Raw genomic sequence first — 143,183 nt, forward strand, 5'->3', positions numbered from 1 at the left:
ACACATTCACACTCATATACACATCTGTACACACTCACACAACCACACACACACACACACACACACACATACACAGAGATGGTGCTGAGCCAAAGTGTCCACATTGCTTATTCTCTCCACTGACTAGACCAGCAAATGTGTTCTTGCCCTAAATAACCCCCTTCCTCCAAACAAACAAACAAACTGGTTTGTGCCATAGATGTTAATTCATTGAAAACATTGAGTTAGATATTATCTGAGAATTAAGTGTGTTGTGGGCTTTTGTTACAAAGAAAAGGCGAGGAGCAGGCGGAGCTGAGACGGATGAGTGTGGTGAGCCCTTCCCATTCCGGCAGGAGAGTGCGGACAGGCTCCAGTCACAGAAGAGACGAGAAGAGACGAGGTGTCTGACAGGCGCATGGCCTTCCTGTCACCAGACATGGAGGGTGACGGGTCAGCCCACTGCAGAGTGAACAATGGCCAGCAGAGATCTTGTAAGATTCCCTGCAGGGTTTCTGCCTGGTTTCAGCTTGCAGGGAGGTGGGCCAAGAAAAGAAACGGCGAATATTCCAAATCAATCTCCAGCTAAGGATTCGGGGCCAACGGAGCCCCTCTCTGTCACGATTTCCGGCGTTTCTTCATTTTCACAGTAGTGCCTGTGCCCCTCCCTCCCCTGCGGGACAGGACAGTCACCCTCCCAAAAGCCCGCACAGCTCACAGATCTCCAGTTTCAAACTTTCCTTAAAAGATAAATATAGTCCTTTCCATTTTGGAGCAGAAATGTTTTCTTTCTTTCTCGTTTCCCTGCCATCCTTCTTAAATGGTGGGGTGCTACCCCGCACAAGGAAAACGGTTATCTACAAACTATAACAGCACAGCAAGATGCGTCTGGAGGGGGTATCGCTCTCCCTGCCACTGGACGAGCTACCCTCACCACCTACCACGGCATGGCCTCTGTCAGGACACGGCCACTAAAGTCCACTTCCCCGCCTTTGTGGCTACCACTGACACACCTCAGTGGGGTCTGTGCCGTGAGAAGGGGGCACCAGGCTGTGGCCACGAGAGTGGAACAGAGTGCGGAAGGGAGGGTCTTCCGGTGTGACGGCTGTGTGGGCCGAGCCAGCCGGGTCGCCGGGAACGTGAGCGCAGGTGAGCCGCGTGCTGTCTGTCTCAAGAATGAATCCTGTTTGGGTCAAATTTTGATCACAGGAAGTTTCCACACCAGGACGTGAACAGGAATGGACCTCGTGCGATTGCTTGCCCGGTAGACAAACACTGATTCGATAGTTTATTGACCGTCTTTTCTGCTGGAGGCTGGATGCGGGAAGCATGTGACAGGGATGGCTCGTCTTCAGTGGTCATTCAACACCACCCCTGGGTTTGCACCCCTAACTCTGCCCCGTGATAGCCCTGAGGTCTCAATTCCTGGGCTGTGGGACTTTGAACGTAAGCAACGGTAACCTGGTTCAAACTGGCTTAAGAAAGAAGTGGAATGCCCTGGCTCATGTACCTGCGAAGGCCAGCAACAGGCATGGCTGGATCAGGGCGTTCAAACAATGAGGACCCGGCAGTGTCATCTGTGTTGGCCTCCCTCTCATTGGGCTTGCCGCACACAGGACGAGCAGGGTCACCAGCGTTTCCAAGCTTCGGGGCCCTCCAGCTCTATCAGTTCTCACTCTCAAATGGTCTGGACAGAAAACACGTGCTGTGTGCACGCGAATGTACACGAGGACGGAGAGAGGGCAGGAGACAGGTCAGGCAAATCTGGCAGGATGTCGTTTGGGGAACCCGGAGAATTTGGACTCACTAGTACTTCTCTTGCAAGTTTTCAGCGAGGCTGAAGTTCTGGCTTTGAAGCCGCCCTCTCCTGACGGCTCCCACCACCCCAACAAGCAGGCCTGGAGCCCTGGGCCTCCCCTGGGTCCGCAGTGGACCCAGGTGTGCGCGGCTCTGCCAGCCTCCCGCCCACCCTGGAGCCGGCGTGGGGTCAACCTCAGCAGACCCACGCGGCCGGCAGGGGAAGGGTGGCTCCCCACACGCAGACTGGGTGCTGCAGCCAAAATGAGGGGTGTGGATGCTGGCCACACTTTCCCCCGACATTCCAGCCAGTGGCCGCCCTTCTGTCCCTTTCCTGGGCCCGCCGGAGCAGAGGCCATCAGACGGTGATTCTCAGAAGCAAAAATCCCTACAGTCCCAACCCAGACAGTCATGGGATTGACCACGACCTGCGATTCTCACACATCTCCAAGAGGTGATGGGATTCACCAGAGGAGGTGAGATCTGTTAAGAAAACACAGCCATGGTCTTTTTGAAGAAAATCGTCTTCCTATTTTTTTTTTTTTTTTTTTTTACAAAAGTACTTATTTTCTTTGAACAGGAAATAAACCTGGTCAATGGAGTGATTTTATCAAAATATCCCATTACATACAGGAAAGGTAAGTGAGCACTGAAATTCAACCGAAACCAGACTATTCCAGTGAATGCGAACATGCCAGAAACATCAAACTGGTGTGAACCTGTGGGGTCAGACCCTAACCCAGCCCCCCGGGGTGTGAGTGGAACAGCACAGGCACGTCGGAGGAGCCCCTCGGAGCCCAGAGACCCTCTCCGGAGTGGAACAGTGTGAAGATACCACCTTTTATCTATTTCTTGTAACACGTAAAGACACGCACAGCTCCGGGCCGCAGTGTCTCCATATTTATATTTGGATTGTTGTGCCTTTAATGCTGTCTATTTTCTGCCTTTTAGGTGCTCCGGCGGTTGTAACATGTTAACACTGCTCTGGAATAAGTGCTTTTTGTGAGAAGTTCATCCTCCGGGTTCAAACACATTGCATTTCCCGGTAAAATTTTATTTTGCAATTATTACACTTTTTAAGAAATTTTCATGCCACAAGATGTGAAGTCCAAAATATTTATGTTTCTGATTGTCAGTCTTTCCTTCTTCAAGATGTCGAAGTGAAAACAAAATAGACAACTCATTTTGTTGAATCAATACAGGCGTATTATCACAGCGAGATTATAATTCCGGCGCACAATACCTGCATTTTCAGAGCACAGCAAGGAGGCCGGGAGGCGCTCAGACGCACAGCAGGTAACTAGTATCAATAAAGTAGCCCAGATCTGTGTTCCAACAACACAGGGGTCGAACTTCAACCTACAAAAGTTGACGAAAAGCAGAGTTAAGGTCAAAGTCACCCCAAACCCACCTCTGGCTTTGGGGGGCGGGGGAAACTGCCGGGAGGGAGCTCGTCTGGCGTGGCCTCCTGGTGCCCGTGGCTCCACCGGGAGACCAGGGTTCATCTGGGGCCAAGGCACAGGGACTGACAGTGACACTAAAACACTGGAAGGCTACCTCCTAGACATCCATGTCTCCCTACTGCTACCCTCTCATTAGCGCCCCATTGCTGCCACCTCACACCCTCGAGACCCCTCCTTCTTCCTCCTCCCTCCTCCTCTTCCCTTCTCCTCCTCTCTCCTCCCCCTCCCTCCTTCTCGTCCTCTCTCCTCCCTCTTCCCTTCTCCCCCTCCTCCTCTCCTCCTCCCCCTCCTTCCCCCCTCCTCCTCCCTCCCCCCTCCCTCCTCCTTCCCCTCCTCTCCTCTTCCTCTCCTCCTCCCCCTCTTCCTCTTCCCTCCTCCTCCCTCCTCCCTTCTCCTCCCCCTCCTCCCTTCTCCTCCCCCTCCTCCCTCCTCCTCCCTCCTCCTCCTCCCTCTTTTCTATCCTCCCTCCTCCCCCTCCCACCTCCTCCAATTCCTCTCTCCTCTTCCTCCGTCTCCTTCTCTCTCCTCCCCCCTCTCCTCCTGCCTCTTCCCCCTCCTCCTGCCTCCTCCCCCTCTTCCTCCCCCTCCTCCCTCTCCCTCCTCCTCCCTCCTCCCCCTCCCTCCTTCTCGTCCTCCGTCCTCCTCCCTCCTCCTCCTCCTCGTCCTCCCTTTCCTCTCTCCTCCCCCTCCCTTCTTCTCATCCTCCCTCCTCCCCCTCCTCCTCCCTTCCCCCTCCCCCCTCCTTCTCATCCTCCCTCCTCCTCCTCCTCTCCTCCCCTCCCTCCTCCTCCTTCCCTTCCTCCTCCTCCCTTCTCCTCCCTCCCCCTCCCCCTCCTCCCCCTCCTCCCCCTCCTCCTCTCTTCCTCCCCCTCCTCTTCCTCTGTGCCAACATATCTCTGCACCATGGCCTCAGCATTCTGACGATCTCTTCTCCAGAAACAATTTTATAACAAACTAGAATAGGCTTCAATCGCACATAAGCAAAGCGAGACTTTATAGTATTCAAGCACACTTCTGAATGTACTGAAGATACATATAATCTGAATGTAAATTTTATGTCTATTTTGGCTCCCAGAACTTAATGACACGCAGAGTTTCCTACAATGAGTCAATAGCAGATCCCAAAATACAGAACAGTTTATTGGTTGTCTACCAAGCAAGACTTCAAGGCTTTGGGTGTGCGTGACTGGCTCTCGGGCCAAGACCACACGTGTGTTCACACACACACAGATGCCCTGTCCTTGCCCGTGGCCCAGCGCTGTACTGAGAGACAAGGCCATAAGTGTCCCTGTCACGGGAGGAGGTTACAGAGGCTTGCTGTAGGACGTCACTATTTTCAATCCTATGAGTCATCACGATATTTCCTGAAAAGAGCCACCTCAGCATGTGAGGGCAGGAAATGGCATGTGAGGCCCACGGCCGGGCCTCAAATCCACCTCCATCCACCCGTGGCCGGGGACACGTGGGTTGCTGGCAGTGCCCGTGCCGTGGCCTGCGAGCCCAGCAGATGCCAGGTCACCCTGAGCCACAGGGCAGTATTTCCAAACTCAGCAAGACAGCCTTCGAGGACATGCACCCATCTACCCCCAACCAGGGACGGGGCCACGCCCCCATTCACCACCCCGCCCCCCCTCCCCCTGGCGACAAGGTGGTGGGGCTTCGAGGGCTGGACGTTCTGAGGGCCAAGCATTGTCCCCCCACATCAAGAGGGAAGAATATGCTTGCACTCCCACAGGAGACCAGATGTGCCAAAGGCCACCGCAGCCCCGCGTGGCTCCCTTGCTGCTCGGCCCTAGCGCCCATGGCGGACAAGGATGAACGCCCGTCCCAGGCCACCCGACGCGCCAACAAGGCCACTGCTGCCAGGACCACCGGCCCTGTGCACTCTCCCAACACCCCCCATCCTCACCGCCGAGGGCCCGCCTCCTCCTCAGGGTGGGGGTGCACAGGGGATGAGGCCCAGAAATGGGTCAGGATGTCTGTTTCCCTCATTCTTAGGTGACCGAAAACCATGAAATGCGGTGGCCTGATTTTCAGGTCCTCTCCCCCATCCCAGCACCCTGACCATGGGGGCCATGTCCACACAGGCCTGTGGGAGGCACGAGATACCCCGGCAGACCACCGTACCGGCCCCATCTCTGTCTCTGGTTGCTGGTGACTCCGGGCACTCAGGCCTGGACGCAGCCGCACAGAGTGAGGCCGTGACAGCCACGTGAGTCAGGTCCCACTGCTTCCCTGGGCTCCCAGGGAGAGGCCAGCCCGCATGGACATCCCCCACCCCCAGTGGTTCCACTCAGCCTGCACGCCCACACCATGGCCAAGGTCAGCCTTCACCCCCAGAACTCCGAGGCCACTTGGAATGGGCCACAGAGCCTGCGACGACGGCCATGGGTGCAGACCTGGGTCCACCCGCACGGAAACGGGTTCCAGAGGGTTCTAGCAGGCCCCAGAGGCCCAGCTGGGCTTTGGTGGCTCGCCGGCCTGGGCCCACATGGGCCCCAAGCCAGGTATCTGTCCCCCCATCAGACATGACCTCCTCCCAGCGCCTGCACCCTGATTGCTCACCCCCTGTCAGACAGGATGTGCCAGGGGGCAGCGCCGGACCTCAAAGCTGCTTGGTGCACAGCGTCCGTCCCTTTCTCACACACACTCCGTCCCAAAAGCCCAGAACCTGGAGAACATGGCCTGGGCGTCACCCCGAAGCAGGCTGGGGACCCTCAAGGCAGAAGGGCTTCCATGGAGGGTCCCGGGAGGGTGGGGCAGGGGCAGACCAGGCTTGTCCAGGCAGTACCAGTTTAGTGCCTTGACTTTAGGCTCCCGAGTGACGGTCTGTCATTTCTTCTGGAAACATCCACCGAGGCGACTCCACCAGCAGCTCTCCAGGCCACATGGGGAAATGTGGAGCCACCGAAGCCAAGGCCTCGCATGCAGTCAGGGCCCCAAACAGGTTCAGGAGGCTCGCGGCCCTCAGTGCCCTCTCACCTTCATCAAGGGACCCATTAAAGCCCTGAAGTTCCCTTATCGTGTGGAGCCACAGCCACGGCCCCACGGCATCCCCTGCTCCAGATCTGCGGCCACAGGACCAGCAGAAGTCCCACGTCAGGGTTCTCTGCACCCAAAGTCCCACGTCAGGGTTCTCTGCGCCCGGAGCCGGCCCCTCCCCGGGCTTCCCCACCTACGTCCCTGAGCCGGTCCCCCAGCCTCTGGAAGAGGGCCCGGGAGAGGAGGTCCAGATGCGGCCACGTGTGTTGACTCTCTGAGGACCACACCTGGGCCCCAGGCGTCCCCCACCCTGTTCCAGTGCCCTGCCCAGCACCCCAAGCCGGGCCTGCGTCCACCCCGCATAGCCCCAGCGCCTCCTCTCACGTCTGCCCGCGAGGCTTCGGGTCCCGGCACAGCCGCGTTCTGGGCACTCGACCCGCTGTGTTCTTCTGGCACCTTCCAGAGGGCGCCCGCCCCAGACGGCGTGAACGCTTGTGACAGTCCCCCCACAGGGCGCACGGTCGTTCCCTAACTCGGTTCAAGATTTCTCAAGGACAGAGCTCTTGGGCGGCCCCAGCCCGCGGCCTCCTGGGCCTGTGGTGTGTGGAGGGTTATTTCACTCTTTTTAAAAATGGGACGAAAGCTACTTTTCATGGAAACCTTGGAGAGCATCCTCCACCATATTGGCGGCAGTGAAAAGACACACACACACCAGAGCAGATGGCTCAGGCTGTATTTACACAACAGGAAAGGACGTTCTGTTACTTTAATGGGCTGTTTTCCCCAAATCCTTCATCTGGACAGCACAGCATCCTGACTCAGGGCGAGCGCAGGCTGGATTCGGTCCACGGCAGGCCCCGAATGGCTCTGGCGCGGTGAGGGCGCCAAACACCAGCTCAGATCCCGCTCCCTCCCGCCCAGCCGGCCTCCTCCCCTCACGGCATCCTCCGGCTCTGTGGGCTTTTCTCCCCGAAAACGGCACTTTGAAGTGCAAGCTTCCCCAGGGCTGTTTCCTGCAGGCGTCCTCAAGGGAAGGGGACCCGGCCACACTGAGGGCAGCACTGGACTGCGGGAGGCAGGGGGCTCCCGGGCTCAGTCTGTGCCAGGCAGGGGTGCAGAGGCCAGGGCCTCTGTCCAGGGTAGCTGACGGGTGCAACGCCCGCCTCGCCTCCGGCGGGAGTGTGGGCCTGAACGGGGAGCCCACAGTGTGGATCACAGTGGAGAAGTCAGAAAATTGGAATCAGAGCAAATTGCCACAACATGTGACTAGAAAGTAAGAGCTCTCGACTGAAGGAGCGTCCAACGGCCAAATGTGGGACCACTTCAACCATAATAATAACAGATTGTGTCCCATGGGACATAATAAACACCCAAGGGCTTAGGCTGATACAGATAAATAGTTGATACATAAGGGGAAAGGGAAGCTCTTACCGCGGAATCTAACTAATAAATGTAGACTCGATGATGGAAATAGAAATCACACTTGGCAAGCGACACGGTGATAATTGTCGAAGCCAGAGCCATCAATGCCGGCAAAAACTGGTAGGTGAAAATATAACGAGGAACGGGCTATTTGCCTTGTCCCAAAATATCTTCCCATAAATACTTACTGGTTACCAAGAGGAAAAGCACAAGTTCACAGTGGAGACAACTGGCAGGCAGGGCCCTGAGCACCTGACGGAAGCAGCCTTCACCAGGGGGGGACACCTGGGCACCGGGCACCCCTCAGGCCCCACTTGGGTGGACTTCTGGCCAAAGACGCAAACTCGGGCTTATTCGTGAGGAAGCCCCAGGCAAACCCCAACTGAGCCATGTTTTGGAAAATCACAGGCCGTCCCTCTGCGAAACCGCCAAGGTCATTAAAGACAAACGTGTACGAAGGAATGGTCTCCGATGAGAGAAACACGCAGACATGGGGCCCGAGGCCAGCTCTCAGGACGGAAAAGGGACGTTTGTGAGGAGGGTGGCAACCTTTGAATCGGGTCCGTAGATTAACCAGCAAGAATGTACCGGTGCTAACTGCCTGATGTTGATATCGAGCTGTGATTCTACGAGACGGTGACACTTGGGGGAATTGAGTGAAGGGTAGGCGAGAACGCTTTAGTTTTGAAATTATTTTGTAAATCTGAGGTGATTTCTGAATGAAAAGTTACAGAATAAAGTAAGGCTGTTGACGAACAGGTGCTCCCGCGGTCTTCTCCCAGGACCTGCTTTGACCACGGGCACTGCCCACACCACACCACAACCCCTCCACCAGCGTGGGGAGACTCAAGTCCCTGCCACTCAGCTGGTGGCTGTCCACGTGGGGCCCAGGCCTCTGTGCACTGGGAAGCTGGCAGGTGTCCACTGGGCCTCATCGCCGCTGCCACCCTGCGCACTAAGAGCCATCCAGGACCCGCCCCAAGCCTCCTGCTCTCCCCTTTGGACACTAGGACCCTGCCACCCACCCAGACAGGGACTTTTCTGGAGGACAATAAGGGCCAGGACTCCGAGTCAGCCGGCTGCTCACACCCCCTCCGTGTGGACGGGTCCGGCTGCCTACGGCACCTGGACAGGAGCTCCACACCCTCATTTCCAGGTCTTGCTTTCATTGTCCTGCAAAGTGGTTCTAAGGATCACCGGGTCGAGCGTAAGGAAAGGGAGAAGCATTTTCTACAGACGCTGGTGCTGTCGCCAACAAGGGTGACGCACTCATTGTTCCCTTGGCTGAGACGCACGGTGACGTGGTTTCCGGAGCACCACAGCCCTGCGGGCCAAAACACCGGGAAGTGGATGGCACTCCTCTCCAGGTGGGTGCGAAGGAGCCGCGTGGACACAGACCTGGCACGGTGCCCAGGCCCAGGGGGCAGTCTGGGGTGGGGTGGGGGGGACGTAGGGTCTGTGCACCACCCATGGGGGGCACCGTGAGACCACCGGGTGACCCTGGGGGCGAAAGCATGCACAATGTCCGGCACAGCTAGGAGCAAGTGTGGGTGAGGGACACACAAGGAGGATGCAGTTTTGTGTCTCAGCCCCAGTGAGCAGCCCCCTCCTCACGGGACCACCGACACCTAGGCCTCGTGTTAGTGTGAACTTCACACACACACACGTGAAGTACACGCGTGCACACAGATGTGCCTGTGAATAACACGTGCACGCTCACCTACGACAGGCACAGAGAGCAACGGCACACGAACACAGCACACGTAAGGTACGTGTGAGGTGTGCACGACACTCATGGAAAAAACCCACACCCGTGTTCTGTCGTGCGTCTAAGAAGTACAACATGCAAGCATAGCAGCGTCGCGCATGAATGTCACAGACACAACACGTAATGCACACGTGCGGTACGTGTAACCCGCGTGTGAGGAGCCCACGCAAAGATGTAGGTAATATCGCACACAACACACATCGCGGCGTGCGCGGACGGCACCTGTAACATGTAGTGTAAACGTGCGACACGCTAGAACACACGTGTGTAAAATGACAGGCACCTGTGACAGCGCGTCTCCACGGCAGGCGTGGTAAACTCACAGAGCGCTAACACCTCCCCCCATTTTCTCAGAGGAGGCCGCACACACCATCGTCACACTTCGTGAGTGAGGAAGTGGTTGGTTTGCTGAGTGTCAGCTTTGGAAACATTGTCCCATTTGGGAAACCTGGCCGGTTCCGCTTTCCTGGACTCGCACGCAAGTGTGGGCGCCGGCATCTGGGCCCAGCCGCCCTGCACGGCTCACGCGAACTCCCGAGCGGCATCCAACCAGCTAGAAGCTTCCCTGGGTCATTGTCCCCGAGCCTCAGGCTTTTCCAAGAGCCCGCCCCACCCCGAGGGGCCCCTCCCACACACACCGGGCGCCTGGCCTCTCCTTCTGGAAGCCCCAAAGCCTCCTGCGGGAGTGGGAGCCGCCGGAATGAATTGCCACAGTTAGCACTTGCAGCAAGGGTCCCGCATTGTGGCCAAGGAGCATAATAAGTGTGCCGTGAAAGGAAAATACTTTTAATTAAAGCTGCTAAGAACAGTGCCAAGAAAACCGAGGCTGGAACAGGACTGGGGCCGGAGGCTCGCCCCGCACCTGCCTCTGCTGCACAGGCGGGGCGGGGCGAGCAGAGCCGGGCCAGGCAGCCCCCCACCCCCATCCTGAGCAGGCCAGTCAGAGGGGCAGAGAGCGGGCGCCACGGTGAGCAGGCCTGTGCTCCATCACGGCCAAGGTGAGCCCATCTTCTCCCCGTTCTCCTTCCTCGGAGCCTAGTGGGGACCCTGCTCTCGACCGTCAGGCTCTCACTGCTGAGCCCTCTGCTGAGCCGCCCGCGGCCAGCGCGCCCACCGTGAGCACACGCTGCTGCCCACAGGTCCTGCCCTGCTGCTGACGCTGGGGTCGCCCGGAGAGACGCGTGCACCTCAGACGGCATCCGGGGCCACAGTGATGCCAGGGAAACTTCCAGAGGCTCTTCTTGCTCCTGTTACTCGGAGACACCCGTCAACTCCAAGTAGACAGCCGGGCAAGCTGGTCGTGAGCCAGACAAGCTCAGGAGAAGGAATGGGGAGGGGTCTGTGGGGTGCTGTGAGGTCACGTTCACACCCTCCCCGGCAGAACCCGGGAGACGTGAGGGCTGCTCACTGTGGCCCTACGACCTTCGAAAGTCGGCCCCCCAAACCAGGGACGGACGTCGCAGGAAGGCGCTGGCCGGGCCGCCCCTCGGGCCACAGGTGTGCCGCGGGCACAGGGCAGTCAGCGCCTCACTCGGCTTCATTGAGACCCGTTCCTGGCACGACTTTTACCAAAAACTTCTGTCTGGCTCATCCGAATCCAGGCCGCCTCTGGTGATTTTTAGTTGCTTTAATTTAATTAACTTTCTGAGACCCAGAGCATATTGGTAAAATACAGTCCCCGGTCACATCTACACGATTGCTAACAACCTACCCAATTACAGGAGGGGGTCCTGACCTCGCACCTGGTAATTAAAATTGCTAATCACTAGCAATTATCTGGCTCGGCTTTAGAGGCGAGGGAAACCGTGTGACCCTTCGCTCACAGCGGGAACAATGTTTGTGTCCATCCCGCGCTTAGCAAAGCCGTCCTGGCCCCTGCCTCTTAAGTGCCACTAATAGGAGATCCCACAAAAGAGCTGTGACATCTGCAGGGATGTCCGGGCCCAGGTCTGCGCACACAGGTGCTGGCATAAGGCTGCCAAAGCGGGAGCCCCGAGCAGGAAAATGTACCAATAATGAAGCGCCTTCGCAGCCGGCCTCTCAGCCAGGACCCGGCCCCAGCCCTCGGGGAGCGGCGCACGACCAGGCCTTTTGTCCTGCAGGCCCGCCTGGTCAAAAGCACTGGATGGGATTTCTTTTTTTTATCTTCTCTTTAATGAGTCTTCTCCGTGCTCCAGCAGAAGTGAAAGATGTTGCCTAGTCTTTTATTTTGCAGGGAGCCTGGGCTTTCTCCCCCCATCTCAGAGGGCGGAGGGTCTGTTTTCACTGCTGGGCTGAAGTGGTTCTTGGACAAGACCGGCTGTGACCGGCTGCTGGGAAGAGGCCCTCAACTAGTTCAGGCTCCCAAGAGGTGGCTTCACACAGCCCCGGGGCCCAGCGGGGGCTCCCAGGGCCCTGCCTCTCCATCCGGGTTCCCGTCCTGCAGGCGCACACGCGCCTGCACTTTCCCCCTGGCCGTCTGAGGAGGAGATGGCCGGGCTTGGACATACGAGGTCATCAGCACAATACGGGGACCTACGTGACCCGGACTCAGCCACCGGCAGACAGCAGGGGACACTCCCAGGGGACTTTCGTGCCGGCTGAGGACGGTGACGGGAAAGTCAGTGCAACACCCCGTTTGGCCCTTTATAAAAACATAAAGTAGAATTAAGTACCACGGATTCTAAAGTATGCCTTCTAAGGAAAAGATAAAAAGAAAACACATAAAATGAAATGCCTTCCCGTGTTTGGCTCCCCACTTAGCCCTCTCTCAGCCCGTCTTTCCCTCTCTCTGGAACCCAGGGGTCTGCCCTAGGCTCTCCCCAGAGTGTGGCCATGGGACCCCGGGGTGTCCAGCACCTTCTGGGGGTCAGCAAGGTTGGAGTTGTTTTCCCGACAACGCTGAGATGCTCCCGGCCTTTTCACCATGTGGACATCTGCACCGACGCCCCAAAGCAACAGCGGGTCAACTTCGGGGACCTCAGGGTGAACCAGGGCAGCGGCACCCAAGTGTCTGGTGTCATCACTGTGCTGGCCACCATCACCCTCAGAGCAGGCCCAGAAAATGCCAGTTGCACTTAACAATGTGCTTGATGAAGTCATTTTATGAAGTCTGAACGCACAAGAACGCGGGGCTAGCCTCCCAGGCGAGACACCCGAGCACCCCTGTGGCCTCAGTGCGCAGAAGGGCCAGCGCGCGGCCAATGCTGTGCAGTCCCCATCTCAAAACTCTTCATTTGTCCTTAAACAAGAGCCCCGCACTGTCCTTTTGCACCCAGTCCAGAGTCCGGGTTTTCCACGAAGGCTCTTCGTAGGACATCGGCAGTGCCGTGCACGAGGCACACGTGTGCACACGGCACGAGAGAGCCGCGCTACCGTGAGGAAAAGGACACCGTGCCGCCGTCTGAGCTGCAAGCGAACTGGCCGCTCCCTCGTGGAACATCCCTCTTCCTTAAAAGACCCACCGGCAGCTCAAGGTTCAGACCCGGCTGTTGGGCAGAGACATTGTCCCGGGGAAAAGGGCAGTGCTTGCCTGGATCTTTAAGGAGAGAAGCTGGCAGTTACCATGTGGCCTTTCAAGCAAAAACCAAAGAAAACGGATCTGTGCCCCTGAGCCTGACACACTTGCCTCCTAACGGTGTCTCATCTTTTCTGGCGAGGTCAGTGGGGCTACCAAGGAAGGTGATCTTTTCTGATATTGCATGACGATGTGTGTCAACACCTGGAAAATCTACGTCACTCTTCTGCCAAACGGGCAAAAGATGTGCTCAGAGCCCAAGACAGAGCAACGGGCTCTAACGTGACAGCGTGGGAACAGCTCACCGCGAGGGTTTTAGACCCCACCGCATAAACACCCTGGAGGAAGCCGCCACACGTTGCGGTTTAGTGCGGCCTCAACGAATATCCACATTCACCTGAAAAAGCTGTTGAGATGCCCTTCCTGTCTCCAACCAGGGGTTCCGTGTTGGGCTCCGACGACAGAAATACAAGAACTTATTTTCTGTTCTCTTAACACTAATGGCATTTCCCAAATGAACATCTATCACTTTAAAATCCGGTGTTACTTTGGCAATAGAAAAATATGCTGTTTTATTTTTAAAAGAATGAGTGCTCTCCTAGCTAATTGATCCACAGGAACTGACGAACTTGATACTATATTCCGAAGCTCTATAATGAGTTCTTGCTGAGACACGAGCAAGGGTCATTCCTGGAAGAAACCACCCTGGTTCTCAGAAGGGCGGCCCAGAGACGTGAAATCCCAACTCTGAGCCCAGAGCCCTGGGAAACAAGCGTAACCAAAAAGCATTTCCTTATTTATGAGAACCACAGTGCTTTCTTTTTAGAGTAATAGGTTATTTAATCCAATATATCCACACTGTTACCAAGTCGAAATGCAATCAATACACAATTGCAAATGAGACATTTTGCGTTACTGGCGTCGAGTCCCCTGTCTCGGGGCAGCTCGCCCCCAAAGCCCCTCCCCATCAGACTCGTGGAGCACCGTGGTCCATGGCTGCTGTGCTCACATCGCAGTTTTGGCCTCGGAAGCAGGCTGGTTGTCATCTGTGTGTGTCCCCACTGGGCCGTGGAAAGAGCTTCCCACGTGATCTGAAATTGGCCTGGGAGCCAGAGAGCGGGGGGCGGGGCTCTCCACTTTGCTCTGGCCAGCAGCAGAGGCCCCGCCTGCACCTGCCTGGCTCTGCCTCAGGCCCCACAGGCTGTCCTCAGGACCTCCAGCGAGACCCTGTGTGGAGCCCCCTCCCTGAACTGCACACGGTCTGCAGTCTAGGACAAGAAATATCCAGCCAAGCTTCCAGCCACCCCCCCCCCACCCAGGACATGGCTCCCCTAGAGGACAGCTTACACAGGGTATCCAGACCACTCGCCCTCCAAGGACATCTGCCCTCCTCTGGCCTGATTTCTGGTCTGGGAGCCACAGAGCCATACCTACCCTCCCCCCTCTCAGTCTCCGACCAAGTCAGTTTCTGAGGGTAGATTTCTTTTCCACTTTTTAAACCATTTCTCAGCAATCCTACGGCTTCTCCCCCATGGTCTCTCTCTGGATTTAGGCTGGCCTCCACCACCGGCCTCCCTGCCATCTATGCTCCATGCTACCACCCGGGACTCAGGGTCCGTCCACCCACGGCAGGGCGTGGGGGGCTGATGGGGCCTCCCTGACCGCTGACTCCCCTGCCAAGCAGCCAAATCCCCAGTGCCTCGGGGTCTGGGAACTTCGGGCTCAGTGACACTATCTCTACCCCAGTTTCTAGTCACCAAAGGTTCCCCTCCAGGAGGCTGGAGAGGCGGGACTCCAGGTCCTCAGCCACGCACCCCAAGATGCCCACAGCCTCAGATGGGCTTGCCTTGAAGAAGGCCACCCCTCACTGCCACTGTCAGCTCCGGAGGGAGGGGGCCAGCTGTGGGGCGGTGCCGACACGGCTGCACGTGCCAGAGCCACCAGAGGAGCCCCGGGGCTGTGCGACCCACAGCAGGATGGCCCTGCCAGCAGCAGGCCTTCTCCACCACGGCAGCGCCATCAACCTCGGGCAAGTCGCTTCACCTGTGAGATCCTTCAGTGGGACTGCGGTGGAAACTGGACACAGTAAGTGGGGCACCAACACCATGCCCTGCTCTCCAAATGTGATCAGTGAGCGGTGGGAGCCTGTGTTATGTCAGTGCACCCAACCGCTCCCAGTCCGGTGAGCCCTCTGCTGCTACCAACCCGTGTGTGCATGTGTGTGTGCACGTGCACGTGTTACCAACCCGTGTGTGCACGTGTGTGCGTGTCACCAACCTGTATGTGCACGTGTGCGTGTGTGCGCACGTGTGTTACCAACCCGTGTGTGCACGTGTGTGTGCATGTTACCAACCCGTGTGTGTCACCAACCTATGCGGGCACGTGTCCGTGCACACACGTGTGTTACCAACCCATGTGCACGTGTGTGTGCATGTTACCAACCTGTGTGTGTGTGCGTGTGTGTCACCCTGTGTGTGCATATGTGCATGTGCGTGTTACCAACCTGTGTGTGCACTGTGTGCATGTCACCAACCTGTGTGGGCACGTGTGCGTGTGTGTGCCAGTGTGTGTTACCAACCCGTGTGTGCACGTGTGTGTGTGCATGCACATGTTACCAACCCGTGTGTGTGCACGTGTGTACGTGTCACCAACCTGTGTGTGCATGTGTGCGTGTGTGCGCACGTGTGTTACCAACCCGTGTGTGCATGTGTGCGTGTGCATGTTACCAACCTGTGTGCATGTGTGCATGTTACCAACCTGTGTGTGTGCGTGTGTGCATGTGTCACCAACCTGTGTGTGCACATGTGCATGTGTGTGCCCGCGTGTGTTACCAACCCGTGTGTGCATGCATGTGTGCACATGTGCATGTGTGTGTTACCAACCCGTGTGTGCATGCATGTGTGCACGTGTGCATGTGTGTGTTACCAACCCGTGTGTGCACGTGTACATGTGTATGTTACCAACCCGTGAGTGCACGTGTGCGTGTGCATGTTACCAACCCGTGTGTGTGCATGTGTGCCCATGTGTGTTACCAACCCGTGTGTGCACGTGTGTGTGTGACCAACCCATGTGCATGCATGTGCGTGTGTTACCAACCCGTGTGTGCATTGTGTGTGTATTTGTGCATGTGTGCACATATGCATGTGTGCATGTGTTATCAACCATGTGTGCGCATGTGCATGCATGCATGTGTGCGTGTGTGCCTGTACATGTGTGTGCATTCATGTATGCATGCATGCTTGTATGTGTGCACGCATGTGCACGTGTGTGCGTGTTTGTGTGTACACACACGGGGGGAGCAGATACAAATGAACAAGTAACAATATCTACACCTGTGATGATTGATTTTCTGTGTCAACTTGGCTGGGCTCAGAGGTGCCAGGATGGCTGATAAAATATTATTTGTGCCGAGTCTGTGAGGGCGCTTCCGGAAGAGCCCAGCGTCGGCAGTGCTGGGCTGAGTGGACACACCTTCACCCACACAGGCAGCCCCATCCAATCTGTGGAAGACCCAAAAAGAGCAAACGGGCAGAGGGAGGGCATCTTCGCTCTGCCTCTGCTGGGGCACCCGTCCTCCTGGCACCTCTAGTTCTCTGGCCGTCGGGTCTGGACAGGGACGCCCCCTCTGCACCCCGGCTGCCCTGCGCCTGCAGCTTGCAGACAGCAGGTGGTGGCTGGGCCTCCACGACCACAGGAGCCCGGTCCCCGAACAATGCTCTCCCTGTCCATCTCTGTCTGTCCACTTGTCCTCCTTCTGGGAGAGCAGCTCACCTGAGCTCGTGGTTAAGAGAAGCAAATCTAGAAGATTCCTTTCTCCCACATGACATGCCATAGCTTCCTCTCTTGCTAAATGTGCATTTCTATTTCACACATCTTACTAAAATTTCTCTAGTTTAAGTTCCTGAAAGAGCAGGCCCTCTACTGCCATGAAACTGCCACAAAACATTGCTTTCTTTTTTTCTCTCTCTCTTTTCCCTTCCCTTCTCTTCCCTTCCCTTTCCTTTTATCTTTTCTTTTTTAGCTCCTCGGGTCTCCAAACTGCAAGCCAGGATGAGACCCCTCTCTTCATTTGGCCTGTAGGGACAAGACCCCTGAACCGGGTCTCATGAAGGACCCGACCATTCCTCCGGATGCCTGTCCCTCTGCTGTCCCCAGCAAAGGAGCGTTATCCTTTGCAAAGGAGCGTGCACGTACGTGAAAGTCCATTTGTCAGGATCACATTAGGAAAGCCTCGGAGGACTCCGTCTGCATGTGCCCGGGATTCTGATGCTAATTCAATTCTGCAGGGATGAGCAGCTAATGTGAAGGATGGGACCGCGCTGATACCCCTGTGACCCGAAGGAGAAGCTTCCGGGCCACTGCAAGCTGCTGCAGGTGGGGCAGCCTCGCTTTACAATCTCCCAAAAGGTAATAAACCGATCTGTACAAGTACCACTGACGCCTCACATGACAGCTCTCCCAGGAGCTCAGTGGCCTTGCCTAATTAGCCACATAATAACTGGGAGCTTCTCCCCACAAACTGGACGTGGATGCCATGCCCTCCCCCACACCCGTGTCACAGACGCTCTGAGCAGCAGGAGTGGTCACAGGAAAAAGTCTAACATGCCTCCCACTTCTGGACGAAAAGACACGTGTGGAATCAGCCCTGCTGCCCAGGATGCACAGCCCTCACGTCTCCAGACTTATGCTTTCCAACAGGCCCCCGACGCGGGCTTTTCCGTCCTGTGTGGAAACTCCACACTTGCTGCTCAGGAGCACGGCGGACAACTGCTCAATTTCCAACAAGGAACCTCCTGTGGCCACCCCCTGGGACCCGTGGTTTCCACGGTTTTCTGGAGTCACCGTGATGACATCATGATCCCAGTCATGTGAGTTGAAGACCCCAGGGTCAGGGCCTTCCACACACCATAAAGACCACCATCTCGGCATTTCTGAGCGTGCGGCACGCTGTCGTGGGCGGGATCTGCAGAACGTTTCCGTCCTGGGGAGCAGAGACCCCGCCTACAGCCCTTGAACCACAACCCCTATCCCCTCCAGCCCCAGGCAGCCATGCCAGGCGTCGGCTTCTGAAATTATCGAGGAGGGTCTAATAAGAGAACATGGAAAGAAAGCAGGTAAGCACCGTCTAGGAGGGAAGATCCCCGCCATCCTGGGGTCTGGGCCTGAGCCCACACGGACCCAGGCAGAGTGCATCACCAGTGAGAGCTGCTTCCCTGGACCCGAGACCTTTTCCAGAAGGCTCATCCTTCAGACGGTTGTGGCTGGTCTCCTGCACAAAAGGTGCAAATACACATACAATCAAGCCTTCCATTAAGTCGAGTTGCCGTCTACCAGTAATTCTGGAACTTGCCAGAACTATTTGCTTTTGTGTGCTGGGTTACCTCTGTTCACTTACAGGCTTGAGGTGCTATTTTAAACATTTGCCATTTGGATAACACAGGGTCACAGGCCCAACACCCTGCCCGGATCCTGTTGCCGCGGCTGTGCACTCAGCGTGAGCACACACATAGCCGAGACCGGTCCGGAGACACAGAAGGTGCCGGCACGTCCTGAACCCTACAGCACAGACCCGTCTCTACCCGGGTGTCGACACTGTGCTCTTCGCACACACAGGAGCTAAACAACCTCATTCACTATGTGGCTCTCATACAGCCCACAAGCTTTGCAAGATGTGTTCTAAGGCCGCTGTTCCACGAGAACCGGCGGCGGCCAGGAGAGCGCTGTTGTCAGGGGGTGCTGTGGCCCTGAGCTCGGGTCGGCTGTCCCCAGCAGGCCGGCAGGGATGAAGCCCCACACACAGGAACCTGGGAATCTTGACCCAGGAGAACGCGTTCCCCGCCAGCTTCTGTGCGGACGGCCTGTAAATGAGATGCCGTCCCCACCAGGTTGAAATGCCCTGGTGGTGCTAGGACATCCAGGCTTTGCCACGACTGTGTCACCCGGCTGACACGAGGCCTCCCCAGGTCCCTCTGGGGACACTGAGGGACGCCGCCCTCCAGTGGCCGGGCCACCCTGTCATCACTCATCAGAGGCCTCAGAAAAATCACCTTGAACGCTGAGGCAGGAGAGAGAGGCAATCCCCTGTGATTGATAGCACTAAATACGAAACCGCATGTACCTTGTCCGTGAAGCATGGAATCATGCGCATTGTCACCGGGGGAGATGAATGGAACTTGAGATAACCCTGGCAAATTAGGCGTATGTTAGCGTTAAGCTTTGTCAGTAAGCAGGCTATAAATTACAGACATATTGTAACTCCATAAACTCTTCTAATGAATTGAATGATGGCGGTAATTTAATGCGGAACATGCCAGCTTAACCCTTTTAAGAAATTAGCCCCAGGTCTCCACCACGCAACCAGCCAAAGTGCATTTTCAAAGTTGGTGCTTAGATCTCCCGAGAGAGCATATACAGAGGGCTGTGAGAACTTTTGAAATTTTCCTGGATATTAAAAACAAATGTCCAAGAGCCTCTGAGTAATTACATTATTTCATAGTTAATTCTTTCCTGAGCTTTTTCTCCCCCCACACATAATCTTCATTATAGTCCTTTTTTTTCCCCCTAAAACGATCGCACTAAATATATGGAAGCCATAAGCCCCAGCGTGCAGTGCATTTCTGGGTGATTATTGAACCCATCGGGGGGTACCAGGAGCTCTGCGGCTGAAGGCATAGAGACTTTAACCCGAAAGGGGGGCAGGAATCCCACATAAATGCACTACCTGCGGTGTCTTGTTGCAATAATGAAGCGGAATTTATAAATAAGAATCAGGTGCAAGGCAGAGCCTGTGCACTTTCCGGCCGTCACTGACAGAGGCAAGACACCCGTGACAGCTGAGTCGTGATGTGAAGCTGTTTCAGAATCTGCTGTATATTTTAGTGGAAGTTGCATGTAGAAATAACTGACAAATCAGTGTTGATCCAAAGAAAACTTTAAATTCAAATGGGAAAATTAAAGGTAATATGTCATTATTTAGAGTGTGTTGGCACAGTAAAAAGCATTCTTTAGCTTTTACTCAAATGGAAGGATGCAAAACAGCGCCAGTGGACGTAATTACTGCATAACAGGTACCACTCGGCTCCTAATGTTACAAAACTAGGAATTTTTAAAATAAATGACCCCTCTATGGGTGTGTTTTCTCTTTACAGAACACAATTATCTCTTGCTGGATGTGTTAAGCATGCTCTGTCCTGCGTCACGGGGTGGCTGGTCTCATCACACACACACACACACACACACACACACACACACATGCGGCACAAAACTCCAGCCAGACCTCAGCGCCCCCCGGGTTGTACAGAAGTAGATGCGCAATATGGTCTCCGGCTCCGGCAGGAGTGTCCACGGGGCGCTTGTGTTGAGCTGGACCACGGCCTTTACGCTGGTGGGAGGGACGAGCGACAATTACCCATGTGTCTTGGGTGTTACCACCGCACCCCTAGCCCTAGGGATCTTCCAGTACCTTGAAGAAAAGGGTCAGAATATTGTCTGTTTCAGTAACTTCTGAAACACGATCACTGAAGAATCTGAATTCTTTACCTAAAAAGTGAAGTCCAGGAAAACAATCTGTGTGTCGCTTGCTGCAAAGACAGAAGACAAGAAATAAACTCTGAAATCCCAAATTTCCTTCTGGGAGTCTGGATTCCTTCTTTTGTTAAATTGGACCCTAAAGGTCTAAGCTCCATAAATAGGCGTCATTCCAACCTCCTGACAGAAGAGCCTTGCAGACGTTTTCTGAGGTCATGGGTCCCGCTCTGCACACCTGCGGGCTCTCTGCAAGGGGCCGTGGCCGAGACGGTGCGCTCGCGGTGGAAAGAAGTGGGTGCTGCTGGGCTTCCGCCCTCCACGTGCTGGCACCACCTGTGGCCGTGAGGGCCTCCAGCGGACTCCGGGCTCTGCCAGCACAAAGTCACCGTCGACACCGCGTTTCACGAATTTCTCAGCCCACAAGGGTGGCTGCAGGCCCTGATGGCTTATTCCCTCTGGCTGCAGAAGACTTAAAGTCACAGATTCCACCTGAAACCCCCCTTGGAGGCTCTCTCAGAAGACGCAGCCTCAGCTCCCTCCCCTGGGCCCTGGGTCTGGAATCGGCACCGCGGCCCAGCCACCTCGCTGGCCAGCCTTCCCTGCCCTGTCCCCACAGACCTGTCCCCAAACACCTAGCATAGGGGACACCATGCCAGCCCCGCAACAGCAATTCCCCTCTTTGTGCGTCTTGCCGAGTCTCATGTGAACACCACGACTGTTAGCACCTTGTTCTTCAGCGTGAGGCCCGGGACCCGGGCATCACCTCTGCCGGGAGCTTGTGAGAACTGCCATCGCGGGCGCCTGCTGGGCCCTGCACGTCCTGCATCTATTGGGATCCACAGGCCACCTGCGCACAGAGGTTTGAGGCACCGCCATCGGGCCTTGGGGAGCTGGGTCGGGGCTGATGACGCTCGGCTGTGCGCAGATGGCGGCGGGAGGGAGGAGGCGGGCACTGACAACTCTGGGCCTGACTTTTAAGCTAACACACTAACCCCACACATGGCTGATGGGAGAGCGAGCCACGCCCAGGAGCAATTCTGGGGCGGTCAGGGGATCAAGGAAATCATGGCCCAAACACATCATCCTGGTTTTCAAATGGCCGCCACGCTGGAGGGTTGGGTCCCACGGACACGGGCTCCTGAGGACAGTGAGAGCAGCACCCCTCCCGCCCGATGGAACGCAGGGGTATGTGAGGCCGGGCCCCCGGCGATTGTGCCGGGTGTGAGTCCAGAGCGCCGCCTCGTGAGCGGACTCCAGTAGCAGCATCTGCACATCTCTGTGCACTGCCCGAGAACGACAAAGAGATGCCCGGCAGCCAAGGTCCTCGCCAGCCTGAGAGCTGCCCGATGGTGCGGCTCCCCGGCCACGGCCATCCAGGCGCCAAGTGGGCAGGGAGGAGGGGCTGTGATGGTGGTCGGGGCGGGGCACACCCGTGCATCTGTCTCACTGACATGTGCACCGTGATGCACACATCATGGCTCTGGTTTTGTTTTTTCTAGTGTTTATACCTGAGAGAGAGAGAGAGAGAGAGAGCGCAGGGGAGCAGCAGAGAGAGGGAGACACCGAATCCTAGCAGGCTCTAGGCTCCAAGCTGTCAGCACAGAGCTCAACGCGGGGCTCGATCCCCCTCGATCATGACCCGGACCGAAGTCGGAGGCCTAACGGACTGAGCCCCCCGGCGCCCCTCTGGCCTTGGTTTTGAATGAACTAGGAATTGAGTCATCACTTCTGTCTGCAGAGAACAAGAAAGTCCTCACAAACCAGTGCACACCTGAGCGGCCTCTGCAAAGCAAGCCAGATTTGGGTATCTTCTCTCTAACAAGGGTCCTACTCCTGGTTCTGTCCTCCAAATGTCACTGCGTGTGGGACACCGGCCAGTGCTCTCCTCTGGCCCCTCATGGGGACAAACTGGAGGAAAGTCTGGATTTTTTGTGCCTTCCCTTGGTCCAGAGGCCCCTCCTGTGGGCTCGGGAGCCTGACAACCTTCCCCCTGAACCGACTCACTCTGCCCTGCACCCTGCAGGACCCAAGGAGCCACACCTGAGTCCCCGTCACTGGCCACGGAGGGCACCTGGGCCCATCTTGTCTTGGGCACAATGGGTGTTGCCGGCTTCCCAGAGCCCCTGAGAGCAGGGCGCAGGCTCTCACGATGGGCTGCTCTCCTGGCATGGCCAGTGCCCCACGTGTGGACCCCACACCTCTGCATACGGCCCTGGCCCACAGGACTGGCCCGCTCAGCCTGGTCGCCCCGTGATACTCACCGTCCAGGGGAGGAGTGACACCCGGGCCCCCATTCTGCTGCCAACAGCCCAGGAGGCAATGGGCCGCGAGGGCCGAAGCAGCCTCAGTGTTTTCCTTCGTCAAGGAGGAGCTCCAGAACGCCCCGGCCAGCACCCACCTTCCGCAGTTACAGACATCACTGTCCGCAGCTGCCTCCCCTTTTCCGCGTGTGATGGTGTGCTTGCACTTGGCTCCCAGGCAGTGTGCAATCCAGATCCGTGTTCAGTCCCCGCCAGTTGTGTATGGCTGCAGTGCTGGTGCAAGGCTCTGGATGGCTGTACATGGTCGTGCACGGCTGTGGGTGGTCAGATGGTCACGTGATTGTGGATGCACGTGGTTGTGCATAGTTCTGTATGGCTGCAATGCTGGCATGCAGTTGTGAATGTTTCTAGCAGCCCTTCTGGTGTGAGCAGGGTTCAGCTCTACTCTGGCAAATGAGACCCTGCAAACACCACCTTCCTCACGTGGACCATAATGTTTATGCCGCGGATCTTACACCCAGACATCAGTGCAGCCCAGCAAAGCCCGAACTTCGTGGCTGAAAACAACAGCGTACGATCACCTCCATGGTGCTGGGCTGATAGGCGTGGCTAGGGGCTCTCCCTCGGGACCCCCACTTGGCGTCAGCTGGGAAATGATGCTGGCGGTGTTGGAAGGCACCCGCGTGGCTGGTCTGGACCCAAGCGTGGGTGGTGGGACTGCCGGGCACTTGTCGCCTTGCTGTGTCCTCAGCCTGTCCCTTCACATCCAGAAAACGTGTTGAGTTACCCAAGTCTCACATATTATTCCTCAAAAATTAGTTATAATAGCTCAAAAACCCACAGCCGCTGCAAAATACCTCAGGATTGTGCAGCAGTGTCGGGGAAGCTCCCGCCGTAGCAGCAACGAATTGGGGCTCTCGCGCGGGGGTGCAAAGCCTCCCAGGGCAGGGCGGGCCCTTCGCTTTGTCCATTTATTTGATCAGATCTTTGTGAAGAGCTGCTCACCAGTCTGGACGGTCGTGCCCCAGGCACCTGACAGCACTGTGGCTGGTGTGTGCAACGCACAGACAGGACACGTCTGCGGATCAGCGTGTGCTCCTAGGGGCCCGTCTCTACGAATATAACGTGAGTATAAACAGACTTACCAGCCGTCGCTTCAAACATCAGCCATCAGATGTCAACAACACCCAGCCGGACACGCTCCCCTTCTCTTAAACTCAAACGACTCCTTTCAAGGAGGCAAATGCCTGTCCCCTTCCCTGTGCCCAGGGATTCACACTTGGAAACACGTCAGTTTCCTCTTCTGACAGTCTGTTTCCATTTCCTCTATTGAGTCAGCCATCATACTGTTCTCCACATGTGGGTTAGTCGTTCCAGGTAAAGAGAGGTTAGTGCTATCTGTCGTGAAACAGTGAGGTGGAATCGGCAGCCCTGGGGGCCTTGCTCTGTAGCACATTCCAGTTGCTGGCTGATAGATGATGCATCCACGCAGGCAGCTCTCTGCTCTCTCCACAGAAAACACACACGTTTCCTGCGACAAGTAAGTAAATAGCTCTCAGATAAAGCCCGAAGGCTGTCTACAGTCTCTTCATGCCCACCCTGGAAAGCTGCTGGCTACTAAAGCCATCAAAGTTTGGACTCCGACCTGACCGCACAAAGACAGTAAACAGCGAGAACCTGCCTTGTACTATGAGCTGCAGCAGCTTTAGAACGAGCAGCTCTCAGAGGCTCCAGAACGGACCCAACCCCAGAGGCTTGCATCCGTCAGGTGCTCCAGAGGACAGCTCAGTAAGGACACCTGGCCCTTTGAAAGGAGGCATCAATCTTGTTGCTTAACCCTCAAAACATACACTGATTTCAGTCAAAGGAGAGCAAAGCTGTTTCAGAAATTCTTAATAGCCTCCCTTCTTGAGGATGCTTCACCTTGGAAACTTCCACTGACTTCTCCTCTCAGACGCCCACGAGGAGCCGGTAGATGCTGCCTGGCGATCAGAACTTAATGGTACAATGAGGCAGCTCCCAAACCCTGTTGACAGAAGAAGAGAAAATCTTAAAACACTTTCAGAAGTCAAATCAGTGGGCAGCAAGACAGAATAAAATCGGGAGGGAAAGAACAGGGTGGCTGGGGAAGAGGAGAAGAGATGTTGTCACTTAGATTTGAGTGGGATGGAATGGCTAGAAAATACCAGAAAGTCACGGAAATGCTCTCCAGGGCTGAGATGTCTATGCCAACGCGAAGACACCATCACCCATAGGACACTTATCACTCCTTTAATCCTCATTCCCACCGGGGGTATGAGCATCAGCAGCCCCATTGTACAGATGGGGAAACCGAGGCACCGGGAGTCCCAGCTCCTGCCTGAGGTCACAGATGACCTGAGCTCAGCGGTCCGGCTCCTAAACATGGTGTTCCCACCTCTTCCACACCCACAGACACAGCCAGTATTTGAAAAGAGGTGCAGGGTGCTAGGGGGTGGGGTACAGAGGAGGGGGGGCAGGGTCTGCAGGAAGGTGAGGGCAGGTGCAGGGGTGCAGGGTGCTGGCGTGCAGGGTGCTAGGGGGTGGGGTACAGAGGGGGAACAGGGTCTGCAGGAAGGTGAGGGAGGGTGCAGGGGTGCAGGTTGCTGGGGGTGGGGTACAGAATGGGGGCAGGGTCTGCAGGAAGGTGAGGGAGGGTGCAGGGTGCAGGGTGCAGGGGTGCAGGGTGCTGAGGGTGGGGTATAGAGGGGGAACAAGGTCTGCAGGAAGGTGAGGGAGGGTGAAGGGGTGCAGGGTGCAGTGGTGCAGGGTGCTGGGGGTGGGGTACAGAGGGGGGGCAGGGTCTGTAGGAAGGTGAGGGCAGGTGCAGGGGTGCAGGGTGCTGGGGGATGGGGTTCAGAGGAGGGGGGCAGGGTCTGCAGGAAAGTGAGGGTGGGTGCAGGGGTGCAGGCCCTTGCCTGGGCTGTGGGGTCACATTGGAGATATTCCAGAAGCTGACTCGTTTTACTTGGCAGCACGTACTTAGGTGTGCTACGGGGTCAACGTAGATGGAAGATGTGTGCAAGTGGGGTGCAAGTGCAGCTGGAGAAAGGTGGGAAGGAAAATCTGGGTGGGGTGTTACCACTGGGGCTTGGCCAGCCCGCCATGCCACTGCTGTGACTAAGACCTTACATGGCCATCTCTCCTGGCCCGGCCCCTCCCCCCTCCTCTGCCTCCTGGCTCCCGGCCCACCCCCTCTTCCTGTCTCAGTCTTCTGCATGTGCCCAGAGGGGAGCGGACCCCAAAACGGGGAGCACTGGGGATGGGGCAGGCTCTCTGAGGGTGGGATGACCTCAGGTCCCAGCGGCATGAGGAGCCGTTCCCCAAAGCCAGCACGGTGACCTGGAGCTTCTCCAGAAGGAGTGGCATCCACAGCAGGTGGCCCCATCAGTCCCCCAGTGGCACGCACCCCTTAGCGACTGCCACCCTCGACCTGGCGTCCTGACGTGAAATTTGCACGGCGGAGAAATGCATCTAACACCATAACAAGACCAAACTCTGATGAGGCTTCGCTCCCTTCAAAATGAAATGAAATTTGAAACCTTCAAGTTCAAAACAAAATTGTAAGATTAGGTTTTTATTAATGTAGATATTTGCATGGTTATGCTCAGCCAAGTTTTTCCTTCCTTTGCCGGGGTGGGGGGCGGTGGTGGGGGCTAGCCACTGAGCACACCAGTTGGCCGTTTGCAAAGAGAGAACTTGTAAGTGGCCTGGCCTCCTATTCCCATCAGTGTCCTTCCTCCAAATGACACAGTAATGGCTTCGTGGGAAGCAGAGCGTCCGTCATCCGATTGCCAGGGCTCAGGAACCAGCATCTTTTTTTTAAGATCAAAATTCATTTGGAAAACTGGACTCAGTTATTTCAAACGACAGTCTGAGGAGACGTGTGCCTGGAAGTATTTGGAGCTGTCCCCTCCAACAGAGAAGGACCGCGTCTCGGGACAGCGCCCAAACCCCCCTCCCACACAGCGCGCAGCTCTACTTCCTGGGTCGTGCGGCATCCTCCCGCGCGGGGCCCACCACCAGGGGCTCTACGTGTCGGCCTGTGACCTGCTCAGGGCTGGCACGAGCTTGATCTCAGAATAAAATTAGCCCCGATCCCTCATCCCAGCGGAAATTGTATGACTCTCCCTCTCCACTTTCTTAATGGTTTCTTCACTACAAAGCCGCAATCGAATGACCATGTCGGCCATCTCCAAGGTTTGGAATTAAATGTCCCTAACATAAATCAATAGAAAGGAAATCAAAACGGAGAGGCCAATTATTTTTGCAGATGTCTTTGTGCAAAACAACTTTGCATTGAACTCTGGGCCACCTGGAGACTGCAGAAGGAGCCTCCTTCCAGTTTCAGGGACACTAATGTAACGAAGAACTTTCATGAGCAGATGCTGATGACAGGATCTATTAAAATGGTCTCACAAGGCTGGCCCATCCACCTCCCAGAGCTAGTAGATAACAATATTAGAAAGTTCAGAATTCTAAGTGTTCAATTTCAAATCGACAGACAAGCGGCCTTTGCAAACAGCCCCGCTGCCTCTTCTCGCTTCCCCCCTCAGCTTCCCAAAGAATTCCACGTGCACGTGGGTTTTCAGGGTACCGCCTTCTCGAAACGGGGGGCTACAAGAAGGCCCCACGGACACGTTTAGAATCGAGTGGAGGGTACCTTCAGGGAGCCAGCCGGACTCCCTCCGGACACCCACTCCCAGCGCTCTGGGGCCTCCTCAGCACAGCACAGCCCGTAGGGACTAGTCCACTGTGGTCCTGTGCCATCACTTACCACGATTTACTGCAGCTAGTGAAGCCGTTTCCTAAACTAATTAGCTCTTGGGTATCAGCGGCTGGTAAATTATTAACATGTTATCCCTTCCAAAAGTATTGAATTTTTAAATGGTAAGCCCCAATTACATAATATTTTAAGCAAAGGAAGAACTCTCTAATGGTAAAAATTCAGCCACCTGAGCCAAGAAGAAAACAATCTGTGCCTTTATGGTTTTAAGGAGCCGCGTACTGTGTCGACATCTATGGTTGGTTCTGTGAACTGCAGATTCCCGGCTGAATTTCTGCCGTGGTCCCCCAGAGCCCAGGCAACGCAGCGGAACTGGGATTCTATTCTGAACACTTGAAAGTCAAAAGAGAACCATTGTGCCTCCACCTGCTTTCCCGGCTCCAAAGCACGTTGGCTGTTACTTATTCTGCATTGTTAAAAGAGACATGAGTTCTTACAAAGAAGCATAAACTTGGCTGAGTGGGTGCTGGAGATATGTAATTCCAGTGGGAAAGCAGACAGACCCAGCACCGGTCTTAAGGCTCTGGTGTCATCTTTAAAAAGTCAGCAAATGAGGGGCGCCTGGGGGGCTCAGTCAGGTAAGCCTCCGACTTCGGCTCAGGTCATGATCTCGCAGTTCCTGTGTTTGAGCCCCACGTCGGGCTCTGTGCTGACAGCTCGGAGCCTGGAGCTTGCTTTGGATTCTGCATCTCCCTCTCTCTCTGCCCCTCCCCTGCTTGCACTATGTCTCTCCCTATCTCTCAAAAATAAATGAACATTAAAATTTTTTAAATAAATCAAACAAAAAGTCAGCAAATGAGAATAATATTTTTCAGTCATTTGCAAAATGTAACAGCAGTGAGAGTGAGCTTTTCTGCTAAGTTGATCTGACCTGTAGAGCATGAGAACAACAAAAAGAGACCTTTGCACTTTTTTAAACTGACAGATTCTACCACTTTTCTGGATGCCGACAGTTCTCGGTGCACGTCCCTAAGAGAACACGAGAGAAGAGGAGAGAGCGGAACCAGATCAAATGGAAGAAGGAAAAACTGGGTGTGAGTGTGTGTGTGTAACCAACGAATCCGTGCTGAGACCGCGTGCATCCACAGATGCCCAGACCTGCTCTACACACGACCTTCTGTCCGTGTGCAGAGAGCACAGCCTCTGATGTCCTCCCCGGAGGGATTTCGGGAGAAAAGATAACATCCCAGGTGAAGGTGACATTCTTAACAAATGTGGGTAAAATGTCACTGCCAGTTCACACAGTCAGCCAGAAATTTCTTTACGTTAATTACATGTCGTCCAGACAAGCATACACACAGGCAGGCCCCTCATATCTGTACACATTTGCTAGCACTTTTGTTCTGATTTTTAAAGAACCTTGACTAATTCACTTGAGCGCGGAGCTAATCCTCCAGCAGAGGGCTAAGTATAAAACAAGTAACATTCTCAAACGGGTGACAGAAATGAGCAGACTGGGGGTCATTAAGTGCTCATTAGCTGTATGTTGTCACATTAACTACGGGGTGTAACACCAATTTTCTCTTCTTTGTCAGGAGCCGACTCGGTCCCCTTTCACGGGGCAGGCCCCCGGGGGGTATGCTGCCCAGAGCGCGCCCCGATCAGCGCTGCCCGCGTGAGGTTCTCCTAGCTTTCTCTCCGTCGCCCCCCGTTTCAGCAGCTCGCCAGGAAGAAGCCGTTACCTGGGTCTGTTGGCCACGGCGACGAGGAACTGAAACGATCAAGGATCAGAACAGGATTCTTTCCACGCGCGCCAATATTCACGGCTGAGAGGGCCAAGGGTGTGGGCAGAGTGGTCTGAGTTGAAGTCATGGTTCTGGAATCTTAAAGATGGTCAGGTAATCCAGACATTCAGGGTTTCCTGTTTCAATTCCTGGTCGCCCTCAGCCCCACGGGGAGGGGCAGCGGTGGCCCCCCGCCCTTGGCCATGACCGAGGAAGCCCATGCTCCCCCCGCGCGCGGCTGGGGCACATCCTCTCCGTTTCTCTGCCCTGTCTCCCTGTTTGTCCCTCCGGCTGATGCCCTTGTGAACAGAAACCAAAGACCCGCACTGAAGCTCTGCTAGCAGAGGTCCCCTCCTCAGCAATATGAGGTCACAGGTCTGGGCAGACGTTTCCAGCACAACTGTAGTTATGAAGCTCTGCTACCCTCACACAACACCGCATCTTGTCTATCATATTCCATTTTGACAAAACTCTACCCCAACGCAACATCAGGTTCCTTACCTGAATTCAGGAGACTGACTGAACCCAACAGAGACTGAAACCATGGAAGCTGGTCTCAGCAGACACATCGGCTCAGGTTTCCTAAGCCGGTCTTTGCTCTCATGGAGCCGGTCTCGGCCTCTCTTTGAGGCCGACAGAAAACACGCTCTGGGGGGAGACGAGGAAGCCGAACCAACGAACAAATGAATTAAGGGAGGGGCTTCCTCACGTGGGCAAACCTTTCCCCGCTGCTCCCACAGAAGAGGCGGTGTCACCCCTGGCATTTCACTTTTGCAGCACCCCCCACCTTGGGATTCCCTGTAGAGGGACCTCAGGACACAGAGCTGTCATCGGGGCCCATTGAGGTCAAGTGGGCACCCCCAGGGACTGAGCCCACCCTGATGCGGCCTCGGGCGGGTTGGCAGCCCGGGCAGGAAGGGTCACTGGCATACCACACGGCTGCACCTCATGAGCACAGGTCCCTACCATTCATCTGCAGGGCACCAGATCTCTGTGGTTCTGACACAGTTAATTGTTCCCAGGACTCTATTTTAAGCGCTCTGAAGACAAAAGTAAGAAGACAATTATACAGATTGCAGAGACCAGAGAGAGAGGAGCAGGGAAAGAGAGCTCAGAGAGCCAGCAACAATGTAACACAAACAGCTCGGCAAATAACAGTGCGGCGTCCCCGCTAATAGAACGTTGTAACACCTGAATACACCCGCACGCCTGATTAGGCGCTGACAACATACACCCATAAAGGAAGATTATAAGTTGTAATATGTCTTTGCGAGAAGCAGCATATTAACCACTGTTTGTATACTTCTCCAATTAGATTCCTGTAATTCTTCATTTAGAAAACAGTTTACATTATAATAGCCAGCATCACTTCTGGTTTTGAAACAATTGATTATATGTATACTGCCAAATTATGGGTCTACGGGATATTTTCATAAGTGAAAACAACTCTGAACGATCTTCGAAAGAATCTTTAACTGGGGCGTCTGGCGACGTGCAGACAGACTATCACCTGCGCCCGCTACCCCTAGGGCCTCCCAGTCAATGGAAACATCCCATTTTTCCCCTCTCTGGTTTTCCAGGAGCAGAGATTTGCTCCGTGGACCTGGAAACCAGAACAGCAGTGCTGGTCACAGCTCTGTCCCTGGCCCCTTGGCTCTCTGCCCCACGGACCCCAGCCCTTCAAGCTGTCATGCTGGGCAGGACCATGAGCTGGTGAGGCGAGTGGTTTATTCTGTGGCCAAAGGTGCCTCTTCGGTACCTGAACCCCCAAATGCTGCCAGCCCCCCCCCTAGAGCTGGCCAGCGTGGAGTCTCTCCTGGGACCACGGAACCATGTCAGAAGCCGTGCAGTCACGAGACAGGCCAACAGCAGAGCCCCCAAGACAAGACGTCGGTGAGGAGGAGAGCCACTGAAGGAGGGACCGGCAAGGGCACAGCCAGGTGAGGCAGAGATGACCCCGGGGGCCCCGACACAGCCCAGCGAGTAGGGGCTATGTGGCAAGAGGGGGAAATAAATGACCCATGGGAACACCTGTCCTCGTGGGATGGTTCGGAAGCCGAGGCTCGGTGTGACTTCTCTGAGGTCACCAGCTAGTAAGCAGCCGAGCTGGGAGCTGAGTCAGCCTAGTTCCCAGTGTGCACCACCTCTCAAAGCTCGGCCACGCTGCACACGAACCCCCTGGTGATTTCTAGGAAAGCACGCTTGGACCTCTACCAGGAAAACCCATCCCCTGGTCTTGTCACTAAGCACAACGAAGTCTATTGATGTTACTTGTAAAACAAACGTGAGAATTCTCCAGGAGACGCAGAGACGGCCGAGGACAAGGGGCCTCAGGACCCGAGGGACAGCATGGCAATGGGTCCCCTGGGTTCTCAGATTGCCTCATGAATCCCAGTGGGGTCCAGCTGGAGATGCTGGCAATACAGAAATACCCACAGACCCAGACTGCTCCCTCCAGCCAAATGACAGGGACGCGGGGTCAGCCTCACGAGACAGATGACATTTCCACAGTACAACGCCTCTACCCCAGCCAGACACCACAGAAAAAAATGTTCCCTGTCTCCAGCCCACCAGCCAAAGTTGCGTGGGGAACCTAGCCTTGCACCCTCACTGAGCTGTTAAAAGGGCCCAACTCACTGTTGGGGACACCGGTGCAGCAGGCTGAGCACGGCAGCCGGACCCCACCCCATGGACAGTAACGATGGCTCCAGGGCAGTGTCAGATGCCTGCCTACGGAGAACAAGGTCTAAATGACCCCAGAGTCTTATACGGCGATGCACGCATCGGCCGGATGTCAGTCAAAGCCCACTCATCGCACCGGGACGGGACAGGTGTCTGAAGTAACTGCTGAGGATTTCAATGCACTGATCATACAAATGCCTCTCCGAGACTTTACAAACATGCTCGGCACAAGTGAAAAATAGAAAGTCTCCACAAAGATACAAAAGCTTTGAGCAAATACACAGAGAATGTAAAGAACCAAGCGGATATTTTAGAACTAAACATCCGCTGAATGTCTGAAGAGTTAAAAATCTCACAAGATGGTCAATAGCAGGAGAAGACAGAAAAGGATCAGCGGAGGAGAAAAAGGTAAAACAGTAGAAATTCCCTGCTGTCACTGACCATATTGGCGGACAAACGAAGAAGGAATCTATGATCGTATCAATTCACGCAGGAAAACATTTTTGACAATTCCTTCCAAACCGATCTAAAGGTTTAACAAAATTCTCATTGAAATCCCAGCAAAATTTTTCCGCAAGTATAGACAATATTATCATAAATCTATGTGGATTATACATGACAATTATAAGCTATAAAGTATAAAACTTTTAGAAGATAAGAGAAATCTTCCAGACCAAGGGCTTAGGGAAGAGACAGGACAACTATGGAAAACATGACTACACTGCGTGGCACATTCTGATTGGGTGGGTCCGGGCCTCAGGCGGTGAAAGAACTCACCCCCCAGGACAGAACAAAGAGACAGAGGTTTGTTGAATATATTGGGGGTGGGGTGGGGGCGGCAGGACAGCAGAGAGACTGTCCGCCAGGAGGCAGTGGTGAGGCGCTGTGGTTACAGGATGCAGTGAGGAAGCATGGGGACGGAGGAATTTCCCGTTTTGGCAATCTTAGGAGCCGGGCCTGGTTGTAGGCAGTCCATTGGTCCTCTGGGGCCGATGGCACTTCAGGGTGGGTCGCTTACTGGGCCTCTTGCATTCAGCCTGGCGGTCACTCTAGGCCCCTGACTCAGACTTCCACTGCCCAAGCTCGTTGCCTGAAAGCGGCCTCTACACGTTGGATTCAGCAAAACCAAAAACAACTGTTGTTCCGCAGAACACCTTGCAAAGAAGATGAAAGGTAGGCTGCTGACCGCGAGAGACTGTTTGCAAATGGAAGCTCTAATAAGTACTCGTACTTAGTAAGAATAAACATATAATGAACTCTCAAAATTCCACACTGAGTCAGAAGTGGGCAAAAGACGTTCTTGTCTGCGGGACGGTGGTCTGCCAGAGATGTGTCTGCACACCCTGTGTGCACACCCAGGCCTGCAATCTCCAGAGCCTGCGAGTTTTCTGACTTAATATGGTCACGGTAACTGCGGTTGTAGGTGGAATTCAGATCGCCAGCCACCTGAATTTAGAGGGAGGGTTGATCCTGGATTGTCCAGGGGGCCCGAATGAGGACTCTCCAGGGAAACAGAGCCAGGAGGCGGTGTGGATGCAGAGAGAAAAGATTTATTTTCAGGAATTGGCTCACATGATTGTGGAAGCCGACGAGTCTCAAACTGAAGGGCAGGCTGGAGCCCACGGAAGAGCGGACACTGCAGTCCAGGTCTGAAGGCCATCTGCTGGGAGAAGTCCCTCCTGCGCGGGAGGGATCGGTGTTTTTGCTCTAATCAGGCCTTCAACTGATGGAATGAGGCTCACCCCCATTATGGAGAACAGTCGGCTTTACCCAAAGTCCAACAGTCTGAACGTAAATCTCATCAAAACACCCCTCATGGAAACATCCAGAATATTTGGCCACATGTCTAGGCCACGTGGTCAGCCAGGTTGGCACCTAAAATTAATGCTCACAGAGAGCCCCATGAATTCTCAAATGTCTGTATAACCAGCACAGGGAGAACCAGAGAGAGGACAGGCTTTGAAGATGGAGAAGACCAACCACAGCCAAGGAACGCAGTGCCTTCTGGGCACTGGAAGAGGCAGAGGAAGAAAGTCTAGAGAGCCCTTGGAAGTCACACATCGCTGCCGTCCATCCAGTGTGGACTCTGGCCTCTGGGACTATTAAGATGATAAATTTATGTTTCTTTCTTAATGTTTTTATTTTTGAGAGAGAGAGAGAGAGAGAGAGAGAGAGCACACAAGCAGGGGAGGGGCAGAGAGAGAGGGAGACACATATCTGAAACAGGCTCCAGGCTCTGAACCGTCAGCATAGAGCCCAACATGGGCCTCGAACTCACGAACCATGAGATCGTGACCTGGACCGAGGTCGGATGCTCAACCAACTGAGCCACCCTAAATTTATGTGTTTTTAAGTGAGTGCTGAGGACACGCCTGCCCCAGGTGGTTCTCCCCAGGTTTGCTCCCCAGCCCCTCACAGGGAAATGCCCGGAGCTGCCTTCTCCCGGTGGCATAGGTAGGAAGTGGGACAAAAATTAAGAAAATTGTCAATTACTGATCAGATGCAGGTCATTTGGGGCTGATTGTTGTAGGAACTGCTGCTTAACCACTCGGACGGTGGGTCACAATTCTGTCACTCGAGGTGCCGCTGTCCATTTGTGTTTTGTTTCCACTGTCTCATGCTGGGGCTGCTGGCTCAAGGACTTGAACAGCAGAAGTCCACACCACTGGTCTGTATGTCATCAGTCCATTAATTAGCTCAAGCGGGACATGAAACCCACCACATCACCCGCAAACCTAAGCCACGTTAACATGCCTGACGGACACTGCAGATATTTGCAGCGTCCTTCATGATCACTCCCGGAGGTAGAAGGGTTCCATTACATCCACCAGGAAGAATACCTAAGCAAAAATCTGCAAAAGTTCCCCATTTCAGCAATAAAAAAATCAGAACTCTAAGAGACCCCTGGTAGGCCAGCCATCTTGAGAGCCATTCCCAGGTTTTAGGAGGCATGGTTGCTCTCTTTTACCCTGGTCCACTCCCCTGGGACCCCACACCTGTTTGCACAGGAGCAGTGGCCTGGGCAGACCACCCACCCCACTGTGAGCCTGGGGACAGGTATCGGTCCTGGTCGGGTATGACCCAGGCGAGCCAACCAGAGTCCTTCCTTTCGGGTTTTCTCACAGATGCCGATGGAGAAAAGCCTAGAATGTCTGAGACAATGAGCTGTGGGACATATGTAGCCATGCTCCTGTCTTGGGATGAGCATCCACCACCAGAGAGAAGTCAGGGCTGCTGAGAAGGAGGGAAAGGGGGACAGTGGCAGACCTGGGGCATCAGCCCTATTCTTCTCAGACCCCTGGAAATGCTGGTTCCAGCGCTCACCATTCTCCTTCCAAGGTACCTCTTGTCACTTAAGCTGATTTTGGTTGGCTCTGCCACGTGCCCTTAGAGTCTTGATTACTATCCCACCCCTCGGGCTTCAGGGACTGCAGGACAAAAGAAGGCTCCAGAACAGGAAGTGAGCATGCTAAGGGGATCTCTGTTACCCTACTGCCCCAGTCAGCCTCCCTGCTTCTTCATAGTCACACGGTCCCGACACAGCCCTCCCCGCACAGGGGGCAGGACCCCGCTCACTTCCCGCCGTGACGTCACACGTCCCCGGACACGGCCCTCCCCACACATGGGGCAGTACGCCACTCACTTCCTGCGTGACATCACAGGACCCCGGACACCACGCTCCCTGCATAAGGGGCAGGACCCTGTGCACTTCCTGCCATGACGTCACAGGATGCTGGACACTAACCTCCCCGGAACACGGGGTAGGACCCCGCGCCCTTCCCGCCATGACATCACAGCTCCCCAGACATGGCCCTCCCAGCACGAGGGTGCAGGACCCCACTCACTTCCTGCTGTGAGGTCACAGGACGCTGGACACTACCCTCCCCAGAACACAGGGTGGGACCCTGCTCACTTCCTGCCGTGATGTCACAGGACCCTGGACATTCCAGGGTATCCTGGAGACCAAGGTCTTCAGGGCATGGTTTTCCTCCTTCAGCCGGAGGGAACATGGCAGGAGACAGAGGAGTGACCCTGTTTGTCCTGCTGCTGTCCTGCTGGTGCCACACGGAGCCCCAGCCCATCAACATGACTTCAGGTACAGTCACAGGTGGGTGGCTATTGGGCGGGTGGGAAACGCACGTCTCCCTGGAGCTGAGTCAGGCTCCTCCCCACCTCCCCAGTTTCCCATCCATTTCTGGGAGAGAGTGAAGCGAGTTGAACACTTTTCTACCTTGAAAGTCCTTTTCAAACTCCAGAACCCCATGGGGAAGGAACATATGCAATGTATTTTCACTTTTTATCACAGATGATTTCTAGGGCGCCTAGTGGTTCAGTCGGTTGAGCGGCCGACTCTTGATTTGGGCCCAGGTCTTGACCCCAGGGTCATGGGATCCAGCCCCGCATTGGGCTCCATGCTGAGTGTGGAGCCTGATGGGGGTTTTCTCTCTCTCCCCTCTCTGCCTCTCTCCCCTGCTCATGCACATGCTTGCTCTCTCTCTCTCTCTCCCTCTCCCCCTAAACTAAGGAAACAAAGACAATTTCTAACCTCCTGAAAGTCGAGGGGCAGCACAGAGACCCTGCCGCCCCCACCCCGTCCGCCACCCTGCACTTCCTGCACACACACACTGCTGCTGTCCCTGGGACCTTGTAGTCCTGTCCAAATGGTCTTACCGCTTCACGTAAACCTTTTCTTGCTAACGTGAGGCGGTTGTCCCTTACACGCCGGTGTCGTGAAGACCCGGACAAAATTAACGGAAGCCTGCACAGCAGCTCATCCCTGCTGCACCCGATCTGCCGTGGTCCCCGAATGCCCTTGTCAGGGAGGGTGCCGATCACACCCAGGACGGCCCCCGTGTGCCTCTGGCCCCGGCCCTCCCATGCTGGCCCCTTCCTTGTGGAGGATCCGAGCGGGGACAGGCCGGCCGGGACGGGATGGGACTCTGTGACTCCCCAGCAAAGGATGGCAGGGAGGGGGTGCTCTGTGACCCCCCCACCCGACTTCCTGCCAGGAAGCTCTATTCTCAGGCCACCCGGCCACTCTTACACCTGCCGCACAGGTCACCACAGATGGAAGGAACGGGGCCGAGATGGTCCCCCAGCCCCAGCTCCCAAGGATGGCCGAGTGGACCCTGAAGGCTCACCCACAGGGTTTGGGGGGCTTCTCTGAGAGCAGGACGATGGGTGCTGCCCGAGCCGGTTCTGTGTCCCCTCCCGCCCTTGCCATGCCCACATGTCCGGGGTGGGGGGGGTGGGGGGAAACGGGCCAGCTGGCCGCAGTCGGGCCAGAAGTCAGGTGGTCCTGAAAGGACTGAACATCCCCAACTTCCTTTTCTTCAGCAAACTGAGCTCTGAGGCGCTTCCCAAGGACAGTGTCCTTTGCGACGCTGTGGGTGCGGACGGGGCTGTAACAGGTGGGGCCGTGTGTCCCCCATGGGAGGGCGCGTCCCTCCAGGCTGCTCCTTCCTGCTCAGACTGTCACGTGCCAGTGCCCTCGGGAGGTGCTCCCAGCGCCCAGGGACAGAGCACTCCTCCAGCCCTAAGCCAGCCCACCCCTCCCCGACCTGGTCTCCTGTCCAGACAGGGACACCCTTAGGTGACCGTCATGGTCTTCCCGGCTTGAAAGGCCAGTTGAGGGCAGTCCCTAAATCATTTTCTGAAAGGAAACAGTGGGTTTCCTTATGGGCTTGCGGCTGGGGCACAGGGGCGCGGGAGTACCCGTCTCCAGGGGTCCCAAGCAGACCAGCTCCGGCCGCTGACAAAATCCAAAGGTGGAGACAGTGGTGGTGACACGAGAAAGGAGTTCATTTCGGTGAGGCCGACAGCCAGAAGACAGCGCGGACTGGCGTCCCCAAGACTGTCTCCAAATGAAAAGACCCTTCCAGGTTTATCTGCAGAGATGTGGGACAGAGGCCAGGGCACAGGCGGATGGACAGGAAGGGTCATGTGCATCATTGTCATGGGGTCCATCACGTGTGGGCTCCGGTCGGCTCAGGCAGTTTCCATTCCCATCGGAGGAGGCTTTGCCCTCCGAGTCTTGCTTGAGTTAAGGGAGAAACTGGAAATGAGAACTTCATCTATTAGAAAGTTTGCAGTCAAAACGGGGATGGTTGAAGTCCCCCGCCTCCGGGGGCTTACCGCCTCCGAGGGCACTGGTGCCGTTGGCCAACGTGAGTCGCCCTGACCACGAGGAGAGACGGGAACGGCAGCCATGGGCCTGGTTTGCCTTGTTTTCCCCAAATTAACCAGAGCACAGCCTCAGAGGTCAGCAGCGAGCCCTTCCCGGTGTCCGGGATGCGCACTGTGCAAATATGGAGGAGTAGTCAGGGATCCTGGTAACTCCGGCGCCCGGCGGTTTGAAGCCGAGAGACTGTCAGTCGGAGGTGACAACAGGCGAAACACGCCACAGCCGCCACCGTTGACAATGCACTTTGAAAACCGTGCGGGTATTCTAGAGCATAAATATTTTTCTGCACACGCTTGCTGCCTGACTGGCACAATACTCCCATTATAATCACGGGACAGACACAGAATGAAAAGAGTATTTTTGACAAAGTGCTCGCTCGACGCAGCTGTGCCCATTCTTAATGACTCATTAATGCCTCATCCTCGGCGAACTGTACTTTTGTTTGCCTCGTTGCCGGGAGGTCAGCACACTGGGAAGCGATTGTCATCTCCGTGCAGACCTCCTTGCAGAGATTTCCGCATTGTTCTAAGCCCCGCGTGCAGATGAGGCCATTGGTATGCAGATTGTCCGTCATTAAAACCATTTGAAAATCAGCGTTGTCACTGGTTTACTGTTGGAACGGGAGTCTGCAGACGCCTGCGAGCTGGGTGCAGCCGGGCAAGGTGGCGCTGCCCAGCGGGTCCTGGGCGTGCCCTCTCCCCTCCCCGGGGGCGGGAGGGGAGGCTGACCTTGACCCTGAGTCGAGGAAATGGACGAGGACACCCAGCTCTGAGCAAAAGGAGTAGTAGGGAGCCCCCGGCTGGTGCCGCCTTGCGGAAACCCTCACTCCATGCACTGTCGGGCCCCCAGCGAGGCCGGGGAGGCTGGGGGTCGGGCGTCCAGGGATCCCACGGAAGTCTGCCGTCTGGCCCGGCCGGCTCACCCCTGAGACCCCGTGCCTTCCCTGTAAACAGACCACCTGGAATCATTCTGCTTCTGAAGGGGAGAGAGCGGGTGGCCAGTCTCTCTGGGACCCCTCCCGGCCACAGAACCCCCACCGTTCCCCAAATCACGTCCCTAAGCTCCCAGAGGCACCGGCCTCTGGGGCCCTTCAGAAAGGACGTGCGCGTCCCTCTTGGTTGGCTGTCCGCGGAGCACGTGCAAGGGCAGTCATCCTAGGTGCCAGGACGCGTGTTCCCTTCCGAGGGACGGTGCCAGCGAGCACTGCCCCACGCGGCAGGAGTCAGAGCACAGGGCACGTCCCTCTACCACACGGCTGCCTTGCCCGCCACTTTCCGGATGAGAACCCAGTCCTGGGAACCCCTTGCAAGCCTCTCCCCCCTGCAGCGGGCTGGTGGGCGCCGCAGAGAGAGAGATCAGTGCAAATTCAATGAATTGTTAAATTAGGGTATTTATTTCCCCCCTAGGTCCAACCACTGAAATGCCACCCAGCTCAAAAGATCCGGAGGATATACCTGGAATATTTGGTAAGGAACCTCCTCATATCAGTATTTGGCCTGTATCTGGAGGGGTGGGTGCCTGTGAATGGGTGCTCCCCAGAGAACCTGGTGGCACAGGTGGAGGGTGTGATTTGGTTTGAGGTTAGAACCACACGCCATGGCCACAGCCATGGCCACGGCTTCAGTGCTTTCACCTGAGTCAAACTCCCAAGAATTCAGGAAAGAAGTAGAATTTTAGGCCATTAGACGCAAGAAGGGCCGTGGAGCATCGCTTCTGAATGCGGGTCCCCAGACCAGCAAGCCGTGCCAGCCAGGAGCACGTAAGAAATGCCCAGTATCCAGCCCTCCCCACAAGCCCTGCTGTCCTGGGAATCACTGACTTTAGGGCTGCTCAAAAGAAGTACAACGCAGGCCACACATACGGTTTTTAATTGTCTAGTAGCCATATATTTTTTAAGTGTTTATTTTATTTTTGAGAGGGACAGAGAGAATCCCAAGCGGGCTCCGTGCTGCCAGCACAGATCCTGACACGGGCCCTGAACTTAAAAACCGTGAGATGGCGACCTGAGCAGAAATCAAGTGTCAGATGCTTAACCGACTGAGCCCCCAGGCGCCCCATCCAGTAGCCATATTTTTTTTTTTAAAAGAAGCGGGTGAAACTTAATCACATTTTGTTTGATGTTATCATTTCAACGTGTAACCAACATAAAAGTACTAATGAGGTATTTTCAGGCTTTTGTCACACGGAGTATTCACAGTTCAGTGTAGTTCACGCTTAGAGGACATGTCAGTCGGACACGCGTGGGTCCCACATGGCCAGAGCTACGGGGCCCCCAGTTCTGGTCCAGCCCTCACCTCACATTTGTAGAAGACCCCTGGGCAGAGAGAGGGCTCCCGGCAATCTCCCTCCCGCTGGGACGGCTTTCCCCCTAGGCTCCGGCTGGGGACTCGGACTTCCCTGGGTCTGAGCAGGAGCCCTAGAAACTCAAACAGCGGAGTGCCTGTCTGGTCATGTGGACTCTTTCCAGCAGCGTCTCTGCCACGACGTTGGACTTTGCTGCATTTCCAAGTCTGACGCGGCAGAGGCCCTGGGAAATCCTCTCTGACCGCCAGAGGGATGGCAGACAGACAGACAGGTGGATTGGCAGATTACATGAATGAGCGAATGAATGAATGTTCCAGTTTGGTCTGGGGCTACCGCCGTCTGCTCATCTCCGCGCTTCCCGTCTCAGACTCAGAGGCAGTGGTTCCGATGCCCACAGGTGCCTCAGTCCCCCTGAAGCAGGTCCTGGCCGTAAAACGACAGGACATCAGCTCTGTGTGTGGTTCAGACCTTGGGGAGAACTCAGGTGCATGGAGGCCCCTGCCCCACGCAGGTGTGAGCTTAAAGGTGTGACTTAGATGCCCTTAAAAATGCTACGTGCAGGTCAGGTAAGTCTGAGGGTGCCAGACCTGGAAGGGCGAAGCCTCGTCAGGTGAACTTTCCAGCAAGAACGGGGCACCAGCAGATCCGTGAGCGGTGGAGACAAACGCTCCCAAGTTTCCTGGGGGCTCTGAGCGTCCCGGGCCCCGCAGGACGATAGTCCTGACACCAGCACCCCCTCCATCCCGTGGGCCGACCCCCCAAAGTCCCGGCCACTGTGGAGAAAGTCGGAAAGGATGAGTCACTGAGATTTCTGATCAACTAAGCCCAGAAGGGGAGCTGAGGCTCCCTCTCCACCCACCCCATACTTCCCCCGGATGGGGGCGGGAGAGTAAGACATCCGCGTCTCTGGAAATAAGTGAGGCCACAGAGTGAGAACAGCAGGGGCTGCCCATTCAGAGCTCCCTGTAGCAGGGCATCCGCCAGGCCACCGCCACGTGCGTGTGGCAGAGACTCAGGTGGGTGGGGCGGGGAGAGCTCAGGGTGGAAAAGAGGTGGCTGGGGGCAGGGACCCTGGGGGAGGTGCTGGCCCAGGACAGATTGGGGGGTGGGGCTGGGGGAGGTGCTGACCCAGGACAGCTGGGAGAGGGGCCTTGGGAAGGTGCTGGCTCAGGACAGCTGGGGGGGGGGGGGTTGGCTGGGGGAGGTGCTGGCCCAGGACATGTGGGGGTGGTCCATGGGGGAGGTGCTGGCCCAGGACAGTTGGGAGAGGGGCCTGGGGAAGGTGCTGGCCCAGGACAGCTGGGGGGTGCCTGGGGGAGATGCTGGCCCAAGACATCTGGGGGGGGGCCTGGGGGGAGGTGCTGGCCCAGGACATCTGGGGGGAGGGGCCTGGGGGAGGTGCTGGTCCAGGACATGTGGGGATGGTCCATGGGGGAGGTGTTGGCCCAGGAGAGTTGGGAGAGGGGCCTGGGGAAGGTGCTGGCCCAAGACATCTGGGGGGGGGCCTGGGGGGAGGTGCTGGCCCAGGACATCTGGGGGGAGGGGCCTGGGGGAGGTGCTGGCCCAGGACAGCTTGGGGGAGGGGGCCCAGACGTGGGTGCTGGCCAGGACACCGGAGCAGCTAACCAGAAGCAGGTCCAGGGATGGGTTAGGGAAGCACACGGGGCTTTCTCTGGTTGGTCCCAGGTTGGAAGCAGGACAACAGTTGGGGAAGCCGTCCTGCCCTCAGGGGCAGATTGCTCGGGGTGGAGGTGGGGCTGCAGGAGTGCCTTCTGGAAGGCCCCCCCCCCCCAGCCGTCTGGGCTTCAGCGGTCACCATGGGCTGGTTTTATTTTGACGTAGGTCTGGTGCTTGTCCGTTTGTATATTCAGTGTCTCATTTATCAGAAACAACAATTTTCCCATAAGAAATTAGACACAATTCGAAGGCAGCGTTGTCTCACTCGTACAGCAACCTGATGCTCTGTCACTCCCTGAAGGTTTCTGCTACGATTACACGCACAGTGCCTCTGGAGGCCTGTTGGAACTTGTGGTTTGGGTTTGCTCACCTCTGAGGTGTCCCCCAGCCCCCCCTCTGAAGGTGGTGTGAGGTCGGCTGACTTCGGCCTCCTCTTGGCCCTGAGGACTGTCCCCGCCCACTTTGAGGACCTCTCAGGATGTGTGCAGCTGATGGTCTCTAGTGTCCCCAGGAGGCCACCCGGCTTCCTTCACGAGGTAGACTGGTTCCAGGAGCTCCCACTGCTTTGAGCTGGTCAGTCAGGCTCCTGTCCCGGCCCCTGGTGGGTGCTCTGTGAAGTGCTGTGCACAGTCACACATGTAGAGTCCTGCCCCTTGCACACGGCTGCATATTGCTCCAGACAGAGACCAGGGACCAGGGCTGGGCCGCCCTTGACCCCCAGGCACCTGGACAGTTTCTGGTACACAGTAAGTGCTCAATACAAGTTTGTTATTCCCATGAATATCCGCTCTTCTGTCTGACCCAAAATCTAACTAGACACCTTGATCTCGGGGACTTAAAATGGGCTCTTCTGCACAATAACTGGCCCAGAAGAGTGGCCTAAATCTTCTCAAGGTGGAAACAGGTGTGGCAAAAACCACTGGCCACATAAGCAGGGCCAGAATGGCAGCAGTAAGGGGCTGTGCTCCCGTGTCACCAGCAGCTCGGTGACATCAAGTCGTGGCCCTGAGGCCACCCTTGAGCTTCTGCCTGTGGTCATGGATGGTGTCCACAGCCCCAGAACTGTGTTCACTTCCAGGGCAGGGAGAAGTAAGGGTGTGGGGGGTGAAGCCACCCACTTCTCTCTACCGGGAGAAGCAAAGTTCCTGTCAAAGCCAGTGGGCTCGCTGACCTTTGCATGTCCTGAGCCCCCAGCCGCCCCACGGCCCCAGCCAAGTTCAGCTTCTGTGGGGGAGGTTGGAGGACGCCACACAGAGCCGTGCAAGAGTGTCTTCCCGTACATGGCGGTGAAACCTTTGTTTCCAGTGACGCTTCACGTCTGTTCCCCTGGACTCCTGTAAGTCACATGACTTGGAACCCGGGTGGGCAGCCGTGTGCTTTGCCCAGGATCTCAGGGCTCCCAGGATGTGGACCAGGAAAGTCTGGGCAAACTAGTCATCGCCTGCTAGGTGGGCTCCAGCCTCAGCACCTGGACCGACTGCTCAGGGTTCCTCGTAGGCGGCAGAGGTCGGGTGACTCCCAGCTGCTGTCTTTTAAATTACATTAGTCTCCACCACGGTCCCCGACTGTGCTAAGGGCTTTCCACATACACGGCTTTATGTGACCCTCATAACACGTCTGATGCGATAAGACAGACCCATTTTACAGAGGAGAAAACTGAGGGTCCAAGTAGAAGCTGCCTGGGTCGTGATCCAGTGAGAGCAAAACCAGGATGTGGGTCCCGTCTGTCTGACGCAAGGCCCAGTGCGCTTACGTTAGAAGCTTCCTGGGAGCTGTCAGGGAGACGTAGAGGGAGAGAGAAAACAATGCTGCGTTCTGCAGATATCGGGAAAGACCGTGTGCCTCCAAGGGGACGGCTTGGGGAAAGTCTCAGAGGGGACAGAAGGACAGAGGGGCAGAGAGTAGAGGTGGGACGGCACCTGGGCCAGGCTTTCTAGCCTCGTGTCTTTGGGGAACAAAGTTTATTGTCCAGGGCATCTGGACGCCCTCAGGTTTTCAGGAGTTGTTGAGGGAGCAGTGGTCTCCCACCCCAGACAGGGCTCTTTAGAGACCCCAATCCTGTCCGTCTCCACGGTGCCCCTTGAGTTCCGGTTTCTAGTCCCGCTTCACAGACTGCCTTCGGTCCCGGTAGAACAAGAGAGTACCTGTCCTGTTCCACTGGTTCTGACGTGTCCTTATGTGCTTTTCCCAAGATGAAATTCTAGTCCAAGAGATGTTGAATCCAAATAAGTCATCAGTGGCTGGAAAGCACATGACAGCATCAACACTGTCAACAAAGTTGTTCAACGATAAAAGCAAGTATACATTTTTTACACCTGTGATGGCGTGTACTCCTAGAGGTCTGTGGTTGTGAAGACACAATCCTACCAGTTTACATTCTTTAAGGCCAGCTTACTTCTGGGGCAAAAGCAAATGGCGGTGTGCAAGAAACAGGTGTCCGGAACCTTCTCTGTAACCTTCCCGAGATTGAGGCGGCCAAGCCGAGGCTGGTGGAGACAAGTTCCTCTTATTTTGGGGTGGTCTCGGGGTGCACACATAAGCAGGCTCTTGTGCTTAGGATGCAAAGGCGGCTTAGCCACTGCGGGAACGGGGGGGACACATGGAAACGGGGACTTGCGACCACCTGCTCACTGACACGTACCTAAGCGTTCTGAGAGCGCGGGCAGTGACATTGACCCCATTGCACGCAGGACAGAACAAAGGTCTGAAGAACCTGCGCGAGGCCACACGGCTAGTAGTGAACGTGGGAGAGAAGGCGCTTTTCCAAAGGGCGGTTCCGTGGTGTCCGGGGTGCGTGTTGATCAGTGAAACAGCTCGCTGAGAACCAAGGCCCAGTACTTGGCTGACAGTTGCTAAGGGGAGGCCCGGAGCAGAAATCCACAAGCAGTGCGTGAACTGCATTCAGCAGCCGGGAAGTTCAGCACTTTCTTGCAATTGTGCGCCCAGATGTGAATTCTGGTTCCTGGGACGAACACCACCCAGCATCTGCTGGGGCCCAAACTGCTGGGTTCAAGGCGGTCAGATGACACCTGACTCCGGTACATCTCAACTTTCCAAGACACGTTCTCAGTAGACCTTGACAACTGTTAGCGTTCTGTAAGATACAGTGTGGACCCAAATGTTCGTGTGTGTGTAATCAAAAATTTGTTTCCTTATTTTTTCCATGGTCTTCATCAAAGATGACAGCATGAATGAGGATTTTGAAGTTGGTGGCACTCAGAATTATCATGGACTCTCCGATAATTCACAATTCTCTATTGGCAGTGAGGACAAAATTTTCAATAATGGTAAATGCAACACGGTAATGCCCTTGCCTTAGGAGAAGGTGGTGGGGAGGACAGAGGAGCCAGGCAGATGTACACGGGGACGTCCCCGTCACGGAGGATGAAAGCGTGGCTGGAGAGAGATTGAGGCTGCTTCACCCCAGTGGGGCTGATTTCCCGTCTCCATCGAGGAACTGCCTGCCCACCACCCCTGCCCGTGGTCCTGACCCTGGAGAAGCAGAGCCTGGCAGGAAGGTCCTGGCAGGCAGGTGGCCACTAGCCGGGAAGAAGGGCCACCACACTGCCCGCCCCTCCCACACGTCAGCTGGGTACCTGCCCCTCCCTGGGGGTCAGGGGTTGGGCAGGGAGAGCCAGTGTCACCCCCGCCACCAGGGAGGTTCCCCCGGAGTGAGGGAAAGTGTCCCTCCAACGGCCACGGTTGCTGAAATTAACTCCATGTTCAGGTTCTGAGGCTGAGGAGCTAGCCCCCCACGGGGTGACAGATCTTTTCCTCACCCTAAAGATGACGCAAAAGAAAGGTGCCCATGTAGCTCGCGGGATGCCTGGCCCGTGAAGGGTTGTGGCGGGTTCTAGAGAAGAGAGCTTGTGAAATGGCAGCTTTCTGCTTCCATCACTCCTTCTGTGTTTCTTTATTGGGATTTTTGCCCTGAGGAAGAGCTTGTCCCTTATTTATTCATTCACTTACCCCAGATTTGCCTTGGGGGGTCCCTCCATTTGGCTCTTTGGTCCTGTTACTGTGCCCCCTCCTTCTGAACACCTCCCCACTTTCTGGCACCATGAGGTGTTCTGGGCCTCTAGCCCCCCGGCCCCCGCCCTGGAGTCGTGATTCTTTTTCACCAAAGGATGGAACTTAGAAACAAAGAAGTGGGTGTCAGGTGGACTTGAGTAGAATGTCATTGCCTCCTTCATCAGGCTGGGCTGGGAAGTATGTGACCACACACAGAGACACACACGCACACATTCACATGCACATGCAGAGACATGTACACACAGAGACACACGCTCGTGCGCACGCAGAGACATGCACACACAGAGACACATATTTGTGCACATGCAGAGACGTGCACACACAGAGACACACGCTCGTGCACACAGACACGCATGTGCATATGCAGAGACACACGCTCGTACACACAGACACGTGCACACGCAGAGACACACACTCATGCACACGCAGAGATGTGCACACACAGACACACGCTCATGCACACAGACACGCATGTGCACATGCAGAGCTACACGCTTGTGCACACGCAGAGATGTGTGCACACAGAGACACGCACTACACATGCAGAGACGTGCACACACAGGTAGACACGTACACAGATAAGCACATGCACACACAGACACACATGTGTGTGCACACAGGCACATGCAGACGTGTGTGCATATGCAGACCTACAGACACACATGCGTGTGCAGATACACATACAACCAGTCACGCACACACAAATGTGCAACACAGGCGTGCACACGCACAAACACAGAGGCACGTGCACACGCAGCCATATTAAACTGTCTCCCTCTTTCTCTACGTAAAACCACGACCTGCAGCTGACCGGCCTCCATCCCGCTCCTTGGAACTTTCTTAAAAATCTGGCTCCCATTTCCACGGTAACTGCAGCACTTGCTTAGTCTAGAGACTTCGGATTGCTCCCCCCACCCCTTGGGAAAATCAGATCGGCCGACAGGAGAGCAGTGTCGGTGAGGAGTTCTTTGTCTCTGTCTCACGTGTGGTTCACAGGGTCACCCAGGGCACGTCTTTCCTCCCGCCCTTTCTGTGTGCCCCTCGTTTCCCTAAAGTCAGGCTCATTCCTCATGCTGTTGATGTTAGATGTTTGTATTTGAATATGTGGGCATTACTATGGTTTTGGAGGTCATCATGATAGACAGAGGTACGTACCGGAATCCGCTAGTGGCCCACCACGTGCATGCCTAGTGGGCCGTCCCCACGAGTCCCGTGTTCCCTTGGGCTCAAATGAGATTCACGTACACTCAGATCACCTCCCTTGTTAGGTGAGGGCGCCCACCAGGCCCTGCTTTGTCCCCTCACACCAAGCTGGGAGCCACCGCACACCCTTAAGGGAGCTGGTGCCTGGTTCTCCAGCGGGGCACGCCCCTGTGCCAGTGAACCACGCCTCGTGCCCACCGTCTTTCTACTTGTTTCCACTTTACATTGTCTCTACAGTTCTGCAGGGTGCCACGGCAACAGCCTGCTGGGCGTGTGTTTGCATGTCGTTGGAGATGTAAATTCTCCTAATTGGGAGGTGGGGCCAGCAAACAAGTGAATACAAGGTCTTGATAGATGACGCCTGACTTGATACTTGTGCCATGGCTTTCCAGAACACGTTATTTTTTAAAGCTTATTTATTTATTTTGAGAGAGAGAGAGAAGGTGCAAGTCATGGAGGGGCAGAGAGAGAGAGAGAGAGAGGGAGAGAGAAAGAACCCCAAGCAGGCTCCTCACTGTCAGTACAGAGCCCAACGCGGGCTTGAACCTACGAACCGTGAGATCATGACTGGAGCCAAAGTCGGACACTTAACCGACTGAACCACCCAAGCGCCCCCAGAACACATTTTTAAATAAAATTTGAAAATGATATTGCATTTCAACTTAGTGTTTGAAAATAAACCATGGCCGAAACGTTCATAAATGTGTAATCAAAACACTGTCTACCTGTTTTTTCCATGTGCGTCATCGAAGAACCCAGTACTGACCAGAGTTACCGACTCGGCAATCCTGAGGGTTACAGTGAGTCACAGTTCTCTTCTGGCGGTAAGGACAGAGTTTCCAATGACAGCGACTGTGACTCAGTAGCTACCCCTGCCTGCATGCCGGGAGGACGGGGCGGGAGAGTCAGTCTGCCTTGCTGCTGTTACAAATTGAGGACATCTTTGCCCTGCATGCTGTAACTGTTTTCTTTGTGTATTTGAATGCTGTTGATTTTTGAAGGCTAAGTATTATTCTGCTCCCTTCTTAAATCCTTTTATTGTTTCAGTTCATTTTAACATTGATGCTTTAGGGTTTTCCAAACATACTGCATTATCACGTACAAATAGAATTTTCTTCTTCTTCACCAATGTGTATGCATCTCATTGGTTTCTCTTGTCTAATTGCGTTAGCTCGTGTTTCTAGAATAGTGGTTGGAAGTAGCAGAGTTAGTGGGTTTCAGTGCCTCATTCACAGTCTTAGCAGAATAAGTTTAGCCAATAAGTAAGATTCTGGCTTTTAGACAAAGACTTATGTATTTTCATGTGCAAAAAAAAGTAACCACCAACTTTTTTACATTTTGTCCCAGCCATTTTCATTATCTTCGGCAACGCTAAAGTTTTTTCTTTAGATCTATTAATGCGGTGAATGATGTATGCATGGATTTTCCCGTGTTGAACCAACCTTGCATTCCTAGAACAGATCTCACTTGGTCATGTTCATTGTTTTGGATCCTGCTCATTGGTGTTTTATTTAGTAATTTTGCACCCAAATACAGTTCATAGGTGGTATTAGTCTGTAGTGTTTTTTGGTACTTTTTATCAGATTGAAATGTCAGTGTGATACCTGCCTCATAACAAAGATTTAAAATTTTTTTTTCTTTCTTTTTGAATCTCTTAGAAAATTTAAAGAGCATTGAAACCATCTGGTCTTTTCAGACTTGTCAGAAATGCCCCGTGAAACCATCTCATTCTGGTGCTTTTCCTAGAGTAATTACTCAGTAACTCTCTATTTCTTCTAGGCAAAGTGATTCATTTAATCTTTCTTAATCAGATGCAGTCAATTTTAGCAATGCATATTTTTTTTAGAAAAACATCCATTTCTTCTGTGTTCTCAAACGTATTTGCAAGGAAGTCTCCAACTCATCGCATTATTTTAAAAATACCATTTGTTTCCACTGCTATTTCCCCCTTGTCATGTCTTATTTTATAAATATATGCTCTTTTTTTTATCTTCCTTATTAGGTAAACCAGCATTTTGTCTAATGTATTAATTTCTTCCCACGATCTAGGGTATTGGCATATTAACTAACTACACCGAGTTTCCACTCTGCACCCCTATTTATCTGTGTCTTTGTCATTACTATTTCCTTCTTTATGCTTTTTTTGTAGTGAGCTTTGCTGCCTTTCCCAGTCTTCAGGCTGAGTGGCTCACTGACTTCATTCTACCGATAAGTGGTTGGTGCTCTATTCTTTCAATGTCCCATAGATTCTCATATATCATGCTTTCATTGTCATTATCTCCCAGAAATTCTACAAATTTTTACCCAAAAGTTGTCTGAGAGGTGTTTTCTGGTTTCTAGGTAGTAGGGCCTTTTCTCTTTGTTTCTGTTAATAATTCCTAGTTTGATTAAACTATGATCGGGAAGTGTTTTCAGTAGTGCTACTGTGTGGCTGATGTACATTTTCTTTGTGACCTGACATTAATTTCTGTGAATGCTGCGACAGCACTGAGAAGGTGTGCACTCTGGCAGGGTGGGAAGGGTACTTGTAGTATCTGCTTATTGATGATGTGGTTTAGGCTGCTCTCTGCTCGCCTCTTCTTTTCTCCCTAATATTTCCCTAGAATGGGGTGTAAATCCCCCCCACCCGTACACATCCTTGCATTTCCTGTAGTTTTTGCTTTACGAGTGTGATTCTTGTATCATTTGGCGCAAGGATGTTCATGAGCATTATCTCTTTGTTACGAACTCTAGCTTTCGGTATTAAAAAGAGCCCTTCTTTGTCATGTTTAATGCTTTCGGGCTTGGATATTACTTTCCCTGATGTAAGGGCCACTACCACCTGCTTTCTTGTTATTTCAGTTTACCTGCTGTGTCTTTGTCCATTTTTTCATCTTTACGTAAATAAGCTGTCGCGCTGTAAGTACACAATGTGTACTTGGATCTTGTGTTAGCCCTTTCAGTGAAGAGGAAACCGCCTCATGAAGTCCAAAGCCTCCCTCCAGGGGGAGGTGTCGAGGAAGCAGAGCCTGGCTGTGACGAGGCCCCAGGCCCCCAGTCACTTCTTCTTCCCACCACAACCTGAGCCAGACCTTCGAGCGTTTGGAAAAAGCTGAACAGAAGTGTTAAGACAACTCCCACTTCAACCTGGCCCCTAAAAACTGAGAGAACGATGCACAGTAGAGCTGGGGCACTGGTCTCTGGGGAAGCACGGCCCCTGCTTTGTTCCCTGCCTGCCCCCCACCAGCCCCACGAGTCCCCTGTGTGCTCCCAAAGGGGCTGCTGTGTCCTCCTTGTCGCCCAGCGCTTTGTACCAGGCAGGCGTCCGTGGGGTCTGGATGAACCAGCTGTCAAGGGGATCCTGAAATCTTGGGGTTCATTTGAGCAAAACACTGGCCAAGATGCCACTTTGGGAATGTGTGGAGGAAACGTGGATCCATTAACACCCAAAAAGGCAACATTCCATAATGTTTCACAACTTCACAAGCCACTGAAAGGCAATACGATAGAATCGTTGCGTGTTGCGCGTGGCGGGTGCTCTGGGACCCGTCGGGGGACCCAGGGAGGCCCGTGTGATGGCGGAGGAGCCGACTGGAGAACCGGGAGAAAAACGGAGAAGGAAATCTTTTCTCTAAGCTCTCGAACAGCGAAGGACAAAGACAGGCTGTGGCAGAGCAAGACAGGACGAGGACATGAGCGCATCAGGAGAGAAACCGTCTCCCTCATGAGAGTCAGCGCCATGGGCTCCCCAAGCCACCTTTCCCCAGGAACTGGCCTCCTGCGGGGGCACCACGCGTGGGCCAGGAAATCAGCTTCCCGGGGGCAGTGACACTTGTAAGACCGGTGCTGATGAGGCTCCTGTGCCCGAGACCCAAAGGGCCAGGTCCTGCCAGCAGGGAGCTGTGAGCACGTGAAGACCATGGGCACAGGCGGCCCCCCACCCTCTGCCAGCCCCCCAGGCCGCTCCAGAGGCTGTCCTCCTGTGTGCTGGCTTCCTGTGCTGTTGAGACCCGTTGTCGCTCTGTCCTGGGGGCAGAAGTCCCAGACGAAGGCTTTGGCAGGCGGCTCCTTCCAGGCCGTGAGGGAGTCCCTTCCACGCTCTTCCAGCTCTCAGGGGTCTCCCCAGGCCTCCTGGGTTCCCTGGCTTGCAGCAGCCTCCCCGACCCCTGCCTTGTTACCACATGCCTGCTCCTTACGCACTGCTCTGCAGCTGAATGTCCTCCTCTAATTATGACGCCAGTCACGCTGGATCGGGGCCGCCCTGCTACCCGTGGGCCCGGCTCTGAACTGGTCACAGTTGCCGCAGCCCCGTTTCCATGAGGCCACCACGTGAACTCTAGGGCGCCCCATGACATCGCCTGGCAGTGGACACCCTCTGTCAGTGCCCGGAAACAAGCCCGGGGTGTCCTGCCGGATGTGGACTGCAGTAAAAAAGAAGTAAATGCTCTGCCGTCTTATTTTCACTAAGAGATCGTGTGAGGGTCAGAGGAGCCTTGTCTGGTTTGCTGGGCTGTTCTTGGTCCCGGTGACCCGGGGCCCCTGACGCCCGGCCCTGGCCAGGGAAGGGCGGGGACCGTGGGGTCCTGCGGGGCGGTGGTGGTGGGGAGGCCCCAGCTGGCCGGCCGGGAGGTTGTTTCTGAGTGATCGGTCGCCTGGAGCCCCGCCCGCACGTTCCCGTGAGGAGGCTGTGGTCTGGGTGGGACGGTGACGTTGCAGACTTTGGCCCGTGAGCAAGGACGGACCTGTGTTCGGTGTTGCCAGGCCGCTGCTATGCTGCAGACTGAGAGCCGTGGGTGTTATTTGTGGGCGGCACGTGCATTTTTGCCCCGAGCCGCGTTGTTGTGGGCGAGAGACCCTGAGGCAGTTCAACCAGCACGTGGTTGTCAGTGACAATTGCAATACTTCTTCAGCCCGTCCTTGAGTACCTCGCGGTCGGAAACACAGCCCTGCAAAGTCGTGGCTCCCACATAGTGGGGCAGGTGCTGAGGAGGACGGGGACAGGTGACCTGTGGACGGCCCGATACTGTCGCGTGCGCAGTCTGAAGCTTCGAAGGAGCAGGGAGTTGTGCGTGGAGCACACTGGGGTGGCGGCCCCTGACCACCAGGAGAGGAAGCCACCGTCACTCCTCCCCCGATCCAGGAAAGCAGATTTTGTGGCTGTGCCACAGCCAGTGAGAGAACAGCCATCGCCCAGGGGATGCCTCCTCCACGACTCCAGGTCCGACCGCGACAAGCGTGGCTCCTTCTCGGAAACCCCGCGGCCCCCGGAGGCCCAGAGCAGCACGGGCAGGGCCCCCCACAGGCATGCTCTGGAGGGCGCCACACTGGCCCAGGGTAGCTGCAGACAACAGGCCCTCGGCAGAGACTTCCCGAGCGAGTGGGCAGGAGGGTCGCTGCTGACGCCGGCATCCACCGGGTCTGCCGTCTCCCAGAAGCCGCGTAAGCATAGTCCTGTCCTCAGAGCTAGCAGACAAGACTAAGAAACCCACCGTGTGGAGCACAAGGCGTGTCTCTGGGTGACGGCGATGTCGGTGGGGACGCACAGATGGACGCTCCAGGTACAGGGACAGGTAAGGGCCTCACCTGAGAGAAAGAAATCTTAGTGTCTTTTGACTTGAAAAGCAGTCACTTCTGTCCTTCCTTGGGAGGAACCACAGGATCCCAGGGTTGTCTGCGAATTTCTAGTCGAGGCTTCTATCCACTCCCCTTTGCGTTTACTCCCAGTACTCCTCCGTGTGCATCCACGGAAGGGGGACACGAAGTCCAGAGCTCCGCTAACTGTGATGGGCCCTGGCCTGTGCGCCCCTCCTGGACAGGCACCAGGAGGCACCCTTCACGTGGCCCCCGACCTAGCACCCGGCACAGCGGCTGCTGCCTGGCGTTTGCGGAATCAGTGAGTCAGCAGGTGAATATTGCAAGTGTCGTCGTCAACGGTGCATAAGTATGAAAGGTAATCGTACCTCTGTGACTGTTACAACCATTGCAGCAACAGTGACGTTCTCCCCCTCAGAGCGCTCACGGTGTGCCTGGCCCCGTCACGTTCAAATCACCCCAAGGGACCTCACGGCGCCTGTGTCGGGACCTCAGGCCGGGGAGCCGAGGACCTAGCCCTGGAGATTCACGCCGCTTCCAAGGGCATTGGAGAACCCGGGGCCGGGGCTCCCCTGCGGCTGCCTGGAGCAGTGAGGACCAGCTCTGTGACCAGTTCTTGGTTTTTCTGGCTCTGCCCGTGGCTCTGCACCCCTGCCTCCCCCTTCCTGTCTTTCCCACCTGCACTGTGAGTGTGCAGGACGGGTGCCAGGGAGAACAATGGAGGTGATTTTACCTTTCAGGTGTCCCTGCAGGAAATGATTTCCATCTCAGAAGCCAGCAGCCAGTGCTTCCTGCCTCCCTGGGGTGCCTCGGGGGAGGGGCCCTCCCCAGCTTTTGTGGGCACATCTATCTAGAACTTTCTCATGGCCACAAGATAACATCATCTCCAGTCCAGTGCTCTGGGCCAGTGAGATTTGCGGACACTCTCTTCCCTTCACACTGACTTTAGGACAAAGGGGACTTCTGCTCATTTATCGTCCTAGACCCCCAGGTGTGCCGTGATTTCATCTACACTGGGTTAGAAGTCAGTTCATGTCATTTGTAGACAAACAGGCCCCTTAGAAACCAGTCTTCTTTGTCTCTGGTCAACAGCGAGCAGGTTTTGGAAGCTTCCAAATTAGAAGGAATGAGTAGATTAGAACACCTCCCTGAGGACTAGGGTCTTAGGCTGAGCCACTAGAAATGACCGTGCAGATCAAAGACAGTCCGATACCTGCTCCCGGGAACATTTTGGGGCCCCTGCGGCTCAGCGTAGCTGGGCACCCCCCGGCGTCCCTTCTCTCCGAGCCCACGCAACACGCAGTCCCCTCTGGGAGCAGGTGTGCATCCTGGGCCTGTGGCCACAGGCGAGGCATTTCCCTGAGCTCCAGCCCCCGGCCCCGGCGGGCACATGGGCGGGCTCTCAGTGGGGCGGTCAAGCAACCCCACGTGTTGAGGACTCATTGCGCAGGACTACGCTGAGCTCCACCACCGACTGCCCCAGAGACAAAAAAGTATAGACACCACAACGTCATCCTCCTACACCACACCTGGGGACAGCACGGCAAAGAGGGTTTAAAGTAGGCTCCAAGGAATGAATCTCTAATGTGAAATTCTGGCCGCCACAGCAGGGCACCTCTTGGAAACTGACGGGCTCTCCTTCCTGGGCTGGAGCCCTTCTCTCCCGCTAAGCGATAGGTGGGACTGCTCATGTGATATGACCGTCCCCTGGGGGCATGGGTCATTTTCTGCTTGATCTCAACCCCGTGGTGTTTGTCATCTGCCAGTGGAAGTCCGGCTAACCTTCCTGCCATCCTTCTCGGCGGAACGGGCCTGGAAGCGGACAAGTGTCTGTGGGACATGGGACGTGGGAAAGAGTGCAGGGCAGAGAGGAAGAGCCTGTCAGACCCCGGCTCCACCGCTCACTGGCTCTGCCGTCTTCGAACCTGTGTCATCTGTAAGCTGGGAGTCATAGTGCCTTAAGCTGTGGGGTCATTGGGACAATTAAATTGGTTGAAAAGGTAAGAACTCGGGGCAGATCTTGATTCATAAGAAGTGTTAGGCGTTATTACTAGACTTTCTGTGTTTTAGTAAGATTCAGTGCGATACAGGGAAATTCATCCTTTCTAGAGTCATGTAACCATCACCACAAATGACATACAGAAGAGGTCCGTTACCCGAAAATTCCACGCTCCTTCCACGGAGCCCTAATATACTGACCTGTGTCCTGTTTCTATGATTTTCCCCCTTCCGGAATGTCATACACTACAAAGACCATGTAGACCTTTGAGTGTAGCTTCCTCAACTAGCACAACGCATTTGAGACGCATGCATGTTTGCCTGTAATTATTCGGTTCCCCTCACTGCAGCCCCTGCTGGCTTACTCACTCACCAGCTGAATGAGCTTGGGAATTACAAAAAAAGCCACTGGAGACGTTCCCATACAAGGTTTTGGGTGAATAAAAATGTTCCTTTAGTTTAGGTAAACAGCTAAAGGTATGGCAGCTATGTTTTACTGTATAAGAAACTGTCAACGGGGGGGCGCCTGTGTGGCTCAGTGGGTTGAGCGTCTGACTTCGGCTCAGGTCATGATCTCAGGATTCGTGGGTTCGAGCCCCGCGTCGGGCTCTGTGCTGACAGCTCAGAGCCTGGAGCCTGCTTCGGATTCTGTGTGTGTCTCTCTCTGTCTGCCCCTCCCCCGCTTGCACTCTGTCTCTCTCTCTCTCTCAAATATAAGTAAAAACATTAAAAAATTTTAAAGAAGAAAGAAAGAAAGAAACTGTCAGCAGAAGTTGCATCCCTGCTAGCAGAATTGGAGCAGCCCTGGGTCCTCCTCAACACTTGAGATTTTCTGTCTCCGGGCCGCTCTAGCAGACGCACAAGAGTCTCACTGTGGCATGGGTTTGCACTTCCCTAGTGACTGGTAATCCCGAGCGTATTTTCCTGTCTTTATTTGCCATCTGGAGATCTCCTTTGGTCTAGTGCCCATTTTCCTTAGTCTGTTTTCTTACTGTTGAGTTTTGAGATGTGTTTACACATTCTGGATACAAGTCCTCTGTCACGCGTGTGATCGAAAAGATTGCCTGCCAGTCTGTGGCTTGCTTTTCATTTGCATACCAGTGTCTTTCAGAGATCAGAAATTCTTAACATTGGTCAAATCAATTTATCAAGTTTCATTTTCAGTGTCAAATAAGACATCTTTGCCTCATTTAAAGTCACAAACATTTTCCACGTTCTCTTCCGGAAGTCTTAAAATTGTAGATTTTACTTTAGGGCTGTGATCCATTTTGAGTGAAGTTGTGTATATGGTGTAAGATAAGGATTCTTTCGTTTTGGTTTGATTTCTTGCTTATTGATGTCCGGTGCCAACACCAGTTTTTGCAAAAACTCCTCTTTCTCTGTTGAATTGCCTGTGCACGTAGTTGACAATCAACCAGTCATTTGTGAGCCTGTTTCTGGCCTCTTACTTTGTTCCACGGACTTAAGATCTACTCTTTTTCAGGTGTCGCGTTGCCTTGGCTACAGTACATTGATACCAAGATTTGAGATCAGGTAGAGTCCTCCCGCTTTGTTCGGATTTTCAGAATCAACTTGGTTGTTCTGCTTTCTCTGCCTTCCCGTATACATTTTAAAAGCGGCTTGTTAATTTCCGCAGCCCATTCTGTTGGGACTTTGGCTGGAATTGCTACGAGTCTATACATCAGTTTGTCAGGCACCGACTTCTTAACCGTATTCGGTCTTGCCCTCTGTGGAGGACTCTGTGTATGTAGGTCCTCTTTGGTTCCTCTCACCAGAGTTTTGTAGTGTTCAGCATAAAGACTTTGCATATGTCTTATTAGATTTATGCATAAGTATCTCATAATTCTTGATGTGATCATAAATGATACTGTTTTTTAAATTTCAACGCCCGGTTAGTCATTTCCAGTGTACAGAAATGTGATTGTTTCGTACAAGACTCTGTAAACGTCCCCCTTGCTCAGCTCACTCTTGTGTTCCAGAAGCTTTCCTGTAGATTATTTAGGATTTACTGCTTACTGAATCATATCATCTGTGAATAGATTTTTTTTCCTTTCCAATACATACGCCTTTTATTCATTTTTCTTGCCTTACCCCGCTAGTTCCAGTACAGTGTTGGAGGTTAAATACGAGTAGTCAGAACGGGTGCCCTTTCATAAATTAGGTGTATCTAATTGCAAGCATGGAGGACTTTTTTGGTAAAAAGTCAGATAGCAAATATTTTAGTCTAAGAGCAATATGGCCCCTGCTGCAACTACTTGACTAGAAGCAACCAGAGACCACACATAAAAGAACAGGTGTGGCTATATTCCAACAAAACTTTATTTACTAAAACTGGTGCTGATCCATACTTGGCCTGTAAGCCATGTTTACCAACCCCTCGTCTACTGAAATGATCAGTTGGTTTTTCTTTATTCTGTTCATATGGCGAATTACATGTCTTGATTTCTGAGTGTTGAACCAGGCCTGTATTTCTGAGATAAACCCGTGATACAGTTTCCTTTTTTATATCCTTTGGATTCAATTTGCCAAAATTTAGTTAAGAATTTTCTCATTTATGTTCATGAATGATGTTGGCCTATAGTTTTTTCTATTCGACGCTTTTGTCTAGCTTTGGTCTCAAGGTACTAATGGCCTCACAGAATGAATTGGGAAGTACTCCCTTTCCTTCGGTTTTCTAGATCTGTCTGTATGAAATAAATATTACTTCTACATAAAATGTCCGAAAGGATTTACCAATGAAGACATTAGGTCCTGTAATTTCTTTGTGGGAAGGTTTTTAAGTACGCATTTTATTTCTTCTGTAGATAAAGGGCTGTTTAGTGTATCTGTATGTTCTTTGGTGAGCTTTGGTGGTTTGTGTCGATGAATTTTCCCATTTCATCTAAATAGCGGTCTCTCAACGCCCTTTTTAATGTCTGCAGGAACCATGGGGCTGTCATCTCTCTCGCTCTTGATATCAGTAATTTGTGCCTTTTTTTAAATCCCTGGTGGTCTGATCAGTAGTTTATTAATCTTATTAATCTGTCCAGAGAACCAGGCTTTTGGTTTCATTTTTCCATGTTGTTTTTCTATTTTTTTATCATAGTGATTTTTTCTTTTAATTTTCTTTTTTTTCACTGCGTATTTTGAGGTTTTTCTCTCCTTTTTTAATGACTTGTTAATGTGAATACTTAGGTCATAGACTTGAGGCTAACTCTTTTTTTATTGTGAACGTTTAGTTCCTTTTAATTCTACTTTAATCCCGCCCTACAAATTTCAATATGCTGTGTTTTTATTTTTGTCCGTTCAAAATGCCTTATAACTCACCTTTTAAATCTGTTCTTTGACCTGTGGGCCATTTAGAAATGTGCCATTTCATTTTCAAATATTTGGAGACTTTTCCAACACCATTGTGTTACCGATTTATGATTTATTTCTGTTTTGGTCAGAAACACACAGTGTATGACTTAGATCTTTTTAACGCATTTTTAAAAACTTTAAATATGGCCCAGAATACAGCGTTCTTTAGCAAGTACTCCCATGTGTGCCTGAAAAGAACGTGTACATGTTGTTGATTTGTGGAGTCACAACAATTATAAATGTCAATTAGATCAAGTAGCTGAACTACCTTGTTCAGGTCTCCTACACCCTTGAGTTCCTGTCTCCCCACTTACTCGACTATTAAGAGAGCAGAATTTAAGTCTCAGACGATCACCGTGGATGTGCTCACCGTGCCTTTCGGCTCTACCAGTGTTCATTTCACGCCCTTCGAAGCTCTTTCATTGCACTTCATCCGTATGCATAAAAATGTGGAATTGTTCTATCTTCTGGATGAATTACTGCTTTAACAGTAAGAAATGACCCTCTTTATTCCTGGCGATATTCTCTGTTTTTGTCTAATATTTAAATAGCCACTCTAGCTTTCTTTTGATCAGTGTTCGCATGGCTGATCTTTTTATTTTATTTTTTACCTCCTTGTGCTTTATATTTAAGGTGGGATTTTGTAGACAGTGCATAGCTGGGTCTTGTGTTTTTATGTAAATTGACACTCTGTGCTTCTTGAACATTTTCGATATGGTGTTACAATAAATTTTGATATTCTTGCCCTCTAATTCTACCTATAGAGTCATTTCTGGGCCAGCTTTGATTGGTTGACTCTGGTCATTATAGGTCATATTTCATTGGTTATTCTCATATCTGCTCATTCTTGTTTGGATGCCAAGTATGAATCTCACTTTGTTGGATGTTGGATATTCTATTTTTAAAAAATATTAGCAAGCCTTGCTCTTGAACCCACTTAAATAACTTTGAGGTTCACTTTTAAGCTTTGTTAAGACCAAGCAGCCCTTACCCCAAAGGCTAATATTCCCCGATACCGAGGCAGTAAAACTCAGAGCACTCTACCCGATGTCTGTGTATAATGAGGCTCTTTACGTTTACCAGCGAAGACGCCAACTTTTTCTGGCCTGTGTGAGCTCTGGAGATTGTTCTGCCACCTTTTTGGGTGGCTCTTGTTCCACGCTAAGGCTTCCTGTGGCTTCTCACTGACCCTTACTCAGCTGGAGACAGGGCCACCCTCTGCAGTGTCCGAGTTCCCTCGCCTCTGCTGCTCTGGCCTCCCCAGCCCCGTCCCCTCCTGGTGACACCACAGGGCTCTGCCTATGTCCTCCCTCATCACACAGGACCAGAAACACTCCAGGCAGGAACCAGAGGCTCATGGGAGCCCCTTGGCAGTCCCTCCTCAGGGGTCACTGTCCCTTGTTGCCCATTGTCTGATGAATGGGAAGTCATTGTTTCATATAATTTTTCTAGTTTTTTTTTGTTAAATTGGGAGGACAAATCTGGTCCTTGTTACTCCCATCTTTTCCAGGCGTGAAAGTTCAAATAGCAGGCTGTCACATATAGGAAAAGCCGTGCATTTCAACTCTGGTCAAAGCTTCAGGGTGGCCTAGAAGGAGCAGAAGCCAGGGGGCCTGCCTCCCAGGTGCTTTCCCAGCTGGACCACGTGCCACCCCAGTGACCTCAATGCTTTGTGTCCCTGGGGTCTCATCCACACCTGGAAAGTAAACATTTCCCACAAGCCTCATCAGTGCATTGATGTTCAGGTGGAACCACACCTACACAGTCCGTGTAAATGTCGCCATGGCACGTGGAGTCCTAACTAAAGATCGTAGTTCAGAAATGAGCATTTTGAGATGCGCATTTTATACTTATTAATGAATTATGTGTTTCCCTAAAATTCATCAGTCTGAATTTCCACCAAAATTTCCTAAGCAATTTCCTCTAAAAAACATAAATGTGGTTTTAAATATTGAGTGAGAGTATGATGTTGGCAACAATCTCTGTCACCAGAAGGACACAGAGGCGGATGGCAATTGTGGCCTCCAGGAGGAAGCTAGAAACGAGGCACCAACTATTGGAAATGGCCTTACTTTCCACAGTTCTTTTTATTTTTTTCAGATTTTCAAATTCTACCATGGGCTTATAATACTTATAAAAATATGAATTTGTTACCTTAAAATAACTTTGAGGAATGTTTTAAAAGCCAGAAGCACTGGGGCGCCTGCATGGCTCAGTCAGTTGGGCGTCTGACTTCAGCTCAGGTCATGATCTCACAGTTCGTGGGTTCAAGCCCTGTGTCGGGCTCTGTGCTGACAGCTCGGAGCCTGGAGCCTGCTTCCCATTCTGTGTCTCCCTCTCTCTCTGCCCCTCCCCTGCTCATACTCTGTCTCTCTCTCTCTCTCAAAAATAAATAAACATTAAAAAAAAAGCCAGAAGCACCTTGAAGGATCTGCCGAGAACCTCTCTCTCTTGTTGTTGGAACAGCCAGCCCCTCTGTGTGCTATCCAGAACGTCCAAAAATGCCCCATGACCCAAAGCACCACTCCTGACCTCTGGAATGTGCCTGGACTTCGGGCTCTGTTCCAGCCTGCGTGCCGCACGGGACACGGATAATTTTATGCCCTAATCAGTGATTCGCGGCTGGCCTTCGCTGTAACAAAAGATTCGTCCTCTTGCTCGGTGAATACCTGCTGAGCATGGGCTGGGAGGCTCCAAGCGAATGAGGGGCTGCGCTTTTATAAGCCCCACAGAGCAGCCGGCCACCAGGCAGCACCCGCGTGGTGGATAGATGTGCTGGCTTGAACGTTTTCCTTGCGTCTTCCTGCTGCACTCAAGTGGAGTTTCGGGGAACCTTCAGGATGGCAGTGTCCTTGTTATGCTTGGAGAGCCGGGCAGCCAGGAAGGAGAAGGGGGAGAGCGCCCCGGGCGGTGGCAAAGGCCACACCCCCAGGGAAGGGAGCCTCGTGGGTCGTGTGGGCCTCTCCCCACCGACCCGTGCCATGAACCCACACTCTGCCCTCTCCGCAGCGGTGAGATGGGCCCCGCGATTCTGGGGTAAGGGCGGTTCCGGGATGGGGCGTGAGATGTCATAAAATACACGTCATAGGGACCGGGAGCATCACCTGAAGGACGCAGGCTGGGGCGTCAGCATGAGGAGGAAGCCGCAGGGCGGTGTCCGTGACCGCCCGGGGCCGCACAGGCCGCAGGTCTGGCTTGGGGGCAGGCCGCCCTCACCTGCGAACTGGTGTCCCCAGAGTTGTCGTTCTGAGGCTGAAAAGGTGTTTGGAATCGTGACTTAACCCTTGACCAAATCCTGATCATCGTACTTATTTTTTCCCCACAGGAAAGAATTTTAAAAATGATCAATATAAAAAAACATCAGTTCTGGACAAAATCCTTCAAAACATTGGAAAATCTTCAGGTAAGTGGAATAATAGATAAGTAGGTCCTTGTGCTGGGATGCCACCCCCGCCGTGGAGAGAAGTAAACTGCTCCAGGGGACAGCTCTCTGGAGGGGCGGGTGACTCTCTGGGGGTCCCTGGGCAGATCGGGTTTCCTGTGTTTTCAGTGCGGGACTCCTGGCCCATTGAGTCCAAATTCCATGAGTCCTGGGCCACGTGTGGGTGTCCCCTCCCTTCTCAGCTGTCCCTGGGACCTGTGGGCCCACCACCACATACCACAGGACCAGGCCCACAAGGTCCCCAAGCCTCCCACCTGGGGAGTCCCACACCTTTGAGCGCCCCCGCCCTCCGCCCTCCCGCTCCTCCCACCCCTGCCCTTTCAGACAACTTCCTAATCGCTGAAGTTGGTCCACGAATTTCCCCTGGTGGCTTCTGCCCCGGCCCCATGCTTCTTTCTGGAACTTTCCAGAACACTCCTGAGCCTCTTCTCCAGGCCAGTCCTCCTCCTGGCCTCCCAGCCTCTCCCAGGTAGACTCTGTAGTCCCGTAGACGGTTCGAATCAGCACCTCCTGCGTTCTTTCTACCACACACCGGTCCACACACCCTGAGACCACCAGGTTTGGGGGCACATCACGCCCACGTTTCAAGCTAGTGTTAGCGAAGACTTCCGGGGGTTTGTAAACGGGCCTCGGTGCAGCCCCATTAGTTGGGTCCTCGTAGAGCCAAGTGCAGGACCAAACACTTACACCTGGCCACCTTCATTCGCCTCCATCAGTGCTCACTGGGCACCTACCACGGGCCCACACCCTTCCCAGTTCTGGGGACTGAGCACCATGGGCACGGACCCCTGCCCTCGAGGTGCCCACATTCCAGGGGAAGGTTAGATCTCCCTCTGCTCCAGCCTGCTGGGACACTTCTGGGTCCGGCGTCTTGCGGTCATCCGCTCCTTCAAACCTCCCCGCCCCCCCCACCCGCCCCCTGTCATCGTCTTTCGGCCAGCCTGCTATCTTGTCCTTTGTTTAAATGCCCAGCAGGGTGGAGCCACAGACGGGTCACTAGAGGCCTCGCATTGTGTGACTGGTCACCAAGCAGCCAGGAGCCACTCTGTGCGGGGCCAGAGCCAGCCCTGGGACCCCGAAATTGCAGGCCCCCCACGGTCTGCACCTCCCCTCAGTGGGACAGCCCAGTGCAGTCGGGGGTTGAAAGGGGGGTGAGCGGTGCCCTGCCCGCCACAAACTTACCGACCGGTACTGACATCCAGCCACTTTCTGCTGCTTTAGTCAGATGTCAGGGAGTCTTTGCCAAATCCCCAGTCCCCGGGCCCTGAGAGTTCTGTCGTTGAAAACAGGAACATCCCTATGGCTCTAGTGTCTGAGGCAGGACCTTTCCACGTTGCACGTCCTGCACGTTGGCCCTGGGCCTGCCTGTCTGGGGGATGGGTGGCGGGCACTCCTCTGGTGCCAGGGCTGGGGGCCCAGCAGTGCATACACGGGAGGGACCGAGGTCCTTGACCTCCCAGGGCCTGACATCACAGGACTGTGTCCACAGGGGGTGCCCCCGAAGGGAGGGGATACCCCCAGCCCAGCCCAGTAGTGTTCAGAGGGGCCCCCACTTGGTTTGGAGGCAGAAGGCCGTGGCAGTGAGGCATTAAAGGGTGCGGCCTGGCCCCCACTCGGTCCTCCCTCTGTGACCACCTCCCCGTGGCTCCTCCCTTCTCTGCGTCCTGGCCTGGGCTCCCCAAGATCCTGCCAGGGCTCTCCCCACCTGGCCCACTGCCACCCTCACCCAAACCCACACCTTCCCCCTCTCCCTCCTGCAAACAGTGCCTCCGAGTTTGCCCTGACCTCTTGGGGCTTTGGCCTGCACCCTTGCAAGCCCGTTTCCCCCCACCCAGGACTCTCTCTTCCTGCGGTTCCTTCCAGCCCCACAGCACCTGTGACTGCTGCCCACAGACTGGGGACACTGGAGGCTGGCTTCACGCCTGTAGTCCTGCACCAGTGGGACAGCCCAGGAGGGTCCAAGCCACAGGATGAGCAGGGCGCCTAGGATTTCTCAAGAAACTCTCTCTCCAAACAGGGAGCTCTTCCCAGTAAGTGGAAGAGGAGGGTGAAGCTCCGAAGAGATGCAGAGGACGGTCAGCAAGGCCACCCGCCCCGAGGGAGCCCCCTAAGCAGGAAACTCCAGACTTCGTGAGACCCCACAGCCCCACCCTCAGGAATAAAGAGCATATATGTGCACATACTGTTAACCACGCTGTGTGAGGAAGTGTGTTTTATTCATGAGTCCCAAGTAGAGCTTATTTGTTTAAATGTTAAGGTGGAGGGTATGTGGGTTTCCTTTTGTTTTTTTAATAAACAGAAATTACTGAGTCTGAGAAAGGAAAGGTTTGAGAGGTTCCTGTTTTCTAACAGGATAAGGCTTGAGGACGCTTAGCTTCTGAGGGTTGTGTCCATGAAGAACCAGAGTCACCTGCTGCCCCCCTCCCATGGCAGCGCCCTGCAGAGTGCACACACGTGTACACAAAACACACACGGAACTTCTCCGCATCGGAATGTGTACCGAGCACGGGAACACGCAGGTTGGGTCCCTGTGGTGCAGACGGTGAGCGTGAGCTCCAGGGGGCGTCTGACCAACCTACAGCATGTTCGGGGCTGACCAGAACATTTCTCTGAGCAGGTTTTCTTACCCAGACCCACTCTGACTATGGACAGGTTACGCCTCTGCTTGATCCATGGGGTGAGGCTGGGAAATGTTACTCGGGACAGGGTGTAGCTGCCTCCTTTTTCTAAATGGGCAAGTCAGTGGACATTCATGAATCAGGTCCTAAAACAGCCCTGGAGAGAGAACTTCTGCCTTGAGGCTGTGTTGGCAATGGACTGGTGTTTGTTCTAGAACACACACCCTTCTTATTGGTGGTTGCCGGCTGCCCACACTTCTCCAGTGAAACAAAAGTCCTCTCTTCTCTTTCCCCGACATCATCAAGTCGGTGGTAGTGTGGAGGCCCAGGGCATTGGGACCAGAAGATCGAGGCTTTCAGCCCATCCTGTGATCCTAGCTGAGGACCCCAGGCAGAGAGGGGACACGGGACTCCCTCATCACCAAGTGAGTTGGTGGCAGAGCAGGACGCAGACACCCCTTTCCTACTTCGGCCCCTCCATCAGTAAACGGGTATCTCGGGGTTGGGGTTTGTTTTTGCATACAGTTCTAGTTTTTCTGTCTTGTCACCTCCACTTGTCTCCACTCAGAGGTATTAGGTGGCCTTCTCATCGCCACACCATCACAGGGTCCCTGGTGGAGCCAGTCCCGGCGGGCTCTCCCTGCCAGGCATGCCGATAGCATCCTTGGTCCCAAGCAGGACCTTGCAGTGTTTATCCCCGGGGTGCTTTGACAGAGCAGGACTGACCTCGATAAGATAAAATGTAAAAACATCATCGACCAGGTCCCCCCACCCCCTCCTTCACTCTCACGGGATCCCTGAGTACGGTGATTTTCAAAGCTGAAAATTTAATGAGTTAATAGTCTGCGCACATCAGAACGTCTCCTCTCGGTGGTGGCTCCCGCATGTCCAGACCCTGCGTGCTGCAGGGGATAGACGGTTGCTGAGAGCAGCTGACAACTACATTTATGGACAAGAACACAAACATTAGCATTACTAACAAACATCAGGTGATCCACTAAGTCTGAGCTGGAGGGAGTCTCCCACTGGGTCCGGAGTCGAGCTGGGTGAGAGCTCCACGGAGAAGACGTGGACGTGACCCTCTGGAGGCAGGAAGCACATGGGCATGGGTACTGCCACCCGGGGCACAGAGTGATCCCCTGTGATGTGTTTTGGGTTGGAAAAAGCTTAAAAATACTGATTTGCTCTATGATTTCCATTTCGGAAATTGACCGAGGCCTGCTTCATGGCCAAACATGGACGGTTCTGATGACTGCTCCCCCTGGAAGTCGGGAGGAATGGGTATTCTGCAGGTGCTGGGCTCAGGGTCCTATAGACTCATCAACTGTCTGTTTCTACGGGACATGCATTTGAGTCCCCCACGATGATTGTGAGGGACTCACCCTCTTACGGGGCTGTCAGTTTTTCTTTATATATTTCAAAGCTATGTTATCAAGTTCATAAAGGCTAAATTATTATATTTTTCTGGTGGACTGAAGCCTTAGTTGGGTGACACGTTTCTCTTTAACTGTGTATTTCTTCTTGCCTTGAATCTACTCTGGGGGCGCCTGGGTGGCTCATTCAGTTAAGTGTCTGACTCTCAATCTCAGCTCAGGTCTTGATCTCAGGGTCGTGAATTCGAGCCCCGTGCTGGGCTCCATGCATGTGCATGGAGCTTGCTTAAAAAAAAAATCTAGGGGCGCCTGGGTGGCGCAGTCGGTTAGGCGTCCGACTTCAGCCAGGTCACGATCTCGCGGTCCGTGAGTTCGAGCCCCACGTCAGGCTCTGGGCTGATGGCTCGGAGCCTGGAGCCTGTTTCCGATTCTGTGTCTCCCTCTCTCTCTGCCCCTCCCTCGTTCATGCTCTGTCTCTCTCTGTCCCAAAAATAAATAAAAAAAAAATTAAAAAAAAATCTATTCTGTTTGATATTAATAGACATAACCACACTAATTTTCTTTTGGCTAACGTTCTCATGGTATATCATCTTTCATCTGGCAACCTTCACCTTTTCTGTGCATTGTATTTCATGTATATATTTTAGGCACTAAATATAAGGATGTATTTTTTGAAATTCCTTCTTTTTGCTTTTTAATTACTTAATCCACGTACATGGAATGTATCTAGTGATATATATAGCCGGGTTTATATCTACTGTCTTACTATTTGTTTTCTTTTGTCTCCCTTGCCTATGTTTTCTCCCTCATTACCTTATTTAAGTCACTCAAGTATTTTTTTGTTCCATTTTCCCCTTTATTATGTATTCTTTTAATATTTAACAGCCTTGTTAGAAATTACAATATGCACCTTAGACTTTTTTTTAGTCTTTATTCATTTGTGAGAGAGTTGTGTGAGCTGGGGAGGGGGAGAGAGAGAGAGAGAGAGAGAGAGAGAGAGAGAGGATCTCAAGCAGGCTCCACACTGTCAATGTAGACCCCGACTCGGGGCTCGAACTCATGAACCATGAGATCGTGACCTGAGCTGAAATCAAGAGTCGGACGCTCAACCACCTGAGCCCCCCAGGTGCCCCTACATCCTAGACTTATTATAATTGAAAATAAATTAGCGCTTTTACTACTTCCTGAGAAAGGCAAGGACAGGAGGCTATTTAACCCCATTAACAACCATCTTTTGTATTATATTCATCATGAATTTTTTACAAATGTCCTAAACACCACAGAACATTATAGTTAGTTTTATACAGTTAATATTCATTTAAGTTTACCCATATATGTACCCTTCCTTCTGCCCTTTATTCTGTAGTGCATTTTTAATGCTTCCAACCGACAATACATTCCTATGACTAAAGAATTCCTTGTAGCATTTTAGTGTGGCTCTTCTGGGTATGTTATCAGGCTTGTATTTGTCTGAAAATATCCATATCTCCGTTTTCTTTTTTTTTTTTAATTTTTTTTTTCAACGTTTATTTATTTTTGGGACAGAGAGAAACAGAGCATGAACGGGGGAGGGGCAGAGAGAGAGGGAGACACAGAATCGGAAACAGGCTCCAGGCTCCGAGCCATCAGCCCAGAGCCTGACGCGGGGCTTGAACTCACGGACCACGAGATCGTGACCTGGCTGGTCAGACGCTTAACCGACTGCGCCACCCAGGCACCCCCATATCTCCATTTTCAAGGAATATTTTTACTAAATACATAGAATTCTGAGTTAGCAAGTTATTTTCTTTCAGTGTGTCCATTGTCTTCTGCCTTCCATAGTTTCCACCGAGAAGTCTGCTGTCTTCCTCTGTGTTCTCGTTGCTCCTTTGATGGTTAAGGCTCCTTTCCTCCTCTGGCATTTTAAATACTTTCTCTTGTCTGTTGATCTCGGCAGATTTACAGCGATGTGCCTGGATGTTGTCCACTGCACTTATCGTGCCCGGATCCAGCTTTTAGTGATGTTTGAGTCTATGGCTTCGTTTCTTTTGTGAGTTTTGAAAAATTCTAATCTGTCTCTTCAAATATCAATTCTGAATGATTTCTCTCTTCCCCCTTCTCCAGTTGTACATATTAGATATTATTATGTCCCATATGTTTCTTATCATTCTTTTTATTTTCCATGCTTTGTTTTGTTTTGCTTTTATCCAAATGTTTTCTACTGACCTATTTCCAGATAACTTACTTTCCTCTGCTGTGGCTACTCATCTACTTTGTACCAAATGTCCATCAATGTGTTTTTAAACCTAGAATTTCCATATGAGTCTATCTTATGGATTCTACTTCTCTGTGAAGCTTGCCATCTTTTTTGTTGAATTAGATTAGTCATAGTGATTTTTTATCTGTATTCAACAACTCCACTATCGAAGTTATTACAAGGAGTCTATTTCTGTTGCCTCGACTCTTGGTATGACTGGTGCTTACTGATTGAATGCTGGACGTTGTGTTGTGAAATACTGCAGAGACTCTGGAGGGCCTTCGTCTAGCTCTGGCATCTAGTTAGAATAAGAACTGATCATCTCGAGTCGTTGTAACACCAGGTTTCAGTCTTTGTAATATCTGGTCTATTTCCAGTTTCTCTTACTCTTCATTTCTACAGGAGTTTTGATTTAAATCTGAGAGAATTTATAGGACCTTGAGTTTTATTTTTATTTCATGCTATGAGGCTGCATAAAAGTTCTCCTTGGGTGTTCAGCCTCTTGGCTATGACTTTCTGCTCACCTCATTTCTGAATGCATGGCTGGGAACTTAAAGAATGCTTTGAGGGACAAAGAGATCAGATGTGTAGACTCACTACACTTCACATGCCTTCTCTCTGGCACCCCAGTCCTAGCTACTTCAGAAGCCCTGAACTCACATTTTTTTTTATCCCCGGCCCTGGGAGATTACCAGGAGACTCTTAGTGCCTGATTTCTGCTCTGCTTGTCAGACTCTTTAACTATGATTATGTAAGAGTTGGCAAATGCTTCACGGGGAAGATGGGTTTAGAATACAAAGCTCACATCAGTGAGTTGTCCTCTCTGGTGTCTTGACCCCAAGTTCTTGGTGTCTTTCCAATGTACACAGATTTGAAATGGTGTCTCCAGTGGGATAATAGCTCCACTACCAACAAACCACCACTTCCAGAAGTGGACCTCTGAGAAACAGAGACTGTCCTGGGCAGTGAGGATAGAAAATGAAAGAAAAAATATTACAGGTAAAGATTTATAAGACTTGTTAATTTTTATATTTAGGAAAACAACACAAAGAAGTTCTCTCTCTCGCAACTTGTGGTCTTTCTGGCCTGAAAATAGTGCCGCTGGCTGTAATGAGGAAATACTTTGAGTTGTTTCCCAGAGTTGGGGAGGGGGTCCCCTGAATCATTCACTGTCCCCCTTCCCCATAGACCAGTCCATCCAAGAACTGCCCCCTCTCGACTTGGCATCGTGACTCCAGGGTTTCAAGTTGTGTATGTATCAGACGCCAAGTTAGATGCGTCTGCCTTTGCAACTGTGTGCGCCAACCTAAAGATGTGGAGAAAATTAAAGAAAATAGAGGAACAAAGAGGAGAGTCAAGAATCTATTTGAATTTGACACATAGGACATTTGTTGTTAACTAGCAGCATCCCCGTCGAACTATGGGGGAACTCGAGGAAGCAGGTGGGGAGTCTTTCTCTCCTGGTGCAAATACAAGTGCTTTCCCGGGTACATCCGATCAAAATGCAGTATCGAGGAATTTTACTCTTATTTGGGTATCTAGTCGGAAGAGTGTGGGAATAGATTCTAAATAAGGACCAAAAGAAATTGATCGAGAAGCCCAAGCTACAGAATGAACGACGCGTAGCTTACTAACAGGAGACCTAAGCCGTGAGCATGGACGAGAAGTTCCAGGTTGTGTGAAGGTACAATTATTTGTGATTCTAGCGCTCAGTTATAATGCCTCCTCACCAGCTGGGCCCTCGGCCAGCAGTTCTTTCTTGCACACACTCCTTCACCACGAATGTATCGAGCAGTTTCTTTCTACAGAGCTTGCCTTGCCGAGGTCGTGGGGACACCTGCTTCATCCGGGGCCTGAGCCTGTTCCTTTAGCTGTTCCATCCCAACTTGCTGTTGGGAGCAGATGCCCTCACCGCCGACTGTGTGGGTGCAGCACCCAGAGAGTGCCCAGTCCCTCTGTCTGCGACAAATTAACACTCGACCCTAAACCACATGCAGTTCAGGATAAGGCTGATCCCTGCTCTTGCTGTTTTGACTCGTGCTTGGTGGAGTCCAGCCCCGTGCGGTACGACCCCTGCGGCTGTGCAGGGGGGGGTGGGGCGTAGCTGCAGGTGACCAGGACACTCTGCAAGCGCATTTCCCTTTGGGCCGCTCCACTGCATCCACGCCCCGCCCCAGGTGCAGAATCTCTGGGTGCTCTGCCTTCCTTGCAGGTGCCAGGAGGCCAGCTCTGTGCCTCAGACTCCGGTTCCTCAAAGTGACGTTCCTGGGTGAGCAGCGTCTACCCCTGGGGAACCTGTCAGAAGCAAAAGTGCTCGGATCTCGGCCTGCTCTGTCACTCCGGGAGATTCGGCACCTGTGCAGGGGGGACCGCTGCCTCGGGCTGTCATGTTTCTAGAACATCAACAGAGAGGAAATACAGTCGTACGCTTGCATCTGTGTCCAAGATCGTCCCCCCTCCTCCATGGGGGAAGGTGCCTCAGTCACAAGGTCAGCGTCACAGGCCAATGCTGTGCTCAGATGAACCGATTTCAATCCAGCGTCTTCCATGAGTCACACTTCAGAGACCCAGGAACCCACAGTGTCCTCTTGCCCTGCAGGGGCATAAGTGAGAGACTTCAAACTCAGGGTAAGTAGAGGGACACTGAGAAAGGAAGGAGCACCCAGACGTTGTGCTCAGACACAGTGTCTCTCTCCCAGCATTTTCGCTGGATCCCCAGCAGCACAGCCCAATTTGCTCACACAAGTGTCTGCTCTGCAGTTAGACCCATGTTGTAAAAGCTGCTGCTGTTGTGCCCCAAGAACTCCTGCGTGCCCTGCGCTGTGGCTCTCCCACGGGGAGACGTGCTGGGTGCACCGGTCCCCCAGCTCTCCCCAGCCTAGCAGCTCTCCTCTCTGGATGGCAGAGCGCAGCCCGCAGGTGACAAAGCAAACAGGTCACAGCCCGCGCCCCCAGCTCAACGGGTCGGCGCCTGCGTCTGATTCCAAGGACTTTGTATCAGTCCTGGGCAGCATCCTCGCTTTGATTGCAAGCGTGAGCCTCCCCTGCTCTGGAGTTTATGCCACCGCGTTTTCTAGAAACAGCCCTGCAGGGACGAATCTGCCTCCTGGTGCAATGAGCAATAAAGCGGAGGCCTGTTATTCCCGGGGCACAGTGTCACTGGCAAGTAACCTGGTGGCCTTTCCCTGGTGAATAGGGGGTTTCTGCCCTGTGGGATCCTAGCCCTCCATCCGCCTTGGAGAAGGAAACAGCCCCAGGCAGCCCCACGGCCCCTCCTGCCTCTGCCCACGGAAGCAGTGCTCACTGGCTGTACGCCCACCCCACAGGGAACACACAGGTTCATGCGCTCACAGACCACACGTACGATGCACGTGTGATGAGGCTGTGTGTCCCCATGCCCATGAGGCCGTGTGTCCCCACGCCCCTTCCCAGCATACCCTGTGACCTAAGCTGCTGTGCCCAGAAACTCCCCCGTCCCCCTGCTATGTCCTGTCTCAGACCTGTCCACCCGGCTGCACCCCCGGAGGGGCCAGGGTTCAAGAGCCACGTGTGGCCACCACAAGCAGGCCAGCCCCAGGGCAAGCTCAGCAAACACTCTGTGTAAAGGGCCAGATAGAAGGTCCTGGAGGCTTTGCAGGCCGCCTGGCCTCTGCTACGAGTCAGATGGTGGCAGCTAGAGACCATTTGGCAGAACGGGGGTGGCCGTGTCCAAGACTCTACCAAAGTCAGGCTTGGCCTTGGGCGTAGACGGCTGTGTGGGACAGCGCCACCCAGGGGAAGGGCTCGGTGAAGGAGCCATTCTCCGTGGGCACCACCTGGCGTGGGAACTACCAGCCCCCGAGGGCCCGTGAGCACTTGAAACGTGGCCAGTGTGAGCAAAGAACTAGATTTTAAACTGTATATCAGGTAAGTTAACGGTAAACGATTGAGGCGGCCTATAGCGTGGCCCCGTGGTGAGGGAGGTCGAGACCTGGCCGACCAGTTCCATGCGAGCACCGGGCCGAGTTCCCAGTTACGCTCCCTCCTCGGTATCTCCTTTCAGGCCCAGAGAAGATTCGCTCCTGGTGACAAACACGCCTGTGAATGATTTTACCGAAAGAGAAAAAAGTTCCACTTGAGTCTTCAGAGGCTAAAAGTCGTAAGCCCAGAAAACACTTTTTTAAAAAAAAGTGGCCAAATAGACTTGAAAAACATTTGCTAGAAAATGTTTTCCAGCTAAAGATCGCACATGACGTTTCTCGACTCAGATTTCACTCTTAACTGCTCGCATCTGAATCCCTGATAACAGCGCTTTACAGAGGCAGCTCTGGGCCCCCAACCCCCAGCGGCCAGCACCCAAGGGGGCGTCCCGCAGGCAGGGAGGTCAGGCCCCGCCACGGGTGACCAGCGGGCCTGGCGCCAACCCCCCTCCGCCACAGGTCACCAGAGGGCCTGGCGATGCCACGTCCCGAGCTCACTCCAGGGTTTTGTTTTTTTAACTCAAAATAGGAGATGATGGCACTCAGCTCACAGGTGGTTCTAAGGATTAATTTAGGCCGTGATGAAAATGGAAATAACCAGTTGGAGGAAATAGCCGTAATTAACAGTGGTAATTGACACCCTGACCATCATCACGGGCCAACTGTGTGCCACGCGTTGTCCAAAGGGTTTCCATTTGGATGAGCGCATCCCACCCTGAACAGACCTGTGGGAATAGCACTGCCATCAGCCCCCCTCACGCCCCCCGTGGTAACACCCCCGAGTGTCCTACACATCCCTCCGCCATCACACACACACCACCCGCCATCACACTCCCCAGTTGTCACACACATCCATCCACCATCACACACACACATACCTCCCATCCCACACACACACACACCTGCCATCACTCCCCTACCATCACATACTTCCCCAGCCATCACACACCCCCACTGTTCTACCCTGGTCATCACCCCTCCCCCAATGTCACCCCCAACCCCCACCCCACCATCATCGCCACGGCCACCTACTCCACCCTCCTTGTCCCCCTGCGAGGGACACACACTATCACACAGCGTTACCTGTATTAATGGGGGTTCTCCAGACAAACAGAAGTGTGTTAGAGATTATTTTCAGAAACTGTCACACCCGATTCAGGAGGCTGGCAAGTCTGAGGTGAGCAGGCCCACAGGCAGGCTGGAGACCCAGGAAGGGTATGGAGATTGCCACCCCAAAGGCTGTCTGCAGGCAGAATCCCTCCTATTCAGGACACTCGGGGTTTTTCTCTCGGGTTCAATGCAACGCCACAGCCCACCCGCACCAGGGAGGGTGACCCGCTTTACTCGGACCCTCTTCTGATCCACTCACGGCCACATCCTGACCGGCTGTGTCCACGGCCCAGACATGGACCCGTAAAATCGACCAGCGCCTGCACGGGTGCCATCGTCCCAGACAGAACAAATGGGGCCTGGAGGCGCCTTGGCCCAGGCGCGAATGGTGGAGCAGGGGCAGCCTTAGGGGCTTGGCTGGCCCAGGACCTCAATCTCTGTCCTGCGCTGCCTCCCCGTGGCTCGTCTAAGAACGACAACCACTCTGCCCTTCCCGACTACTCTGGAAGTCAGGAGTCACCCCAGCCTAGGATGCGGCCGTGCAATGGATACTGCGGTCAGGGGCTTGTCCTGGATGTGCATCCTCCGCCAGGAAGCCCTCAGCCCCAGCGCTTCCCACCTCCACCGACGGCATCAGACCGGAGACCTCCCCCCGGGAGTGGGCAAGGAGGAGACAGCCTTGTAGGTGGATGTCGGGCCTAGACAGCAACGATCCCAGGCACCGAGGCTTGGACGCTGAAGCTATGCGGTGGGGACACTGGGCACAGCTAACAGGGAGAAGGTCTTTGGAGACTGTGCGGCCTTGGAGTCAGACCAGGTGTGAGGCCCTGCCCCGGGGCCCTCAGGGCCCATGTGACCGCACACAGGGCTGTTACCCAGTGTAGGCCTTGAACTCCTCATCTGCAAAATGTGCCGGCAGTTAAGATGGTTGGGATGTTGAAGGCGTTCAGCCTGTGGCTGGAGCATCGAACAGGTGCCTGTCAGCAGGCGGGAGTTACGACCCTCATCCCGGAAAAGGCTGCAGCCCGGAAAGGGCCTCAGGAAGCCCCGCGCAAGGACCCCCATGCACCTCCATAAAGGTCAGACCACCTGGTGCGGCCTCAGGCGGCCATGCGGGGATGCCGGCTCTCTGCCCCATGTGTCCCTCCTCGGGGTCTCAGAGGGCAGCACAGAGCCGGATGCTGACAGCAAAGCCCGTGGGGGGCCCGGAGCCTGTTCCCTCCCCCAGCTGCCACTCTCCATGTCCCCATGGCGGCGACTTTCAGGGTTGTCCTTCAGCTTTCTGTAAAGGGCCCCACGGCCACAGGTGGAAGGCCCAGACGGCTCCTGGGGGGGCAGGGGGGCCCCTGCCCTGCTGGCCCCCCTCCCTGCTCCCTTCTCTTCTCCCTGTCTCCCCGCCCCACCGGTGGGGAAAGGGGGTGGGGGCTGCGGGGCACCAGCATCTGGAACTGGGGACCCGTCCAGGAGACCAGACGCTTGCCATCACTCCGAGCAGCCAGGTCGACTTGGTGGCTGGCACGCGGCCACCCGCCATCCTGTGGGACTTTCTGTTGAGCTAGACTGAACTGAATTCAGTTCTCCAAGAGGCGCGTGGCATAATGGGACCGGTCATCTGGAGGTCACATGTCCACTCGGGCTCCGCGGGTCCCCCGGGAGCGGCCAGAGCGGGCGAGGCGGGCGCTCCAGGGAGGGAGAGCGAGCACACCTGCACCACAGGTCACACACGCCATCGTCAAGGCCACCACTTCCCTGCAGGACTGGATCCCAGCTTCCCTTCACATCCTGTCCACACTGACCAGAAACAGCCAAAAGCCAGATGTGCAACTAAGTTGGGTTTTTACCTCACAGTTCTTTTTTTGACACCCAGGTGCCACAATAACATTTGCTTTGGGGGAGAGCAACCATCTAATCAACAAAATAGCAACCCTGTATGATGGGCAGAGTCCTACATAATAAAATTTAATGGGGGGGGGGTCCTGCAAGGGTCCTGGGGAGCACGGAGCATCTACCAGTGGGGGGGAGGCAGGTCCAGGGAGCACAGGGTTCCCGTGGTGGGGGGGGGGAAGCCTGGGAGCACTAGGTGTTCCACAGGGAGGCAGGGCGGGTCCTGGGGAGCAGGGGGTGTCCCGCGGGGGTGGGGCAAGTGTCTTGGTGACAGGATCACAAACTGGGCAGGTTGTCACCAGGGAGCTCAGCCGTTAGCAGTGGGTGGGGCCACCGTCCACCTAATCCAGCCTCAGGCTCTGCCCTAAAGAAGGGTTGTGTCTATGCCACACGGTCACCACCTCCGGGGTGCACCTGCCAGGCCACATCTGGGTGCTGCCTCCCGGGGGTGCTCGTCATGAACTGAGAGGAATGCTTTAGTTGGTGTGGGAACAAGAGGGCACAAGGACTCAAGGTCATGTCCGTGGAGAGGCAGCTGAATGGTTCAGGGTGTTTACCTGACATTTAGCTGTGCTGAGACCACATGGTCCCCAAAGCTGTTCTCCAGTGTCTTCGTGGCTGTGACACAGACACACTGGAGGGAGGGTCTCCCCTGGGGCTGCCCCTCAGGCATGGGGCTCAAGGCCCCAGCTGGACTGGGGGGAGGGGGGGGTCTGGAGGGGTGGTCTTCCCAGCCACACCCTCCCTCCTCCTTCAGTAGCTCCTCACTGGTAGGACATGGAAAGTGCTGGGCCATCCCTGTCACTGTCAGGCCACCAGCAGGCAGTGGCTTCTGTCACCTCCTCCACTGCCTACTCACCGAGAGAGGCCTCTGGCCCGCGAACCCTGCCACCACCATGCTGGTGAGCTGGGGTGGACCCTTCTCCAGTTGAGCTTCCAGACGGGACCCCAGCCCCAGGGACAGCGTGACCCAGCCCTGCCCCTCCTCCCAGAGCCAGCCCCCCCCCCCACCTCCTCCCTGCAGATGCGTCCTGACCCAGCGGGCCCTGGACCTGGCCGCCGCTCCTGGACCTGCTCCTCCCCGGATCACCAGGCTGTCACCACTGGCTCCTTCTTGCTACAATCACTGCATGTGCTCTGCACCCTTCAGTTGGACTGGAGTCCCCCACGGGGGCCTGGGTCTGACTCATCCCTGCTCCCCTCACAAGCCCAGCACAGCAGCTGGGATTTGAATTCTGGATATTTCTGTGACTTTTGGATAAGTTCTTAAGTGTCTGCAGAGCTCAGTTTTATTTTTTTCATATGTAAAGTAAAAATTAGTGAATTATAAGAGTGGACGCTTGCTGATTCGTTGATTGACAGATGCAGTTCCGTGCTAGTCCTTCAGGAAAGGCCACCCATGGAGCTCTGCCGTTGGGTCCCGCGGGCCTCCCTGGACTCCGGGCGCACAGGAGCTCAGCGAGCAACACTGGTCACCGGCTCTGGGGCAGCGACGTCTCCCTAAAGTCCCCTCCGGCCTCCACTTCCCGGATGGGAGTGCCCTCCTGGCCTGGGTGCTCTCTGGTCTCGGGCCTTGACTCACTCTGCCCCGGGCCTTACTGCTGAGACCAGCACCTGTGCATCCCCTCAGGGACACCAGAAAGTCCGGTGGCCGCAGAGCTTGGCTGCTGAGAAGAGAGGACGGTAGCTATTTTACAGTCTCGGTTCCCTCTCTGGCCTGTACCTCCCAGCGCCCCAGCGTCCTGCCAGAACACGCGCCGCTTTCCTTGAGGAACGAGCTGTAAACACCGTGAAACGTTTAAAGGGCCAAATTGAGTTTTGCCAACATAGTCTTTCTTGTCCTTCAATACTTGACTAGTATATTGACGAAGCTCCCGCAGCCCCGCTCTATTTTTAAACCCTTGATTTATGCCTTTCAGTTGGATCTTGCTCAGCTAAACATGTTGTGTGTGTTCAGCTGAGAGTAAACATCTTCCCGTGGTGGCGGGGGTATGTTTGCGGAGACCTCCCTCAATTACAGAATTAACAGGGCAAATTTCGTTGTCTTTGTTGAGCCGGAGAGATTACGATAAAAGCCTCTAATGAAGGGAGACACAAGAAATAAGACCTACAAACAACACTAACAAGAATGGCTTGGTGACTTCCTAGATGCGAATGGCTGAACAGCGAATCCCTTCCGTTCTAGAATTCAGAAACAGGAACACCCCGTGCACCATGGGGTGGTGGGTGGTGGCGAATCCTGTGAACTCTGGGTCAGAGCGAGGCTGTGTGGCTGGCCCGGTGGCCAGGTGGCCTCAGGGGGGCCCGGGAGGCCAGACGTGTGACATCGAAGGACGCGCTAGAAGACTTGCCCACAGTGTCACTAAGGGCCAGACACTGGAGGGAGGTGGGGGTGGGCAACGGCTGCCCATGGCCTGTGACAGAAAAGTCCAGAAGGTCTGAGCTGGAAGCGTGACCACGTGATGCCGAATTTTTCCAACAGAGCCGCAGAGCTGGAGGAAGCTCCCGGAGACACACAGAGGCCCAGAAGGCTGGACGGGACCTGTTCCAGTGACGGGTGTCTCACAAAGACTGGCCACGGGAAGAAGCCATGGGGCCCAGGCGGAGCAGCTGGAGTGGGGGGGGGGGCACTGGTGTGGGGACACAGACGGAGATGCATATCAGGGGTCAGCAGCCACCTACCTCCCTGTTGCCCCAGCCACCCGAGACCACCTGCCAGACCCCCAAACTGCCCCGTGAAGGCAACGGAAGGGCCGGTGCCAGGCAGGGGTACCTCAATTCTCGGGCTGTGATCCCGGCTGCCCCCATCCTGCTCTCCACCAGCAGATGCCCTGCGGCCTCGGACTGGAGCCGGTGCCACAGGCAGGGTACAGACGGTGGCTGGGAGCACCTGCCTGACCCCCAGGGTGCAGATACCACCCCGGGAGCTGCACCATCTGCATAGTCACTGGGCCCATGTGCGCCACCAGGGTCCCGCGGGGAAGCATTCGCATGTCCATGCCGCACCCTCCAAGGACAAACCAGCAAGATCTCACATTTCCTGCATCATCCGTCACCTCACCCCCGCCCCCACCGAGGTTAAAACGGAGGAAAGGGCGGAGATGCTAGTATCCGAGATGCTGCTCCGTGCGGCCGCGAGTCAGTGTCACGTAACCTCCGGCGTCAAGACGGCATCATACAGGACCCCCCAAACGTCGGTGCCCCGCAGCACAGGAAGGTGGACAGGGGCCACAGCGACGGGGCACCCGCGGCGGGCAGGACACGCTCAGCCCCACGCGCAGGTGAGCGCCGCTGGGAGGAGGTGTGGCCACGGTGCAACAGGATGACACTGGGGGGGACACAGGCCGTGATCCACACAGGTCAGCCTCTGGGGGCTGCTGGGGGGCTGCGAGTCCATGGGGCAAACAGAGGGTGTCCGGCAGAGCCCATCTCTGTCCCCCAGGATCCACTCCGGCCTTCAAAGAGCAGGAGTTGTGTGTCCCTGTGTCGGTGTCCTGGGGCCACCACAAAGCACCACAGCCTGCTGGGTGGTTTGCAGCAGGAACTCATTGTCTCACGGGCCCAGAGAAGTCGACATCCAGATGCACGCAGGCTCTAGGGGACGGTCCTTCCTCCCTTTTCCAGCTTCCAGCGGCTGTTGGCCGTCCTTGGTTTATGGCAACACCTCTTCTCCCATCTCCTCCCCCCTACCCACCCCGGCTCTGCCTTCCCACGGCCTCCTCCTCCCAGCGTATCGCAGGAGGACATCCACCCAGATGATCCAGAAGGATCTCATCTCAGGAGCCTGAACTTAATTACACCTGCAGGGACCTTTTTTCCAAACAAGGTAATGCAGGCTCCAGTGATTTCATGGGGAACGTGTCTTTGGGGGTCACCCTTCAACCCATGCAGTGCCGGTGTAAAGGACACACAAATCCCCATCTGGAAGTACAGCTCCCACCTGTGGCCTTGAACTCCACTCAGTGGCTGCCTCTTCTGACCTCCCGGTGTCCAGGAGGAGGACAGGACACTGCCATCCACCAAGACGCAGCAGGCAGGTGGCTCGCTTAGGGCAGGAGCGTGTGGGACGTGGGTGGCCCCCAGGGGGCACCCCGGCACAGCCGGAACAGACAAGGGCAGCTACCTGGCCTGGAAAGGGCACACTTAGCCGGAGCTCAGCCCCTTGGGAGCCAGGGCTGGGTTTGCGCCCCCAGGGAAGCAGCCAAAGCCGGCAGCAAGCAGGGCGGAGGAAGGCCACTGTGGGGAGAGGGGCTGGCTCCTTCCACCGCCCCTCAGTCCCCTCCCCCAGCAAGACCGACGCCCCGCCCCCCCCCACCGTGGCCAGAGCCGTGGCCCCATGGGAACTCTGTCCACCCACCAGTAATGGCCACCTGCCTGCCGTCTGGGCCTCCACTGCGGAGGTGGCTGGCACTGCCGAGCAAGCGGAGGTGGCCCTGGGCCCGGCCACGGGACTCGTGCAGATGAACAGGCCCGGCCCGGGCTCCAGGGGGCCACTCCTCATCCGACCCGCACCTCGGGGTCCCCCGGCCTCACCCCCTCAAGGTGCGTCTGCACTCAGTGCCGCGTTTTCCGGAGAACACAGCCCACCGGGACTGACGTGCACACAGCTCACGCGATGTTAAGCCCGGGGCACGGCCCCGAGTGGGGAGCCTGGGCGGCAGCAGGTAAGGACGGGCCAGGGCCACACACCCCGCGTCGGGCCGACCTCCTTTCCCGGGCACGGGCGGGCCAGCTAAGAGCGGCCATAAACGGCTGAGTAACGACATCAACAATGAGACGTGATGAATGGATATTTCAGAGACGCGTGGATCTTGGCACAAAAGGCCACACGGTGACACGAAATATTAAACAAGAACATGCAGATAAGGCCGGCAAGCTAAGGACGCGGTTGATAACGCATCAGCTTAGGCCAGGCCAGGAGCTATATCCTCTCTTGGAAACGAGGCAAGGCTTCTCTTCCCTCTTCAGAGGAAATTAATAAAAAATATTTGCAGATTATTATGAAAAAATATATATTAGCTCTTGGAGTGATGATTTAAAATCAGTTATTTGTGAGACACAGCACATCAACATTAGAGCTGCCCGGATGGTAGGGGGTTGGGGGGGGACGGGGGGGGGGACGTGATAGCAAACGTCCCAAATGGTGAAGCTAAGGGGCCAGCTATGAGACACCGAGCCCGTGGACTAAATTTGCCTTATCCCGCTACCTAATCTTTTAATTTTGTAAAAACAAAAACACACAAAACCACTGTCCTACAGCTAGAACGTCCGTCCCAAGCTACATGGTGCTGCCGACCACCGGGTCTGCGCACCCCTCCAGGAGCCCCACGGCGTCAGCCAGCGCCACTGGGCTGTGCCCTTCTCGTCACGCGGACCCGAACACTGGCCACGGGCTACTGGGACCACCCGGGCCCCAGCTGGCACTATCCGATGGCCCTTCCTCCCGGTCTTGGGTCCCAGAGGCAGGCAAAATACACAGGCGCCCACAGAGGAACATCTTCCTGGGCATCGAAGAGAAGGAATAAAGATGGTGAGCTTCTCGCTCCGCCCCCCGCCTGCCCCGCACAGAACGGGCCCCTCCGCCAGGAGCCAGGGTCTGCGGCCCGGGGGCACCTGAACTACAGGGCACAGGGGACACAGGGAGGCGCAAAAGCCCCCCGCGCACATGGCCGTCTGCCTCTGCCCCCGCAGGACCGCGGAGCAGCCTGGCTGGAGAACAGGACGCCCCCCTGTCCACACATCTGAACGCTTCTGACGTAGAACTCTGGGCAACAGACCCAGCCACCCAGGGACAGGAAGCCCACGGGGGATGCCCACCAGGGTCGCCACCCAGGGAGCCCACCGGGGAGGCCTGAGCGTTGGAGTCTGTGTCCGGTGGCCTCCCTGCCTTCCGCCCCTCAAGCAACTTGCAGGAAAAGGAGAACTCAGAATCGGTTCTATTTATATCCAGAAAACAGATCGTGTGCTGCCTCCGATACTTTATCCACAAATTATCTGCAACTTCCCCCCAAATCCTAACTCCTGGTTCTCCCAAAAGTGCAGATAAGAACTGACCTACAGCAGTGATGTCTCGACAGTGATCTCTGAGAATTTCACAATCCAAGCATGAATCCCAATAAGCATGAGCATTTATTTACAAATCGTATAAACAACTACTGTTATGCATATTATCAACACAAGGAGACATTTTAGAAGGACCGTATAAGGATGAAATGAAATATTTTAAAACAATTTTAAATGTACCAGGTCTTCGCTGTACTAAAATATGGTAAAAATAGTGACTTCAGGGAGTCCCAGCTTGAATACGCTTCCTTATTTACGAAATCGTGTTTACCACTTGCGACACGACCATTTGAAGAGACACCGACATTCAGATAATTTTGACTCTTGGTTTTAATTTCTATCACGTCTGAGAAGATTCCTCACAGGACACAGGGCAGCTCCATCGTGCGTCACTGGCTGGACCGCCAAGTTGCATGGCACGTGACACAATCCCATCGACCAATTTGGCCTCATTTTGTTAAAATGTGGGCAGCAAATTTCTATACTCCATAATAACAGTCAGGTGTTCTCCAGGCTAATTAGAAAGTGTTGAATTTTAATGATTTTTATGAATAAGTCCAATCTACGAAAACCCTTTGTTTGTGATATTTTAGAACAAGTTTAAAAACTATTTCCAAGTTTTTTAAGTGTTAAGTTAAACTTAAACAAAAGTGACACACATTATTCTTGGCAACAAACCCCCATAACAATAACATAACATTTCTGAACATTTACCAAGCGTCTTCTCCACAGACACATTTCTTCTGAAAAGTAGCTCCTTCCTGAATCGTTGTCAAAACATCATTAGCCAGGTTTTTCCTCACAGGGGCTGAGTGTTTTACTATGAAAATGTTTGTTCAGTGGCCCCGTCTTGCACAGAGACCACGCACAGATTCGGAACGTCTTCATCGCTAAGAGCGGTGGCATCTCTTTACTTGAGGTGACCGCCAGGCTCTGGGTGCAGCAGGTGCTTCAGGATCGCTCCCTGTGTCCCTACAAAATTCGGCAAGGACCCACTGATGCTGGGACTGACACTGTGGTTTCGCTTCCACGCGGACGCGGTGGGTCATGGAGAGACTGTGGCTCCCGTCCCAGAAATGAGAGCAGCCTAGACCCTCTGAGGGGACCCCACATGCCCAGGAGGCAGGAGCGAGTTTTGGCACCCCTCACTCCCGCCCAGGTGACCCTTCGTGGGGGGACTGGAACGGCGGCAGCTGAGAGGCCCCCACAGACACAGGGGAGCCTCGGCCACTGGAGACGGAAGATGCAGGGGAGCAGAGGGGGACCCAGCTCTGGGCGGCAGGCACACGGGGCCAGTGGTGTCAGGCAGAAAAGCAGAGAAACCCGAAGGCGCTGCACCCCGCCCTGGGTGAACGAGAGACACTCCCTGAGGGGCAGGGGTGGAGGCCGGGAACTCCCCAGGGGCAGGTGAAGGGGCGACACCTGAGGACAAGACAGCGGAAGGGAGATGAACCCGTGGCCACTTTCGACCCCAAAGGACAAGAAAGCCCTGACCAGCCTCATGTCATCTGAATCCAGCTCAACTGGCCATGAAGCCTCCACGTGGCTCAACTACAGGACAGGTGGACTTGTCCCACTGCACCCGTGTGGCCAGAAGGCGCCCGCGCCGGGTGTGAGTGTCACCTACTTCCGCTGGGGTCTGCTGCTCCTTCTATTTTCCCAGCTTTGCTGCAGGGTCACTAACACTGGAATATCTCTGAAGCGCACATCGTGCTGGTAGGGTGCACATCTACACTGCGACAGGGCTCCCCATCTTGTTAATTCGCACCTCCGTGGTTTCAGTTTTCTGGTCTCTGCTGTTCTCATACACAAGCTGACTCGGGCAGTCAATAAAAACAAGAACAAGATACATCAAAAAACAAGAAAACGTGCTCCGCCAACATGAACTAGTTGGGAGGGGCGCCCGGCCGGCCTACTCGGTGGCAAACACGACTCTTGACCACGGGGGTCATGAGTTTGAGCCCCACGTTATACACAGAGCTTGCTTTAAAAACTAAAGATTAAAAAAACCAAACCTGGAGAAATGACTCAGATATTGGAATCTCAGAGCAAAACTTTAAAAAAACCGTAACAAGTGTGTTTGGAACCTAGAAAACAAGGAGGCCGATGTCTGTGAAGAGAGCCAGACAGAATTGCGACGCGGAACACGCGGTGTGGGAGAAGACATCGCCCGTCTGCCGTCTGTCTGCCACCTGTCTGCCGTCTGTCTGCGGGCTGGCAGCAGCACGGCAGGCAATCTCTGAACTTGGGGGCACAGGCAGAAACTACCCAAACTGAAGCACAAGGACGGTGCGTTGGGGGAAGTGCCACCTGAGGGCAACATTCTCGGCCGGCACATGTGAACCTGCAGCCCCAGAGGAGACAGAATCTGAGGCATAAAAATGCCTGAAGCAATAACAGGCAAGGATATTGCAAAAATAGCAGAGAACCAGAAATCCAAGAAGCTTGGCAAACTCAACGGGAGAATACAAAGAAAACCCTCCAAGGCACACGGCAAACTGCTGGGAACCAGGATGGGTGGTAAATCCTGAAAAGAGCCGCACGAGAAAGAAAAAAGGACAGTGCGACAAGGGAATCAAGGCGGAGACCCCTGCCGTCATCTGAGCTCGCGGCCGCAGGTGGAACAGCAGCAGCCCACATTTCTGTCTCTGCAAAAACATCCCTCAAATCCAAAGACGCGTGGGGTGGCCCCAGCGCAGTAAGGGACACCTCCCACGCCCCGGAGTCCACCTGTATTCTAAGCACGAAGACTCGATGCAGAGTACCTGCACTTGTCTTTCTTGTTACACGTTCTTCACCCCCTCCGCGGACTGCCTGACGGATGTGCCGGGCCGGGCACCCCACCCTGAAGACCACTGAGCCTCTTCAGGGCACCCCCAGAATTTGCCTGTGGCATGCTGGGTCACCAGGGTCCCCCATGGCCGGAGCAGTACAAGCCCTTCTGGAATCTTCCCCGAAGCCTCGTGCGCAGCAGCTCTGGATTCGACAGGAGATGGTGGCTCAGCGCTCACGGGCCCGGGGGCCTGACTCATGGAGCCCCACCCCAGGCCTGCAGCCTCGGCCCCAGGAGGCTTGGCCCCCTCTCCCCAGCTCCACCCTTCCCATCCTGGCATCTGACGGAGGGAACTCACCTCTCCAGAAGGGTGGATGGGAGGCCTTCCACACCACAGGACCTCTCCCAGCCAGGGTGGAGGCTGAGACAGGCCACCCCCAGCCTCAGCTCCCAGCAACGTCCCCGGGAGTGGGGAACCCGCAGACCCCTCTGATGACACAAGGGCACGGGCCCCAGGCCGTGGACCAGAAGGGCGAGCAGGGGCAGCCTGATGGACGAGGCCGGGCCTGCATCCCGGGATGGACAGTGAGGCCCTGGGCTCCCAGGTGTCCCGCGGGGGTGACAGCGTAGAAGTGGTTGATTTGTGTGAGGGAAGGCAGCCTGAGGCTCTTGCCAGCAACGGGAACCTCCGCTCCCGGCAAGCTGCTCTGCAGGATTCCCTCGCTGCATTTTTATTAAAACCTTAAACCCAGAATAAAGGCAGAGATATACAAATTTATTTCTCCTCTTGAAGAGACACCTGGCGACACGTCCACAGAACAATATCCATAATCACTCAGCCACATTTCCATACCATTTGACTCAATTTTCTGGAAAGGAGAGGTATATTTTCAGAGCAGGGAGATTGTGTAATTTTCACCTCCCCGCCTCCTACCCGGAGCCCTGCAACACGCAGGCAGCCAGGGTGTGGCCGGACCGGTCCCCCATGTCCCTGCTGGGCCCCCATGCAGGTCGTAGTTCCACGGGCCGACCCTGCGGTCTGGGGCCGTGCTCCAAGGCTTCAGTGCCTGCCAGCCAGCTCTGGCCAGGACGGGCCACCTCCTCCCCAGATTAACCAGCAGTAGAAACACCCTCCAGGGCCCTGCGCTGGGCAAGTCTGTGCCCCTGAGGCCTCGCTTTGCGGGCATCATGCCCATAGGGGCATCGGCCACTCCAGGGCCAGGAGTCCCAGACAGCAAGGCTCCCGAGGCCCCAGGGATGACTGACGCAGGCAGCTTAGGCCCCTCGTGCGTGGCGACCACAGGTGAGGGGCCACCACACGGGCAGGCATGGGAGGGCACCCCAACAGGAAGAAATACGTGGGGGACCCAGGGATCCAGCCATCCCCTCAGAAGGCAGCAACCCTGGCCTACGAGGGCAGGACCGCAGAGATTCAGATCCCTGACCAGGAACGAAGGTTTGGGCCACACCGCAGGCAAGACGCCATCAGCCAGAGTGGTCCTCGAAAATTCAGACTGGAGGGCCAGGGTGACAGGGGCTCACCCCACTCACCACCTCCCTCTGAGCCGCCCCAAACAGTGTGAGCAAACACATCCATGCGCTGTAACCTCAGATCTTCACCTGCGGGCACGTCACTGATCTGAAGCCCCAGATGGCATGCTCTGAAGTCCGCCACGGCCTTCTTGCCAGGCCAGGCTCCCTGCAAGCTGCTCAGCCCACGCTTGCACACAGGGGACCCCTCTGGTAACTTGGCTCAGGAACTCTCCAATGCTTTGTCAAACTTCCCCAGAACCGTGCTGCCATCTGACCCTTCCTCCAGAGAACTTTCTTCATCCCCACGGCCCTTTTCTGTGAGGATCCGACCTGAATCACGCCTAGCCGGCCTTCTCAGCCTCCACCGAATCCCTCCCGCCATGGTCTCTCTCCCGATAAAGCTCTCTCCCAGGCATCTCTCCCGATAAAGCTCTCACACAAGTAATCCCACCTTGCTGTCTGCTGCTGGGGGAACCAGCACAGGTACACAGAAAATCCAAAGAACCCATAGATAAGCTAGTACAATCAGCGGGCAATTGCTACAACAACTTAGCAAGACTTCTGGATACAAAATCAACATATAAAAGTTGCACTTCTGTGTGTCAGTAACAAGTAAAAATCCTACCTTAAAGAAAATACAGGCACCCCTGGGGGCTCAGTTGGTTAAGCATCTGACTCTTGATTTGGGCTCAGGTCATGATCTCACAGTTCTCGTGGGATCAAGCCCCGTGTCAGGCTCTGTGCTGACAGCGCAGAGCTGGCTTGGGATTCTCTCTCCCTCTCTCTCTGCCCCTTCCCCCCCCCCCAACTCCCTCCCTAAACATTTTTTTTTAATACACTACCATTTAAAAAATAAGGCCCCTAAGAATAAACCTAACAAAAGTTGTACAAAGTCATCATGGAGAAATTTATAGGATTTTGAAAGGCATTAAGACAAAAGTAAACACGGAGAGCTATACTATTTTCATAGATTGGAATAATCAATAGTATAAACATGTCAACCTCTCTCCAAATTGATTTATAGACAGTACAACCCTAATCAAAACGTTATTCTTTTCTGGGGACTGGACTCTAAAATTTACATGAAAGGAAAAAGGTCAGAAATAGCCAGGGGTTCCTTGAAGAAGAGTAAGAAGTTTAAAGCACTTTCCTTAAGAGATACCAATATCTACTATAAAACTATAGAAATCAAGACAGTCTCGTGTTGACGCAAGGACAATTTGACCAATGGAACAAAACCATGAATATCTAGATTTCTGGCTTATGACAGAGAGAGTATTTCAGATCAGACTTCTCAACTGTTGGGACTTGGAAACTGAATAGTTATGGAAAAGAAATGAAACTGAACTCCTACCTCACACCATATGTAAAAATTCATCCCAGGTAAATTGAAAACAAAATGTGAAAGATAAAACTATTACATTTTTATCTTCCATGACTGCAGGGTTGGGAAGTATTTCTTAAACAAAATGCATTTGCTAACCAAAACATTTTTATAAAACAAAGATTGACAGATGGGTCAATATTATAATTTAAAATATGAAAAAAACAATACAGAGGCCCCTGGGTGGCTCAGTTGGTTAAGCATCTGACTTCGGCTCAGGTCTGATCTCACAGTTCGTGAGTTTAAGCCCCACATTGGCCTCTGTGCTGACAGCTCAGAGCCTGGATCCTGCTTTGGATTCTGTGTCTCCCTCTCTCTCTGACCCTCTCCTGCTTACACTCTGTCTCTCTCTCAAAAATAAACATTAAAAAAATTTAATAAGATAAAAAGACAACACAAAGAAAGCATACCAGAAATTGAGAAAAGATGTGTGCAATATCTATAACTGACAGAAGATTCGTATATAAACTATATAAAGGGGTGCCTGGTTAAGCGTTCATTTGGGTTGGACTTCGGCTCAGGTCATGATCTCTTGGTTTGTGAGTTTGAGTCCCACATCAGGTTCCCTGCTGTCAGCGCAGAGCCAATTCATATCCTCTGTCCCCGTCTCTCTCTTTGCCCTTCCCCTGCTCATGGGTACACTCTCTCTCACAAAAATAAACAAAAAATAAAAAAATATAAATATCCCATAAATCAATAACAAAACGACAAGAAAACAAAACTCTCCCAAAAGTACAAAAGACAAAAACATGCAATTCAAAAAATGGGAAAATTCAATAGCCAGCAAATACATCAAATCACATCCAACCAACCTCATTACTAGCTAAGAAATATAAATTAAAGCCATGAGATACCATCATACTGCAGCCAGACTGGCATTAAAATCTAGTGATGACTGTACTGTAAAAGCCAAAAATTGCAAATAACCCCAACATTCATTAAGAATAAAAGGGCTGAATAAACTGTGGTATGTTCAAAACCTGGCGTGACACGTAGCACTAAGTGAACTTCAGTTACTGCTCAAGGTGTCCATTATCAACACACTTAAGTTATGGGCACCAGTATGCCCTCACACGTAAAGTGTTGAATTACAGATCCCACCAACAATCTGTTATTCTTAGCAATGCAAATACAGGTGGTAAAATTACAGGGGAAAGGGGTGAGTGACAGAGTCAGGAAAGGTCACAGGAGGCTCCCACATTGGTAGAAATGCTCTAGATTTTAAACTAGAAGGTAGGAACATGGCTTCTGGCTTTGCAGTTAATCTTTAAACTTGACATGTCATAAACATATGCAGAGATTAATTACACAGAAAAAATCTGCATCGCCGAAAGCTGCTTCTCTTAAAAAATAGTAACTCTAAAAACGTGACAAACCAGCACTCCAGTGAAACAGCTCGTCAAAATCATCTTGCCAAATGCAGCGATCAATTCTCTACCAGAATCTAATTCTGCCTTTCAGCAGCATGCAAAAGAGTTGACCACTCTTTTCCTGCAACGCTCTTCCCTCGGGTTCTGCGACACCCCAATGCTCCTGCTCAGCCTCTAAATATTGGGCATACTTGAGGCTGAGTCCTGGGTCATCTTCTCTACACCCTCTTCGGGGTAACTTCACTAAAACCCATTCCTTCAAATGTTCTGTATATGCTGATGATCCCCAAATGTTTAACTCTAGCTGTGACCTCTCCTCTGAATCCCAGACTCATAAATCCAGAGTTCACTTCTCTGATGCTCTATCCTATAGCCTCTAGCTGCCTTGGCCTCCCAGGACAACCACCTCCACTGAAGTTAGAGACATTTCCATGCTCTCCCTAGGTTCCCTCTCCCTGCACTGCAGACTTTCTCCAGGAAGTAAGTTAGGGGTCACCTCTGGTTGTTTCACAAATCTCCCAGGTATCCGTGCTCTCCATTGCCAGGAGTACGTTGTCTCCATTGCAACCTGTTGTCTGGTTTCCCTGGTTGTATTTGGTTTGGTTTGTATCAGGCAGAATACATCTGGTCTCTATTATTCCATCTTGGCCAAAAATGGCAGCCCTCCCTCTTTAATAACTCTGAAAGTGCAAATTAGTACATCATAAATGTTAATAAATGTTTGGTGAATGAAGTATCTAACTTTAAAACCACTGAGTACAAAGAAGGGTGTCTCAGCAGTGAGAAAAACAAATAGCAAGATGGTAGGCTTAACCCCAACTGCACAAATAACCACATTAAAGGTAAATAGCCTAGAAATCCCAATTAAATACAGAGATTTTATATTGGATTAAAAAAACAAACATAAGTGTGGCCCAACTATATGCTGTCTACAAGATATCCACTTTATTTATTTATTTTATTTTATTTTATTTTATTTTATTTTATTTTATTTATTTTATTTTAGAGAAAGAGAGCATGAGTGGGGGAGAAAGGCAGAGGGGGAGGGAGAAGGACAGAGAAAATCCTCTTTTTTTTTTAAAGTTTATTTATTTATTTTGAGAAAGAGACAGAACAAGCAGGGGAGGGGCAGCAAGAAGAGACAGAAGCCCAAGCAGGCTCCACACCATCAGTGCAGAGCCTGATGGGGGCTCAAACCTACAAACTGTTAAGATCATGACCCGAGCCAACATCAAGAGTCAAACACTTAACCAGCTGCACCATCCAGGGACCCCAAGAGTGAGAGAATGTTAAGCAGGCTCCATGCCCAGCACAGACCCCAATGCGGGGCTCAATTCCACAACACTGGGATCATGACCTGAGCCTAAATCAAGAGTCAGATGATCAACTGCCTGAGCCACCCAGGTGCCCCAAAATATCCACTTTAAATATAAAGCCACACATATGCTAAATATAAAAGAATGGAAAAGATATACCATGCTAACACAAATCAAAAGAAAGCTGGAGTGGTTGTAATATAGACAAAGTATGTTTCAAAGCAAAGAGTATTACCAGAGATTGCGAGGGTCACTTTACAATGATAAAAGGGGTCCGTTCATCCAGGAATTATAACAATCCTAAATACTTATGAACCTAACAACAGAGCTTCAAAATACATAAAGCAAAAACTGAGAGAAATGCATAAGACAAATTCATGATTATAGTGAAAAGACTGCAACACCCCCTCTCTCAACAAATAGGAAAATAGACAAAAATTAGTGCAAGTGCAAAAGACTTAAGCCAACCACCTTAACCTAACGGAATTCACAGAACACCACAAAACATCAGAATAAACATCCTTTTAATGTGTACCCGGAACACTTGCCAAGATAAGCCCTCTCTAGGGTCATAAAACAAATCTCAATAAATTTAAATGGATTCACCTCAAAAAAGTATATTCTCTGACCACAGTGGGATTACATTATACATAAAAAACAGAAAGGTACCTGAAAAATCCATAACAATTTGGAAACAAAATAACAAACTTCTAAATAACCCATAGGTCAAAGAATTAACCAAAAGGGAAATTTGGAAAGTATTTTAAAAGAACAAAAATGAAAGAACATATTAAAATTTGTTGAATGAAACAGAAAGATCTTAAATCAATTACCTTATCTTCCATCTCAAGGAAAGAAAACAAAAGATAAGCTCAGTAAGCAGAAGAAATAACAAAGATCAGAGTAGAAATCAGTAAATTATAAAGCAGAAAACAATGGGGGGAAATCAATGGCAACAAAAGCTGCTCATCTGAGATGAAACTGATTAATCTCTAGCCAGATACGTGGGGAGGAGAGACAAGCCTACCATGCAGAAGAAATTTCAAATAATTTTTGTAGATACTCTCCCCTCAAAGGAGGGAGAGCAAAGCCCCTCTCCGCTAAGTGTGGGTTGCACCAGCGACCTCCCCCTAAAGGGCACAGGATGAAAAAGAGGGTAAAGGGGTAACTTCGCAGGGAAGGATGCCATCTCAGGCAGGCGACCAGGGTCGGCACCCACAGTGATAAGCCATGTAGACAGTGTGCACCCTGGATTCCCTGAGAGCAGAAGGGCACTTCTGGGGTCTTCCTCCCTGAATTCATAATCCCAGTCTAACCATACGACATCAGACAAAACCCAATTGAGGGACATTCTATAAAATATCTGACCAGTACTTTTAAAACTGGATAATAGAAAAACAAGAAAAACCTGAGAAAAATGTCACAACCAAAAGGAGCCTAAGGAGACAAGACAACCAAATGTCATGTGATGCCCAGAACGGACAGAGGTCCTGAATGGACAGGTGCTCATTATGGACAGGTGTCCTGAATAGAACAGAGAAAACATCCAGCAGAAACATACAGGAGATGCATAGGTAATTTATAGTTTTCTAGTAGCAATGTTTAAAATGTTAAAAAAAAAAAAAAAAAGAAAAGAAAAAACTAGCAAAATTAATTTTAATATATTTTATTTAAGCAAACATATACAAAATATCACTTCAACATGTAACTGTATGAAAAAATATTGAGCTATTTTACATTCCTTTTTTCATACTAAATATTTGGGATTTGCAGTGTATTTTACACTTACACACATCTCAGTGCAGAGTAGGCACTTTTCAAGTGCTCAACACCTGTGATGGACAGGCAGATCTAAATTAATAGCTACAATCTAAAGTTGACAGCAATTGGAAACTACTATAATCACGGTGAGGACTCTTGGTTAATTGCAGGCTAATACACAGATATCGCTTCCTCTGACAAGTTTCAATTTGTGGTTAAAATGACAGCAAAAAAGCAGTAGCAGCTTTGCTAGGATTCTCTACATACTCATTTGTCCAGTCTTTTCCCTGCAAACTGTACCTGTGGGAGACTCTGTCCACACCACGGACAGAAATAAAAATCTCTATGCTGACGAGCACAGAGCCTGGGGGGTGCTTAAGTCTTTTAAAAAGGCCTAAACAGGGAAAATATATTTGTAAATCACCTACATGATAAAAGACTTACATCCAGATATATATAAAGAATTCTCAAAACTCTGTAAGAAAACAACGAACCCAATAAAACATGGGAAAATATCTTGACAGACACAATTTCACGGCAGATGAGCCTATGGAAACAACTCGGTGTCATTAGACCCCAGAGACACGCAAGTTAAAACCACAGTGAAAGGCCAGCACACACCCGTGAGAACATCTGAACTTGAGAGGCTGTTCCTCCTGCAGCTCTGGCTCATGGGCCCTGCCTCGCCGGCCAGGCTCTGAGACATGAGATGTAAACGTGTGAGGTGTGGACGGCTAGCCATGCCCTGTCCTAGCCACCAGGACGTGAAGGACGTGAAGGACGTGAAGGACGTGAAGGACGTGAAGGACGTGAAGGCCTTTATCCACAGACTCCGCCACAGCTGTTCACAGCAGCTTTACTTACAACAAATGCTGGAAACAAGGTAAATGGCCAACAGGTGAATGTGTTTCCTTGTGTGATGGGAGTTAAAAGCTCTCGCTTAAAATTTTTTCCCAGTGGTTTGCCCCAAACCATTCCATGTACCCGAAGTAACCCTTCACACACTCTAAAGACCCACAAGTTCTCGTCTGTGGGTGTCTCTTTCTGTTCTTGTGTCCTACCGCTTTTACATAGTAGCATTACATTTTTTGATACATGGTTTGACAAATCTGTGTATCTATTATTCTTCCTTTTCAGAAACTAACAACTGAGAAAAAAGCAAACTTCCCAGAAATTTTGAACAGTAACTATATCCACAGTCAGAATAAGACAATCACAGCCTGGTTAGGAATTAATGAAACGGAAAATGCACGCCGTGAAAGCCTGTGATGTAATGCAAAGCAGAGAATGATTCAGTCACAAACACAATGAGAAAAAGAAATTCCATACGTTTTCAATTCAGGAAAAAATAAACCAAAAGAGGAAGAGGAACATATTAAATACGGAATAGTAATTTAAAAATAAAGCAAAAAATGGCATCTATGCATAGTCAAATGATAATATCAAGAGATAATTCTTGAAAGACAGAGCCATGATCACACTGGGAAGGTGACCAGAAAGAAAAAAGAAAGCACGAATACGTAATACCGGGAACGAAGGAGCTAGAACTCAAACGTGAGTATTTCAATTACCATAAAGGCATCTACTTAACCATTAATGCCAACAAACTTGACAGCCTAAATGAAAACACGTGATTTCCTAGAAAGAAAAAGGAACCTGTAATTCAGAACCACAGTAGACTAGGAAAAAAGGCCGTCTGACACACCCTCCAAGACGTGTCCGGTGATGACACTGCTGAAACCGAGCAGGGTCCTTGGGAGGAATAATCACGACTTCAGGACCACAATCTTCTGACACAGCCAGAGCATCCGGCATCTTCTCCCCACCAGGTCAGAGTCTAACAGACCCAAGCGACTCCGTTCAAGTCACCAACACACAAGGGAGCACCTCCACCTTTTACGTAGGCGCTGCCCTCCCTTGATAACCTCCATACATCTGCAAATACTGCCGTTCCTGAAGCGTAAGTTCCTCCGTGCTGTTTGGCACCCCTCATCCACTTACATGCACACGAGCAGGGTGGTGAGTCCCTCTCGCCCACCGAGGCCCAGACGGCCATGCTCAGCTCTACACAGGTCTGCCGGGAAGCCTGGTGGGAGGCCTGTCCTCCCCGCTTGCGGCCACAGCGTCCACACCAACGTTCCCAGCGCTGAGGAGCCGTGCTCACGGGGAGACCATTAGCCCGCCAGCTCCTTGTCCTCAGACCTCGGGTGCTGGTTTCTGGGAACACTCGTCCCTTCACGTAGACTTTGTGCCTCGTGACTCACTCTGAGTATGACTGTGCCTATTTGATACAAGTGCTTTTTTCCGAATCAGATTTTCACGTTGGCTGTCCCATGGTGTCCCATAAAGCCAGGACACGTTCTCCATAGGGCTGGGAGAGTTCCCTTGGTGACAAATGTGTACGCATGAAGGAAAGGTGCCCCCCGCCCCAGCTTGTCAAACCTGCTAACCCAACAGGACTCAAGAGAGGCAAGTCCTGAGCGGAGACAAGCCGTACCTACAGCCTGGCACCTGACCTGACCCGGGCGGTAAGAGGCGTCCCCAGTGACAGGAAAGCTGGGCTGGGCTCCCCGGAGCTGCCCGGGGCGAAAGGCGTCAGCACACCAGACACAGGAGCTCCGTTCATCAAGAACGTGCCCAGAGCCTGACTAGACGCACACAGTTCTGTCCGATCTACACGACAGGCCTGAAAGGTCAGCACCACTACCGTTCTCTGGGTGAAGCAGCAGTGGCCCTCCCAGAGCTACGCCGGGTACCTGCCTCCAGGGACGACTCACCGCTCCAGCAGGCTCTCCCACCTCAACCACCCCATGGGGAGCCCCGACTCATCACTGAGGAGACCAGCTCCGTGACAGGTCTGCCGGGTAACAGGACGTCCCCAGTGGGGTCTGAAACAACCTGGACCGCCAGCTCCGCTGTGGTTGCCACCTCCACGGTTCTGACCAGGGACCGCCCCCCCCCCCCGGGGGAGGCCCCTCAGAAAGCACCTCCATAACCCACTCATCACTTCCTCCTAAACTCAAACGGAGTTTTAGTCACCAAATCTGGATTAGCATTTTCCAGAGTGGCTCCTACGGAAGAATCGAAGAGAAATGCTTTAAATAAAATAAAAACAGTTCCGAGGTCAACAATCTTAGGGAAATTTCTCTGGGAGATACAGGTAACCCCTGCTTTTCAAAAGCCCCCATTACGCCACTTGGCTTTCACAAAAGGCCCACATCAGTGCCTGTCTGGAGAGGATCTTCCAGAGCATTCAGGGCTGGCTTTGCAGCCCAGCACCCTTGGGGGACTGTGCTCCCATCGTTCTGCTCAGCAGCCAGCCAGAGTTCTGCACCGCGTCTGCCGGCACCCGGGCCTTCTCTCGATCCTGTGCCTCTTCCAGCAAGATGCGTCCCGAGAAAAGCCTAAGAAAGGTCGCTTTGGGGCGGGGGGGCGCAGACACTCCTCCATACACGTCACAGCGGGCTGCTACTTTGCTCTCCTCCATCTCGGCTCATGGAAGTCCTCACGGGAGGACCACTCTGGACACGGCACTCCCTCGCTCCTGGGAAGCGTTCCGGGACAAAACCCTGCTCCAAACTCCAATTTTACAAACTTTTAACCTAAACTACACTGCTCTCCTACAACGTTCAGATGCACTCTGCAGACCGGGGACCCCCCAAGAGCCCTGGGGAACTGGGTGGGACAGCAGAGCAAGCTATGAGGGCAGCGCCAGCCCTGAGAGGTGGCCGCCCCCCTCCGCACCAAAGGGCATGCGGGCTGCGTCCTAGGTGTCACCCTCGTCCCCACGTGTGCCCTGCCACCTGGCGAGGGACCAGCTCTCCTCACAGCTGCTCCATTCAGGGAGGAACCGATACAGCTGAAAGACCGCTTTTAATTTTCTAAGTTTCACTTATGCAACATAATAAAGGCGGATTTATGTGACTTGATGACGTTTTTACAAAAAACAGTTCCCCACACCTGGTCAGTATATAAATATTTACAATGAAAAAATAGGCAAGGGAAAAGGAAGCCTTCCGTATTCATGTCAGTTTCTTTAAAATGCTCATCAGAATTTGAAAATAAAATAGTTCGTTCACTCTCTAGTCTCTATTTACATCGTCCCGATGGCTGAGGAAATCTGGGCTTGAGGGTGGCTGTTCAGATCACCGGGACGTCCTACACTATTTTAGAGTAGTTATCTGAAAGAGTAAATTAAATATAAAAATGTAAACTTTGAAAGAAGGATAAACGTGTAAACGTTCTTACAGAAGTTGACATTTTACACACTACAGACCAAAATAAAATGCTCTGTATATTTTCTTAGCAGGGACATTCTGTTTCAATTGAACTTGATCATAAAACAAAAATTGCCTCTAAGGAGGAGGTTAAAAAAATAGCAAGAACAAAATTACCATCTTAAGTGATGAACATCCATTTGCTCTAATTTTCTCTAAAAGCAACAGGGATTTCTCAAAAACTGACAAATATAAATTATATCATGGAGAGCTTAAGAAGCCTCAACGAAGTATGGTATCTCGTAAATACGAAGACGTTAAAAAACAAACTTGAGTAGTGCAAACGGGCCTATGTAACTCGGTGATGTTACAATTATACATCCACTCCGTGTGTGACGACAAGATTTGGATGTGACAGATGCCGTGCCCCCAGGAGCTTCAGGGGCTCGTGGGCAGCACGCCAGCGGCCTCGCGGGTTCGCACGCGAGCGTGTTCACCTCGACCCGCAGTCCCTGGCACAGGCGGCGCCAAGGGATATGGGAGGGCTCACGCGTGAGAGCCACGCCGCCCGCGGGAGCCCAGGGACACCCGCAGCCTCGGCTCTCGGGCCTCGTAGTGCTCGTTGAAGTCCAGCCTGAAGCTCAGGAAGCGCAGGCTCTCGTCGGAGCTGGTCGTCAGCAGCACCAGGAACTGCTGCACCACACCCTGGGGACAGGAAAGGAACAGGCAAGTCAGTGGGGGCCCACCCCCGTGGCCTCAGTGGGCTGGGGTTTCTGTCCACACCCACGGTCCTGCATAAACCCCCACTGCGGCAGGCGTCCCAAAGGAGGGCAGGGTGTGGGGAGGAGATGCCCATGGGCACAGATACAAATGCCCTATCAATCAATTTTATTTAAAAGAACCAACACGTTTCCCTTTCTGCCCTAAGTTCTGTAAGAATATGCAAAGCAGTGAAGCTTCTGATGTTCAAACAGCCTATTCTTTTTATTATGTTTAACCTTACGCTCTTAGAAATGTACCCTTCTTTTTGATGTTTATTTATTTCCGAGAGAGACAGAGACAGAAAGAGAGAGAGACAGAGCACAAGCAGGGGAGGGGCAGAGGGAGAGGGAGACACGGAATCCGAAGCAGGCTCCAGGCTCCGAGCTATCAGCACAGAGCTGGACATGGGGCTCAAACTCAAGAACCGTGACATCATGACCTGAGCCGAAGGCGGACACTTAACCGACTGAGTCCCCCAGGAGCCACTTTCTAAATACAAAAACCAGAGTTACATTTTCATCTTTCCCTTGAGTTATTTAGAGGCCTGAATCATAAAGCCCTCACAGGAAAGCACAAGGCAAATACGAGGAAGGACCAGCCTCTAAGGCACGACCATCAGCTCCCAGGCTGAGTCTCCTTCCTGAAGATTCACAGGCAGAGTGTGGAGCGTCACCTCCTTATTGAGGGGCTTTGTAAACGTGAGGGGACATGACTGTCCTCAAACCTTCAGACGGCAAAACCCAGCTGCCTCTCTGCAGGGTGGAGTCACTTAGGAGCACAAACCCCACCGTCAGGTTCCTGAGTCACAGCCAGCAGGTGTGTGTCCGTCAAGCAGGTGAGGTTTGTCCCCACGCCTGCAGACCCGCAGGAGGTCTCATGTACAGAGAAGTCCTCACTGAAACACCACATGCCACAGTCCTCCCAAACCCCAACAGCACCTCGGTCCCTGTCCTTGCTCCTGGGGACTCGGGCATGTGACACCAAGGGACACACACCTGAGCCGGCGCACAGCAGGGCACTGTGGACACCCGTGTCATTCTGGGAAACAGAGGGCTTCAGAGACAGTCTCTAAGCAATTCTATCACAAAAATATAAACAGTGGCTCCTTGCTGGGCAACAAAACAGACGTGTGAAGGTCACTACGGGGACATGTGAGGGACAGGTCAGTGCTCAGGCTGGGGACTCCAGTCATGGCTCAAAAGCAGAACATGATGGTGGCTGTTGATGCCCTGCTGTTTCCATAATTCAGAGAACAGAAGAGGACTTTCCTGTTAAGGGAAAAGAAATCCCAATGGCCATGATTTAGAAAGAAGATTAAGACTGTAATTTCAGTAAAACTGGGATTATACAGATTAAGATTCCTTTTCAAAAATGTATTAACTCTCTCAAGAAATATGTAATCACCCCTATCTCTTTGAGAAACAAGCATGGGAACAGACATTTTCAAGATTTCTCTGCAGCAGATACACAACTCTCTTAATAGTAGCAGTGCACCTGCAGGCTCAGTCAGTTCACTGTCCGACTCTTGATCTCAGCTCATGATTCCAGGGTGGTGGGATCGAGCCCCATGTTGGGCTCTGTGCTGAGTGTGGAGCCTGCTTGAGATTCTCGCTCTCTCTCACTCTCTCTGTCCCTCTCCCCTGATTGTGCTCTCTCTCCAAAATTAAAAAAAAATTTTTTGAATTAAAAAAAAAATATGGAGCTGACCATTAGGTATCCATTTTTTTTAAGTTTATTCATTCATTTTCAGAGAGAGAGAGAGTACGAGCAGGGGAGGGACAGAGAGAAAGGGAGAGAGAGAATCCCAAGCAGGCACCATGCTGGCAGTGCAGAGCCTGATGTGGGGCTTGAACCCATAAACCGTGAGATTGTGACCTGGGCCAAAATCAATATTCGGGCACTCAACAGACTGAGCCCCCCAGGTGCCCATAGATGTCCATTTTTAAGAAATGTGCATACATGCTATTTCTCCACACAGAGGTCAAGTAGGTATTTCATTATGAAAACAGTATCCGGTAAAGATACTTTTGCACTGAACACAACCCCATCATCTTTAGGAAACATATTTTCAACAAACACACAACAGTCACTAACGTCAGAGGAAGACACTTGGGAAAGGGACAAAGTCTTTCCCCGACCACGTCATGCGGAAGACTGCCATCAGAAGTGTGAGGACACAGGAAGAAACTAGATGCCCATAAACAGGTGGGACCTTCGTGTGAAATCCTGAACCACGTGGAGACATTAGCACACAAATATGTAATTTTCAAAGGTTTTAACGTCAATGCTTGATTTGTCTTATTAGTTACCAGCAACCAAATGTAAAAATTCTTCACAAAATCTTTTCACCTGTATCTCCATCACTAAAATCACACTGACAACAGACGGAACCAGAAGGCAAAACCACCACAGGCATAAAAGGCAGAGCCCATGGACTCTGGGCCTTGGTGTCTCTCTCAGCCTCCGGGGCTGTGTGCCGAGTTCAGCGCCCGCTGCCCTGCGAGCCCGGCTCCTCCACAGCCCCCCGCACACCCGCGGCGCCCTCCGGCCTCACCCCGGCCCTCCCAGAGCCCCCGCCCACCGCCGACACCACCGGAACCCTCCCAGGTCAGCATCGAGGGTGAGCCCAGCGTCCCTGGGAAGGTCACAGCCAAGACTGGGCACCACCCTGGGTGGAGGGTGGACCGAAAGGACTGTGTTCTAACCATTCTGATGGCAACGGTCTACTGCAGGAACACACCAGTGTGGTCCGGGCCCTGCCAGCACCTGGTAGAAATGGGCCAGTATCCGCAGCTGCGAGCACATTTTCGGGATAGATTCTCGAAACTCTTGAATCCTCCTGTTCTCCTCCTCCTCCTCTGCTGCCGTCACTCCCCACCGGCCCTAAAGAATGGGAAGGACCAGATGAAATTAAAATACGGGTGCGAGAAGCCGCCAGGGAGGACGGGGCCAGAAGGGGAGGGCGGGGAGAGGCGTGCTTCCCGCGTCCTTGTGCTGCCGCTGAGCACGGACATTTTCCATCAGCACACATGGGCACAGAGAACGCCCTCACTCTTAGTGACTACGGTTTTACAGTGCATATGTAGCACATGACACTTCCCGATAATTCGTCAAGCCAAGCAGCCTCTCGCGCCAAGCAATGCACCGGTCCATCACTGCGTGCTTTCTCGGCACAGATAGCACACACAAAGGGGGGCCGACTGGCCCAAAGTGGGAGTCCGTGAGCCCTTGACGGTGGTGGGAACACCTCTCGCTACTTTTCCTAAGCATGCCGGCTCTTTCTGCACTGGAAATAGACCTACTACTTCTGGTTCTAAGAGACTGTTCTCAATGCGCGGTGAGTCTAACTAAAGGGCTTTGCAGCCGGCCTGCACAGGAAGTAGTGTAGGAACTCAGTTTATCAGTGGGAACGTATCCTGGTAAGACAACGATGAAACACTGGTTTCTCTTACAGCTGCTCTTTCTGTGTCCTCTGGAAGCTTTAGCACGTCACCCTTCCTGTTCAGACTCAGCCCACCGTGCTGCCTGTGGGTGTGAGGCAGGGCCAAGCCACAGCTGCCTGACTCCACCTACTGATGACCCATCGCCCACTGTCCTCAGTCGGGAACTGACGGTCCCAGGAGGCGTAGGGCCGTTTCTGGATGTCTCTCTGCTCACAACTGCCCGTGGCGGTGCCAACGCCGTCCTGCTCCCTGCCGTGTTTTCACGGCTAAGTCCCGAGTGCTCAGGTTACTCAACGTCTCTTCTCTGTACACCATGCCCTACATATTTCCACATCAACTGTAGAGTTGGTTTATCATTTCTTACCGAAAGAAAAAAAAGTATGAAGGCCCACAAAAATCCCAGAACTGCTGGGATCAGAACCGGGATGGAACTGAGTCGGTTCTCCAATCCACAAATACAACATATTCCACTTAGGGGCCCTTTACGATCTCTGTGACGCAGCAGTTCGCAGACCTTGTTTGCCAAGGGTCAGGGGGCACACAGCGTGGAGTCTGTGGGCCACCAGGCCGACACCATCATGGCGCTGCCACCAGCCCATGCGGGCAGCCACGGATGGCTGCCCCAACACAACTCCGTCTGCGGGAACACTCAGGAGGCCGGGCCGCCGTCCTCGCGCACAGTCTCTTGAACACCACAGTGACCGTACGTCCAAGTGACTGCTTCTGCAGTTATTTTGCCCACTGGATTTAAATAATTTCTCCGAGACAGTTCGAGCTTTCAGCTGTCCTACGGTATCCCTAAGCACATCTGAATGAAACACACCGAATAGTCCTGACTCATTATGTAGATGCGTTCCACTCCGGTGCTGATGGCTTACAGTCTGGAGAGAGAACGTTCAACTCCCACACAACTGGCCGCCCCGCTACTACAAGAATGTGAAAATCCCAAGGACTGATTTTTGCAGATTTTATATAGTTTAGTAATTCTCGAGAAGGGTAGATTCTGCGGGGCTGTGGGCAGCTTTACAAATCACAGCAGTAACTAGCTTTTACTGAATGCTTCCTAAACGCTAAGTCACTGGTGTGCATGACACACGCCGACAGGTCACCACGGGGTCTTACTTAGCGTCACTCCCCTTTCATAGACAAGGAGACCTGCCCTGGAGAAGTCAAGCCACCCAGAAGGACGCCACCAGCGAGCACGGCCAGGGTGTAGTCTTTGGTCGGTCTGGCACCCGGGCGTGCCTGCACACGGGCCAGGCGGCATTTTGGGGTCACACACACACCCCCATCTCGGCGACAGTAGTGGAGCAGGCCTCTTCCTGTTCCCAGAAACCCTGAGGGGACGGCATGTGCTCTAAGTGGTTTTGAGTTTTCCACATTAAATAGGGTCCTAACACAAATTTTAAGGAAACAGTTAAAAATAAGACTAATCAAACTGTGTCAACTGAAAAATTTGTCACTCAAGAAGAAGCACCTTAAAAAGGTAAAAAATTATACAGATTATATCAGATACAAGAAGTCTCCTAAACAGCCCAACTTGCTCAATAAATCTTCACATTCCAAGGTCACGGAGGACACAAACGTACTTTAGGGAGGTCACTGAAAACAGCCACAAGTGCACAACTTAAGTTCCCACATGGACACACACAGCCACCAGCTCCAGGGGACAGGTGACGCAGAGCTGGGCACTGTTTGCAGAGACGTCAGCACCTCCCTCACGGGATTCCCGCGGATGCTGTCTTCATTTATTTTCAAGACAGGATGACAGCGATGGTGACCGGTCCCCTGGAGCAGTCAGTACCGCCTCAGGACTCCGCACGCAGGTGTGCACACGGCGTTAGTCAAATATCTCAGCAGGGAAGTTACCTGTCGTATTCGTGACTATGGTGGCAATAAGCTCATTTTTAAACCTGGTAAACCCCCCGGTGTCACAGCCATACCTCGACTTCATTCTGTTTCTTTTTCTCCTCAAACTGTAATCGTCTCTGTAACTCTTCCAGAGCCGCTCTGTATATCGCATCTTGAGTGTTCTGAAGTTCGATGATCTGATCAAACACGGCTCTTAGTTGATTTAAAAGTGCCTGAGGACAGGAGACAAAGATTTTTCTTTTAACGACTAGAGTCCCAACATGCTCATTCCGAAGTTGTTCCAAAGAACATGGACGAATAGTAAAAAGGCACGAAGAAACAAGATATCAACTCACACCCTCAAAGGGCTCTGCCTGTCCACTCGCGCGTACTGAGCACGCACCATGAGGCACAGGGTCCCGTGTCACCCACACCCTCAGAGCACATCACAAGCCACAGCGCAGCCCCAGGAGCAGAGATACTGCGAGGGCAGAAAGGAACAGGAAAGCAATTCCATTTTCTCCACCCTTTGGAGCCACACACACCCAGACCAGACATGGGAGATCCGAGAAAAGAGATTCTTAATGAAATAAAAGAAGAAACAGATTCAGCACAGTTTTTAAAAATCAGCTCACAGCAGGCATACACGGACGGTCCCACACTGGAAGCCGCCAGTGTTTGGGCCCAGCGTCTCCACGCTGCACGGCGCCCTCCACAGGTACCTACCAGATTTCAGGTGGGCTTCCTCCCAGTGAGGCCCCGAAACAGAGCTCAGCAAACATCATTTAGGTAGAAGCCAAAGACACATCCGTGCAAAATGCCACATATGCATCCAAGGCCCAACAGCAAACACAAAGACAACTGGACCAACGGTGGGGATGGGAGGGGTGCGGGGGGGTGGGATGTGAAACCCAATAAACACAAGTCTTTCACGGATGGACAACAGCGCCCCACGACTGAAGAGGGGCGTCTACTCGATCCTCCGCCAGCTTAGAGTTTTAAAAAACCCATTAACAATTTGAGAGGAAGAAAATGTTGAAATCACAGGAAAAAAATCATGCTAAAACGTAACAGCCACTCATGACTTATCCAAAGCATCTAAGCAAACTAGGACTCAAGGACCCTCTGTAATCTGATAAAGGTCCTGGGAGATCTCCCGGCGACATTGCAGTCAGGGGTGAAAGAAGAAAATGTGTCTTCCATGTCAGGGATGTGGCGTGCGTGCTCCTGGTTGACCCAGCTAACATCCTAAGTCAAAAGAGCCAAACATACCCGTGGAAAGGAAGAAACAAAATGGTTTTCCCTATAAAAACGGGACCTACGCGGATCTAGAAACTACTAGGATAAAAAAAGCAGACAAAAGAGCAAAATGAAATCGACAGCATCCCTACAGACCAGCCAAACCGCACACACGTACTAAAGGCCTACAAGAGATGTGCAGAATGTTATGGGACAAGATGATGTGACTTTACAGAGAAGCAGAGGGGCTCCAAGCTCACGGGCAGGCGGAAGCAGTGAGGCTGACAGGCCCAGCCTACCGCTGCTGGAGAAGGAGCTCGAGTTGGTGAGGACATATGCAAGGCCACCATCACGGCACTGTCTACGGGACTCACTGCACCCACTCAGACACACCCCCGCATGGGGCTACTAACTGCTGGGCATGAACCTCACTACCTTGTAGCTGCCCCCAGGGTGAGGACGCCAGGACCCGGGGCAGACACCAGGCTTACCATAAGGCTACTTGTTCTCTTGCTTAATAACAAGAAAGCAAAACAAAAGATGGACGTGGGCTAATCTTTTGTTTTTAAGAAAGATGTATTCACTACTTAGGAGCGGTTAACTACTGTACGAAGTGACGGAATGCTCTTTCTTCACTCAGGGTGCGAGGAGGACTCTGTCAGCAGTATGCCCGCACGGCATGGCCGCGACCGTGTGTTCTGGGCCACCATCAGTCGGCAGCAGAGTCGGGTGGGGTTCAGGTCCTTCCTTGGCATGCAGAGGCGAGGATCATGTGTGTGCACACCCGCAGGATGATGCAGTATCAGAAAGCCTTACTTCTGACTAAGGGAGACACCAAAAATACACTGAATTTTCATAACAGATTGCTTGAATCTATTCTAGATTGGGTTCCTTAAAAAACAAGACCTCTAGTGATTATTTTAAATCATCAAATTAAAAGTAAAACTAGGAGTGTCTAGATGGCTTTGTCAGTTAAGCGTCCAACTCTGGCTCAGGTCATGATCTCACGGTTCATGGGTTCGAGCCCCGCATCGGGCTCCATGCTGACAGCTCAGAGCCTGGAGCCTGCTTCTGATTCTGTGTCTCCCTCTCTCTCTGCCCCTCCCCTGCTTGTGCTCTGTCTCTCTCTCTCTCAAAAATAAATTTAAAAAGAAAAAATTAAAAACAACATTTTAAAGTAAAACCATCAGCAAAGGGGCCATTTCAAAAATGGACAGTAAGTCTTTAGCGTACTGACTTCTTCACTGAAGGAGACATAGGACCAACTCACATGTGAACTTTCCACGACCACGAGAGAGTGTGTTACAGGTAAAACATTTTCTGCTTGGATTCTGCTCATGTCAGTGGGAATCTTCTGGAGGCAAGAGGTGTGACTGTTGCGTACGTGACTGTCCCGTGTGGCTGAAACCACACGCGGTCGGCCGCTGACTGCTCCTCACTCCCCACGTAGACTGAGGTCAGTGTGGGTGTAACCCTCAGGAGCTCACGCATTACACCTGCCCAAGCTCGATCTCTGTAACACACACAGAATGGCTCTGAACCATTCTGGACCTGACTTACACACAGGTCACTAACCGTCGTGCATCAGGCGCCACCATGATGGATGGTTTCCATCAATTATACCATTTACCCCCCACAGACCTATGTGAGAGAGACGAGCGTCACACCCGCTTGACACGACAGCGCTGTGCCCACACAGCACACACGGATGCACATCCGCAGACAGGTAGCACGCGTGCCGCCAAGCAGACAAGATGACCCCACGAGTGTCCGGGAGCTCAGCCGATAAAGACGAGGCTCACTAACAGTAACCAAGGACAAAAGGCTGCAGGCACACAGTTCTTACGTCACTCATCACACCCCAAGTGCTTTCAGTTACTTCTGTGCCATCGTTTCAACCCACTTACCCAAGCATGTGGGTAATCGACTCCCACCCAGGAGCACGTGAGCGCTGTGGTACGCAGACGAGGGCGGTGTTCACCAGTGTGGCACACTAACACCTGCTTGCCCAGGGAACGCAGCTGCGCCCAGCGCGAGCCCCCAGAAGCATTGTGCTCCCCTCAGGGAGCTGCCGGCTTAGCCAGACGCGACCCTCCACGACCCCAAAGTCACACATTTAGTATCAAAAACGCGCCTGACATTTTGACTCTTACATCAGAATAGATTTCCCCAGATGTCCGAATAAAATCACGACTCCAGAAGGTTTGGCCACGTGAACAGCCACTTTCGGAACAGGGGCCCACAGGGAAGCGATGCTAACAACCAAGCCAGGGCCGCGGAACACAAGCAACGCTTAGAGTTCATCTAGACAAATACTGTTTTCCGACTTGTGTAGCCAGAGGCTCGCTCCGTGAAGGCACACACAGGAAACACCACCGTCCCTAGAGAGCACGTGAAGGCACAGCCCGGTGCTCCGCACATCCTCACACCCTCTCCTGAACGTGGGCAGTTCCTACCGCTCGTGGTTCACCTGTGTCTTCCGAGCCCAAGAGCCCACAGGTGGGTGAGAGCCCACGGGTGGGTGTGAACACACACTTTACCAGTTTCATACACATTTCAGAGCGTGTTGTTATTCTAACTCTGCCCAGAAACGGTCAACCTTGAACTCCAAGTGATTAGTTACCACAATGTGGGCATCAGGCAATCTCTAAGATCTCCCTGGGACAGGAGCCCAACACGCAGGCCACACTACTGGTCTCCGTGTAAAAGGCATGTCCATCTTACTCTGGAGTCGGCGTCCAGCAGACAGCGGGAGATGATGGTGTCCAGGAACACCTCGTGCGCGGCGATGATGTGGTCCAGGTCCTGGGCCTGCTGCACCTTGTTCCAAAGCTCATCCCAAGAACACTCAAGCACCTAGGAAACAACAACGTGAGACTCAGGACGGAGGTCATGTCTTCCTGGTGTAGGTTCTTTGACGAAACTCACCACATAAGACATCGTGACTTATTTAAACCAAAGGGTGCTCAGGAAGTACCTCGAATGTGATGTAGTACTGCATCTGGTGGATGAAATGGACCATCTCGGACGCCAGGATGTGGCAGTGGTGCAGCACCCCGGAGAACTCTGCAAGAGAGCCGCAGAGCTGGTGTCACACACACAACACGCTCAAACGGCACACCTGCTCCCACCCGTTCATCTGCAATCACTTTCAAAAACAAACAATCGCTGGCTTTAACTCTTAGCCCCTTAAAACAGGGAGCAGTCTTTTTCCATGGTCAACCTCCGTGCCATTCAAGCTACACAAGGGTTTAGCTACCTAATCAACAGCATCACATTACTTTACGTGACATAAGGACCTGATAAGGAACAGCACAAAACAAAATATTTGCATCTGAAAATTCAGTAGACAAGTTGCTTCACAAGTATGAATTCACGCTCAATGCCGTGGCTTCTTTACAACACGTGTGCTGCTGTTGCGCGAGACCTCGGGACTCCCAGCAATCTGGAGACAAAAGTGACATTTCCTGAAGGGCCCAAATAGGACCTCGTCACCTGAGAGACAGATGAACTGGGAGGAGATGGGCCTGAGCCCAGACTCTGCTTCTGTTCTTTGCAAGATTATAAAGCCATCAAAAGGCTTGAAGGTCACCACAGAACAGCCGTTCTCTGCTCACACTTCCAATTTTTCATTCAAAGACTCCACCAGAGTACCAGAGCCACCACAATAGAGGGTTCAGTCAGAGATGAGACCATCAAAGGAATGGTTTAAGCACATTTATTTTTGTTTCCACCCCAAATGCCTTTAATTGCGTGGTTAAATAATCATCGCTGCACACAGTTATTCGAGAAACCATTCTTGTCCCTTTGTAAGACAGTAACGAGGAAGCGAAATAGGGACTTGTAGAGAAACAGTGGTGATGCATACTTTAGAAAACAATCCTTTCTCCAGGTTAAGGGGTATGGGACACGTGGGGACTGTGCTGGCTGGCGGAGACAGCAGGCCCCCTCAGAAGACGAGCCTGAGCGACAAGCCCCCTGATGTCTTCCCTGCCATCGGGAGCCTGCCTCCCGCGGCTGTGGTCAACGGTGTCGTAAAGAATAGGTAACATGAGCCCTGAATGAAGAATGTACTTCTCCTAATAAAACTCTCAGAGGGGGCTAAGATGTCCCAACTCCCACTCCCAGCCCATTTACCTAAATTACTTTCAGCATAAAAGAGTATAATAAAAGGCTGCTGTAAGTACAACTCACCCCCCGTGTCACGGGGGAAGCAAGCTTCTATTACAACTCCATCCTGGGCTTTGCCCCAGGGCTGAGGACAGGGATGGTGCTCCCTCCCCCGCAAGGCCAGGCAGTCTCCCCTGGACAGATGTGTACTCAGGACACCCGCAGCACGCAGACGCTCCTTTACACAGCATACATGACAGCGAACAGGTCTCACTGTGACACCCAAACCTCCGGGTCTTCCTTCCAGCACAACTGCGCTGGGTCCAAACACGCCACTTTGCACGGAGCCAAGTGAAAGCCGTCTGCTTGTCTTTCAGCCTCGTGAGAAGGCATCTCTGTGTCCTGACATTCCTTCCACAGAGAGTTTAACATCACTCATGGACTGCAGATTCCATGCTTGTCCTGACAGACGTGCATGAAGACGGTAAGCAGGCCCCAGATGTGCTACAGGAGTACAGAAATCCGTGTGGCCCATCTCATCATCTGCCCAAGTCAGTGTGCTACACGCAACGGGAAAATCTCAACTCAACAAACACGCGGGTGTCACTGCTCTCGTCTCTAGGTCTTGGGGCCCCCGAGGGTGCGCTGGGGTCCCATCCACTATCAATCCAGCAGTCCTCGGATAATGTGTTGGCTTTTATGTGCGCCTTATATGACTTTGCTAACGCCTTATATGACTTTGCTAACGCATTCTACATGTCACATGTGATCACATAAACGAGGAATTCGGTCGGGCCTCACACAGCTAACACGGTGCCCCGCCCACCATTGCTGACTCCGCTTCATGACACGGGGTGACCTGGTGCACAATTTCTCCACCGCCGATTAATCTACGAAAACCTCTCGTGTCTCGAGTCACGCTGGCGCCAACCTCAAATTCCTGGCTGTGGGCCTTGGCTAGTCATCCATGCTACCTGGAAACCCTGGGATCTCCGTGCCTTCCTGCCTTCCTCTGACACAGCGGCTTCCCACCCGCCACCTCTGCCCTGGAGCCCTCCCCCAGGAAGCTCCCAGAAGCTCCCACGGCACCCAGGGTCACCCCCACTCACACTGTCTACACCCTCATTTCTAGTTCAGATATGTCTCAGGTTGCAAATCAATTCAAACCAGATGTATCACGTAGATTCTTATAAGCACCTCACATTAACATGCCTAAAACTGAAGCATTACCCCCAAAGGTGCCCTCCCCAGCTCCAAACAGGGCCCAGTCACCCAGCCCTGCGCCCAAGAACTCCGTCAAGTTCACGCACGTCCCCCTGACCCCAGCTGCTGTGTCCACCAGGCATCCAGCACAGCCACCCTCCTCACAGCACCATCACCAACCTCCAACCTCGCCTCTGATGCTCATTTTCATCATTGACGACATAGTGGCTTTCAGAACCAAACAAGTCCGAGCACGTCCCACACCCTTGAAAAGACACTTAAAGCATACTTAAAGGGCACCTGGGTGGCTCAGTTGGTTAAGCGTCCGACTTTGGCTCAAGTCATGATCTCAAGGTTCATGCGTTCAAGACCCACTCTGTGGGTCTTGCGCTCTGTGCTAACAGCTCAGAGCCTGCAGCATGCTTCGGATTCTGTGTCTTCCTCTCTTCTCTCCCCTCCCCCACCTGTGCACGCATGTGCATGTGTGTGCTCTCTCCTAACATTAAAATAAGTAAATTTAAAGAATAAATAAAACATAATTAAAATATAAATACTTGTGTTTTTATGATTGACCTACAAATAATCGCAAAAGCAAAGCAACATTCGTACCGAGGTCCAAAAAATACATAAACACAAGCATCTCCCAGTGAACGCATTTAAAAAAAAGCAGACAGTTTCCTGCACAAAATCTGGAATGAGGAGTCTCTCCTGATCACTCCTAACTCCTTGCTGCCCTCTACAGGTGCCTGAGGAACACAGAGTCTCATGAAACACCCTGCCCCAGGCTCCAGAAGGACTGGACGGCGTGCTATGGGGGCATCTTCAGCGGGAAGCACCTTCGACAGCATGCAGGGTCATTAAAAATTACACCAAGTTTGTTTTTTTAAAAAGTACCCTAAAACAGTTTCTTCACAACTGCAAACCACCTCCTTCAACCTGCATTAATAACTGACACTACTATATTTAAAAGTGACTATCAAATTACCCATCTGATTAATTTTTCAAGGCTAAGGCTTCAAAGAGTGTTCCGAATCTCTACTCACCACAAAGGGCCTCCTGCAAACGCCATTTGCTGTCACCATGTCACCAGGAAGGTGGCAGTGACACCTGAACAAGTATCCACCCCCACCGGGGCCAGCACTGGTAAGTGCATTACACAGACCTGGAAGTAAGCACTGTCGACATCCCTCCCCCCATGAGGAAACTGAGGCAGGAGACAAGGAAGTCAGCTGTGGCCACAGCCTGGTGCTGAGGGACCGCGCACAAACCCGGGCAATGCCGCCCAGCAAAAGTCCGGCATTGAGAGCTGTTAATAAATGTGTAATTATTGAGGAGTACCTACTCATCAGCGTATACAAAAATGATACACACAAAGAGAACCTCTAAGGAGAAAAATGCCTACTCGTTTTTTAAGTTATCATTTCTGCAGGTCTGGAACACTGTCAATCATCAGATGAACCATTATTGTATTAATCACCAAGAAAGAGAAACTACTGCCAATTAAACTGGCAGAATGCCACAGCAGTCCCGTGGTGACAGGTCTCCCCCAAGGACCCCACCGCCTCTCCCACCTCCACCACCTTCAATTTCATTTCTTACAAGGACCAAGAAGGAGATCATTTTAATACCACCCTCTGGGGAGGGAGGGACCTCCATTCACTCTCTTCCCTCAACACACAAAGGTTGAGAAGCGTACAAGCTCATTTGGACACCTGGGTGGCTCAGCTGGTTAAGCATCCAACTTCAGCTCAGGTCATGATCTCATGGTTCATGGGTTCAAGCCCTGCATCAGGCTCTGTGCTGACAACTCAGAGCCTGGAGCCTGCTTCAGATTCTGTGTCTCCCTCTCTCTCTGCCCCTCCCCTGCTCGCTCGCTCGCTCTCTCTCTCTCTCTCTCTCTTGTAAAAATAAACATTAAATTTTTTTTTTAATTACAAGCTCATTTGACTGTATTTATCTATTTCATTTTGTTAGATATTACTTGAAACACAAATGGAGTTGCCATTAATTGTGATACTTTCTACATTAATTGAATCCAACAACAACAAAAAATCTCCATACCACTAGAACCAAATCTTTAAATGATTTTGGTATCAACAATTGCCTTCTGTCCAGCTGAATGACAGATATATAAAAACAGGCATAAACATCTTGGTAGACACTATCAAGAACTCCTGTACTAAGCAAATCATTTTCTTTTTGTGTGGTTGGTTTTTTAAGTTTTTTTATTGTTTTTTTAAGTAATCTTTACACCCAACACGGATGGGGCTTGAACCCACAACCCCTAGATCAAGAGTCACATGCTCCACTGAGCCAGCCAGGTGCCCCCTAAGCAAATCATTTTCAAGTGTAACTATTTACTCCAAAAAACTTATTTTAATAAATATTATTAAAGTATCTGGGATAACAATCAGTGATACTGTTCGTATGGACCAAGACAGCTCCACACACCATACATATGTGCAAATCTCCAAAGGTGCTCCCAGAAGCACTTTCTGTAATCTTCTATAGTTCTGCCTCAGATTTATGACTGGCAAGATGTTTCTAGATTTGTTGTGTTAACAAGACTAACTAGCTGGGTGATTTCTGCTCGTTAAGTTGCCTGGATAGCAACAACTTTAAAATACTCTTTATAAATTAAAGTAAGAACATTACACCCCAACCGAGACATGAGGAAAAAACCAGTTTCCTAAAAGAAACACAATGACCAAGAAAGTGTTTAGTCATCAATAATTTAAAAAGCATTAAATTAATTAAAACGAACTTCCATCTTCCCCTCTCGAATTGACGATTTGTTTGAACACAACACCCAACAGCAGCCAGCTAACAGGAACGCACACAGCCGCCAGAGGACTGTGCCCCTCGAGATGCACCTCAACCTGGTGCCTGGCTCCTCAAGTCATGTGACTGTGCGTGCCCACAGCTGAACTATCAGGATCGCTATTCATGAATGTGAAGTAAACAAATCCATCCCTGCTAACCCAGCTGTTCCTTCCCTCGGTTACCTAAAGAAATAGCCAGAGGCATATAATACAAGCAAATGGCGTTATTTACGTTAGTGGGAAAAAGTACAACTAAAGAGAAAAAAAATCGAATGGTATATTCACACAAGGCAAATGTTGCTATTAAAAAGATTGTAGAAGCTTCAGTGACAAGGAAAGGGTCAGTGAAGTAAGCTAACGCTAAGCTCTCCGAGATAGCACCGGTTATGTTAAAGTTATTGATTTTATAAAAGAGAAGGTCTATTTTTTCCCACACTACCTTCAAGTAGAAAACAAAGCTCACTGATTATTCAATACAAGAGAACAGCAAATTCATACAGACACACTGGTGAGGTGATATTCAAACCACGAGCTAATACTTAGAACTGTCACAGAGCTCAGACTTCCCAGGGCTAAAAATAACAGATGCTTATTTTGAAACAGGGTGACAGGAACAAAGCGTCTGCCCTGCCTGGAGAGGATCTGAGTCGGGCACAGAGAGGTGACACCTGGGCACACACACGCGGCAGTGCCAGGCAGCCCCAGAGAAGGAACGCGGCCGGCAAAGGGGTCAACCTGCCAGGGCGCACCCAACAGACTGTGTGAGTCACCCCGAGACACAGCACGAGGTCATGACACCAGGGGATGAGAGACAAGTGCAGAGCCAGGAGACAGGCAGGCCCTCTGAGTGACTGACGCCTCCTTCTGCCTCCTTCATGAAGAGCCAGCCGCCGAGGCAGCACACAGGTACTAGAAATAGCTGAAGGCAGTATCTCCTGTCCACAACCACTATGGTATTGACAAGAAAACGTTCCCTCTCACGTCCTTCTCGGCTACATCAGAGGGTCCTTATTATCAACCTATGAAGTGAGTCCGGAGGAAGCCAGGCCAGGAGCATAATCAGAGCGTCCTGATGCCCCTGGAAAAGGCCTGCTGTGTACACAGAAAGCAGGGACGCCCAGTAAAAACTGGCCACTCTGTCCACACAGTCAGGTACCTTCCAGGCCCCCGGCTTCCGGGGTGTCATTATCCTGGGACTTTGGGAGCTGCTCAAGGATCAGCCTTGACCTAGCAATCACGCAAAGGTCACATACACCTTTCTTCAAGCAACAGCTCCTTCTTCAATAATCACTTTCACCAAAGGGTTAAGAATCGCTCAGTGCTGTTTTTCCTTGGAGACACACTGTTGAAATACTTTCTCAAAGGTTTTGACCAAATGAATTTCAATATGAAAATTTCAAAATTATCAGTAACTACAGTTATTCAGTATTTGTAACATTAAAATAAACCCATCTAAATTTTACCACAGCTTTTAATTGTAAAATAATATAAAAAATTTTCATGTCACGATTTATGAACCAGAACAAACATTAAAGTGATTCCCAAACAGACTTTAATCAAAACAATAAGTGAATTTTAAATGAGACGGTGGTTTATTAAATAGCTTTCCTTCCTGTAAAATAAACAAATAAATAAACATGGCTTTCCTTTCTTAAAAATTAAAAAAAAAAAAAAAAAAAAGTCCAGACATGAACAGCAGAGTGAGAACAAACGTTAATTCTGAAAGAAATCTCGTGGTCTGAAAAAATCTAACTGGATTCAATTTTCTTTCTGATTTGCACCAAGTCAGGATGAGCAGTATCACAGATGAGCCTCCCACAGAAGCCTGCTCCAGAAGCACGGGGACGAGGGGCTGGCAGGGGAGCGGCCCCGACCTCCCCGGGTGGGTTTACCTGGCATGTTCCTCAGGAGCTTGGCATTGCACATGTGTCCCTTGCGGATGTCCGTGAGGATGTACTCCATCCGCTTTGCCCTCCAGAGGAAGTTAAACACCCTGAGGTAGTGGCTCATGCACTCTCGCGTGAACACCTGCGAAAAAAGGCACAGGACAGCTGACAGCACTCTGACCTACGGTGACCTAGGGACCCTCCTGTGACAACACAGCCTTTCTGACGCATCTTTTTTTTTTTAAGGCAAAAGAAGCCAGAGAACACACAATCAACTCTAATAAATCCAAGCGTTACATAGGCAACTAATATAACACGTTTTAGGAGTATCATCAAATACAACCACGGTGACGACCTGTGTGCTAAGTAGTATGTGGGGCAAACTCACAAGGATAGAAGCAGATATTTTGGTACCAATTTTACAAACTGAAAGACAGAGGCCTAAGGTCACAGAGCTAGTAAACAGTTTCTCGGGTCTTTTAAATGCTGCCTAAACCCAGTCAAAATGTGGGCTCTTAACCCCAACGTCAACTGTGTAGCAGTGTCCTCTGCCCCAACCACCTGGACAGACACATGAGGCTGCTACATCTCAAGCCAGGTGGGCCTAGGAGAGTCTCCTGTCTGTCGAGAGGCCTCCGGGTTATCTTAACACAGGTATTTACTGCCTGTGGAGCCACTTCACTGCAAACGGACGGACGGTGGTCTCATACCCTGGGAGGATGGACCTATGGGCAGGGGCTGGGCGAGCTTCCCTCCCATGGGGGCCACACTTAGCAAATAAGAACACAGGACACCTGGTTAAGTACGAATGTCAGATGAACCACAAAACATCGTCTAGGAAGTCTGTCCCGTGTGTACAGTAACAGGGTTTTCTGCAGATAGCGGCCAAACACATCTCGCACACCAACGTGTGCACAACAGATGTGGGTACGTTTACTTTTCCCAGTCCCTCGAGCAAGGATGCATTTCCCTGAGTCGGCAGCCCTCTCCCTGCAGTACAGAGAACTGGAAACACCCTCCCTGGGGCCTCAGCTCCCAGCAGCTCTGCACTGTGCATCCAGGAGCCAGGCTGGGCCCTGCATCACTGGTTTCTCACCCTGGAGCCCAGCCTCATTCACGCCCCGGGGCCATTCCTCATATCACTCCCGGACTGCTCCACACTCTCCTCTGGCCCAGACCCCACCTGGCCCTCAAGGACAAAGGCCACACACCCTTCCCTGGCCTCACCAATGTCCCTCTTCTCCAGACAGGACATTTATCACTGGACCCCTACAATCTGAGCATTTAGCTGTAGACTGCTTTACCTTTGTCTTCTTATTTTTGTGTATTCTTGGCTCATGTGTTATAAGGACTGTTTATTCTTCTGTATGCCTTTTGTGCCAGTATTCAGCAGTGCTCAGTACTGACTGATGACTGTATGTGTCTATACTGGACTGGCTAGGAACTGCTCTGAATGGACTCTGAGACCAGTTAGGACTGTTTTGGGGATTATGTACTTTGCTGTGCTGACCACACTACTGTGTCTGCAACTATAGAAATAAAGGGTGACTGGATTAAATAATTTTACAAATCAACCACAGAAACCCTTGCTATACAAACGCTGCCTTGTAGGGATCCTTTCAGTGCTGGCCTCCCAGAGCGCATTTCACGTGACCCAATTTACAAACATAGTTTAATCAGGATTTGTTAGGAACAGGCACTGTTTCACAGAGACACTCCTGTATCCCACGGCGTTTACATGGGGAGATAACCCACGTTTAGTTTTGCCGTGTGCATCGTCTTTTGGTTCACTGTGCACCAGGAAGTTTAGCAGAATACGAAATAAGCTTCTGATACAATATGAGCATACATAATAAATACAAAATAAGCATCTCACCTAACACCCTGGAGACCAAGTCAATGGATTTTATCCTGCCCAAGATCCCAGTGAGAAGATCACAGACAACCTCTCCACATCCTCCTTCACAGAATTAACAAGAAGCTAAAATTATACTATATTATATAAGATAAAATTATGTGACTAATATGTGTACTCATTATAATTAAATTATACACAAAACTGGCAATCTCAATTAACGAGAATAGAAAGGGAATGGAGATAATACTGTAAATTTAATAGGGAAGAAGCAGAAAATCCATTTTCTTCCAAAATTCGACTCTGGAAGTGTATTTTTAAATAAAAGATTCCATTTAGCTAAAAATATAACAACCTGGGACATCAGCAAACCCCAGAACTGGAATAGCAAAACCGGATGTGCAAGACCCCATCCCCCACATCCTGCGGCAGTCACAGGGCCCTGCGCCCACCCAGTGCGGCCTCCCAGGCACACCCTCCACCTGCTGGAATTGGCAGGTAAGTTAACACTTGTTAGCCATAGACAGAGATCCACCCCAAAGTTGTTTTTTAAATAAATCTAGGATATAAATGACTCTTGACCCTCTCGATTAGGGTTTACAAAAAGCTAAAATTTTAAAAATATACTGCATAACCAATTGTTTATATACAAGGTGTGCAATGTTTAACTTTGTATGCTTCGTGAGTCTACACTATTGTGAAATAATTAACTGCATGTATGAGTACGTTCAATTTATCTAACATTCAAGGCACTCACGTTCTAGGAAATAACAAACACAAGGGCCTCTACTCTGGCATCTGTGGCAAAATGATATGAACATAGTCAGTATTAACAAAACAGACAATACAAAAGTTTCTGATTTAAATAATAATGTACACAACAGGATATTTTAACAAGTAAGTACTGGAAACTAGGATATAAGTCAAAGAAGAAAAAACTAATTTGAATATGACAAAAAATCAAATTTAAGAGCAGTTATGCATTTAAAATACAGTGGCTCTGATCTGGTACAGCTTAAACACTAGGAATATGTGTGAAACACGCGCACCAGGAGCTTCCGGCTCACAGCAGACACAAGAGCCACATGTCCCAGGCATGGCTGCTGCCCCAAAGTGCGAGGCAGCTGCGCTGGTGACTTACACCCGGAGACGTGGGAACGGCCATGGAGTCACACTCTGCAAGGACCGTCAAGGAAGATTTTCACAGCCAAACTACATTACTTCTTAACAAAATATTTTTCCCAATAACTAAAAGAAACGCATGTTCTCCTTCAGTATTTCAGATATCAAACGACTGACATCACTCCAAAGAAGCGTCCTGGTCAAGGAGAACTGACTCCAAGCTGAAGAGAAAGCGGGCACTTAAGGCAGGGCATCTGGGCCGCAGACAGCACGCAGAGGAGCCAGCCTCTCAAGGTCTGGGAACTCCGGGAGGAACCGGTACTTTGCTCCAAGCAGCACCAGCACCATGGACAGCAGCACCAGCACCAAGGACAGCAGCAGCATGGGCTGCTCCTGGGTGCTCCTGGGTCCCAGGGAACACTGAAGGTCAGACTTCATCTAAGTAGCATAAGTGTGACCTCTACAATGCACGTCCTAGTCTCTCTCCGTCTGTTCTGAATTCGCTACTGTGGTCTAAGGACTATGGGTTCCAACGAGCACTCCATTTACTACATGCCTGCTGAACCCTACAAAAGGGTATTTGTAGGAATTCGTAAAATACTAGAGCATTTCAGCACTCGTTAATGATTATCTAAGCCACACAGAATTGTGGCTTAGGTATTCCTTCAGTGGGTCTGACCAGAGGTCAAGTGATGGCCTTCAGTAGAAGCTCTGAGAGAAGAGAGCCCATTCTGAAACAACAAAACAGCAAGCTGAAGGGCTGCAGCAACATTAAAAAAGCCCAGCATGGCCTTACCGTGGCAATTGGCCCATCGACGTGGTAGTCCAGGCTGAAAACGTCCCACCCGGTGTCACCTGGAGAGACCTAGGGACAGAAACAAACACTGCAGGCCTTCCCACCAGTGCTGCACTTAGTGCCAAAGAATCTCTCGTCCAAGAAAAGGCAGTAAAATAAAGCCCAATTTTTGAAAAGCATTCAATACTTGTGAGTGTTAGCTATAGGACAGCAGAGATCTGTTTGTCAACCCCTGTACCCTCGGCATTTAAACCATGGGCACAGAGGAGATGCTCTAAGGATACTGTGAAATGAATGGTGTGTTGTGGGGTTTTATTCAATGTTTATTTATTTTATTTTTATTTCTTTAAAGATTTTTTTTAAAATGTTTATTTTTGACAGAGAGACAAAGCATGAGTGGGGAAGGGGCAGACAGAGAGGGAGACACAGAACCCAAAGCAGGCCCCAGGCTCTGAGCTGTCAGCACAGAGCCTGATGCAAGGCTCAAACCCACAAACTGTGAGATCGTGACATGAGCTGAGATTAAGAGTTGGTCGTTTAACAGACTGAGCCACCCAGGTGCCCTTATAATGTATTTTGAATAAATACCATAAAATCAGTCTAAAATTCGTCACCAGTTTATGACAAGAACTCACTGCCTCATATGTCCTGAATCCCTTAAAAGTCAACATTTAGGGGTGCCTAGGTGGCCTCAGTTGGTTAAGCATCTGACTTTGGCTCAGGTCATGATCTCACGGTTTGTGGGTTCGAGCCCCGCGTCGGGCTCTGTGCTGACAGCTCGGAGCCTGGAGCCTGTTCGGATTCTGTGTCTCCCTCTCTCTCTGCCCCTCCCTCACTCGTGCTCTGATTCTCTCTCTCAAAAATGAATAAACATTAAAAAAAAAAAAAAAAACAAGAGTCAACATTTTAAAAAAGCCAACAAGCCCTACTAATGGTCCTTCATCATAGCTAAGCAAACAGTGTGTGATGTTTCTGACACGCATTCCCCTAAGAAAACTCACTGTCTATCAAACTGAAACTAAATACATCTATTTTTGATGAATATTATTGTTACATGCCATCCCTGTGCCTCCTGCAACATTACCATTAACAGGAGACAAGATTCACTCCACAACGTGCTACCGAGCGCCGGGCTGAACGCTGCGTGTTCTCCGTCCGCGGCCCTGGGGACTTTGCACAGGGAGCAGACGGAGAAGCCCAGTGCAATTTAGAGATGTGGCCCTTGTTGAAGACCAACAAGCAGCACAGTGCAGGCTCAGGCCAGCCAGCCTTCCGGCAACGACTCCCACCCGGCAGGCTAGACGAGATGCACGCCACACGCCACACACCGGAACGCTGGCGGGAGTGCTGGCCCGGGGAGCTCACGGTCTGAGCAGAACCAGGGCCACAGTACCTCCAGCAGCCTCACATCCAGTCTCTTGAGGATCTCAGGGCTGTCAAACTGGGCGTTGGTGGCTCTGACAGCGGTTTCAAGAATTCCAGTCAAGTTGTGTTGATACAAAGTCGTAGCTGGACGGACAAGTTCTGGTCTTAACAGATTTTGTAAAAATAAAAGATGTTACTTGAATTCTTAAAGAGCTTTGCAAAAACTTAAAATTGTAGAAAGAGTTGAAATTGTAAAAACTAAAAAGACAAACCACTACAACATAGAAACAAAAGTTTCACAAAACTAACTGTAAACAGGATTTCACCAAGTCTTTTGGGGAATAAAACATTTCTTTAAATCTCAAAAAAATTAATTTTGATTCTGCTTAAATTGAAAATACTTAACATATGCCATACACATTAACAAATCAAGTTTTCAACTTAAGTCTGGCCTACAGTAACGGGAACTACTGGAATTTTCTGCACAGACCCAATGGGTAGAGAGGTCTTTGTTAAATCAAAACAACTAGATACACAGACGTCATGATTCTAGAAGCTAAAAATTGCCGCGTTATCAGCAAACACTTCTCTGGGGTTACTCATGTCCGGGTTGCTAAACAGAAAGCTAACGTTACCGGGCAAGAACCGGCCAGGTTACCAACACAGCCTGACGGCGAGGGGAAGTGCAGGAAAGGGGCCACCCAGTGCTAACAAGCCGCTGTGTGTGAGCACTAGGTTGGAGTGCGCCACCTGAGGGCCACAGCCAACACCCCGTGTGACACACAGGACCAGTCGGTACGAGAGCAAATCCTAGGAGTTCTCATCAAAAGGAGAAAAGGGGTTTCTTTCCCTCTTTTCTTTGTGTCTATGTGAGAAAATGGATGCTAGCTGAGCCTGCTGTGGTCACCATTTCACAACACATGGAATCAAGCCATCGTGCTGTACACCTTACACTCACACAGTGATCTAGGTCAACTATTGCTCAATACGCTGGGGGCAAAGCCTGCCCATCACCCCCAGGCGTGCACATAAGCTGTGCGGCTCCAGGTCTTCGTGGCAGCAAAACGTGGGGCAGAGACCGATGAAGAGGGACCATGACATCATCACTCAGAGAAGTCTGAGGCTAGCTGGAGACCAGGGACATCCCCCACTTTAAAGGCACAAACTTCAAACATGTCTTCAAGAAACAAATCTTCTGATTACGAGATGCTCTAAATATCAAAACCATGCATAAGGCAAACACGTTACATCAGCCACAAGACCTGGTCCGTAGCATGACAGGCACCCCTGCGTTTGGCCTCACCTGTAAACCGCGAGAGCTGCCTTGCCCACCTTGACCTGCACAGCTGCACCCTGGGCCAGCTCCCCCCACATGCTCACGGGAACCCCCATTTAGGCCAATGGCATCTCCCCTCCAAACACTCCTGCCTGCCCATGCTTCCGGCAGGCGCTGGGCTGGAGACCAGGACTGAGCTCACCAGAGGCCCCTTCCCTGCTCAGGGTCCAGACGGGACACTTCCACGAGTACGTGTGCTCAGTTCACAGTTCACCAACCCCTTCTCAAGCTGACGACACAGTCACCCACCCAGCACGAGCAAGTAGAAGGTCAGTGACAGCTATGTGTGCCCTAAACTACTTTTCATGCTGAAGGTGGGCTCCAGGGCAGAGGAGGGACCGCAGGGGCCTGTGTCTGGACCAGGGGCCTCATTAGAAACACACGTTCCTGGCCCCACCCCCGAGGGACCAAGCCCCTCTGTGGGCAGGCCCAGGGTTCACCTCAGCCAGCTCCCTCGGTAACTCCGAGGCACAGTGACATCTCAGGACCAGGCCACCAAAACCACCCCTTGATCACACAGGTAAGACTGGAAGGCCACACACTCTTTCAAGTGTTCCAAAGGGAACATCAAAAAGTGCCAATCTCCATTCCTCAGTGCCTGAGTGGACATCACCCGCGCTCTGGCTAGGAGCCTGGCTGCACCCGAGGTCGGTGTGTCTAGAGCCCGGGATGGGACAGACACCCTGCTGAGGGGCTGGGAGAGTCTCCACGGAGGCCAGGGAGGGACCCACATCTAATTCTAATGGGACAAAAGGTGCCATGAAAAATGTCACAGAACAAAATGAAAAGAGTAATAATTTTGTTTTATAGGTTTTTTCCCCCAAGGAACAATTTAAAATTCATAATATGGAAAAAGTTGTTTGAAATACACAAGTTTTGAACTTGTTTGAAACTGGCACTAAGTGTGATCACACTGCACACGCCTCGGACACGGGACTGTCAGTGCCAGGGTGTCCACAAGGCCCACAGGCTTGTGAGAAAGGTACAGAATATGAGAAAACAAACAGACTTCGATGTGACAATCTTGGTTTCATCAAAAATTTTCCAAAAAAATTTCAGATTTCATCTTACTGATATGTTCTCTAAGAACTCAGCCAATTTCCCCTAATGGCATTTATTCTTTAAAACAAGAACTGTTAAGACTCCTCATGTTGCAATCTACTGTGTATTTAAAAGATCCAAAGAGTGTTCTTACTTGAGCAAGTCCATTAAGTGCCTGATGAAGTCCCCTTGGCCAAGGAGCAGGTAGCGCCTCACAGCCTGCATGTGGTCCAGCAAGCTGTACTTTTTGTTAAGAACGTCCAACAGGTACTTGCTGGTCTCAAAGTAAGCAGCATCGATTTTCCCCCGAAACGCATTCTCCAAATCTGTGAACAAATCTGCAGCTGTAAAGAACAAAACGAGAGCATATACGTACATAACTTGTATTTCAATAAAGGTAAAACTACCAGCTCCACGCACAAACATCACCGCCTACACCCACAAACAGCCCTGGTGACAGACCCAATGGGCCGGGTGTGCAGGAAGGCGAATGAGCCCGAGCCCAAGAAACCCAAGAAACCCAAGAAACCAAAAAGGCCGCCACCTGCTGGACACACAGTGGACGCCCGAGCTCTGACCTATGAGAGGCCCCAACAACAGTCCGTCCTGTCCTAGACCTGAAGGTCAAGTCACTTTCAACAACACAACTAACTCAACACCTCACGGTGACACTGAGGTGAAGAAGGCAGCACAGGGAGGGTCAGTGTTGAACTGCCCACACGGTCTCAAGAATGAACAAGAAGGTGCCCACAGTGAGCAAGCTCTGGGAACTGCTGGCCTCAGGGTGAAACACAAGAAACGACACACGTTGGCGAGGATGCGGAGAAAAGGGACCCTCGTGCACTGCTGGTGGGAACACAAACTGGTGCAGCCACTGTGGAAATCAGTGTGGAGGCTTCTCAAAAAGTTAGAAGCAGAACCACCATATGATCAAGCAACTGTACTTGGTATTTCCGCAAAGAAAATGCAAACACTAATTCAAAAAGATACCCGCACCCCCAAGCTCACCGCACATTATTTATGATACACAAGATACGGGAGCAGCCCGAGTGTCCGTCAACGACTGAACGGTCGAGAGGTGGTGTGCACACACAGTGGGCTATCATTTACCTGGAGAAAGGTTATTCTGCTATTGTGGCAACATGGGCGGACCTGGGAGGGTTACGCTAAGTGAAAGAAGGCAGACACGGATACCGTACGGTATCACTTATGTGTGGACTCTAAAGTAGTCAAAGTCAGAGAAGCAGGGAGTAGACTGGTGGTTGCAGGACCGGAGGGGAGGAGAAAGCAGTGAAAGGGTACAAAGTCTGGGTTTTGCAAGCTAGAGTTGCCAGGACGACCATGGAGCGCAGTGCCTGTGGCTAACTCCACGGTATCACATACTTACAGCATGTTATCTATACTCATTTACCACTCTCTACGTTTGATTATTTAGTATTTCATTTCCTTGTACATTTTCATCTTCATACCTAGAGTTTAAGCTCACGAAAGGCACAGTCATTCTCATGAAGAATAAGTCATGTCATGTCGCCTGTAGCTGATACCGCGGAGTCAGAACGACAACATGAACAGCAAACAGCCAGGAAGGAAAGCTGCACACGTCAAGTCGGCTGCACACAAAACACTGTGGAATTACTTTGGTGGGGCGGGCAGCAGATGGGAAAAACAGAAGCGAGGGCAGCAGCGAACAAGGGGACCATAGGACATCTCACACAGGCAGTCATTTCACCCAGCACTTCCCCTGCTAACTTCTGAATAAGCCTCTTTGTGTTACATGTGGCCACCAGTAGAAACATTTTTCCTTTATTTTCTGAGTTTGGCATAACTGTCGCTAGATCGTTTTCTTTTCAAAGTAATACAAATTCTAAGAGAGTAAAACAGCTCCACCTAATCCAGTACTTACTGGTGAACTCCACGTAAAAAGAGAAATTCAAACTTTACATAGTAATGTTTTACACACATCACACTAAGTGTGAAGGTATTTAGGATGACAACTCAGAAACTGTCATTCCTAACGGACGGAAAACACTTCAAGCGACAGCTCTATCGCACCCCCACCACCACCGCCACCGTACCATCCTGGGGGGAGTCGGCAGACTTGGTCACAGCTATCATCTTTGTAGTGGGTGTCTGGTCATGACAAACCTGGTGCAGGAAATTTATTGATTTTCCGATCAAAAGGACCTAAATAGGAAAAATATCCCCCAGTTACCATGATGTAAAAATGATTAATCATCCAACTACTATAAATATTCATAAGCAACAAATCTACTATTAATTAAAAATTAAGTAATGGAGGGGCACCTGGGTGGCTCAGCTGGTTAAGCTTTTGGCCCAAGGTCACGACCTCATGGTTTCATGAGTTCGAACCCCATGTCGGGCTCTGCACTGATTAGGACTCTCTTTCTCTCTCTCTCTCTCTCCACCTCCCCTGCTCATGCTGTGTCTGTCGTTTCAAAACAAATAAACTTAAAAAAAAATTTTTTAATTGTCTTTTAATTAAGTAGCAAGGACATCTGGGATAGCATCAAGGGAACTGTAGGAACTGAGAAGACTTATTAACAAACACACATTAATCAGTGTATTCAATCAATACATACTTCTGATCCTAAGATGCGATAGAAGAGTTTTGTCACCTGTTGCCCACATGCAGAATTACGACAGCAGAGCCCCAGTACCGCCCCCCCCCCCCCCGGCCTCACCTTCCTGGACTGGTCCATCGTAATAAAGGAGGGGATCATCGATCTCCGTAGAGTGTACTTGTCCTGCCACAGCCGGTCCGTCTTGACGGCTGGATCCGAGGCTACGAAAAACTGAAAGCAGAGGCACGGCCAGGTCAGAAGACAACGCTTACAGCAAACCGCTCGCTGACAGCCACACCGAGGAAGTCACCCTGAAGGAAAGCTCTCCAGAGACGGGAGACTTACCCTTCACAGAGTAAAACCGTCTTTAAAAGCATTTTGAGCACTGGGTGTTGTATGGAAACCAATTTGACTATAAATTTCATATTAAAAAAAAAAAAAAAAGCATTTTGGATACATCCCTCTGTAAATGGAATCACAGACGTCCCAGACTTTTTAAACCGAGTCTAACAATGCAGGCCTTTTCTCGAGGATTCATGATCTTCACTCTGATCACAATCATCAACCTCTGCTGTAGCCTCTGCTGTGCTCTGGCTGGGAGGGCCGCCTCATCTACCTTAGTGAAAACCTGCGGGTGTCCAGGGGTGTGGTACGGCGGTCCCTGTGCTCAGCTGTCCCCTCCTGCCCACGTGCAGCCCTCTGCAGGTTCTCCCCTGCAGAGCCCCCGGTCTAGAACACAGAGGTGCCAGAGCTAATGGACCCTGCTCATGGACTGCTGGCTGCAGGCTGACCTGGACGTGTGGGTGGCCAGCACCTGCCTGCCTGGCGGCACTGCAGGAAGTGCCTTCTCAAGAACCACCCTGCACAGAAGCTTCTCCCCTGTCCACTGTGCTCCTCACTTTTGCTGATCCCACTGCCCAACCTGACCCTGATGTGAGAAAGGGCACGAGGCCACTCTCATGTTTCAGTCCCATGTCCTTTAAGTTTTTTTTTTTTTAATTTTTTTAGGTTTATTTATTTTTGAGAAAGAGACAGAGCATGGGATGGGGGAGGGGCAGAGAGAGAAGGGGAGACAAAGAATCCCAAGCAGGCTCTGTACTGACAGGGTAGAGCCCGACGCAGGGCTTGAACCCACACACTGCAAGATCATGACCTGAGCTGAAGTTGGATGCTTAACTGACCAAGTCCCCAGGTGCCCCTCAGCCCTATGTCCTAAATACGTTTGGGCTTTTATCTCTATAAACTCAATTTCTAGTAGAACTGCCAAGTCAAAGCAATTTTTAATTTTTAGAGACATGTCAGACTCCCCTTCCCAACCAAACAGGCACGTCCACGGACACTCCCACAAGGAGGATGGCCCCTGTTCTGCATCCTCGCTTGTGTTAGACTGTGCCAGTCAGCTGGTGAAGCTGTGGCCACCTGTACTGTTACCATCCTGACACAGGAAGTGGGGCCTGTTTCCGCGATGCTGATGGCCGTTTGACTTTATTCTCCCATAAACTGTCTTTTCATCTCCTCAACCGTCTACTGACGCTGTCCTTTTCTCATCAACATATGAAAATTCTGTTATATTAGGAAAAATGACCATCTGTGGATGAAGTATTACTAATTTACTTTCTCCAAGTTAACCATTTGGCACCGTTTACAGCATGTTCCATGTTTTCGCTTTGTTCCACTTCTGTTGTGTAGGTGGATGTCTTCCTTTATGGAAGAAGACTTTCTTGTCTTCCTACGATCTTCCCGCTCCTAGATTATGGACAATTTTCTCTTACTATTCCTGACATGTTATTTTTATTACTTACATTTTTCATCCGTCTAGAATTTACCTTGGATATGATGTTGGGGCTAGTGTTTCCTTCTGGAGCATCCTCCCTCTACTGGCCAAGCTAGCACCTTTTATTTAATATGCTATCCTTTTCTCTGAGCTAAAATGCCTCATCAGAAGCTGTCATGATAATTGTATCGATAGATCAGAAAAGGGGAAAGGCGACTAGATCGAGAGATGGACGAGGTATGTGATAACATCTTTACTTCCCAGCCTCCAACGGTGACCAGTGGCTTTGTGTTTCATCATCATGAACATGGACTTAAGTGCATCTATGTTTCAGTCCATTAGAGTTATTACCCTCACTGGCACTCCACCACGTTTTCCATTCTGGGATGATGGGAGCCCCTTCAAGCTGGCTGCTGAGTCCTGTAGACTTGACCTAAGGTGTCTTCCTTGCTTCTGGTGTGGAAGATGTGCCAGGCTCATCTTACTCCTTTCTCCTCTAGACCTAGAATCAGCCACTCCTCCAGGGAGGAGAGAAATGGCCCTCAGTACTTAGTAGTATCTTAACACGGAAGCCAGACGGTTTGAGACGCAGCACTGGCCACGTTAAATGTGACAACCTGGCTCCCCCGTGGGACCGTAAGATCCACTTAAGTCATAACAAACACACTTCTCTAGTGATTCTTACACAAGTTCTAAATCACCAACAGGTGAACAATGCACAACCCAGACTAAGGAAAGTGTGTCCACAGAAACAAAATAGATTTAAAGAATTTAAAAAATATTTTTAGTAATTATATGCCAATGCAAAGTTGATGGTTTCCAGGCAAAACATAAAAAACAAAGAGAGAAAGAGAAAACTTGAAATGAGAAATGTAAAATGCTATCACTATGGCACAGAACCTACTTAACTTTAAAATAAGATATCATTCTTGGGGTGCCTGGGTGGCTCAGTTGGTTCAGCGTCTGACTCTCGATTGAAATCGAGTCAGTTAATGAGTTCGAGCCCCACTGAGAGCATGGAGCCTGCTTGGGATTCTCTCTCTCTCTTCCTCTCTCTCTCTGCACCTTCTCCACTCACACACACGTGTGCTCTCTCTCGCTCTCTCTCTCAAAATAAAAACTTTAAAAAAAAAAAAAGGTATCATTCTATGTTATTCTAGACCACAGAAAAATATATAGAACATTTATTTTATGGATCTAGTATAACACTAGCAAAACCTGACAAAGATAATACCAAAATTAGCAACTATAGGCTAATTCCATTTGTAAACATAGATGAAAAAATACGAATAAAATATCATCCTTGCATTACTGGAATAAGGTACTTTTGGTCAGGGCACACCATACTCCCAATACACTTCAAAAAAAAATTTTTTTAAGTTTATTTTTGAGAGAGAGAGACAGCGAGAGCGATCGAGCACATGCATGAGAATAGGGATGAACAGAGACAGAGGGAGACAGAATCCGAAGCAGGCTCCAGGCTCCAAGCTGTCGGCACAAGCCCGACGCAGGGCTCGAACTCATGGACCGCGAGATCATGACCTGAGCCGAAGTCGGACGCTTAACCAACTGCGCCACCAGGCGCCCCTGAATACACTCCTAAATACAAGAGAATGTATACCAAAGTATAAAATAGTATCAGGTAGTCATTAAAAATAAAGTTCATTCTTAATTATTACAAACTCTTCTGGGAATTTGATGAAAAGTACAGATCTTCTTTCCACAAAATAACACTATTATGTGCTATTCAGGAGTTTCAGAGATCATGCTTTATGAAGCCCTGGGTAGAGAAGAATAAAATTTAACAGCACAAAATTTTCATTACTAAATAACCCCCACTGTATTGGTGAAGCCGGAATGCAAAGTAGCGTGTTTCAGAAATACGGTGAATGAAGGTTGAAAAGAAATTTGTCATTATTTCAAATTAAAACAAAAGTAAAAGTAAAGTTTACAAAATACTACGCATGTACCATATCTGATAGACACATTGAAAAATACACAAGAATATACTATAAAAAATATACACAAAAATATTGGCAGGTTATCTGTTCATGACAGGATTACTAATAAATTTTCTCCTCTGTTTATATGCTCAAAAATTTTTAATTATTCAAACATTTTTAAATCAGAAAAAATATCATTCAAAAGAACTGAGTAATTAAGACCAATGAGAGAACATATGATACCAGCAAAGAAAACGGTGCAGTAACATCACCTTCTCATAGCAACCAACAAAAAAAGATTTGTTTTCTGTTCACAGAAATCTACTCCTGAAGGTAAATATTTAAGAGAACAAAATTCTTAACGATGCTAAGGTCTTATTCCATCCCTCTTAAGTCAGGGCTACATGACAGCCATATATAAGGAGGGACCTGAATAAACGCCAACATGTTTATAACCATGTGGAGGAGATCAAGTTTCTTATCTTTACGTACAAACTAGTATGTACTGATCTTTGTATTTTTAGATTTGATTTCTATCCCCTAATTTTAAACACATAACTAATGACTGCTTTGAGGGATAACAGGTCCCACAATCCTGAAGCGATCATCACGTTAAGAGATACTTAAATCACCCAACAGAAACTTGAAAACTGTCACGAGCCCACCAGGAGTCATGCAAAAGGTCACCCAATCACCGCGCTAGGACTGCCCCATAGCCCCCCACTCAGCAGAGAGGGGCTGGTGTAAATTCTGCTGTTACCAGTTATTCACTTAAACGGAAGAGCTAGTCCCACAAACAACGCGCTAATTCGTCCTGACAGATGGAGTGCAGCCGGCTTTGTATCAGTATGTAAGACGATTTAATTTAAAAGATAAAAAACTCGGACAATTCAGTCATCTTTAGAAATTAGGAAAGCGTCACTTCATCTGAGGGCAGAGTAGGGTGCAATCACTCTCCCGGCAAACACTGAGAGGAGTAGGTCCATCCTGGCATTTAATTAAGCCTCTGAAAAACATATAGTTACAGAGGAAAAAAACCAAGGTCAGAACATAATTGCTTGTATTTCACTGATGCATTTTCCACTCAAGGTTCTTTACTTTTCACCATGTGTCAAACACAGAAAGAACGGAGAAAAAAATATAACATAATTGTACCATGATTTCTCATTAACTGTTGGACAAATGCCAAGGCCTCCCTACTAAAAACAGAAATGAAGAGGGTAATTTTCTTAGCAAGCAACATAGCTTCTAAGAAACAGCCATTATTATACAAAGACCCCAACCCCAAGTGGCAATAGGCAGGCAGCCCCCCAGAGCCCCTGCGCACCCCCCCCCGAGCCCCTGTGCCCCCCCAGAACCTCTGTGCCCCCCAGAGCCTCTGCACCCCCCCAAAGCCCGTGGCCCCCCTAGAGCCCCTGTGGCCCCCTCCACCCCCCGCCCCTGCGGCCCACCACACCCAGGAAGCCATACGGGCTCCGCACAGGGAACCAGAAAGGTCTCGCACACGGTAGGCAGGAAAATCCCAGCACGTCAGGGGTGAGGCTGGAAGTGCCAAAATGCTAACATGATCTTACACAGTACACTTTTAAATTCAGTAATTCTTAGCAAAAATATACAAGAAACAGAACAAGAGAGCTGAAGGCACCCACAGATATTCCCAACAGCAGTCACCACATTATCTCCAGTTCCACCGACCTTCCAGTTCAAGGACATAGATTTTTAGAGCATTTTTAAAAATTTTTTTTTCAAATTTACTCATTTTTTTGAGACACAGAACAGAGGGTGAGCAGGGGAGGGGCAGAGAGAGAGGGAGACAGAATCCAAAGCAGTCTCCAGGCTCTGGGCTGTCAGCATAGAGCCTGATGTGGAGCTCGAACTCATTGACCGCGAGATCATGACCTGAGCCGAAGTCAGGCGCTCAACCGACCGAGCCACCCAGGAGCCCTGAGTGTTTTTACAGCATTTAAGTAAACATGTGAAGTCTGGAAATTTTCAGATTCTGAAAGCAAGAAAGCTTACATTTACCTTTTCCTTCCGTGTTTGCTCCCAGATGAAGTCCCTCACCCTTTGAAAAGAATTTTCCAAAAGGCAAAAAATAAAAACAAAGTAGATTAACGTTGAACTACTGGCATAATTTGTTCACCTCAATCACTCAGGGCAGAAAACCCATGTGAACTACTGAAACATGAAAACCCCATGTTTTCATTTGTACTAATTTGTAACCAAATAAAACTATAAACTTCCCCCAAGTGTTGAAAGTATTTAATCACTTACAAAATCTGTAAATTTTTCGAGTGCTCCAACATTTGTCTACCTTTCCATTTCATAACAGAACACAAAACACAAAACACAGTTCCTGCTGGTTGGGCCAAAGGGTCCTATCTTTTTATAACAATTCACAGTAAAATCCCAACTGGTAGGCCCAGAGGCAGTCTTGAATGATTCCATACCAGAGACAGCCAAGCTCAGAGGCTACCTGGGCCTCTAACTCATTCTTGGGTTGCAAATCAGCCAAGCCCAGAGATAGCTAAGGCAGGACACTGACCACTGCCCAGCAGCAGGAGAGACAGACAAGCCTTTCCAGGGAAAACCTCGGAAAACATGGAAGGAGCTTCCGGGAAGGACAAACTCGAGCTCTGAATAGCCATCAACAGACAGTAGGACCCCCTGCAATCAGTTGGAGCCTAATGCAGGACAGTCACTGAGCAGTGGACAGCTGGGTCAGAGAGAGAAGGGCCGAGAGCAGGGAAGGTTCTGATCCCACCCCTGACTGGCATCCTCACCCGTCCCGAGGCAGGAGAACTGGAGCTTCAAGTACAAGCTCACACCTACGTTGACTCTACAGAAAACTAGCTCCTGTCCACATTCTTGGGGCCAGGTCACGACTTTTCTTGTAGGTTTTGTTCTAACTGGGGGTTTCCTGACCTGGGGTCCATGGGCCCAGAAGGCAGAAGGGTCTGTAAACGTGGAAGGGAAGGGAATTACACTTTATTGGCACTAACTTCTATCTGAAATTTAACTCTTCCTTCCATCACAAATGCAAACAACAAGCCACAGTACCTGTGACTTTGTCACCAAAAGAAATCACATATTCTCACATGACCTGTTCAAGTGGGTGCACAGATCCAAAACGGCCACTAACCCTTCTTACTGAACATGTCAATAAAGACATACATCTGTTACCGCATTGCTTATCTAATAGGAAGTCTGGAAACACTACATAAACACACTTCTTTACCAGGGAATTTTTCTGGTGCGCATCTACTCTTCTTAATTGATGATTACGCTTTCCCTCCCCCTTACAGAAAACCCCCTGAGAGACTACTGTACAGACGAGAGCTGGTGTGAACTAAGAAGGCCCTCTGCTCTCCCTCCCTCTCCTCACCTCAGCCCCTCCGACACACTCTGTCTCTGTCCCACTCCAGTCAGGCTGGGGCTGCAGAGAATCACAGGACAGGCCCCCAGGGTCTCGGGCTTCACTGGGCCTCTGAAACATCCTCATGCCCAAGTCACAGTCCACGTCACACCTCCCTACGAGGTTCCCAGAGGGCAGCCAAAGGGACTGGAGACTGCAAATGGCCAGGCCTGGTGACAGGTAATCAAGGACCTCCTTACAACCAGCACTGAGGCAGAATAAAGGCTCAGCAAGGAAGGAAAGCTAAATCTTAGGAGCCAGACATGGCTGGCACCCCTTCGCATAATACAGTCACCATTTTAATCATTTTAGAGCGTGAATTCAGCACTTTAACGTTATCCACTACAAGGCTGTGCACCCGCCATCACCATCAAATTCCAGAACACCCTCAGCATTTATTTGCAGAAACACCATACCCAGCACGCAATGACCTCCCCACCCCTCTCTCCCCAACCCGACAGCACTAACCTTTCTGCCTCTGTGACTTGGCCTATCCTGCACATTTCACATAAATGAAATCCTACAACACGTGAGCTTTTGTGTCTGGTTATGTCTCTCAGCCTAAGGCTTTTAAGATTCATCCATGCTGTAGCATGCATCAAAATTTCACTCCTTCTCGGGGCTGAATATTCTATTCTGTCACTTGGATAGACCACCCATTAGGTAACAGACACCAGCACTGCTTCCACCTCTTGACCATCCTGATAATGAATGAGGCGTCTGTGACAATCACATACAAGTTCTACGTGAACGTGTGTCCTCACCTCTCTTGGGCACACACCTGGAACCGCTGGGGGTGCGTGTAACTTTCTGAGAAGCTGCCAGCCCTGTCCCTGAGTGGCCGCACCGCCGTGTCCCCACCAGCACTGTATCAGGGTTCCAAGGTGGCCAAGTCTCCACCGGCACTTGTTATGCTCTGGCCTGTGCTCTGCTCCAATGAGATCCCCATGAGTGTGGTATGACAGCCCCCTGTGGTTTCCACTCATACTTCCCTGATGACTAACATTGAGACTCTTTTCCGGTGCTCACTGGCCATCGGTAGACCTCCTTTGGTAAAACCTGAGTACCCTGCCTATTTTTCAATTGCAGTGTTTGTCTTTTTGGTCCCGAGTTGTGATAATTCTTTATATGTTCTGGATACTAGACCCTTACCGCATCAATGATTTGCAAATACATTCTCCCATTCTGTGTGTTTTTCTTTTGTTGCTTATGCTTTTGGTGACATATCTAATCCATAGTCGCAGAGATTTACACACAGCTTCAGCTGTGGGACCTACTTTGAGTAACTTTTTATACACGGTATGCAGGTGAGGTCCGAATCCTTTCTTTTGTGTGTGGACATCCAGCTGTCCCAGAACCACCTGCTGGAAAGACTTTTCTTCCTTCACTGAGTGGTCTTGGAGCCTTGCTGAAAATCACTCAACAAACATGAGCACATGTATTTCTGGACTCTCAATCCTGCTCTTGGATCTCTGAGCCCATACTCATGCCAGAAACACACCTGTGATTGCTGTGCCCTGTAACATGTGACGTAGGGACATGTAAGTCCTCCCACTGTGTTCTTCATTTCAAGAGCGTGTGGCTTTCCAGGCCCCGTGCACTTCCATGTGACTTTGAGGACCAGTGCTGCCATTTCTGCAACAGAGGCCATGGAATTTTGATGGAGATCACATCCAATGTGAGATCATTTGGAGTAGTGCTGCTACCTTAACAACATTACAGAGGGGCACCTGGGGGGATCAGTCAGTTAAGTATCCGACTTCGGCTCAAGTCATGATCTCACATGGGTCTGTGGGTTTGAGCCCTGCATCGGGCTCTGTTGCTGACAGCTCAGAGCCTGGAGCCTGTTCCAGTTCTGTGTCTCCCTCTCTCTCTCTGCCCCTCCCCCGCTTTCTCTCTCTCTCCTTCTCTCAAAAATGAATAAACATTAAAAAAAAAAAATTTGAAAGCACAGTATCACGTCTTCCAAACCATGAATGTGTGGAGCCATCGGTTTATTTAGGTGTGCCTTCATTTCCTTAACAGTTTTCTGATTTTCAGTACAATTCTTCCACTTTCTTAGTTTAATTTCTCCCTAAGTATCTGATTAATTTTGACACTGTCATACATAGAATTGTTAATGTTATTTTGGGATTGTTTACTGCAAGTATATAAAAATAGGACTGATTTTTATGTACTAATCTTGTATCCAGCTAATTTGGCAAGCGTGTTTATTAGACTTGGACTGTGAACACTTTAGTTTTCTATGTATAAAGTTATGTCATCTATGAAGAGAAGCAGTTTTATCTCCTTTGCAATCTGAGTATCTTTGTTTTTCAACTGCTCCCTTGTCTAACTGCCCTGATGAGAGCTTCCAGCTCCCAGTGCAACCCTGAGCAGGGTGGGGAAAATGGACCTGCTGTCTGTTCCTGAGCTGGGGACCGAGTGTACACCCTTTCACCATCGTGACATTACCTATTAGCGCTTCATATACGCCCTTTATCAGGCGAGGAGGCTCCTTTCTATTCCTTCAGTGAGTGTTCTGATCACGAAAGAGTGTTGAGTTTCATCAAATGCTATTTCTGCGTCGCCTGAGATGATTGTACGTTTTTCCCTCGTTTGAACAGTGTGGTGTATTACATCACTTTCCTTATGCTGTAACCACCCCTGCGTTCTTGGGAGAAATCTCACTTGGTCATGGTGTACAGTCCGTTTAACTTCTAATCCATTTTTTAGTGCTTTATGAGGATTTCCACATCTATATTCATAAAAGACACTGTTCTGTAGTCTTTTTGTGTTGTTGTCTGGCTTTGGGATCAGAATAATATGAGCCTCATAAAATGTGTAAAAACAAGTATTCTTTCCTCAGTTTCCTAGAAGAGTTTGAAAAGAACTTGTGCTAACTTTATATATTTGGTAGAATTCACCAGTGAAGCCATCTAGTCCTGGGCTCTTTACTGGAAAGCTTGAGATTACGGACTCACTTCACGAGTTACAAGCCTGTTCCAAATTCCTACTGCTCCGAGACTCCATGTCAACGGTCGGTATTTCTAGGAGGTCTCAGGTTTTATTATCTGCAGATGACTTCATTTCTCCACCATTTTTGAGGTGGAGTTTTTTCAGGACACAGAATTCCTGACTGGCAGATTTTCCTTCCGGCATTTTGAGTGTACATCCTAGTGCCTCGCGGCCTCCGTGGTTTCTGAGGAGAGGGCAGCTGCCGACCTAATCGAGGGCCTTCTCCATGCAGAGTTTCCCTAGGACTCTGTCTTCCCACAACTCGATCACAAGGCTCCTGCGGACATGGCGACCTGTCCCACTGGAGTCTGGGGAGCCCCCTGCGCGTCCCGGCGCCATGGGTCTCTCAGACCCTTGACATTCTCCTCTTCTCTTCCTGCTCCTCCGGCGGGATAACTCAGTTGGGTCTATCCTCAAGGCACGTGTTTCCTTTTTCCTGCTCAAATCTGCTGCTGAGCCCCACTAGTGATTTATTTCATTTCAGTTACTGTACTTTTCATCTCCAGAACTACTTTGGGTCCTTTTTACAATCTCTGTTTATCCAGGTTTTGTGCTCTCTCTGATTACAGAAAGTAGCATTTCCTGGGGCACCTGGGTGGCTCAGTCAGTTGAGCGTCCGACTTCAGCTCAGGTCATGATCTCACAGTCCGTGGGTTCGAGCCCCGCATTGGGCTCCGTGCTGACAGTTCAGAGCCTGGAGCCTGCTTTAGAATCTGTGACTCCCTCACTCTCTGTCCCCTCCCTCGCTCATGCTCTGTCTCTGTCTCTCAAAAAATAAATAAACGTTAAAAAAAAAAAATTTTTTTTAAATGTATAAAACATAAAGCATATAAAATCCAAATATAATTGAAAAAATCATACAGTTTGACTCATTGGGCAAAAAAAATTAAAAAAAAAAGAAAGTAGCATTTCCTTGCATTATGCAAATATTTAATAAACTACTTTTATTTTTTAGAGTGAGCGCATGAGTGGGGACAGGAGCAGAGGGAGAGAGAGGGAATCCCAAGCAGGGTCCAGGCTCAGTGAGGAGCCTGACACAGGGCTCAGTCCCACAACACTGGGATCGTGACCTCAGCCAAAATCAAGAGTCAGACGCTCAACTGACTGAGCCACCCAGACGTCCCTAATAAACTACTTTTAAATGAGTGGTTACATAAGGCTCACATGTAGCTACTTACAGTTAACCATACGCTTAAAGAAATATGATTTTACAACTAAGTTATAACTCATTACACAATTGAGGGGAAATTAACCAATGTTAGAATTGAAGAGACAAAAATACCCAAATTTTAATTGTGTAAGGATCAAACACAAAACGCAATTATCTCAACTACCAAATTCTTATGGTAAATATATTGTTTAGAGTGAATTAAAGAGAACTTCCCAAATTTAGTCAGAGACTTAATCAGAGTCAGGAACATTTATAAATGTATGGGTCAACGAAAAAAGGAGAAGTCAAAGAACACCACAATTAAGAGAAAGGCCACAGACATATCAGGGCCAGCGGGCACTCAAATTATATCCAGCATTCTTCTTACATAAATTAACAGCAAGTAACCTAGTAACATACTGAGCGCTTACTACCTGCCTGACTCCATCCGCACACACGCGCACAATCCTGTGAGGCTGCTGCTATTATGCACACACGGAAGATGTGCAAGGGAAGGCTCACAGAGACTACAGCACTCGCCCAGGACTCAGAGCTTTTCCAAACTGCAGCCAACAGTCAAACCCAAGCCATCAGACCCCAGAACCTGGGCCGGTGAGCCCCACCGCACGGCGACGAGGCAGGGAGTTAAAACAAGGCCCCTGTAAGACGCTATGAGCTGCCTGCTAGCACGGCGGTACCCAACAGCAGGCACACAGCAAAGGGCAGAATCTACTTTACGCCAAGGACTCATGTTAGCTCTATAGTCACAGTGCATTTTTGAGAAATCCCAGCAGCCGAACTAGTGAAGCAAACAAGACCATGTGGGTATAAAGTAACTGGCAAATGAACACTTACAAATCCTGAACTTCCTGAAGCCTTCTCTAACCTCAGACACCGAGTAGGAATATCAGTAAATATAAAACCTTAAAAAAGATAAGTTTACTGCAGTGCAATGTTAGTATTCGAAGTAATCTGAGGAAAGGGTACCTGAGGGTGCTTTATAGTTCTGTCAACTCTTCCAGAAGTCTGAAACTATACAAAAAAAAAAAAAAAAAAAATTTAAGGATAACTTTATCTGGGAATGCAAACTGGTGCAGCCACTCTGGAAAACAGCATGGAGGTTCCTCAAAAAACTAAAAATAGAACTACCCTACGACCCAGCAACTGCACTATTAGGAATTTATCCAAGGGATATAGGTGTGCTGTTTCAAAGGGACACATGCACCCCCATGTTTATAGCAGCACTATCAACAATAGCCAAAGTATGGAAAGAGCCCAAATGTCCATCGATGGATGAATGGATAAAGAAGAAGTGGTATATATACATATAATAGAGTATTACTCGGCAATCAAAAAGAACGAAATCTTGCCATTTGCAACTATGTGGATAGAACCGGAGGGTATTATGCTAAGTGAAACGAGTCAGTCAGAGAAAGACAAATATCATATGACTTCACTCATATGAGGACTTTAAGATCCAAACAGATGAACATAAGGGAAGGGAAGCAAAAATAATATAAAAACATGGAGGGGGACAAAACATAAGACACTCTTAAATATGGAGAACAAACTGAGGGTTACTGGAGGGGTTGTGGGAGGGGAGATGGGCTAAATGGGGGAGGGGCACTAAGGAATCTACTCCTGAAATCATTGTTGCACTGCATACTAACTAATTTGGATGTAAATTCAAAAACTAAAATTAGAAAAATAAATAAAATGGGGGCGCCTGGGTGGCGCAGTCGGTTAAGCGTCCAACTTCAGCCAGGTCACGATCTCGCGGTCTGTGAGTTCGAGCCCCGCGTCGGGCTCTGGGCTGATGGCTCAGAGCCTGGAGCCTGTTTCCGATTCTGTGTCTCCCTCTCTCTCTGCCCCTCCCCTGTTCATCCTCTGTCTCTCTCTGTCCCAAAAAATAAAATAAAAAACGTTGAAAAAAAAAAATTTAGAAAAATAAATAAAATGTATTAATGATACCTACAAAAAAAAAAAAGAGTAACTTTATCGATGAGGCAAGATCTGAGATTAAGCTGAAGGGATCGTTTGAGCTAATGACCTAACACTGAATTCAACAAACAGGGTGTTAACTTAGCATTTTATCCTTAAATACATAAAACCTAAGGTTTGCCTTACACATATTCTGGGCGACAAGACTTCTTCAAAGTAAGTATCCCAAAGTGAAGCTATCCCAGTCTTGGAGAGTTTGCTTTTTTGCCTTACCTCAGTGAATCAATGTCCAAAAATAGAAAAGAAAACAGTCTAGAGGAAAATCAATCTGCAAGTCAAGGCCCAATTCTCCGGCCCCACAATTATAAATAGGCCCAGATCACACACAGGTCAGACAATCAATAACGAACTGGTGGTACTTTTAGGGACGATTCTGAAAACACAGACGCACACAGTGAATTAGTGGTGTAATTAAGGACTACTTTAAAAACCCAGTTGCTAGAAACTGCAAACTAAATTATTCTCAAAAAAAAAAGACAAAAGCATTGCAAATCAGAAATTAGGTTCTAAATTTTAAAAAGATAATTAACCAGTTTGTGGCTTTAACTTTTGTTTTACTTGACAACAATCTTATATATATCACAATAGGACCAGAACTGCAATTCCTGTCCCAAACTCTGAAGAAAATCAGCTTCAAGTCAACTGGTCACCAGCTGTTTAAAAGGTCAGTATCACCCAGAGGCACCTGGGGGGCTCAATCAGTTAAGCTTCCGACTCTTCTTTTCAGCTCAGGTCATGAGCCCAGGGTTCGTGAGTTCGAGCCCCATGTTGGGCTCTGGGCTGACAGCTCGGAGCCTGGATCCTGCTTTGGATTCTGTGTCTCCCTCTCTCTCTGTCCCTCCCCGGCTCATGCTCTGTCTCTGTCTGTCTCTCAAAAATAAATATTAAAAAAAAAAGAACAACCACAGACACAAGATATCCAAATGTATAAAACCACACCATGACTCAAGTCTAGAAAGACAGACAAATCCACCAGAAAAGCAGGCAAAGAACAGGCCCAGCAATTGGTAGAATAAAAATAACAAACATGAAAAGCTGGTCAACCTCACTAGGAAGCAGTAGAATGCCTCCAAGACACCGCACCTCACACATTAGAGTAAAAACCTTCAACAGAACTGAGTGACAGGAGCGCTGACCAAGCTGGAGAAGGGGGACCCACGGAAGGCCGACTGCGGGGTGGCCTGGCAGGACCGCTCCAGAGCCAGGAAGGGCAGGATCAAAACTAAAAGACTGCGCTCACTCCCCAACAGCCAGCCATCCCACCTCGCAGGACCGACCTCAGAGGAACTCGTATGTATGCACAGGGAGACACATGAAAGGGTGTTGTTTTCAATGACATTCAAAAGGTTTACAACTATGAAGACCATCCGTCGGTACAAGACACTACACACAAAGAGGATGTCCACCTTTCCTACACATAGTAACAAAGAACGACTCTAACGCAGCCACAGCCGAGCTACAGGCCACACGGAGCAACCCACACAACACCTGCACCTTAGGTGCTGCCCGTGTGCACCAGAGGCTCCCCAAAACCACTCTCGACAGTCGGCTCTGCCGCCATGCTGGTTTAAAAAGCCACTGGTCCCAGCACAACTGGTCTATGAGGAAACACCGGGACCATAACACGAATCTCATGACTGTTCACATCAAGTTCATCCACAAAAAACTAGGTGAAAACAGGAGCCCAGCCTTCTGCTACACCACAGGTGAGCCCCACACCCACAAGCCCACATCAGGGCGTCTACAGGGTAAATGCCATGCTCACTCTAGAATGTACGGAGGGCTGGGGCACCTGGTGGGCTCAGTCAGTGAAGTGTCTGACTTCGGCTCAGGTCATGATCTCACGGTCCGTGAGTTCAAGCCCTGTGTCGGGCTCTGTACCGACAGCTTGGAGCCTGGAACCTGCTTCGGATTCTGTGTCTCTCTCTCTGCCCCTCCACTGCTCGTGTGCTCTCGCGCTCTCTCTCTCAAAAATAAATGTTAAAGAAAAAAATCTAGGATGCACGGTGGGCTTAACCACTGAACGTGTGTCAACAGCACTACAACTTCTGTGAAGTTCCTGTCCTTTCCTAATGTGATGTACCCGAGGTTTTGAGGGTGCAGCCCCTCATTCCACTCTTTGTCAGAGGACCTATGGTTTGTGCTGCGTGACTTGCACAGCACAGTGGCTTTTAGGAGCACACACGCCGCCTCATGGCAGAACCAACTGTGCTTCCAACAGGCACACAGCACACACACCCATTAAAAGTGCCAGGGCCTCAGTAAGTGACCTGGCAAAGTGACAGAGCGTGCGATACCGCACCACACGAGGACTAACACGGGACACCTAGGTCTGGCTTTGCCGCAAACCTGGCCAGGGGATTTGGCCTTCTGACTTTCCCACCATCAAAACTGGGATGATAATCTCCGACGGACCCCAGGCGGCTCTGTCGCTCAGAGGTTAACTGGTTTTCAAAGCACCGCACAAAACACGCACGGCATTCGTGCAGTGCGGTGGCGTTACAGTCGAGAGGAAACAGTTCCCAGGGAGAAAAACTCAAGAGAGTAGCCGGAGACTCGAACGGCGCTCCTTACTTCGTGGTACGTGTCCTCGAGCTCCCCGTCGTATATCCAGCGGTACAGGAAACTCAGCACAGGATGTGACACTAAGCTGAGAATGTGCTGCACCAGGGACCTCACGTACGGGTCCCCCGTCTTCGTGTACGCGTGGACGGCAGAGGCCAGCTCACCTCCTTTCCTCCCTGGGGGACACATGCAAAACACCCAAATTACACTCCCGGCTGAGACCAGGTCATCGAGATGCAGTGTTCCCTGGCTACCATCTGGGACTGAGGAGTGGCAGTTAACGTGTTGAGGAACAGAGAGAGCACCAGCCTGCCCCAGGCTTCATGAGTCAGAGCAAGGCATTCCACTACCTCTGCACAGCCACTGCGGGGTTTTTCAAGAGCAACACCCCTGACTCGTTACTCAAGCTGGAACATGAATTGTCACCTCTTCTGACCAAGACACGCATTAAGACTCACACTTTATACTGCAGTCAGGGATATAAACACATATAGAAAATATGAAAGTTTTACAAAACAGTACTTGCACTTTAATGCTTCCTATTTTCTTCCTTTCCTCCTTTAGTACAACACGCTAGTCTCGGCTTACCAAACTCATCTTACAACCCCATTAAGTGGCTAGAACTCCCATTCTGAAAAATCCTGCCACGGTGAAGAGTCCCGGGCCCAGGGAGCACAGCTCAGGATGAAGCACTGGCAGTGGCAAATATCAGGCCCCAAAACACAAACACAGAAAGTTTCTTACGGTAAGAATTCAGGATTTGATTAGGTTGCTGAAAGATTTTCAGGAAGGTCTAATGTGACCCGATGTTACTTAGATGCTCCTGGCAGGAGCACACACAGCTGCCCGAGGGAGGGGCAGAGATGTCAGAAGGAGCTGGAAGTCCAGGACACGAGGGACTCAGTGCACACAGAAAGGGGTGGGGACTGGGGAGAGAGACAGAGGAAGAGTCTAGAAGGAATCCACATGGGGGTGCTCATCATCTGAGAAAAGACACATATTTTGCCTGACTGCTTTCTCTTTTTGAGGGGAGGTGGCAGGAAGTAGAGGAGGCAGGGCACGGACAGCTTGGCGAACTCAGACCACACATGCTGGAGTCCCGGCCCCTGTGCTCACACAGACAGAAGAGGGTGGCAGCGGACACAGGGCCGTGACCTAGGGGCGGACCCTCAGCTTCTCCCACCTCACTCAGTTCTCACAATCCTAAGAGGAGGCCATTGACGCCCCAGCATTACAGAGAAGAAAAGACAAAGAGGTTCTTGGTCAAGGTAGCTCCAACAGAGAGAAAAAATGTTCAGAAGGCAGGTAGAAATGCAGAGCCAGAGCCTGGGAGAGGCCCCAGCCACACAGGCAAACTGGAGGACTTGTAACACCTAGCTTGTGGACCCAGACCTGGGCCGTAACCTCGGGAGGAGGAAACCCCCAGGGAAGGCTGCTGGGCCAGAGACAAGTAAAAGGGGCTTAGAGATGAACAGTTACAAAACCAAGAACCACAAAATGCTTACAAACTAGACACCCTCTCCTTTCTTCCCTCATTTCAATGAACTACTAAGCTTCCACAAACATAAATATGGGGCCATGTCAGCAACTGGTGACTTTCCCTATAAGTGATCTACGCACTTGTACGTAATCTGCACATTTATGGCTGTCAAGGATACACGAGAGCAGGCACGCAAATGACCGCAGATGAAATTCTCTAAAACCTGCTTTGAAATAAAGCAGGTCCATGAGACTCAAAACAACCTTGGCAGTGGTCCACTAGGGCCGCGAGAGTCTTCAGTCTTATCTTGGGGTCGTACGTCCAAACCAGGAGGCGCCGGAGCGTCAAGCTACTCTCAAGGCCCAAGTTCACCCCCTGATCATCCTCTAACTGTAGCTGAAAAACAACAAAGACGTAACATGTAAACACAAGTCACCAAATATGTCCACCATTTCTTAATCCACGGAAGTCAGCATGGGGAGTGGATTATTCTCATAAAACGAAGCGACAGGTCCCCTCAGAGAACAATAGTTTCTTCAAGCCACTAGTCATCGGTTGAAATGGTAGATCACTTCTCAGCCTCTTGGCTAAGATCAAGTGAAATGGTAGACAGAATTCTGAAAATCAGCATTAATTGCCTCTCGAATACACTGAAACTCCATGGGTATCGAGACCTCACGAACAGCATTAGCAAACATTTTTATCTTTTAAAAGTAATTACAAAGAAACTTAAAAGCTCTATATAGTTGCAATTTTGTATGATGGCAAATCAGGAAGAAATTAAAATACAAGCAAAGCATTACCTGGGAATGTAAGACAGACAGCAATCGGTAGTATTCCTTCAGTTCCTGATGCAAGGCCGCGCAAAAGCTCTGCGTGGGAAAAAGCAGGCGTTGTGAACACACAGCACAGCCCTCACGCGCCAGCGCATCTGATCACCACAGGCTCAGCGCTGGACCACGACTGGTACATTCTGCTGGTTTAAGTTCTGCTTCTGCCAGGGGCCTGCCGGCGGCTTTACCCACCAGCATGGCCATAGTTCATCCCACAAGGGGGGTGTTCTCCCCCAGCACGAGCTTTGCAGTTGGAAAATCAGATTACAGCTAAACGTATATTCACTTTGACAATGATCTTTTAATATTATATCCCCTCTAAATCTTTAGAGTTAAAATGTCATTTTCTCGGGGGCACCTGAGGGGTTCGTCTGACTCTTGATTTCAGCTCAGCTCAGGTCATGATCTCAAGGTTTCTGAGTTCAAGCCCCGAGTAGGGCTCTGTATTGACTGTGCAGGGCCTGCTTGGGATTCTTTCTCTCCCTCACTCTCTGCATTCACACTCTTTCTCTCAGAAATAAATAAAACATTTTTAAAAATGTAATTTTCTCTGTTTTTAATTAGAATTTAAAAACTGGCAACTCCATGCCAGTTTCTCCCAATTTTTCAGTGTTGTTTGTACCGCTCATTTTCCACACCCATGTTATTAAAAACTTCTTTGTATTTCTAGGATCTTAAATACAGAAAAGGTGAGGGGCGCCTGGGTGGCTCAATCGGTTGAGCAACCGACCTCAACTCAGGTCATGATCTCTCAGTTCCTGAGTTCAAGCCCTGCGTCGGGCTCTGTGCTGACAGCTCAGAGCCTGGAGCCTATTTCCGATTCTGTGTCTCCCTCGCTCTCTGCCCCTCCCCCGCTCACTCTGTCTCTCTCTCTCAAATAAATTTTTTTTAAAAATACTAAAAAGATGTCAAACCAGAATCTGTAAGAAAGACCATCACACAGTCCTGTGACAAAAACTTTCTAGAATGAACCCTAGAATGTAAACCCAGAGACCTCAGGGGGAAGAACCTGCAAAGGATAAAACCTCTTCTCTTTAAATATCAGGTTCCACACTGTTCTGAGTATCTTAAAGTGATACACCATCAGTCATCTGCAGGTTTATGTTAATGCATTTATGTATTCTGTGCTCACACTCCACCAACAGCTACCGTGAACCATGTGTGGTACTGGGTTATCTCTGTCAATACTCACCGTGGTCTCTATTTTCTCGAGTGGACCACGATGGCTCCAGTGTTGCAGTATCAAAACTTCCTCACTTAAAAAGAACCCTCTTTTCAAGAATTACTTTCATAGTAAGATTCTAGGTAGACTAAGCACTCCCCAAAATGAAGGCATCCTAAATGTTGTGGTAACAACAAACATACCTGACCCACAAGTCCAAACGAACGGTCTAGACTCCTCTGGTCAGTGTATTTTCTGATTTTGTTATGCAACCATCCCAACTCAGCAAGTCTGACTGTCGTATCCCTCAAAGATTTACTTAGGTTTGCCTAAAAAGTAAATATATCAAGAGTTAAAAATTAACAGTAGAATTTCAATTGCTTTTCTAAACCATTTGCACTTTTAGTGTCCTAATGCTTAGGCCCCAACACATGGCACTTACAAGTAACGAATGCACCACCACCAAAACAGAACAACGAGAGTCTGGGAAACAAGGGCAGCAGGTGCCAGCAAGGAAGGGAAGTAGAACCTCTCTCTGCAAGTGTAAGGCTCAAGCAGCATCACCCTGAGACGTAGCTGGCCAGCTTCCCGGCACGGCAGGGGCCCTGTGACGTCAGCCACATCCTAGAATGGCCGGGACTTGCAAAAGACCGCGACATCAACACGAAAGGGCCGTGGGGAAGAAGGTTCCAGAAGGGGAAAGCAGGCAAGTGGAGGCACCTTATCCGGAATGGTGTACCAACTGCAGAGATGCCGAGTGTACCCGCCCCTCGGGTGCCTCGACACCACCATCACCAAGAGCAGGAGTCAGCTCGTGGGTGGCTGCATCCGTGAACACGAGAAGACACGGAAGGAGAAGCAAGCAAGGTCTCAGCAAAAGCACCAGAGCCACAAGCCCACGGGGAGGCAGACCCGTGTGCCCAACCGGCACACCGGCTCTGGGGGTCCAGTACCCCAAGTGCACCTGTCGCCCCTACAGGTTAACAGCTCCCGGCCGGCTGTACCGACACCCGTCTTTCCTGCCTGAACACCTCACACCTCACACGGGGGGCCGGTAACTGTACCTTCGCCTCTACTTTGTAGCGGTTCTCCACGCTGTCCATCTTGACGTGCTTGCCATCTATGCCCTGGAAGACGTACACAATGTCCCGCACAAGGGCCGCCTCCGTAACTTCCCCAGCACCTGAAACATGGGTTT

General features: G+C 51.3%; 2 protein-coding genes and 1 long non-coding RNA gene across 12 annotated transcripts in view; 1 reads left to right on the forward strand and 2 right to left on the reverse strand.

The window, feature by feature from the left end:
• Positions 1–2,463: 2,463 nt before the first annotated feature.
• Positions 2,464–35,685, reverse strand: LOC123384996. The gene is made up of 3 exons (XR_006596890.1): positions 35,549–35,685; positions 22,833–24,721; positions 2,464–3,135 (listed from the first exon to the last, which is right to left on the reverse strand). It is a non-coding gene; the product is annotated as an uncharacterized LOC123384996 (long non-coding RNA).
• Positions 35,686–35,712: 27 nt separating this feature from the next.
• Positions 35,713–63,844, forward strand: SPACA7 (sperm acrosome associated 7). Of its 7 annotated transcripts, none has more exons than XM_006927404.5 (7): positions 35,826–36,013; positions 39,496–39,555; positions 44,263–44,364; positions 45,250–45,357; positions 48,058–48,129; positions 61,539–61,616; positions 63,673–63,844. In XM_006927404.5, the coding sequence occupies exons 1-7, from the start codon at positions 35,830–35,832 to the stop codon at positions 63,687–63,689; spliced, it is 621 nt and encodes a 206-aa protein (XP_006927466.3). In that variant the 5' UTR covers positions 35,826–35,829; the 3' UTR covers positions 63,690–63,844. The 7 variants fall into 7 exon arrangements, with proteins under 7 accessions (XP_044911967.1, XP_044911965.1, XP_044911960.1 ...); XM_006927405.5 differs by having other exon boundaries at positions 35,846–36,001; XM_045056025.1 differs by lacking the exon at positions 48,058–48,129 and having other exon boundaries at positions 35,782–36,013.
• Positions 63,845–90,924: 27,080 nt separating this feature from the next.
• Positions 90,925–143,183, reverse strand: part of TUBGCP3 (tubulin gamma complex associated protein 3) — a 75,454-nt gene continuing 23,195 nt past the window's right edge. For 2 of the 4 annotated variants that reach the window (XM_045056042.1, XM_019829712.3), the window contains 16 exons: positions 143,050–143,168; positions 142,189–142,314; positions 140,794–140,862; positions 140,254–140,386; positions 138,520–138,686; positions 122,786–122,896; positions 122,159–122,267; positions 120,238–120,427; positions 117,735–117,870; positions 116,342–116,410; positions 112,575–112,710; positions 105,525–105,613; positions 105,272–105,403; positions 101,401–101,541; positions 98,720–98,897; positions 90,925–95,957 (listed from right to left, as the gene is read on the reverse strand). In XM_045056042.1, the coding sequence (XP_044911977.1) occupies positions 95,746–95,957; positions 98,720–98,897; positions 101,401–101,541; positions 105,272–105,403; positions 105,525–105,613; positions 112,575–112,710; positions 116,342–116,410; positions 117,735–117,870; positions 120,238–120,427; positions 122,159–122,267; positions 122,786–122,896; positions 138,520–138,686; positions 140,254–140,386; positions 140,794–140,862; positions 142,189–142,314; positions 143,050–143,168 (2,117 nt within the window). In that variant the 3' untranslated portion in view covers positions 90,925–95,745. The remainder of the gene's footprint in view (positions 95,958–98,719; positions 98,898–101,400; positions 101,542–105,271; positions 105,404–105,524; positions 105,614–112,574; positions 112,711–116,341; positions 116,411–117,734; positions 117,871–120,237; positions 120,428–122,158; positions 122,268–122,785; positions 122,897–138,519; positions 138,687–140,253; positions 140,387–140,793; positions 140,863–142,188; positions 142,315–143,049; positions 143,169–143,183) is intronic. The other 2 variants (XM_003980556.6, XM_045056038.1) reach the window with 1 other exon arrangement.

The sequence above is a fragment of the Felis catus genome, chromosome A1, assembly GCF_018350175.1.
Source record: "Felis catus isolate Fca126 chromosome A1, F.catus_Fca126_mat1.0, whole genome shotgun sequence".
Classification (NCBI taxonomy): domain Eukaryota; kingdom Metazoa; phylum Chordata; class Mammalia; order Carnivora; family Felidae; genus Felis; species Felis catus.

Coding starts and splice junctions, on each gene's coding strand:
- SPACA7 (XM_006927404.5), top strand. CDS start 35,830: ATGTCACAGGACCCTGGACATTCCAGGGTATCCTGGAGACCAAGGTCT. Junction 45,358..48,057: donor GGACAAAATTTTCAATAATG/GTAAATGCAACA, acceptor GCGTCATCGAAG/AACCCAGTACTGACCAGAGT. Junction 48,130..61,538: donor GTCACAGTTCTCTTCTGGCG/GTAAGGACAGAG, acceptor TTTTCCCCACAG/GAAAGAATTTTAAAAATGAT.